Genomic DNA, 144,179 nt, shown 5'->3' on the forward strand with positions numbered 1-144,179 from the left:
TCCACTCTAAATGTTAAGAGGTAGCTTCCTGAATTCACCTTCCATTTGAGTATTCCATGGCTCTGAGTAGGATACATGCAATATTTATACCGTTCCACCTCACCCTGAGTGGTTATGTACACATCCATAAATCAAAATGCATAGAATAGGAAGTAATGCATTCAGCTCAATAGAGTGTAAAGTTGAATTTTGCGGGAAACTACTATGTGATAACTTGATGTAAACCTTATTATTTTACTTACCACATCACTTAGAGTAGTATGCAACCGATTTTATGAGGGTGTTACCAATGTTCGAGAAGTTACTTTTAGTAACTTCAACTTTTTTACACAAAGGAACATTACCGTTTACAGAACTTAAAGATATTTACTGTTCCACTCTAAATGTTAAGAGGTAGCTTCCTGAATTCACCTTGCATTTGAGTATCTCATGCCTCTGAGTAGGATACATGCAATATTTATACCGTTCCACCTCACCCTGAGTAGTTATGTACACATCCATAAATCAAAATGCATAGAATAGAAAGTAATGCATTCAGCTCAATAGAGTGTAGAGATGAATTTTGCGGGAAACTACTATGTGATAACTTGATGTAAACCTTATTATTTTGCTTACCATACGATTTAGAGTAGTATGCAACCAATTTTATGAGTGTTCTACCAAGGTTGGAGAAGTTACTTTTAGTAACTTCAACTTTTCTACACAATGGAACATTACCATTTACAGAACTAAACAAAGATATTTACTGTTCCACTCTAAATGTTATGAGGTAGCTTCCTGAATTCACCTTGCATTTGAGTATTTCATGGCTCTGAGTAGGATACATGCAATATTTATACCGTTCCACCTCACCCTGAGTAGTTATGTACACATCCATAAATCAAAATGCATAGAATAGAAAGTAATGCATTCAGCTCAATAGAGTGTAAAGTTGAATTTTGCGGGAAACTACTATGTGATAACTTGATGTAAACCTTATTATTTTACTTACCACATCACTTAGAGTAGTATGCAACCGATTTTATGAGTGTGCTACCAATGTTGGAGGAGTTACTTTTAGTAACTTCAACTTTTTTACACAATGGAACATTACGGTTTACAGAACTTAACAAAGATATTTACTGTTCCACTCTAAATGTTAAGAGGTAGCTTCCTGAATTCACCTTGCATTTGAGTATTTCATGGCGCTGATTAGGATACATGCAATATTTATACCGTCCCACCTCACCCTGAGTAGTTATGTACACATCCATAACTCAAAATGCATAGAATAGAAAGTAATGCATTCGGCTCAATAGAGTGTATAGATGAATTTTGCGGGAAACTACTATGTGATAACTTGATGTAAACCTTATTATTTTGCTTACCATACGATTTAGAGTAGTATGCAACCAATTTTATGAGTGTGCTACCAAGGTTGGAGAAGTTAGTTTTAGTAACTTCAACTTTTTTATACAATGGAACATTACCGTTTACGGAACTAAACAAAGATATTTACTGTTCCACTCTAAATGTTATGAGGTAGCTTCCTGAATTCACCTTGCCTTTGAGTATTTCATGGCTCTGAGTAGGATACATGCAATATTTATACCGTTCCACCTCACCCTGAGTAGTTATGTACACATCCATAAATCAAAATGCATAGAATAGAAAGTAATGCATTCAGCTCAATAGAGTGTAAAGTTGAATTTTGCGGGAAACTACTATGTGATAACTTGATGTAAACCTTATTATTTTACTTACCACATCACTTAGAGTAGTATGCAACCGATTTTATGAGTGTGCTACCAATGTTGGAGGAGTTACTTTTAGTAACTTCAACTTTTTTACACAATGGAACATTACGGTTTGCAGAACTTAAAGATATTTACTGTTCCACTCTAAATGTTAAGAGGTAGCTTCCTGAATTCACCTTGCATTTGAGTATTTCATGGCGCTGATTAGGATACATGCAATATTTATACCGTCCCACCTCACCCTGAGTAGTTATGTACTCATCCATAACTCAAAATGCATAGAATAGAAAGTAATGCATTCAGCTCAATAGAGAGTATAGATGAATTTTGCGGGAAACTACTATGTGATAACTTGATGTAAACCTTATTATTTTGCTTACCATACGATTTAGAGTAGTATGCAACCAATTTTATGAGTGTGCTACCAAGGTTGGAGAAGTTAGTTTTAGTAACTTCAACTTTTTTATACAATGGAACATTACCGTTTACGGAACTAAACAAAGATATTTACTGTTCCACTCTAAATGTTAAGAGGTAGCTTCCTGAATTCACCTTCCATTTGAGTATTCCATGGCTCTGAGTAGGATACATGCAATATTTATACCGTTCCACCTCACCCTGAGTGGTTATGTACACATCCATAAATCAAAATGCATAGAATAGGAAGTAATGCATTCAGCTCAATAGAGTGTAAAGTTGAATTTTGCGGGAAACTACTATGTGATAACTTGATGTAAACCTTATTATTTCACTTACCACATCACTTAGAGTAGTATGCAACCGATTTTATGAGTGTGCTACCAATGTTGGAGGTGTTACTTTTAGTAACTTCAACTTTTTTACACAATGGAACATTACGGTTTACAGAACTTAACAAAGATATTTACTGTTCCACTCTAAATGTTAAGAGGTAGCTTCCTGAATTCACCTTGCATTTGAGTATTTCATGGCGCTGATTAGGATACATGCAATATTTATACCGTCCCACCTCACCCTGAGTAGTTATGTACACATCCATAACTCAAAATGCATAGAATAGAAAGTAATGCAATCAGCTCAATAGAGTGTATAGATGAATTTTGCGGGAAACTACTATGTGATAACTTGATGTAAACCTTATTATTTTGCTTACCATACGATTTAGAGTAGTATGCAACCAATTTTATGAGTGTGCTACCAAGGTTGGAGAAGTTAGTTTTAGTAACTTCAACTTTTTTATACAATGGAACATTACCGTTTACGGAACTAAACAAAGATATTTACTGTTCCACTCTAAATGTTAAGAGGTAGCTTCCTGAATTCACCTTCCATTTGAGTATTCCATGGCTCTGAGTAGGATACATGCAATATTTATACCGTTCCACCTCACCCTGAGTGGTTATGTACACATCCATAAATCAAAATGCATAGAATAGGAAGTAATGCATTCAGCTCAATAGAGTGTAGAGATGAATTTTGCGGGAAACTACTATGTGATAACTTGATGTAAACCTTATTATTTTGCTTACCATACGATTTAGAGTAGTATGCAACCAATTTTATGAGTGTGCTACCAAGATTGAAGTTACTTTTAGTAACTTCAACTTTTTTATACAAAGGAACATTACCGTTTACAGAACTAAACAAAGATATTTACTGTTCCACTCTAAATGTTAAGAGGTAGCTTCCTGAATTCACCTTGCATTTGAGTATTTCATGGCGCTGATTAGGATACATGCAATATTTATACCGTCCCACCTCACCCTGAGTAGTTATGTACACATCCATAACTCAAAATGCATAGAATAGAAAGTAATGCATTCAGCTCAATAGAGTGTATAGATGAATTTTGCGGGAAACTACTATGTGATAACTTGATGTAAACCTTATTATTTTGCTTACCATACGATTTAGAGTAGTATGCAACCAATTTTATGAGTGTGCTACCAAGGTTGGAGAAGTTAGTTTTAGTAACTTCAACTTTTTTATACAATGGAACATTACCGTTTACGGAACTAAACAAAGATATTTACTGTTCCACTCTAAATGTTAAGAGGTAGCTTCCTGAATTCACCTTCCATTTGAGTATTCCATGGCTCTGAGTAGGATACATGCAATATTTATACCGTTCCACCTCTCCCTGAGTGGTTATGTACACATCCATAAATCAAAATGCATAGAATAGGAAGTAATGCATTCAGCTCAATAGAGTGTAAAGTTGAATTTTGCGGGAAACTACTATGTGATAACTTGATGTAAACCTTATTATTTTACTTACCACATCACTTAGAGTAGTATGCAACCGATTTTATGAGGGTGTTACCAATGTTCGAGAAGTTACTTTTAGTAACTTCAACTTTTTTACACAAAGGAACATTACCGTTTACAGAACTTAACAAAGATATTTACTGTTCCACTCTAAATGTTAAGAGGTAGCTTCCTGAATTCACCTTGCATTTGAGTATCTCATGCCTCTGAGTAGGATACATGCAATATTTATACCGTTCCACCTCACCCTGAGTAGTTATGTACACATCCATAAATCAAAATGCATAGAATAGAATGTAATGCATTCAGCTCAATAGAGTGTAGAGATGAATTTTGCGGGAAACTACTATGTGATAACTTGATGTAAACCTTATTATTTTGCTTACCATACGATTTAGAGTAGTATGCAACCAATTTTATGAGTGTTCTACCAAGGTTGGAGAAGTTACTTTTAGTAACTTCAACTTTTCTACACAATGGAACATTACCATTTACAGAACTAAACAAAGATATTTACTGTTCCACTCTAAATGTTATGAGGTAGCTTCCTGAATTCACCTTGCATTTGAGTATTTCATGGCTCTGAGTAGGATACATGCAATATTTATACCGTTCCACCTCACCCTGAGTAGTTATGTACACATCCATAAATCAAAATGCATAGAATAGAAAGTAATGCATTCAGCTCAATAGAGTGTAAAGTTGAATTTTGCGGGAAACTACTATGTGATAACTTGATGTAAACCTTATTATTTTACTTACCACATCACTTAGAGTAGTATGCAACCGATTTTATGAGTGTGCTACCAATGTTGGAGGAGTTACTTTTAGTAACTTCAACTTTTTTACACAATGGAACATTACGGTTTGCAGAACTTAAAGATATTTACTGTTCCACTCTAAATGTTAAGAGGTAGCTTCCTGAATTCACCTTGCATTTGAGTATTTCATGGCGCTGATTAGGATACATGCAATATTTATACCGTCCCACCTCACCCTGAGTAGTTATGTACTCATCCATAACTCAAAATGCATAGAATAGAAAGTAATGCATTCAGCTCAATAGAGAGTATAGATGAATTTTGCGGGAAACTACTATGTGATAACTTGATGTAAACCTTATTATTTTGCTTACCATACGATTTAGAGTAGTATGCAACCAATTTTATGAGTGTGCTACCAAGGTTGGAGAAGTTAGTTTTAGTAACTTCAACTTTTTTATACAATGGAACATTACCGTTTACGGAACTAAACAAAGATATTTACTGTTCCACTCTAAATGTTAAGAGGTAGCTTCCTGAATTCACCTTCCATTTGAGTATTCCATGGCTCTGAGTAGGATACATGCAATATTTATACCGTTCCACCTCACCCTGAGTGGTTATGTACACATCCATAAATCAAAATGCATAGAATAGGAAGTAATGCATTCAGCTCAATAGAGTGTAAAGTTGAATTTTGCGGGAAACTACTATGTGATAACTTGATGTAAACCTTATTATTTCACTTACCACATCACTTAGAGTAGTATGCAACCGATTTTATGAGTGTGCTACCAATGTTGGAGGTGTTACTTTTAGTAACTTCAACTTTTTTACACAATGGAACATTACGGTTTACAGAACTTAACAAAGATATTTACTGTTCCACTCTAAATGTTAAGAGGTAGCTTCCTGAATTCACCTTGCATTTGAGTATTTCATGGCGCTGATTAGGATACATGCAATATTTATACCGTCCCACCTCACCCTGAGTAGTTATGTACACATCCATAACTCAAAATGCATAGAATAGAAAGTAATGCAATCAGCTCAATAGAGTGTATAGATGAATTTTGCGGGAAACTACTATGTGATAACTTGATGTAAACCTTATTATTTTGCTTACCATACGATTTAGAGTAGTATGCAACCAATTTTATGAGTGTGCTACCAAGGTTGGAGAAGTTAGTTTTAGTAACTTCAACTTTTTTATACAATGGAACATTACCGTTTACGGAACTAAACAAAGATATTTACTGTTCCACTCTAAATGTTAAGAGGTAGCTTCCTGAATTCACCTTCCATTTGAGTATTCCATGGCTCTGAGTAGGATACATGCAATATTTATACCGTTCCACCTCACCCTGAGTGGTTATGTACACATCCATAAATCAAAATGCATAGAATAGGAAGTAATGCATTCAGCTCAATAGAGTGTAGAGATGAATTTTGCGGGAAACTACTATGTGATAACTTGATGTAAACCTTATTATTTTGCTTACCATACGATTTAGAGTAGTATGCAACCAATTTTATGAGTGTGCTACCAAGATTGAAGTTACTTTTAGTAACTTCAACTTTTTTATACAAAGGAACATTACCGTTTACAGAACTAAACAAAGATATTTACTGTTCCACTCTAAATGTTATGAGGTAGCTTCCTGAATTCACCTTGCATTTGAGTATTTCATGGCTCTGAGTAGGATACATGCAATATTTATACCGTTCCACCTCACCCTGAGTAGTTATGTACACATCCATAACTCAAAATGCATAGAATAGAAAGTAATGCATTCAGCTCAATAGAGTGTAAAGTTGAATTTTGAGGGAAACTACTATGTGATAACTTCATGTAAACCATATTATTTTGCTTACCATATGATTTAGAGTAGTATGCAACCGATTTTATGAGTGTGCTACCAATGTTGGAGAAGTTACTTTTAGTAACTTCAACTTTTTTACACAAAGGAACATTACCGTTTACAGAACTAAACAAAGATTTTTACTGTTCCACTCTAAATGTTAAGAGGTAGCTTCCTGAATTCACCTTGCATTTGAGTATTTCATGGCGCTGATTAGGATACATGCAATATTTATACCGTCCCACCTCACCCTGAGTAGTTATGTACACATCCATAACTCAAAATGCATAGAATAGAAAGTAATGCATTCAGCTCAATAGAGTGTATAGATGAATTTTGCGGGAAACTACTATGTGATAACTTGATGTAAACCTTATTATTTTGCTTACCATACGATTTAGAGTAGTCTGCAACCAATTTTATGAGTGTGCTACCAAGGTTGGAGAAGTTAGTTTTAGTAACTTCAACTTTTTTATACAATGGAACATTACCGTTTACGGAACTAAACAAAGATATTTACTGTTCCACTCTAAATGTTAAGAGGTAGCTTCCTGAATTCACCTTCCATTTGAGTATTCCATGGCTCTGAGTAGGATACATGCAATATTTATACCGTTCCACCTCACCCTGAGTGGTTATGTACACATCCATAAATCAAAATGCATAGAATAGGAAGTAATGCATTCAGCTCAATAGAGTGTAAAGTTGAATTTTGCGGGAAACTACTATGTGATAACTTGATGTAAACCTTATTATTTTACTTACCACATCACTTAGAGTAGTATGCAACCGATTTTATGAGTGTGCTACCAATGTTGGAGGAGTTACTTTTAGTAACTTCAACTTTTTTACACAATGGAACATTACGGTTTACAGAACTTAACAAAGATATTTACTGTTCCACTCTAAATGTTAAGAGGTAGCTTCCTGAATTCACCTTGCATTTGAGTATTTCATGCCTCTGAGTAGGATACATGCAATATTTATACCGTTCCACCTCACCCTGAGTAGTTATGTACACATCCATAAATCAAAATGCATAGAATAGAAAGTAATGCATTCAGCTCAATAGAGTGTAGAGATGAATTTTGCGGGAAACTACTATGTGATAACTTGATGTAAACCTTATTATTTTGCTTACCATACGATTTAGAGTAGTATGCAACCAATTTTATGAGTGTGCTACCAAGATTGAAGTTACTTTTAGTAACTTCAACTTTTTTATACAAAGGAACATTACCGTTTACAGAACTAAACAAAGATATTTACTGTTCCACTCTAAATGTTATGAGGTAGCTTCCTGAATTCACCTTGCATTTGAGTATTTCATGGCTCTGGGTAGGATACATGCAATATTTATACCGTTCCACCTCACCCTGAGTAGTTATGTACACATCCATAACTCAAAATGCATAGAATAGAAAGTAATGCATTCAGCTCAATAGAGTGTAAAGTTGAATTTTGAGGGAAACTACTATGTGATAACTTCATGTAAACCATATTATTTTGCTTACCATATGATTTAGAGTAGTATGCAACCGATTTTATGAGTGTGCTACCAATGTTGGAGAAGTTACTTTTAGTAACTTCAACTTTTTTACACAATGGAACATTACCGTTTACAGAACTAAACAAAGATTTTTACTGTTCCACTCTAAATGTTAAGAGGTAGCTTCCTGAATTCACCTTGCATTTGAGTATTTCATGGCGCTGATTAGGATACATGCAATATTTATACCGTCCCACCTCACCCTGAGTAGTTATGTACACATCCATAACTCAAAATGCATAGAATAGAAAGTAATGCATTCAGCTCAATAGAGTGTATAGATGAATTTTGCGGGAAACTACTATGTGATAACTTGATGTAAACCTTATTATTTTGCTTACCATACGATTTAGAGTAGTATGCAACCAATTTTATGAGTGTGCTACCAAGGTTGGAGAAGTTAGTTTTAGTAACTTCAACTTTTTTATACAATGGAACATTACCGTTTACGGAACTAAACAAAGATATTTACTGTTCCACTCTAAATGTTAAGAGGTAGCTTCCTGAATTCACCTTCCATTTGAGTATTCCATGGCTCTGAGTAGGATACATGCAATATTTATACCGTTCCACCTCTCCCTGAGTGGTTATGTACACATCCATAAATCAAAATGCATAGAATAGGAAGTAATGCATTCAGCTCAATAGAGTGTAAAGTTGAATTTTGCGGGAAACTACTATGTGATAACTTGATGTAAACCTTATTATTTTACTTACCACATCACTTAGAGTAGTATGCAACCGATTTTATGAGGGTGTTACCAATGTTCGAGAAGTTACTTTTAGTAACTTCAACTTTTTTACACAAAGGAACATTACCGTTTACAGAACTTAACAAAGATATTTACTGTTCCACTCTAAATGTTAAGAGGTAGCTTCCTGAATTCACCTTGCATTTGAGTATCTCATGCCTCTGAGTAGGATACATGCAATATTTATACCGTTCCACCTCACCCTGAGTAGTTATGTACACATCCATAAATCAAAATGCATAGAATAGAATATAATGCATTCAGCTCAATAGAGTGTAGAGATGAATTTTGCGGGAAACTACTATGTGATAACTTGATGTAAACCTTATTATTTTGCTTACCATACGATTTAGAGTAGTATGCAACCAATTTTATGAGTGTTCTACCAAGGTTGGAGAAGTTACTTTTAGTAACTTCAACTTTTTTACACAATGGAACATTACCATTTACAGAACTAAACAAAGATATTTACTGTTCCAATCTAAATGTTATGAGGTAGCTTCCTGAATTCACCTTGCATTTGAGTATTTCATGGCTCTGAGTAGGATACATGCAATATTTATACCGTTCCACCTCACCCTGAGTAGTTATGTACACATCCATAAATCAAAATGCATAGAATAGAAAGTAATGCATTCAGCTCAATAGAGTGTAAAGTTGAATTTTGCGGGAAACTACTATGTGATAACTTGATGTAAACCTTATTATTTTACTTACCACATCACTTAGAGTAGTATGCAACCGATTTTATGAGTGTGCTACCAATGTTGGAGGAGTTACTTTTAGTAACTTCAACTTTTTTACACAATGGAACATTACGGTTTACAGAACTTAAAGATATTTACTGTTCCACTCTAAATGTTAAGAGGTAGCTTCCTGAATTCACCTTGCATTTGAGTATTTCATGGCGCTGATTAGGATACATGCAATATTTATACCGTCCCACCTCACCCTGAGTAGTTATGTACTCATCCATAACTCAAAATGCATAGAATAGAAAGTAATGCATTCAGCTCAATAGAGAGTATAGATGAATTTTGCGGGAAACTACTATGTGATAACTTGATGTAAACCTTATTATTTTGCTTACCATACGATTTAGAGTAGTATGCAACCAATTTTATGAGTGTGCTACCAAGGTTGGAGAAGTTAGTTTTAGTAACTTCAACTTTTTTATACAATGGAACATTACCGTTTACGGAACTAAACAAAGATATTTACTGTTCCACTCTAAATGTTAAGAGGTAGCTTCCTGAATTCACCTTCCATTTGAGTATTCCATGGCTCTGAGTAGGATACATGCAATATTTATACCGTTCCACCTCACCCTGAGTGGTTATGTACACATCCATAAATCAAAATGCATAGAATAGGAAGTAATGCATTCAGCTCAATAGAGTGTAAAGTTGAATTTTGCGGGAAACTACTATGTGATAACTTGATGTAAACCTTATTATTTTACTTACCACATCACTTAGAGTAGTATGCAACCGATTTTATGAGTGTGCTACCAATGTTGGAGGTGTTACTTTTAGTAACTTCAACTTTTTTACACAATGGAACATTACGGTTTACAGAACTTAACAAAGATATTTACTGTTCCACTCTAAATGTTAAGAGGTAGCTTCCTGAATTCACCTTGCATTTGAGTATTTCATGGCGCTGATTAGGATACATGCAATATTTATACCGTCCCACCTCACCCTGAGTAGTTATGTACACATCCATAACTCAAAATGCATAGAATAGAAAGTAATGCATTCAGCTCAATAGAGTGTATAGATGAATTTTGCGGGAAACTACTATGTGATAACTTGATGTAAACCTTATTATTTTGCTTACCATACGATTTAGAGTAGTATGCAACCAATTTTATGAGTGTGCTACCAAGGTTGGAGAAGTTAATTTTAGTAACTTCAACTTTTTTATACAATGGAACATTACCGTTTACGGAACTAAACAAAGATATTTACTGTTCCACTCTAAATGTTAAGAGGTAGCTTCCTGAATTCACCTTCCATTTGAGTATTCCATGGCTCTGAGTAGGATACATGCAATATTTATACCGTTCCACCTCACCCTGAGTGGTTATGTACACATCCATAAATCAAAATGCATAGAATAGGAAGTAATGCATTCAGCTCAATAGAGTGTAAAGTTGAATTTTGCGGGAAACTACTATGTGATAACTTGATGTAAACCTTATTATTTTACTTACCACATCACTTAGAGTAGTATGCAACCGATTTTATGAGGGTGTTACCAATGTTCGAGAAGTTACTTTTAGTAACTTCAACTTTTTTACACAAAGGAACATTACCGTTTACAGAACTTAAAGATATTTACTGTTCCACTCTAAATGTTAAGAGGTAGCTTCCTGAATTCACCTTGCATTTGAGTATCTCATGCCTCTGAGTAGGATACATGCAATATTTATACCGTTCCACCTCACCCTGAGTAGTTATGTACACATCCATAAATCAAAATGCATAGAATAGAAAGTAATGCATTCAGCTCAATAGAGTGTAGAGATGAATTTTGCGGGAAACTACTATGTGATAACTTGATGTAAACCTTATTATTTTGCTTACCATACGATTTAGAGTAGTATGCAACCAATTTTATGAGTGTTCTACCAAGGTTGGAGAAGTTACTTTTAGTAACTTCAACTTTTCTACACAATGGAACATTACCATTTACAGAACTAAACAAAGATATTTACTGTTCCACTCTAAATGTTATGAGGTAGCTTCCTGAATTCACCTTGCATTTGAGTATTTCATGGCTCTGAGTAGGATACATGCAATATTTATACCGTTCCACCTCACCCTGAGTAGTTATGTACACATCCATAAATCAAAATGCATAGAATAGAAAGTAATGCATTCAGCTCAATAGAGTGTAAAGTTGAATTTTGCGGGAAACTACTATGTGATAACTTGATGTAAACCTTATTATTTTACTTACCACATCACTTAGAGTAGTATGCAACCGATTTTATGAGTGTGCTACCAATGTTGGAGGAGTTACTTTTAGTAACTTCAACTTTTTTACACAATGGAACATTACGGTTTACAGAACTTAACAAAGATATTTACTGTTCCACTCTAAATGTTAAGAGGTAGCTTCCTGAATTCACCTTGCATTTGAGTATTTCATGGCGCTGATTAGGATACATGCAATATTTATACCGTCCCACCTCACCCTGAGTAGTTATGTACACATCCATAACTCAAAATGCATAGAATAGAAAGTAATGCATTCGGCTCAATAGAGTGTATAGATGAATTTTGCGGGAAACTACTATGTGATAACTTGATGTAAACCTTATTATTTTGCTTACCATACGATTTAGAGTAGTATGCAACCAATTTTATGAGTGTGCTACCAAGGTTGGAGAAGTTAGTTTTAGTAACTTCAACTTTTTTATACAATGGAACATTACCGTTTACGGAACTAAACAAAGATATTTACTGTTCCACTCTAAATGTTATGAGGTAGCTTCCTGAATTCACCTTGCCTTTGAGTATTTCATGGCTCTGAGTAGGATACATGCAATATTTATACCGTTCCACCTCACCCTGAGTAGTTATGTACACATCCATAAATCAAAATGCATAGAATAGAAAGTAATGCATTCAGCTCAATAGAGTGTAAAGTTGAATTTTGCGGGAAACTACTATGTGATAACTTGATGTAAACCTTATTATTTTACTTACCACATCACTTAGAGTAGTATGCAACCGATTTTATGAGTGTGCTACCAATGTTGGAGGAGTTACTTTTAGTAACTTCAACTTTTTTACACAATGGAACATTACGGTTTACAGAACTTAAAGATATTTACTGTTCCACTCTAAATGTTAAGAGTTAGCTTCCTGAATTCACCTTGCATTTGAGTATTTCATGGCGCTGATTAGGATACATGCAATATTTATACCGTCCCACCTCACCCTGAGTAGTTATGTACTCATCCATAACTCAAAATGCATAGAATAGAAAGTAATGCATTCAGCTCAATAGAGAGTATAGATGAATTTTGCGGGAAACTACTATGTGATAACTTGATGTAAACCTTATTATTTTGCTTACCATACGATTTAGAGTAGTATGCAACCAATTTTATGAGTGTGCTACCAAGGTTGGAGAAGTTAGTTTTAGTAACTTCAACTTTTTTATACAATGGAACATTACCGTTTACGGAACTAAACAAAGATATTTACTGTTCCACTCTAAATGTTAAGAGGTAGCTTCCTGAATTCACCTTCCATTTGAGTATTCCATGGCTCTGAGTAGGATACATGCAATATTTATACCGTTCCACCTCACCCTGAGTGGTTATGTACACATCCATAAATCAAAATGCATAGAATAGGAAGTAATGCATTCAGCTCAATAGAGTGTAAAGTTGAATTTTGCGGGAAACTACTATGTGATAACTTGATGTAAACCTTATTATTTTACTTACCACATCACTTAGAGTAGTATGCAACCGATTTTATGAGTGTGCTACCAATGTTGGAGAAGTTACTTTTAGTAACTTCAACTTTTTTACACAATGGAACATTACCGTTTACAGAACTAAACAAAGATTTTTACTGTTCCACTCTAAATGTTAAGAGGTAGCTTCCTGAATTCACCTTGCATTTGAGTATTTCATGGCGCTGATTAGGATACATGCAATATTTATACCGTCCCACCTCACCCTGAGTAGTTATGTACACATCCATAACTCAAAATGCATAGAATAGAAAGTAATGCATTCAGCTCAATAGAGTGTATAGATGAATTTTGCGGGAAACTACTATGTGATAACTTGATGTAAACCTTATTATTTTGCTTACCATACGATTTAGAGTAGTATGCAACCAATTTTATGAGTGTGCTACCAAGGTTGGAGAAGTTAGTTTTAGTAACTTCAACTTTTTTATACAATGGAACATTACCGTTTACGGAACTAAACAAAGATATTTACTGTTCCACTCTAAATGTTAAGAGGTAGCTTCCTGAATTCACCTTCCATTTGAGTATTCCATGGCTCTGAGTAGGATACATGCAATATTTATACCGTTCCACCTCTCCCTGAGTGGTTATGTACACATCCATAAATCAAAATGCATAGAATAGGAAGTAATGCATTCAGCTCAATAGAGTGTAAAGTTGAATTTTGCGGGAAACTACTATGTGATAACTTGATGTAAACCTTATTATTTTACTTACCACATCACTTAGAGTAGTATGCAACCGATTTTATGAGGGTGTTACCAATGTTCGAGAAGTTACTTTTAGTAACTTCAACTTTTTTACACAAAGGAACATTACCGTTTACAGAACTTAACAAAGATATTTACTGTTCCACTCTAAATGTTAAGAGGTAGCTTCCTGAATTCACCTTGCATTTGAGTATCTCATGCCTCTGAGTAGGATACATGCAATATTTATACCGTTCCACCTCACCCTGAGTAGTTATGTACACATCCATAAATCAAAATGCATAGAATAGAATGTAATGCATTCAGCTCAATAGAGTGTAGAGATGAATTTTGCGGGAAACTACTATGTGATAACTTGATGTAAACCTTATTATTTTGCTTACCATACGATTTAGAGTAGTATGCAACCAATTTTATGAGTGTTCTACCAAGGTTGGAGAAGTTACTTTTAGTAACTTCAACTTTTCTACACAATGGAACATTACCATTTACAGAACTAAACAAAGATATTTACTGTTCCACTCTAAATGTTATGAGGTAGCTTCCTGAATTCACCTTGCATTTGAGTATTTCATGGCTCTGAGTAGGATACATGCAATATTTATACCGTTCCACCTCACCCTGAGTAGTTATGTACACATCCATAAATCAAAATGCATAGAATAGAAAGTAATGCATTCAGCTCAATAGAGTGTAAAGTTGAATTTTGCGGGAAACTACTATGTGATAACTTGATGTAAACCTTATTATTTTACTTACCACATCACTTAGAGTAGTATGCAACCGATTTTATGAGTGTGCTACCAATGTTGGAGGAGTTACTTTTAGTAACTTCAACTTTTTTACACAATGGAACATTACGGTTTGCAGAACTTAAAGATATTTACTGTTCCACTCTAAATGTTAAGAGGTAGCTTCCTGAATTCACCTTGCATTTGAGTATTTCATGGCGCTGATTAGGATACATGCAATATTTATACCGTCCCACCTCACCCTGAGTAGTTATGTACTCATCCATAACTCAAAATGCATAGAATAGAAAGTAATGCATTCAGCTCAATAGAGAGTATAGATGAATTTTGCGGGAAACTACTATGTGATAACTTGATGTAAACCTTATTATTTTGCTTACCATACGATTTAGAGTAGTATGCAACCAATTTTATGAGTGTGCTACCAAGGTTGGAGAAGTTAGTTTTAGTAACTTCAACTTTTTTATACAATGGAACATTACCGTTTACGGAACTAAACAAAGATATTTACTGTTCCACTCTAAATGTTAAGAGGTAGCTTCCTGAATTCACCTTCCATTTGAGTATTCCATGGCTCTGAGTAGGATACATGCAATATTTATACCGTTCCACCTCACCCTGAGTGGTTATGTACACATCCATAAATCAAAATGCATAGAATAGGAAGTAATGCATTCAGCTCAATAGAGTGTAAAGTTGAATTTTGCGGGAAACTACTATGTGATAACTTGATGTAAACCTTATTATTTCACTTACCACATCACTTAGAGTAGTATGCAACCGATTTTATGAGTGTGCTACCAATGTTGGAGGTGTTACTTTTAGTAACTTCAACTTTTTTACACAATGGAACATTACGGTTTACAGAACTTAACAAAGATATTTACTGTTCCACTCTAAATGTTAAGAGGTAGCTTCCTGAATTCACCTTGCATTTGAGTATTTCATGGCGCTGATTAGGATACATGCAATATTTATACCGTCCCACCTCACCCTGAGTAGTTATGTACACATCCATAACTCAAAATGCATAGAATAGAAAGTAATGCAATCAGCTCAATAGAGTGTATAGATGAATTTTGCGGGAAACTACTATGTGATAACTTGATGTAAACCTTATTATTTTGCTTACCATACGATTTAGAGTAGTATGCAACCAATTTTATGAGTGTGCTACCAAGGTTGGAGAAGTTAGTTTTAGTAACTTCAACTTTTTTATACAATGGAACATTACCGTTTACGGAACTAAACAAAGATATTTACTGTTCCACTCTAAATGTTAAGAGGTAGCTTCCTGAATTCACCTTCCATTTGAGTATTCCATGGCTCTGAGTAGGATACATGCAATATTTATACCGTTCCACCTCACCCTGAGTGGTTATGTACACATCCATAAATCAAAATGCATAGAATAGGAAGTAATGCATTCAGCTCAATAGAGTGTAGAGATGAATTTTGCGGGAAACTACTATGTGATAACTTGATGTAAACCTTATTATTTTGCTTACCATACGATTTAGAGTAGTATGCAACCAATTTTATGAGTGTGCTACCAAGATTGAAGTTACTTTTAGTAACTTCAACTTTTTTATACAAAGGAACATTACCGTTTACAGAACTAAACAAAGATATTTACTGTTCCACTCTAAATGTTAAGAGGTAGCTTCCTGAATTCACCTTGCATTTGAGTATTTCATGGCGCTGATTAGGATACATGCAATATTTATACCGTCCCACCTCACCCTGAGTAGTTATGTACACATCCATAACTCAAAATGCATAGAATAGAAAGTAATGCATTCAGCTCAATAGAGTGTATAGATGAATTTTGCGGGAAACTACTATGTGATAACTTGATGTAAACCTTATTATTTTGCTTACCATACGATTTAGAGTAGTATGCAACCAATTTTATGAGTGTGCTACCAAGGTTGGAGAAGTTAGTTTTAGTAACTTCAACTTTTTTATACAATGGAACATTACCGTTTACGGAACTAAACAAAGATATTTACTGTTCCACTCTAAATGTTAAGAGGTAGCTTCCTGAATTCACCTTCCATTTGAGTATTCCATGGCTCTGAGTAGGATACATGCAATATTTATACCGTTCCACCTCTCCCTGAGTGGTTATGTACACATCCATAAATCAAAATGCATAGAATAGGAAGTAATGCATTCAGCTCAATAGAGTGTAAAGTTGAATTTTGCGGGAAACTACTATGTGATAACTTGATGTAAACCTTATTATTTTACTTACCACATCACTTAGAGTAGTATGCAACCGATTTTATGAGGGTGTTACCAATGTTCGAGAAGTTACTTTTAGTAACTTCAACTTTTTTACACAAAGGAACATTACCGTTTACAGAACTTAACAAAGATATTTACTGTTCCACTCTAAATGTTAAGAGGTAGCTTCCTGAATTCACCTTGCATTTGAGTATCTCATGCCTCTGAGTAGGATACATGCAATATTTATACCGTTCCACCTCACCCTGAGTAGTTATGTACACATCCATAAATCAAAATGCATAGAATAGAATGTAATGCATTCAGCTCAATAGAGTGTAGAGATGAATTTTGCGGGAAACTACTATGTGATAACTTGATGTAAACCTTATTATTTTGCTTACCATACGATTTAGAGTAGTATGCAACCAATTTTATGAGTGTTCTACCAAGGTTGGAGAAGTTACTTTTAGTAACTTCAACTTTTCTACACAATGGAACATTACCATTTACAGAACTAAACAAAGATATTTACTGTTCCACTCTAAATGTTATGAGGTAGCTTCCTGAATTCACCTTGCATTTGAGTATTTCATGGCTCTGAGTAGGATACATGCAATATTTATACCGTTCCACCTCACCCTGAGTAGTTATGTACACATCCATAAATCAAAATGCATAGAATAGAAAGTAATGCATTCAGCTCAATAGAGTGTAAAGTTGAATTTTGCGGGAAACTACTATGTGATAACTTGATGTAAACCTTATTATTTTACTTACCACATCACTTAGAGTAGTATGCAACCGATTTTATGAGTGTGCTACCAATGTTGGAGGAGTTACTTTTAGTAACTTCAACTTTTTTACACAATGGAACATTACGGTTTGCAGAACTTAAAGATATTTACTGTTCCACTCTAAATGTTAAGAGGTAGCTTCCTGAATTCACCTTGCATTTGAGTATTTCATGGCGCTGATTAGGATACATGCAATATTTATACCGTCCCACCTCACCCTGAGTAGTTATGTACTCATCCATAACTCAAAATGCATAGAATAGAAAGTAATGCATTCAGCTCAATAGAGAGTATAGATGAATTTTGCGGGAAACTACTATGTGATAACTTGATGTAAACCTTATTATTTTGCTTACCATACGATTTAGAGTAGTATGCAACCAATTTTATGAGTGTGCTACCAAGGTTGGAGAAGTTAGTTTTAGTAACTTCAACTTTTTTATACAATGGAACATTACCGTTTACGGAACTAAACAAAGATATTTACTGTTCCACTCTAAATGTTAAGAGGTAGCTTCCTGAATTCACCTTCCATTTGAGTATTCCATGGCTCTGAGTAGGATACATGCAATATTTATACCGTTCCACCTCACCCTGAGTGGTTATGTACACATCCATAAATCAAAATGCATAGAATAGGAAGTAATGCATTCAGCTCAATAGAGTGTAAAGTTGAATTTTGCGGGAAACTACTATGTGATAACTTGATGTAAACCTTATTATTTCACTTACCACATCACTTAGAGTAGTATGCAACCGATTTTATGAGTGTGCTACCAATGTTGGAGGTGTTACTTTTAGTAACTTCAACTTTTTTACACAATGGAACATTACGGTTTACAGAACTTAACAAAGATATTTACTGTTCCACTCTAAATGTTAAGAGGTAGCTTCCTGAATTCACCTTGCATTTGAGTATTTCATGGCGCTGATTAGGATACATGCAATATTTATACCGTCCCACCTCACCCTGAGTAGTTATGTACACATCCATAACTCAAAATGCATAGAATAGAAAGTAATGCAATCAGCTCAATAGAGTGTATAGATGAATTTTGCGGGAAACTACTATGTGATAACTTGATGTAAACCTTATTATTTTGCTTACCATACGATTTAGAGTAGTATGCAACCAATTTTATGAGTGTGCTACCAAGGTTGGAGAAGTTAGTTTTAGTAACTTCAACTTTTTTATACAATGGAACATTACCGTTTACGGAACTAAACAAAGATATTTACTGTTCCACTCTAAATGTTAAGAGGTAGCTTCCTGAATTCACCTTCCATTTGAGTATTCCATGGCTCTGAGTAGGATACATGCAATATTTATACCGTTCCACCTCACCCTGAGTGGTTATGTACACATCCATAAATCAAAATGCATAGAATAGGAAGTAATGCATTCAGCTCAATAGAGTGTAGAGATGAATTTTGCGGGAAACTACTATGTGATAACTTGATGTAAACCTTATTATTTTGCTTACCATACGATTTAGAGTAGTATGCAACCAATTTTATGAGTGTGCTACCAAGATTGAAGTTACTTTTAGTAACTTCAACTTTTTTATACAAAGGAACATTACCGTTTACAGAACTAAACAAAGATATTTACTGTTCCACTCTAAATGTTATGAGGTAGCTTCCTGAATTCACCTTGCATTTGAGTATTTCATGGCTCTGAGTAGGATACATGCAATATTTATACCGTTCCACCTCACCCTGAGTAGTTATGTACACATCCATAACTCAAAATGCATAGAATAGAAAGTAATGCATTCAGCTCAATAGAGTGTAAAGTTGAATTTTGAGGGAAACTACTATGTGATAACTTCATGTAAACCATATTATTTTGCTTACCATATGATTTAGAGTAGTATGCAACCGATTTTATGAGTGTGCTACCAATGTTGGAGAAGTTACTTTTAGTAACTTCAACTTTTTTACACAAAGGAACATTACCGTTTACAGAACTAAACAAAGATTTTTACTGTTCCACTCTAAATGTTAAGAGGTAGCTTCCTGAATTCACCTTGCATTTGAGTATTTCATGGCGCTGATTAGGATACATGCAATATTTATACCGTCCCACCTCACCCTGAGTAGTTATGTACACATCCATAACTCAAAATGCATAGAATAGAAAGTAATGCATTCAGCTCAATAGAGTGTATAGATGAATTTTGCGGGAAACTACTATGTGATAACTTGATGTAAACCTTATTATTTTGCTTACCATACGATTTAGAGTAGTCTGCAACCAATTTTATGAGTGTGCTACCAAGGTTGGAGAAGTTAGTTTTAGTAACTTCAACTTTTTTATACAATGGAACATTACCGTTTACGGAACTAAACAAAGATATTTACTGTTCCACTCTAAATGTTAAGAGGTAGCTTCCTGAATTCACCTTCCATTTGAGTATTCCATGGCTCTGAGTAGGATACATGCAATATTTATACCGTTCCACCTCACCCTGAGTGGTTATGTACACATCCATAAATCAAAATGCATAGAATAGGAAGTAATGCATTCAGCTCAATAGAGTGTAAAGTTGAATTTTGCGGGAAACTACTATGTGATAACTTGATGTAAACCTTATTATTTTACTTACCACATCACTTAGAGTAGTATGCAACCGATTTTATGAGTGTGCTACCAATGTTGGAGGAGTTACTTTTAGTAACTTCAACTTTTTTACACAATGGAACATTACGGTTTACAGAACTTAACAAAGATATTTACTGTTCCACTCTAAATGTTAAGAGGTAGCTTCCTGAATTCACCTTGCATTTGAGTATTTCATGCCTCTGAGTAGGATACATGCAATATTTATACCGTTCCACCTCACCCTGAGTAGTTATGTACACATCCATAAATCAAAATGCATAGAATAGAAAGTAATGCATTCAGCTCAATAGAGTGTAGAGATGAATTTTGCGGGAAACTACTATGTGATAACTTGATGTAAACCTTATTATTTTGCTTACCATACGATTTAGAGTAGTATGCAACCAATTTTATGAGTGTGCTACCAAGATTGAAGTTACTTTTAGTAACTTCAACTTTTTTATACAAAGGAACATTACCGTTTACAGAACTAAACAAAGATATTTACTGTTCCACTCTAAATGTTATGAGGTAGCTTCCTGAATTCACCTTGCATTTGAGTATTTCATGGCTCTGGGTAGGATACATGCAATATTTATACCGTTCCACCTCACCCTGAGTAGTTATGTACACATCCATAACTCAAAATGCATAGAATAGAAAGTAATGCATTCAGCTCAATAGAGTGTAAAGTTGAATTTTGAGGGAAACTACTATGTGATAACTTCATGTAAACCATATTATTTTGCTTACCATATGATTTAGAGTAGTATGCAACCGATTTTATGAGTGTGCTACCAATGTTGGAGAAGTTACTTTTAGTAACTTCAACTTTTTTACACAATGGAACATTACCGTTTACAGAACTAAACAAAGATTTTTACTGTTCCACTCTAAATGTTAAGAGGTAGCTTCCTGAATTCACCTTGCATTTGAGTATTTCATGGCGCTGATTAGGATACATGCAATATTTATACCGTCCCACCTCACCCTGAGTAGTTATGTACACATCCATAACTCAAAATGCATAGAATAGAAAGTAATGCATTCAGCTCAATAGAGTGTATAGATGAATTTTGCGGGAAACTACTATGTGATAACTTGATGTAAACCTTATTATTTTGCTTACCATACGATTTAGAGTAGTATGCAACCAATTTTATGAGTGTGCTACCAAGGTTGGAGAAGTTAGTTTTAGTAACTTCAACTTTTTTATACAATGGAACATTACCGTTTACGGAACTAAACAAAGATATTTACTGTTCCACTCTAAATGTTAAGAGGTAGCTTCCTGAATTCACCTTCCATTTGAGTATTCCATGGCTCTGAGTAGGATACATGCAATATTTATACCGTTCCACCTCTCCCTGAGTGGTTATGTACACATCCATAAATCAAAATGCATAGAATAGGAAGTAATGCATTCAGCTCAATAGAGTGTAAAGTTGAATTTTGCGGGAAACTACTATGTGATAACTTGATGTAAACCTTATTATTTTACTTACCACATCACTTAGAGTAGTATGCAACCGATTTTATGAGGGTGTTACCAATGTTCGAGAAGTTACTTTTAGTAACTTCAACTTTTTTACACAAAGGAACATTACCGTTTACAGAACTTAACAAAGATATTTACTGTTCCACTCTAAATGTTAAGAGGTAGCTTCCTGAATTCACCTTGCATTTGAGTATCTCATGCCTCTGAGTAGGATACATGCAATATTTATACCGTTCCACCTCACCCTGAGTAGTTATGTACACATCCATAAATCAAAATGCATAGAATAGAATATAATGCATTCAGCTCAATAGAGTGTAGAGATGAATTTTGCGGGAAACTACTATGTGATAACTTGATGTAAACCTTATTATTTTGCTTACCATACGATTTAGAGTAGTATGCAACCAATTTTATGAGTGTTCTACCAAGGTTGGAGAAGTTACTTTTAGTAACTTCAACTTTTTTACACAATGGAACATTACCATTTACAGAACTAAACAAAGATATTTACTGTTCCAATCTAAATGTTATGAGGTAGCTTCCTGAATTCACCTTGCATTTGAGTATTTCATGGCTCTGAGTAGGATACATGCAATATTTATACCGTTCCACCTCACCCTGAGTAGTTATGTACACATCCATAAATCAAAATGCATAGAATAGAAAGTAATGCATTCAGCTCAATAGAGTGTAAAGTTGAATTTTGCGGGAAACTACTATGTGATAACTTGATGTAAACCTTATTATTTTACTTACCACATCACTTAGAGTAGTATGCAACCGATTTTATGAGTGTGCTACCAATGTTGGAGGAGTTACTTTTAGTAACTTCAACTTTTTTACACAATGGAACATTACGGTTTACAGAACTTAAAGATATTTACTGTTCCACTCTAAATGTTAAGAGGTAGCTTCCTGAATTCACCTTGCATTTGAGTATTTCATGGCGCTGATTAGGATACATGCAATATTTATACCGTCCCACCTCACCCTGAGTAGTTATGTACTCATCCATAACTCAAAAAGCATAGAATAGAAAGTAATGCATTCAGCTCAATAGAGAGTATAGATGAATTTTGCGGGAAACTACTATGTGATAACTTGATGTAAACCTTATTATTTTGCTTACCATACGATTTAGAGTAGTATGCAACCAATTTTATGAGTGTGCTACCAAGATTGGAGAAGTTACTTTTAGTAACTTCAACTTTTTTATACAAAGGAACATTACCGTTTACAGAACTAAACAAAGATATTTACTGTTCCACTCTAAATGTTATGAGGTAGCTTCCTGAATTCACCTTGCATTTGAGTATTTCATGGCTCTGAGTAGGATACATGCAATATTTATACCGTTCCACCTCACCCTGAGTAGTTATGTACACATCCATAAATCAAAATGCATAGAATAGAAAGTAATGCATTCAGCTCAATAGAGTGTAAAGTTGAATTTTGCGGGAAACTACTATGTGATAACTTGATGTAAACCTTATTATTTTACTTACCACATCACTTAGAGTAGTATGCAACCGATTTTATGAGTGTGCTACCAATGTTGGAGGTGTTACTTTTAGTAACTTCAACTTTTTTACACAATGGAACATTACGGTTTACAGAACTTAACAAAGATATTTACTGTTCCACTCTGAATGTTATGAGGTAGCTTCCTGAATTCACCTTGCATTTGAGTATTTCATGGCTCTGAGTAGGATACATGCAATATTTATACCGTTCCACCTCACCCTGAGTAGTTATGTACACATCCATAACTCAAAATGCATAGAATAGAATGTAATGCATTCAGCTCAATAGAGTGTAAAGTTGAATTTTGAGGGAAACTACTATGTGATAACTTCATGTAAACCATATTATTTTGCTTACCATATGATTTAGAGTAGTATGCAACCGATTTTATGAATGTGCTACCAATGTTGGAGAAGTTACTTTTAGTAACTTCAACTTTTTTACACAATGGAACATTACCGTTTACAGAACTAAACTAAGATTTTTACTGTTCCACTCTAAATGTTATGAGTTAGCTTCCTGAATTCACCTTGCATTTGAGTATTCCATGGCTCTGAGTAGGATACATGCAATATTTATACCGTTCCACCTCACCCTGAGTGGTTATGTACACATCCATAAATCAAAATGCATAGAATAGAAAGTAATGCATTCAGCTCAATAGAGTGTAAAGTTGAATTTTGCGGGAAACTACTATGTGATAACTTGATGTAAACCTTATTATTTTACTTACCACATCACTTAGAGTAGTATGCAACCGATTTTATGAGTGTGCTACCAATGTTGGAGGAGTTACTTTTAGTAACTTCAACTTTTTTACACAATGGAACATTACCGTTTACAGAACTTAACAAAGATATTTACTGTTCCACTCTAAATGTTAAGAGGTAGCTTCCTGAATTCACCTTGCATTTGAGTATTTCATGCCTCTGAGTAGGATACATGCAATATTTATACCGTTCCACCTCACCCTTAGTTATGTACACATCCATAAATCAAAATGCATAGAATAGAAAGTAATGCATTCAGCTCAATAGAGTGTAGAGATGAATTTTGCGGGAAACTACTATGTGATAACTTGATGTAAACCTTATTATTTTGCTTACCATACGATTTAGAGTAGTATGCAACCAATTTTATGAGTGTGCTACCAAGATTGGAGAAGTTACTTTTAGTAACTTCAACTTTTTTATACAATGGAACATTACCGTTTACAGAACTAAACAAAGATATTTACTGTTCCACTCTAAATGTTAAGAGGTAGCTTCCTGAATTCACCTTCCATTTGAGTATTCCATGGCTCTGAGTAGGATACATGCAATATTTATACCGTTCCACCTCACCCTGAGTAGTTATGTACACATCCATAACTCAAAATGCATAGAATAGAAAGTAATGCATTCAGCTCAATAGAGTGTAAAGTTGAATTTTGCGGGAAACTACTATGTGATAACTTGATGTAAACCTTATTATTTTGCTTACCATACGATTTAGAGTAGTATGCAACCAATTTTATGAGTGTGCTACCAAGGTTGGAGAAGTTAGTTTTAGTAACTTCAACTTTTTTATACAATGGAACATTACCGTTTACAGAACTAAACAAAGATATTTAATGTTCCACTCTAAATGTTACGAGGTAGCTTCCTGAATTCACCTTGCATTTGAGTATTCCATGGCTCTGAGTAGGATACATGCAATATTTATACCGTTCCACCTCACCCTGAGTGGTTATGTACACATCCATAAATCAAAATGCATAGAATAGGAAGTAATGCATTCAGCTCAATAGAGTGTAAAGTTGAATTTTGCGGGAAACTACTATGTGATAACTTGTTGTAAACCTTATTATTTTACTTACCACATCACTTAGAGTAGTATGCAACCGATTTTATGAGTGTGTTACCAATGTTCGAGAAGTTACTTTTAGTAACTTCAACTTTTTTACACAAAGGAACATTACCGTTTACAGAACTTAACAAAGATATTTACTGTTCCACTCTAAATGTTAAGAGGTAGCTTCCTGAATTCACCTTGCATTTGAGTATCCCGTGCCTCTGAGTAGGATACATGCAATATTTATACCGTTCCACCTCACCCTGAGTAGTTATGTACACATCCATAAATCAAAATGCATAGAATAGAAAGTAATGCATTCAGCTCAATAGAGTGTAGAGATGAATTTTGCGGGAAACTACTATGTGATAACTTGATGTAAACCTTATTATTTTGCTTACCATACGATTTAGAGTAGTATGCAACCAATTTTATGAGTGTTCTACCAAGGTTGGAGAAGTTACTTTTAGTAACTTCAACTTTTCTACACAATGGAACATTACCATTTACAGAACTAAACAAAGATATTTACTGTTCCACTCTAAATGTTATGAGGTAGCTTCCTGAATTCACCTTGCATTTGAGTATTTCATGGCTCTGAGTAGGATACATGCAATATTTATACCGTTCCACCTCACCCTGAGTAGTTATGTACACATCCATAACTCAAAATGCATAGAATAGAAAATAATGCATTCAGCTCAATAGAGTGTAGAGATGAATTTTGCGGGAAACTACTATGTGATAACTTGATGTAAACCTTATTATTTTGCTTACCATACGATTTAGAGTAGTATGCAACCGATTTTATGAGTGTGTTACCAATGTTCGAGAAGTTACTTTTAGTAACTTCAACTTTTTTACACAAAGGAACATTACCGTTTACAGAACTTAACAAAGATATTTACTGTTCCACTCTAAATGTTAAGAGGTAGCTTCCTGAATTCACCTTGCATTTGAGTATCTCGTGCCTCTGAGTAGGATACATGCAATATTTATACCGTTCCACCTCACCCTGAGTAGTTATGTACACATCCATAAATCAAAATGCATAGAATAGAAAGTAATGCATTCAGCTCAATAGAGTGTAGAGATGAATTTTGCGGGAAACTACTATGTGATAACTTGATGTAAACCTTATTATTTTGCTTACCATACGATTTAGAGTAGTATGCAACCAATTTTATGAGTGTTCTACCAAGGTTGGAGAAGTTACTTTTAGTAACTTCAACTTTTCTACACAATGGAACATTACCATTTACAGAACTAAACAAAGATATTTACTGTTCCACTCTAAATGTTATGAGGTAGCTTCCTGAATTCACCTTGCATTTGAGTATTTCATGGCTCTGAGTAGGATACATGCAATATTTATACCGTTCCACCTCACCCTGAGTAGTTATGTACACATCCATAACTCAAAATGCATAGAATAGAAAGTAATGCATTCAGCTCAATAGAGTGTAAAGTTGAATTTTGAGGGAAACTACTATGTGATAACTTGATGTAAACCTTATTATTTTACTTACCACATCACTTAGAGTAGTATGCAACCGATTTTATGAGTGTGCTACCAATGTTGGAGGAGTTACTTTTAGTAACTTCAACTTTTTTACACAATGGAACATTACCGTTTACAGAACTTAACAAAGATATTTACTGTTCCACTCTAAATGTTAAGAGGTAGCTTCCTGAATTCACCTTGCATTTGAGTATTTCATGCCTCTGAGTAGGATACATGCAATATTTATACCGTTCCACCTCACCCTTAGTTATGTACACATCCATAAATCAAAATGCATAGAATAGAAAGTAATGCATTCAGCTCAATAGAGTGTAGAGATGAATTTTGCGGGAAACTACTATGTGATAACTTGATGTAAACCTTATTATTTTGCTTACCATACGATTTAGAGTAGTATGCAACCAATTTTATGAGTGTTCTACCAAGGTTGGAGAAGTTACTTTTAGTAACTTCAACTTTTCTACACAATGGAACATTACCATTTACAGAACTAAACAAAGATATTTACTGTTCCACTCTAAATGTTATGAGGTAGCTTCCTGAATTCACCTTGCATTTGAGTATTTCATGGCTCTGAGTAGGATACATGCAATATTTATACCGTTCCACCTCACCCTGAGTAGTTATGTACACATCCATAACTCAAAATGCATAGAATAGAAAGTAATGCATTCAGCTCAATAGAGTGTAGAGATGTATTTTGCGGGAAACTACTATGTGATAACTTGATGTAAACCTTATTATTTTGCTTACCATACGATTTAGAGTAGTATGCAACCAATTTTATGAGTGTGCTACCAAGATTGGAGAAGTTACTTTTAGTAACTTCAACTTTTTTATACAATGGAACATTACCGTTTACGGAACTAAACAAAGATATTTACTGTTCCACTCTAAATGTTAAGAGGTAGCTTCCTGAATTCACCTTGCATTTGAGTATTGCATGGCTCTGAGTAGGATACATGCAATATTTATACCGTTCCACCTCACCCTGAGTGGTTATGTACACATCCATAAATCAAAATGCATAGAATAGGAAGTAATGCATTCAGCTCAATAGAGTGTAAAGTTGAATTTTGCGGGAAACTACTATGTGATAACTTCATGTAAACCTTATTATTTTACTTACCACATCACTTAGAGTAGTATGCAACCGATTTTATGAGTGTGTTACCAATGTTCGAGAAGTTACTTTTAGTAACTTCAACTTTTTTACACAAAGGAACATTACCGTTTACAGAACTTAACAAAGATATTTACTGTTCCACTCTAAATGTTAAGAGGTAGCTTCCTGAATTCACCTTGCATTTGAGTATCTCGTGCCTCTGAGTAGGATACATGCAATATTTATACCGTTCCACCTCACCCTGAGTAGTTATGTACACATCCATAAATCAAAATGCATAGAATAGAAAGTAATGCATTCAGCTCAATAGAGTGTAGAGATGAATTTTGCGGGAAACTACTATGTGATAACTTGATGTAAACCTTATTATTTTGCTTACCATACGATTTAGAGTAGTATGCAACCAATTTTATGAGTGTTCTACCAAGGTTGGAGAAGTTACTTTTAGTAACTTCAACTTTTCTACACAATGGAACATTACCATTTACAGAACTAAACAAAGATATTTACTGTTCCACTCTAAATGTTATGAGGTAGCTTCCTGAATTCACCTTGCATTTGAGTATTTCATGGCTCTGAGTAGGATACATGCAATATTTATACCGTTCCACCTCACCCTGAGTAGTTATGTACACATCCATAACTCAAAATGCATAGAATAGAAAGTAATGCATTCAGCTCAATAGAGTGTAAAGTTGAATTTTGAGGGAAACTACTATGTGATAACTTCATGTAAACCATATTATTTTGCTTACCATATGATTTAGAGTAGTATGCAACCGATTTTATGAGTGTGCTACCAATGTTGGAGAAGTTACTTTTAGTAACTTCAACTTTTTTACACAATGGAACATTACCGTTTACAGAACTAAACTAAGATTTTTACTGTTCCACTCTAAATGTTATGAGTTAGCTTCCTGAATTCACCTTGCATTTGAGTATTCCATGGCTCTGAGTAGGATACATGCAATATTTATACCGTTCCACCTCACCCTGAGTGGTTATGTACACATCCATAAATCAAAATGCATAGAATAGAAAGTAATGCATTCAGCTCAATAGAGTGTAAAGTTGAATTTTGCGGGAAACTACTATGTGATAACTTGATGTAAACCTTATTATTTTACTTACCACATCACTTAGAGTAGTATGCAACCGATTTTATGAGTGTGCTACCAATGTTGGAGGAGTTACTTTTAGTAACTTCAACTTTTTTACACAATGGAACATTACCGTTTACAGAACTTAACAAAGATATTTACTGTTCCACTCTAAATGTTAAGAGGTAGCTTCCTGAATTCACCTTGCATTTGAGTATTTCATGCCTCTGAGTAGGATACATGCAATATTTATACCGTTCCACCTCACCCTTAGTTATGTACACATCCATAAATCAAAATGCATAGAATAGAAAGTAATGCATTCAGCTCAATAGAGTGTAGAGATGAATTTTGCGGGAAACTACTATGTGATAACTTGATGTAAACCTTATTATTTTGCTTACCATACGATTTAGAGTAGTATGCAACCAATTTTATGAGTGTGCTACCAAGATTGGAGAAGTTACTTTTAGTAACTTCAACTTTTTTATACAATGGAACATTACCGTTTACAGAACTAAACAAAGATATTTACTGTTCCACTCTAAATGTTAAGAGGTAGCTTCCTGAATTCACCTTCCATTTGAGTATTCCATGGCTCTGAGTAGGATACATGCAATATTTATACCGTTCCACCTCACCCTGAGTAGTTATGTACACATCCATAAATCAAAATGCATAGAATAGAAAGTAATGCATTCAGCTCAATAGAGTGTAAAGTTGAATTTTGAGGGAAACTACTATGTGATAACTTGATGTAAACCTTATTATTTTGCTTACCATACGATTTAGAGTAGTATGCAACCAATTTTATGAGTGTGCTACCAAGATTGGAGAAGTTACTTTTAGTAACTTCAACTTTTTTATACAATGGAACATTACCGTTTACAGAACTAAACAAAGATATTTACTGTTCCACTCTAAATGTTAAGAGGTAGCTTCCTGAATTCACCTTGCATTTGAGTATTCCATGGCTCTGAGTAGGATACATGCAATATTTATACCGTTCCACCTCACCCTGAGTGGTTATGTACACATCCATAAATCAAAATGCATAGAATAGGAAGTAATGCATTCAGCTCAATAGAGTGTAAAGTTGAATTTTGCGGGAAACTACTATGTGATAACTTCATGTAAACCTTATTATTTTACTTACCACATCACTTAGAGTAGTATGCAACCGATTTTATGAGTGTGTTACCAATGTTCGAGAAGTTACTTTTAGTAACTTCAACTTTTTTACACAAAGGAACATTACCGTTTACAGAACTTAACAAAGATATTTACTGTTCCACTCTAAATGTTAAGAGGTAGCTTCCTGAATTCACCTTGCATTTGAGTATCTCGTGCCTCTGAGTAGGATACATGCAATATTTATACCGTTCCACCTCACCCTGAGTAGTTATGTACACATCCATAAATCAAAATGCATAGAATAGAAAGTAATGCATTCAGCTCAATAGAGTGTAGAGATGAATTTTGCGGGAAACTACTATGTGATAACTTGATGTAAACCTTATTATTTTGCTTACCATACGATTTAGAGTAGTATGCAACCAATTTTATGAGTGTGCTACCAAGATTGGAGAAGTTACTTTTAGTAACTTCAACTTTTTTATACAATGGAACATTACCGTTTACAGAACTAAACAAAGATATTTACTGTTCCACTCTAAATGTTAAGAGGTAGCTTCCTGAATTCACCTTCCATTTGAGTATTCCATGGCTCTGAGTAGGATACATGCAATATTTATACCGTTCCACCTCACCCTGAGTAGTTATGTACACATCCATAAATCAAAATGCATAGAATAGAAAGTAATGCATTCAGCTCAATAGAGTGTAGAGATGAATTTTGCGGGAAACTACTATGTGATAACTTGATGTAAACCTTATTATTTTACTTACCACATCACTTAGAGTAGTATGCAACCGATTTTATGAGTGTGTTACCAATGTTCGAGAAGTTACTTTTAGTAACTTCAACTTTTTTACACAAAGGAACATTACCGTTTACAGAACTTAACAAAGATATTTACTGTTCCACTCTAAATGTTAAGAGGTAGCTTCCTGAATTCACCTTGCATTTGAGTATCTCGTGCCTCTGAGTAGGATACATGCAATATTTATACCGTTCCACCTCACCCTGAGTGGTTATGTACACATCCATAAATCAAAATGCATAGAATAGGAAGTAATGCATTCAGCTCAATAGAGTGTAAAGTTGAATTTTGCGGGAAACTACTATGTGATAACTTGTTGTAAACCTTATTATTTTACTTACCACATCACTTAGAGTAGTATGCAACCGATTTTATGAGTGTGTTACCAATGTTCGAGAAGTTACTTTTAGTAACTTCAACTTTTTTACACAAAGGAACATTACCGTTTACAGAACTTAACAAAGATATTTACTGTTCCACTCTAAATGTTAAGAGGTAGCTTCCTGAATTCACCTTGCATTTGAGTATCCCGTGCCTCTGAGTAGGATACATGCAATATTTATACCGTTCCACCTCACCCTGAGTAGTTATGTACACATCCATAAATCAAAATGCATAGAATAGAAAGTAATGCATTCAGCTCAATAGAGTGTAGAGATGAATTTTGCGGGAAACTACTATGTGATAACTTGATGTAAACCTTATTATTTTGCTTACCATACGATTTAGAGTAGTATGCAACCAATTTTATGAGTGTTCTACCAAGGTTGGAGAAGTTACTTTTAGTAACTTCAACTTTTCTACACAATGGAACATTACCATTTACAGAACTAAACAAAGATATTTACTGTTCCACTCTAAATGTTATGAGGTAGCTTCCTGAATTCACCTTGCATTTGAGTATTTCATGGCTCTGAGTAGGATACATGCAATATTTATACCGTTCCACCTCACCCTGAGTAGTTATGTACACATCCATAACTCAAAATGCATAGAATAGAAAATAATGCATTCAGCTCAATAGAGTGTAGAGATGAATTTTGCGGGAAACTACTATGTGATAACTTGATGTAAACCTTATTATTTTGCTTACCATACGATTTAGAGTAGTATGCAACCGATTTTATGAGTGTGTTACCAATGTTCGAGAAGTTACTTTTAGTAACTTCAACTTTTTTACACAAAGGAACATTACCGTTTACAGAACTTAACAAAGATATTTACTGTTCCACTCTAAATGTTAAGAGGTAGCTTCCTGAATTCACCTTGCATTTGAGTATCTCGTGCCTCTGAGTAGGATACATGCAATATTTATACCGTTCCACCTCACCCTGAGTAGTTATGTACACATCCATAAATCAAAATGCATAGAATAGAAAGTAATGCATTCAGCTCAATAGAGTGTAGAGATGAATTTTGCGGGAAACTACTATGTGATAACTTGATGTAAACCTTATTATTTTGCTTACCATACGATTTAGAGTAGTATGCAACCAATTTTATGAGTGTGCTACCAAGATTGGAGAAGTTACTTTTAGTAACTTCAACTTTTTTATACAATGGAACATTACCGTTTACAGAACTAAACAAAGATATTTACTGTTCCACTCTAAATGTTAAGAGGTAGCTTCCTGAATTCACCTTGCATTTGAGTATTCCATGGCTCTGAGTAGGATACATGCAATATTTATACCGTTCCACCTCACCCTGAGTGGTTATGTACACATCCATAAATCAAAATGCATAGAATAGGAAGTAATGCATTCAGCTCAATAGAGTGTAAAGTTGAATTTTGCGGGAAACTACTATGTGATAACTTCATGTAAACCTTATTATTTTACTTACCACATCACTTAGAGTAGTATGCAACCGATTTTATGAGTGTGTTACCAATGTTCGAGAAGTTACTTTTAGTAACTTCAACTTTTTTACACAAAGGAACATTACCGTTTACAGAACTTAACAAAGATATTTACTGTTCCACTCTAAATGTTAAGAGGTAGCTTCCTGAATTCACCTTGCATTTGAGTATCTCGTGCCTCTGAGTAGGATACATGCAATATTTATACCGTTCCACCTCACCCTGAGTAGTTATGTACACATCCATAAATCAAAATGCATAGAATAGAAAGTAATGCATTCAGCTCAATAGAGTGTAGAGATGAATTTTGCGGGAAACTACTATGTGATAACTTGATGTAAACCTTATTATTTTGCTTACCATACGATTTAGAGTAGTATGCAACCAATTTTATGAGTGTGCTACCAAGATTGGAGAAGTTACTTTTAGTAACTTCAACTTTTTTATACAATGGAACATTACCGTTTACAGAACTAAACAAAGATATTTACTGTTCCACTCTAAATGTTAAGAGGTAGCTTCCTGAATTCACCTTCCATTTGAGTATTCCATGGCTCTGAGTAGGATACATGCAATATTTATACCGTTCCACCTCACCCTGAGTAGTTATGTACACATCCATAAATCAAAATGCATAGAATAGAAAGTAATGCATTCAGCTCAATAGAGTGTAGAGATGAATTTTGCGGGAAACTACTATGTGATAACTTGATGTAAACCTTATTATTTTACTTACCACATCACTTAGAGTAGTATGCAACCGATTTTATGAGTGTGTTACCAATGTTCGAGAAGTTACTTTTAGTAACTTCAACTTTTTTACACAAAGGAACATTACCGTTTACAGAACTTAACAAAGATATTTACTGTTCCACTCTAAATGTTAAGAGGTAGCTTCCTGAATTCACCTTGCATTTGAGTATCTCGTGCCTCTGAGTAGGATACATGCAATATTTATACCGTTCCACCTCACCCTGAGTGGTTATGTACACATCCATAAATCAAAATGCATAGAATAGGAAGTAATGCATTCAGCTCAATAGAGTGTAAAGTTGAATTTTGCGGGAAACTACTATGTGATAACTTGTTGTAAACCTTATTATTTTACTTACCACATCACTTAGAGTAGTATGCAACCGATTTTATGAGTGTGTTACCAATGTTCGAGAAGTTACTTTTAGTAACTTCAACTTTTTTACACAAAGGAACATTACCGTTTACAGAACTTAACAAAGATATTTACTGTTCCACTCTAAATGTTAAGAGGTAGCTTCCTGAATTCACCTTGCATTTGAGTATCCCGTGCCTCTGAGTAGGATACATGCAATATTTATACCGTTCCACCTCACCCTGAGTAGTTATGTACACATCCATAAATCAAAATGCATAGAATAGAAAGTAATGCATTCAGCTCAATAGAGTGTAGAGATGAATTTTGCGGGAAACTACTATGTGATAACTTGATGTAAACCTTATTATTTTGCTTACCATACGATTTAGAGTAGTATGCAACCAATTTTATGAGTGTTCTACCAAGGTTGGAGAAGTTACTTTTAGTAACTTCAACTTTTCTACACAATGGAACATTACCATTTACAGAACTAAACAAAGATATTTACTGTTCCACTCTAAATGTTATGAGGTAGCTTCCTGAATTCACCTTGCATTTGAGTATTTCATGGCTCTGAGTAGGATACATGCAATATTTATACCGTTCCACCTCACCCTGAGTAGTTATGTACACATCCATAACTCAAAATGCATAGAATAGAAAATAATGCATTCAGCTCAATAGAGTGTAGAGATGAATTTTGCGGGAAACTACTATGTGATAACTTGATGTAAACCTTATTATTTTGCTTACCATACGATTTAGAGTAGTATGCAACCGATTTTATGAGTGTGTTACCAATGTTCGAGAAGTTACTTTTAGTAACTTCAACTTTTTTACACAAAGGAACATTACCGTTTACAGAACTTAACAAAGATATTTACTGTTCCACTCTAAATGTTAAGAGGTAGCTTCCTGAATTCACCTTGCATTTGAGTATCTCGTGCCTCTGAGTAGGATACATGCAATATTTATACCGTTCCACCTCACCCTGAGTAGTTATGTACACATCCATAAATCAAAATGCATAGAATAGAAAGTAATGCATTCAGCTCAATAGAGTGTAGAGATGAATTTTGCGGGAAACTACTATGTGATAACTTGATGTAAACCTTATTATTTTGCTTACCATACGATTTAGAGTAGTATGCAACCAATTTTATGAGTGTTCTACCAAGGTTGGAGAAGTTACTTTTAGTAACTTCAACTTTTCTACACAATGGAACATTACCATTTACAGAACTAAACAAAGATATTTACTGTTCCACTCTAAATGTTATGAGGTAGCTTCCTGAATTCACCTTGCATTTGAGTATTTCATGGCTCTGAGTAGGATACATGCAATATTTATACCGTTCCACCTCACCCTGAGTAGTTATGTACACATCCATAACTCAAAATGCATAGAATAGAAAGTAATGCATTCAGCTCAATAGAGTGTAAAGTTGAATTTTGAGGGAAACTACTATGTGATAACTTCATGTAAACCATATTATTTTGCTTACCATATGATTTAGAGTAGTATGCAACCGATTTTATGAGTGTGCTACCAATGTTGGAGAAGTTACTTTTAGTAACTTCAACTTTTTTACACAATGGAACATTACCGTTTACAGAACTAAACTAAGATTTTTACTGTTCCACTCTAAATGTTATGAGTTAGCTTCCTGAATTCACCTTGCATTTGAGTATTCCATGGCTCTGAGTAGGATACATGCAATATTTATACCGTTCCACCTCACCCTGAGTGGTTATGTACACATCCATAAATCAAAATGCATAGAATAGAAAGTAATGCATTCAGCTCAATAGAGTGTAAAGTTGAATTTTGCGGGAAACTACTATGTGATAACTTGATGTAAACCTTATTATTTTACTTACCACATCACTTAGAGTAGTATGCAACCGATTTTATGAGTGTGCTACCAATGTTGGAGGAGTTACTTTTAGTAACTTCAACTTTTTTACACAATGGAACATTACCGTTTACAGAACTTAACAAAGATATTTACTGTTCCACTCTAAATGTTAAGAGGTAGCTTCCTGAATTCACCTTGCATTTGAGTATTTCATGCCTCTGAGTAGGATACATGCAATATTTATACCGTTCCACCTCACCCTTAGTTATGTACACATCCATAAATCAAAATGCATAGAATAGAAAGTAATGCATTCAGCTCAATAGAGTGTAGAGATGAATTTTGCGGGAAACTACTATGTGATAACTTGATGTAAACCTTATTATTTTGCTTACCATACGATTTAGAGTAGTATGCAACCAATTTTATGAGTGTTCTACCAAGGTTGGAGAAGTTACTTTTAGTAACTTCAACTTTTCTACACAATGGAACATTACCATTTACAGAACTAAACAAAGATATTTACTGTTCCACTCTAAATGTTATGAGGTAGCTTCCTGAATTCACCTTGCATTTGAGTATTTCATGGCTCTGAGTAGGATACATGCAATATTTATACCGTTCCACCTCACCCTGAGTAGTTATGTACACATCCATAACTCAAAATGCATAGAATAGAAAGTAATGCATTCAGCTCAATAGAGTGTAGAGATGTATTTTGCGGGAAACTACTATGTGATAACTTGATGTAAACCTTATTATTTTGCTTACCATACGATTTAGAGTAGTATGCAACCAATTTTATGAGTGTGCTACCAAGATTGGAGAAGTTACTTTTAGTAACTTCAACTTTTTTATACAATGGAACATTACCGTTTACGGAACTAAACAAAGATATTTACTGTTCCACTCTAAATGTTAAGAGGTAGCTTCCTGAATTCACCTTGCATTTGAGTATTGCATGGCTCTGAGTAGGATACATGCAATATTTATACCGTTCCACCTCACCCTGAGTGGTTATGTACACATCCATAAATCAAAATGCATAGAATAGGAAGTAATGCATTCAGCTCAATAGAGTGTAAAGTTGAATTTTGCGGGAAACTACTATGTGATAACTTCATGTAAACCTTATTATTTTACTTACCACATCACTTAGAGTAGTATGCAACCGATTTTATGAGTGTGTTACCAATGTTCGAGAAGTTACTTTTAGTAACTTCAACTTTTTTACACAAAGGAACATTACCGTTTACAGAACTTAACAAAGATATTTACTGTTCCACTCTAAATGTTAAGAGGTAGCTTCCTGAATTCACCTTGCATTTGAGTATCTCGTGCCTCTGAGTAGGATACATGCAATATTTATACCGTTCCACCTCACCCTGAGTAGTTATGTACACATCCATAAATCAAAATGCATAGAATAGAAAGTAATGCATTCAGCTCAATAGAGTGTAGAGATGAATTTTGCGGGAAACTACTATGTGATAACTTGATGTAAACCTTATTATTTTGCTTACCATACGATTTAGAGTAGTATGCAACCAATTTTATGAGTGTTCTACCAAGGTTGGAGAAGTTACTTTTAGTAACTTCAACTTTTCTACACAATGGAACATTACCATTTACAGAACTAAACAAAGATATTTACTGTTCCACTCTAAATGTTATGAGGTAGCTTCCTGAATTCACCTTGCATTTGAGTATTTCATGGCTCTGAGTAGGATACATGCAATATTTATACCGTTCCACCTCACCCTGAGTAGTTATGTACACATCCATAACTCAAAATGCATAGAATAGAAAGTAATGCATTCAGCTCAATAGAGTGTAAAGTTGAATTTTGAGGGAAACTACTATGTGATAACTTCATGTAAACCATATTATTTTGCTTACCATATGATTTAGAGTAGTATGCAACCGATTTTATGAGTGTGCTACCAATGTTGGAGAAGTTACTTTTAGTAACTTCAACTTTTTTACACAATGGAACATTACCGTTTACAGAACTAAACTAAGATTTTTACTGTTCCACTCTAAATGTTATGAGTTAGCTTCCTGAATTCACCTTGCATTTGAGTATTCCATGGCTCTGAGTAGGATACATGCAATATTTATACCGTTCCACCTCACCCTGAGTGGTTATGTACACATCCATAAATCAAAATGCATAGAATAGAAAGTAATGCATTCAGCTCAATAGAGTGTAAAGTTGAATTTTGCGGGAAACTACTATGTGATAACTTGATGTAAACCTTATTATTTTACTTACCACATCACTTAGAGTAGTATGCAACCGATTTTATGAGTGTGCTACCAATGTTGGAGGAGTTACTTTTAGTAACTTCAACTTTTTTACACAATGGAACATTACCGTTTACAGAACTTAACAAAGATATTTACTGTTCCACTCTAAATGTTAAGAGGTAGCTTCCTGAATTCACCTTGCATTTGAGTATTTCATGCCTCTGAGTAGGATACATGCAATATTTATACCGTTCCACCTCACCCTTAGTTATGTACACATCCATAAATCAAAATGCATAGAATAGAAAGTAATGCATTCAGCTCAATAGAGTGTAGAGATGAATTTTGCGGGAAACTACTATGTGATAACTTGATGTAAACCTTATTATTTTGCTTACCATACGATTTAGAGTAGTATGCAACCAATTTTATGAGTGTGCTACCAAGATTGGAGAAGTTACTTTTAGTAACTTCAACTTTTTTATACAATGGAACATTACCGTTTACAGAACTAAACAAAGATATTTACTGTTCCACTCTAAATGTTAAGAGGTAGCTTCCTGAATTCACCTTCCATTTGAGTATTCCATGGCTCTGAGTAGGATACATGCAATATTTATACCGTTCCACCTCACCCTGAGTAGTTATGTACACATCCATAACTCAAAATGCATAGAATAGAAAGTAATGCATTCAGCTCAATAGAGTGTAAAGTTGAATTTTGAGGGAAACTACTATGTGATAACTTGATGTAAACCTTATTATTTTGCTTACCATACGATTTAGAGTAGTATGCAACCAATTTTATGAGTGTGCTACCAAGATTGGAGAAGTTACTTTTAGTAACTTCAACTTTTTTATACAATGGAACATTACCGTTTACAGAACTAAACAAAGATATTTACTGTTCCACTCTAAATGTTAAGAGGTAGCTTCCTGAATTCACCTTGCATTTGAGTATTCCATGGCTCTGAGTAGGATACATGCAATATTTATACCGTTCCACCTCACCCTGAGTGGTTATGTACACATCCATAAATCAAAATGCATAGAATAGGAAGTAATGCATTCAGCTCAATAGAGTGTAAAGTTGAATTTTGCGGGAAACTACTATGTGATAACTTCATGTAAACCTTATTATTTTACTTACCACATCACTTAGAGTAGTATGCAACCGATTTTATGAGTGTGTTACCAATGTTCGAGAAGTTACTTTTAGTAACTTCAACTTTTTTACACAAAGGAACATTACCGTTTACAGAACTTAACAAAGATATTTACTGTTCCACTCTAAATGTTAAGAGGTAGCTTCCTGAATTCACCTTGCATTTGAGTATCTCGTGCCTCTGAGTAGGATACATGCAATATTTATACCGTTCCACCTCACCCTGAGTAGTTATGTACACATCCATAAATCAAAATGCATAGAATAGAAAGTAATGCATTCAGCTCAATAGAGTGTAGAGATGAATTTTGCGGGAAACTACTATGTGATAACTTGATGTAAACCTTATTATTTTGCTTACCATACGATTTAGAGTAGTATGCAACCAATTTTATGAGTGTGCTACCAAGATTGGAGAAGTTACTTTTAGTAACTTCAACTTTTTTATACAATGGAACATTACCGTTTACAGAACTAAACAAAGATATTTACTGTTCCACTCTAAATGTTAAGAGGTAGCTTCCTGAATTCACCTTCCATTTGAGTATTCCATGGCTCTGAGTAGGATACATGCAATATTTATACCGTTCCACCTCACCCTGAGTAGTTATGTACACATCCATAAATCAAAATGCATAGAATAGAAAGTAATGCATTCAGCTCAATAGAGTGTAGAGATGAATTTTGCGGGAAACTACTATGTGATAACTTGATGTAAACCTTATTATTTTACTTACCACATCACTTAGAGTAGTATGCAACCGATTTTATGAGTGTGTTACCAATGTTCGAGAAGTTACTTTTAGTAACTTCAACTTTTTTACACAAAGGAACATTACCGTTTACAGAACTTAACAAAGATATTTACTGTTCCACTCTAAATGTTAAGAGGTAGCTTCCTGAATTCACCTTGCATTTGAGTATCTCGTGCCTCTGAGTAGGATACATGCAATATTTATACCGTTCCACCTCACCCTGAGTAGTTATGTACACATCCATAAATCAAAATGCATAGAATAGAAAGTAATGCATTCAGCTCAATAGAGTGTAGAGATGAATTTTGCGGGAAACTACTATGTGATAACTTGATGTAAACCTTATTATTTTGCTTACCATACGATTTAGAGTAGTATGCAACCAATTTTATGAGTGTGCTACCAAGATTGGAGAAGTTACTTTTAGTAACTTCAACTTTTTTATACAATGGAACATTACCGTTTACAGAACTAAACAAAGATATTTACTGTTCCACTCTAAATGTTAAGAGGTAGCTTCCTGAATTCACCTTCCATTTGAGTATTCCATGGCTCTGAGTAGGATACATGCAATATTTATACCGTTCCACCTCACCCTGAGTAGTTATGTACACATCCATAAATCAAAATGCATAGAATAGAAAGTAATGCATTCAGCTCAATAGAGTGTAGAGATGAATTTTGCGGGAAACTACTATGTGATAACTTGATGTAAACCTTATTATTTTGCTTACCATACGATTTAGAGTAGTATGCAACCAATTTTATGAGTGTTCTACCAAGGTTGGAGAAGTTACTTTTAGTAACTTCAACTTTTCTACACAATGGAACATTACCATTTACAGAACTAAACAAAGATATTTACTGTTCCACTCTAAATGTTATGAGGTAGCTTCCTGAATTCACCTTGCATTTGAGTATTTCATGGCTCTGAGTAGGATACATGCAATATTTATACCGTTCCACCTCACCCTGAGTAGTTATGTACACATCCATAACTCAAAATGCATAGAATAGAAAGTAATGCATTCAGCTCAATAGAGTGTAAAGTTGAATTTTGAGGGAAACTACTATGTGATAACTTCATGTAAACCATATTATTTTGCTTACCATATGATTTAGAGTAGTATGCAACCGATTTTATGAGTGTGCTACCAATGTTGGAGAAGTTACTTTTAGTAACTTCAACTTTTTTACACAATGGAACATTACCGTTTACAGAACTAAACTAAGATTTTTACTGTTCCACTCTAAATGTTATGAGTTAGCTTCCTGAATTCACCTTGCATTTGAGTATTCCATGGCTCTGAGTAGGATACATGCAATATTTATACCGTTCCACCTCACCCTGAGTGGTTATGTACACATCCATAAATCAAAATGCATAGAATAGAAAGTAATGCATTCAGCTCAATAGAGTGTAAAGTTGAATTTTGCGGGAAACTACTATGTGATAACTTGATGTAAACCTTATTATTTTACTTACCACATCACTTAGAGTAGTATGCAACCGATTTTATGAGTGTGCTACCAATGTTGGAGGAGTTACTTTTAGTAACTTCAACTTTTTTACACAATGGAACATTACCGTTTACAGAACTTAACAAAGATATTTACTGTTCCACTCTAAATGTTAAGAGGTAGCTTCCTGAATTCACCTTGCATTTGAGTATTTCATGCCTCTGAGTAGGATACATGCAATATTTATACCGTTCCACCTCACCCTGAGTAGTTATGTACACATCCATAAATCAAAATGCATAGAATAGAAAGTAATGCATTCAGCTCAATAGAGTGTAGAGATGAATTTTGCGGGAAACTACTATGTGATAACTTGATGTAAACCTTATTATTTTGCTTACCATACGATTTAGAGTAGTATGCAACCAATTTTATGAGTGTGCTACCAAGATTGGAGAAGTTACTTTTAGTAACTTCAACTTTTTTATACAATGGAACATTACCGTTTACAGAACTAAACAAAGATATTTACTGTTCCACTCTAAATGTTAAGAGGTAGCTTCCTGAATTCACCTTCCATTTGAGTATTCCATGGCTCTGAGTAGGATACATGCAATATTTATACCGTTCCACCTCACCCTGAGTAGTTATGTACACATCCATAACTCAAAATGCATAGAATAGAAAGTAATGCATTCAGCTCAATAGAGTGTAAAGTTGAATTTTGAGGGAAACTACTATGTGATAACTTGATGTAAACCTTATTATTTTGCTTACCATACGATTTAGAGTAGTATGCAACCAATTTTATGAGTGTGCTACCAAGATTGGAGAAGTTACTTTTAGTAACTTCAACTTTTTTATACAATGGAACATTACCGTTTACAGAACTAAACAAAGATATTTACTGTTCCACTCTAAATGTTAAGAGGTAGCTTCCTGAATTCACCTTGCATTTGAGTATTCCATGGCTCTGAGTAGGATACATGCAATATTTATACCGTTCCACCTCACCCTGAGTGGTTATGTACACATCCATAAATCAAAATGCATAGAATAGGAAGTAATGCATTCAGCTCAATAGAGTGTAAAGTTGAATTTTGCGGGAAACTACTATGTGATAACTTCATGTAAACCTTATTATTTTACTTACCACATCACTTAGAGTAGTATGCAACCGATTTTATGAGTGTGTTACCAATGTTCGAGAAGTTACTTTTAGTAACTTCAACTTTTTTACACAAAGGAACATTACCGTTTACAGAACTTAACAAAGATATTTACTGTTCCACTCTAAATGTTAAGAGGTAGCTTCCTGAATTCACCTTGCATTTGAGTATCTCGTGCCTCTGAGTAGGATACATGCAATATTTATACCGTTCCACCTCACCCTGAGTAGTTATGTACACATCCATAAATCAAAATGCATAGAATAGAAAGTAATGCATTCAGCTCAATAGAGTGTAGAGATGAATTTTGCGGGAAACTACTATGTGATAACTTGATGTAAACCTTATTATTTTGCTTACCATACGATTTAGAGTAGTATGCAACCAATTTTATGAGTGTGCTACCAAGATTGGAGAAGTTACTTTTAGTAACTTCAACTTTTTTATACAATGGAACATTACCGTTTACAGAACTAAACAAAGATATTTACTGTTCCACTCTAAATGTTAAGAGGTAGCTTCCTGAATTCACCTTCCATTTGAGTATTCCATGGCTCTGAGTAGGATACATGCAATATTTATACCGTTCCACCTCACCCTGAGTAGTTATGTACACATCCATAAATCAAAATGCATAGAATAGAAAGTAATGCATTCAGCTCAATAGAGTGTAGAGATGAATTTTGCGGGAAACTACTATGTGATAACTTGATGTAAACCTTATTATTTTACTTACCACATCACTTAGAGTAGTATGCAACCGATTTTATGAGTGTGTTACCAATGTTCGAGAAGTTACTTTTAGTAACTTCAACTTTTTTACACAAAGGAACATTACCGTTTACAGAACTTAACAAAGATATTTACTGTTCCACTCTAAATGTTAAGAGGTAGCTTCCTGAATTCACCTTGCATTTGAGTATCTCGTGCCTCTGAGTAGGATACATGCAATATTTATACCGTTCCACCTCACCCTGAGTAGTTATGTACACATCCATAAATCAAAATGCATAGAATAGAAAGTAATGCATTCAGCTCAATAGAGTGTAGAGATGAATTTTGCGGGAAACTACTATGTGATAACTTGATGTAAACCTTATTATTTTGCTTACCATACGATTTAGAGTAGTATGCAACCAATTTTATGAGTGTGCTACCAAGATTGGAGAAGTTACTTTTAGTAACTTCAACTTTTTTATACAATGGAACATTACCGTTTACAGAACTAAACAAAGATATTTACTGTTCCACTCTAAATGTTAAGAGGTAGCTTCCTGAATTCACCTTCCATTTGAGTATTCCATGGCTCTGAGTAGGATACATGCAATATTTATACCGTTCCACCTCACCCTGAGTAGTTATGTACACATCCATAAATCAAAATGCATAGAATAGAAAGTAATGCATTCAGCTCAATAGAGTGTAGAGATGAATTTTGCGGGAAACTACTATGTGATAACTTGATGTAAACCTTATTATTTTGCTTACCATACGATTTAGAGTAGTATGCAACCAATTTTATGAGTGTTCTACCAAGGTTGGAGAAGTTACTTTTAGTAACTTCAACTTTTCTACACAATGGAACATTACCATTTACAGAACTAAACAAAGATATTTACTGTTCCACTCTAAATGTTATGAGGTAGCTTCCTGAATTCACCTTGCATTTGAGTATTTCATGGCTCTGAGTAGGATACATGCAATATTTATACCGTTCCACCTCACCCTGAGTAGTTATGTACACATCCATAACTCAAAATGCATAGAATAGAAAGTAATGCATTCAGCTCAATAGAGTGTAAAGTTGAATTTTGAGGGAAACTACTATGTGATAACTTCATGTAAACCATATTATTTTGCTTACCATATGATTTAGAGTAGTATGCAACCGATTTTATGAGTGTGCTACCAATGTTGGAGAAGTTACTTTTAGTAACTTCAACTTTTTTACACAATGGAACATTACCGTTTACAGAACTAAACTAAGATTTTTACTGTTCCACTCTAAATGTTATGAGTTAGCTTCCTGAATTCACCTTGCATTTGAGTATTCCATGGCTCTGAGTAGGATACATGCAATATTTATACCGTTCCACCTCACCCTGAGTGGTTATGTACACATCCATAAATCAAAATGCATAGAATAGAAAGTAATGCATTCAGCTCAATAGAGTGTAAAGTTGAATTTTGCGGGAAACTACTATGTGATAACTTGATGTAAACCTTATTATTTTACTTACCACATCACTTAGAGTAGTATGCAACCGATTTTATGAGTGTGCTACCAATGTTGGAGGAGTTACTTTTAGTAACTTCAACTTTTTTACACAATGGAACATTACCGTTTACAGAACTTAACAAAGATATTTACTGTTCCACTCTAAATGTTAAGAGGTAGCTTCCTGAATTCACCTTGCATTTGAGTATTTCATGCCTCTGAGTAGGATACATGCAATATTTATACCGTTCCACCTCACCCTGAGTAGTTATGTACACATCCATAAATCAAAATGCATAGAATAGAAAGTAATGCATTCAGCTCAATAGAGTGTAGAGATGAATTTTGCGGGAAACTACTATGTGATAACTTGATGTAAACCTTATTATTTTGCTTACCATACGATTTAGAGTAGTATGCAACCAATTTTATGAGTGTGCTACCAAGATTGGAGAAGTTACTTTTAGTAACTTCAACTTTTTTATACAATGGAACATTACCGTTTACAGAACTAAACAAAGATATTTACTGTTCCACTCTAAATGTTAAGAGGTAGCTTCCTGAATTCACCTTCCATTTGAGTATTCCATGGCTCTGAGTAGGATACATGCAATATTTATACCGTTCCACCTCACCCTGAGTAGTTATGTACACATCCATAACTCAAAATGCATAGAATAGAAAGTAATGCATTCAGCTCAATAGAGTGTAAAGTTGAATTTTGAGGGAAACTACTATGTGATAACTTCATGTAAACCATATTATTTTGCTTACCATATGATTTAGAGTAGTATGCAACCGATTTTATGAGTGTGCTACCAATGTTGGAGAAGTTACTTTTAGTAACTTCAACTTTTTTACACAATGGAACATTACCGTTTACAGAACTAAACAAAGATTTTTACTGTTCCACTCTAAATGTTAAGAGGTAGCTTCCTGAATTCACCTTGCATTTGAGTATTTCATGCCTCTGAGTAGGATACATGCAATATTTATACCGTTCCACCTCACCCTGAGTGGTTATGTACACATCCATAAATCAAAATGCATAGAATAGGAAGTAATGCATTCAGCTCAATAGAGTGTAAAGTTGAATTTTGCGGGAAACTACTATGTGATAACTTGTTGTAAACCTTATTATTTTACTTACCACATCACTTAGAGTAGTATGCAACCGATTTTATGAGTGTGTTACCAATGTTCGAGAAGTTACTTTTAGTAACTTCAACTTTTTTACACAAAGGAACATTACCGTTTACAGAACTTAACAAAGATATTTACTGTTCCACTCTAAATGTTAAGAGGTAGCTTCCTGAATTCACCTTCCATTTGAGTATTCCATGGCTCTGAGTAGGATACATGCAATATTTATACCGTTCCACCTCACCCTGAGTAGTTATGTACACATCCATAAATCAAAATGCATAGAATAGAAAGTAATGCATTCAGCTCAATAGAGTGTAGAGATGAATTTTGCGGGAAACTACTATGTGATAACTTGATGTAAACCTTATTATTTTGCTTACCATACGATTTAGAGTAGTATGCAACCAATTTTATGAGTGTTCTACCAAGGTTGGAGAAGTTACTTTTAGTAACTTCAACTTTTCTACACAATGGAACATTACCATTTACAGAACTAAACAAAGATATTAACTGTTCCACTCTAAATGTTATGAGGTAGCTTCCTGAATTCACCTTGCATTTGAGTATTTCATGGCTCTGAGTAGGATACATGCAATATTTATACCGTTCCACCTCACCCTGAGTAGTTATGTACACATCCATAACTCAAAATGCATAGAATAGAAAGTAATGCATTCAGCTCAATAGAGTGTAAAGTTGAATTTTGAGGGAAACTACTATGTGATAACTTCATGTAAACCATATTATTTTGCTTACCATATGATTTAGAGTAGTATGCAACCGATTTTATGAGTGTGCTACCAATGTTGGAGAAGTTACTTTTAGTAACTTCAACTTTTTTACACAATGGAACATTACCGTTTACAGAACTAAACTAAGATTTTTACTGTTCCACTCTAAATGTTATGAGTTAGCTTCCTGAATTCACCTTGCATTTGAGTATTCCATGGCTCTGAGTAGGATACATGCAATATTTATACCGTTCCACCTCACCCTGAGTGGTTATGTACACATCCATAAATCAAAATGCATAGAATAGAAAGTAATGCATTCAGCTCAATAGAGTGTAAAGTTGAATTTTGCGGGAAACTACTATGTGATAACTTGATGTAAACCTTATTATTTTACTTACCACATCACTTAGAGTAGTATGCAACCGATTTTATGAGTGTGCTACCAATGTTGGAGGAGTTACTTTTAGTAACTTCAACTTTTTTACACAATGGAACATTACCGTTTACAGAACTTAACAAAGATATTTACTGTTCCACTCTAAATGTTAAGAGGTAGCTTCCTGAATTCACCTTGCATTTGAGTATTTCATGCCTCTGAGTAGGATACATGCAATATTTATACCGTTCCACCTCACCCTGAGTAGTTATGTACACATCCATAAATCAAAATGCATAGAATAGAAAGTAATGCATTCAGCTCAATAGAGTGTAGAGATGAATTTTGCGGGAAACTACTATGTGATAACTTGATGTAAACCTTATTATTTTGCTTACCATACGATTTAGAGTAGTATGCAACCAATTTTATGAGTGTGCTACCAAGATTGGAGAAGTTACTTTTAGTAACTTCAACTTTTTTATACAATGGAACATTACCGTTTACAGAACTAAACAAAGATATTTACTGTTCCACTCTAAATGTTAAGAGGTAGCTTCCTGAATTCACCTTCCATTTGAGTATTCCATGGCTCTGAGTAGGATACATGCAATATTTATACCGTTCCACCTCACCCTGAGTAGTTATGTACACATCCATAAATCAAAATGCATAGAATAGAAAGTAATGCATTCAGCTCAATAGAGTGTAGAGATGAATTTTGCGGGAAACTACTATGTGATAACTTGATGTAAACCTTATTATTTTACTTACCACATCACTTAGAGTAGTATGCAACCGATTTTATGAGTGTGTTACCAATGTTCGAGAAGTTACTTTTAGTAACTTCAACTTTTTTACACAAAGGAACATTACCGTTTACAGAACTTAACAAAGATATTTACTGTTCCACTCTAAATGTTAAGAGGTAGCTTCCTGAATTCACCTTGCATTTGAGTATCTCGTGCCTCTGAGTAGGATACATGCAATATTTATACCGTTCCACCTCACCCTGAGTAGTTATGTACACATCCATAAATCAAAATGCATAGAATAGAAAGTAATGCATTCAGCTCAATAGAGTGTAGAGATGAATTTTGCGGGAAACTACTATGTGATAACTTGATGTAAACCTTATTATTTTGCTTACCATACGATTTAGAGTAGTATGCAACCAATTTTATGAGTGTGCTACCAAGATTGGAGAAGTTACTTTTAGTAACTTCAACTTTTTTATACAATGGAACATTACCGTTTACAGAACTAAACAAAGATATTTACTGTTCCACTCTAAATGTTAAGAGGTAGCTTCCTGAATTCACCTTCCATTTGAGTATTCCATGGCTCTGAGTAGGATACATGCAATATTTATACCGTTCCACCTCACCCTGAGTAGTTATGTACACATCCATAAATCAAAATGCATAGAATAGAAAGTAATGCATTCAGCTCAATAGAGTGTAGAGATGAATTTTGCGGGAAACTACTATGTGATAACTTGATGTAAACCTTATTATTTTGCTTACCATACGATTTAGAGTAGTATGCAACCAATTTTATGAGTGTTCTACCAAGGTTGGAGAAGTTACTTTTAGTAACTTCAACTTTTCTACACAATGGAACATTACCATTTACAGAACTAAACAAAGATATTTACTGTTCCACTCTAAATGTTATGAGGTAGCTTCCTGAATTCACCTTGCATTTGAGTATTTCATGGCTCTGAGTAGGATACATGCAATATTTATACCGTTCCACCTCACCCTGAGTAGTTATGTACACATCCATAACTCAAAATGCATAGAATAGAAAGTAATGCATTCAGCTCAATAGAGTGTAAAGTTGAATTTTGAGGGAAACTACTATGTGATAACTTCATGTAAACCATATTATTTTGCTTACCATATGATTTAGAGTAGTATGCAACCGATTTTATGAGTGTGCTACCAATGTTGGAGAAGTTACTTTTAGTAACTTCAACTTTTTTACACAATGGAACATTACCGTTTACAGAACTAAACTAAGATTTTTACTGTTCCACTCTAAATGTTATGAGTTAGCTTCCTGAATTCACCTTGCATTTGAGTATTCCATGGCTCTGAGTAGGATACATGCAATATTTATACCGTTCCACCTCACCCTGAGTGGTTATGTACACATCCATAAATCAAAATGCATAGAATAGAAAGTAATGCATTCAGCTCAATAGAGTGTAAAGTTGAATTTTGCGGGAAACTACTATGTGATAACTTGATGTAAACCTTATTATTTTACTTACCACATCACTTAGAGTAGTATGCAACCGATTTTATGAGTGTGCTACCAATGTTGGAGGAGTTACTTTTAGTAACTTCAACTTTTTTACACAATGGAACATTACCGTTTACAGAACTTAACAAAGATATTTACTGTTCCACTCTAAATGTTAAGAGGTAGCTTCCTGAATTCACCTTGCATTTGAGTATTTCATGCCTCTGAGTAGGATACATGCAATATTTATACCGTTCCACCTCACCCTGAGTAGTTATGTACACATCCATAAATCAAAATGCATAGAATAGAAAGTAATGCATTCAGCTCAATAGAGTGTAGAGATGAATTTTGCGGGAAACTACTATGTGATAACTTGATGTAAACCTTATTATTTTGCTTACCATACGATTTAGAGTAGTATGCAACCAATTTTATGAGTGTGCTACCAAGATTGGAGAAGTTACTTTTAGTAACTTCAACTTTTTTATACAATGGAACATTACCGTTTACAGAACTAAACAAAGATATTTACTGTTCCACTCTAAATGTTAAGAGGTAGCTTCCTGAATTCACCTTCCATTTGAGTATTCCATGGCTCTGAGTAGGATACATGCAATATTTATACCGTTCCACCTCACCCTGAGTAGTTATGTACACATCCATAACTCAAAATGCATAGAATAGAAAGTAATGCATTCAGCTCAATAGAGTGTAAAGTTGAATTTTGAGGGAAACTACTATGTGATAACTTCATGTAAACCATATTATTTTGCTTACCATATGATTTAGAGTAGTATGCAACCGATTTTATGAGTGTGCTACCAATGTTGGAGAAGTTACTTTTAGTAACTTCAACTTTTTTACACAATGGAACATTACCGTTTACAGAACTAAACAAAGATTTTTACTGTTCCACTCTAAATGTTAAGAGGTAGCTTCCTGAATTCACCTTGCATTTGAGTATTTCATGCCTCTGAGTAGGATACATGCAATATTTATACCGTTCCACCTCACCCTGAGTGGTTATGTACACATCCATAAATCAAAATGCATAGAATAGGAAGTAATGCATTCAGCTCAATAGAGTGTAAAGTTGAATTTTGCGGGAAACTACTATGTGATAACTTGTTGTAAACCTTATTATTTTACTTACCACATCACTTAGAGTAGTATGCAACCGATTTTATGAGTGTGTTACCAATGTTCGAGAAGTTACTTTTAGTAACTTCAACTTTTTTACACAAAGGAACATTACCGTTTACAGAACTTAACAAAGATATTTACTGTTCCACTCTAAATGTTAAGAGGTAGCTTCCTGAATTCACCTTCCATTTGAGTATTCCATGGCTCTGAGTAGGATACATGCAATATTTATACCGTTCCACCTCACCCTGAGTAGTTATGTACACATCCATAAATCAAAATGCATAGAATAGAAAGTAATGCATTCAGCTCAATAGAGTGTAGAGATGAATTTTGCGGGAAACTACTATGTGATAACTTGATGTAAACCTTATTATTTTGCTTACCATACGATTTAGAGTAGTATGCAACCAATTTTATGAGTGTTCTACCAAGGTTGGAGAAGTTACTTTTAGTAACTTCAACTTTTCTACACAATGGAACATTACCATTTACAGAACTAAACAAAGATATTAACTGTTCCACTCTAAATGTTATGAGGTAGCTTCCTGAATTCACCTTGCATTTGAGTATTTCATGGCTCTGAGTAGGATACATGCAATATTTATACCGTTCCACCTCACCCTGAGTAGTTATGTACACATCCATAACTCAAAATGCATAGAATAGAAAGTAATGCATTCAGCTCAATAGAGTGTAAAGTTGAATTTTGAGGGAAACTACTATGTGATAACTTCATGTAAACCATATTATTTTGCTTACCATATGATTTAGAGTAGTATGCAACCGATTTTATGAGTGTGCTACCAATGTTGGAGAAGTTACTTTTAGTAACTTCAACTTTTTTACACAATGGAACATTACCGTTTACAGAACTAAACTAAGATTTTTACTGTTCCACTCTAAATGTTATGAGTTAGCTTCCTGAATTCACCTTGCATTTGAGTATTCCATGGCTCTGAGTAGGATACATGCAATATTTATACCGTTCCACCTCACCCTGAGTGGTTATGTACACATCCATAAATCAAAATGCATAGAATAGAAAGTAATGCATTCAGCTCAATAGAGTGTAAAGTTGAATTTTGCGGGAAACTACTATGTGATAACTTGATGTAAACCTTATTATTTTACTTACCACATCACTTAGAGTAGTATGCAACCGATTTTATGAGTGTGCTACCAATGTTGGAGGAGTTACTTTTAGTAACTTCAACTTTTTTACACAATGGAACATTACCGTTTACAGAACTTAACAAAGATATTTACTGTTCCACTCTAAATGTTAAGAGGTAGCTTCCTGAATTCACCTTGCATTTGAGTATTTCATGCCTCTGAGTAGGATACATGCAATATTTATACCGTTCCACCTCACCCTGAGTAGTTATGTACACATCCATAAATCAAAATGCATAGAATAGAAAGTAATGCATTCAGCTCAATAGAGTGTAGAGATGAATTTTGCGGGAAACTACTATGTGATAACTTGATGTAAACCTTATTATTTTGCTTACCATACGATTTAGAGTAGTATGCAACCAATTTTATGAGTGTGCTACCAAGATTGGAGAAGTTACTTTTAGTAACTTCAACTTTTTTATACAATGGAACATTACCGTTTACAGAACTAAACAAAGATATTTACTGTTCCACTCTAAATGTTAAGAGGTAGCTTCCTGAATTCACCTTCCATTTGAGTATTCCATGGCTCTGAGTAGGATACATGCAATATTTATACCGTTCCACCTCACCCTGAGTAGTTATGTACACATCCATAACTCAAAATGCATAGAATAGAAAGTAATGCATTCAGCTCAATAGAGTGTAAAGTTGAATTTTGAGGGAAACTACTATGTGATAACTTCATGTAAACCATATTATTTTGCTTACCATATGATTTAGAGTAGTATGCAACCGATTTTATGAGTGTGCTACCAATGTTGGAGAAGTTACTTTTAGTAACTTCAACTTTTTTACACAATGGAACATTACCGTTTACAGAACTAAACAAAGATTTTTACTGTTCCACTCTAAATGTTAAGAGGTAGCTTCCTGAATTCACCTTGCATTTGAGTATTTCATGCCTCTGAGTAGGATACATGCAATATTTATACCGTTCCACCTCACCCTGAGTGGTTATGTACACATCCATAAATCAAAATGCATAGAATAGGAAGTAATGCATTCAGCTCAATAGAGTGTAAAGTTGAATTTTGCGGGAAACTACTATGTGATAACTTGTTGTAAACCTTATTATTTTACTTACCACATCACTTAGAGTAGTATGCAACCGATTTTATGAGTGTGTTACCAATGTTCGAGAAGTTACTTTTAGTAACTTCAACTTTTTTACACAAAGGAACATTACCGTTTACAGAACTTAACAAAGATATTTACTGTTCCACTCTAAATGTTAAGAGGTAGCTTCCTGAATTCACCTTGCATTTGAGTATCCCGTGCCTCTGAGTAGAATACATGCAATATTTATACCGTTCCACCTCACCCTGAGTAGTTATGTACACATCCATAAATCAAAATGCATAGAATAGAAAGTAATGCATTCAGCTCAATAGAGTGTAGAGATGAATTTTGCGGGAAACTACTATGTGATAACTTGATGTAAACCTTATTATTTTGCTTACCATACGATTTAGAGTAGTATGCAACCAATTTTATGAGTGTTCTACCAAGGTTGGAGAAGTTACTTTTAGTAACTTCAACTTTTCTACACAATGGAACATTACCATTTACAGAACTAAACAAAGATATTTACTGTTCCACTCTAAATGTTATGAGGTAGCTTCCTGAATTCACCTTGCATTTGAGTATTTCATGGCTCTGAGTAGGATACATGCAATATTTATACCGTTCCACCTCACCCTGAGTAGTTATGTACACATCCATAACTCAAAATGCATAGAATAGAAAGTAATGCATTCAGCTCAATAGAGTGTAGAGATGAATTTTGCGGGAAACTACTATGTGATAACTTGATGTAAACCTTATTATTTTGCTTACCATATGATTTAGAGTAGTATGCAACCGATTTTATGAGTGTGCTACCAATGTTGGAGAAGTTACTTTTAGTAACTTCAACTTTTTTACACAATGGAACATTACCGTTTACAGAACTAAACTAAGATTTTTACTGTTCCACTCTAAATGTTATGAGTTAGCTTCCTGAATTCACCTTGCATTTGAGTATTCCATGGCTCTGAGTAGGATACATGCAATATTTATACCGTTCCACCTCACCCTGAGTGGTTATGTACACATCCATAAATCAAAATGCATAGAATAGAAAGTAATGCATTCAGCTCAATAGAGTGTAAAGTTGAATTTTGCGGGAAACTACTATGTGATAACTTGATGTAAACCTTATTATTTTACTTACCACATCACTTAGAGTAGTATGCAACCGATTTTATGAGTGTGCTACCAATGTTGGAGGAGTTACTTTTAGTAACTTCAACTTTTTTACACAATGGAACATTACCGTTTACAGAACTTAACAAAGATATTTACTGTTCCACTCTAAATGTTAAGAGGTAGCTTCCTGAATTCACCTTGCATTTGAGTATTTCATGCCTCTGAGTAGGATACATGCAATATTTATACCGTTCCACCTCACCCTGAGTAGTTATGTACACATCCATAAATCAAAATGCATAGAATAGAAAGTAATGCATTCAGCTCAATAGAGTGTAGAGATGAATTTTGCGGGAAACTACTATGTGATAACTTGATGTAAACCTTATTATTTTGCTTACCATACGATTTAGAGTAGTATGCAACCAATTTTATGAGTGTGCTACCAAGATTGGAGAAGTTACTTTTAGTAACTTCAACTTTTTTATACAATGGAACATTACCGTTTACAGAACTAAACAAAGATATTTACTGTTCCACTCTAAATGTTAAGAGGTAGCTTCCTGAATTCACCTTCCATTTGAGTATTCCATGGCTCTGAGTAGGATACATGCAATATTTATACCGTTCCACCTCACCCTGAGTAGTTATGTACACATCCATAACTCAAAATGCATAGAATAGAAAGTAATGCATTCAGCTCAATAGAGTGTAAAGTTGAATTTTGAGGGAAACTACTATGTGATAACTTCATGTAAACCATATTATTTTGCTTACCATATGATTTAGAGTAGTATGCAACCGATTTTATGAGTGTGCTACCAATGTTGGAGAAGTTACTTTTAGTAACTTCAACTTTTTTACACAATGGAACATTACCGTTTACAGAACTAAACAAAGATTTTTACTGTTCCACTCTAAATGTTAAGAGGTAGCTTCCTGAATTCACCTTGCATTTGAGTATTTCATGCCTCTGAGTAGGATACATGCAATATTTATACCGTTCCACCTCACCCTGAGTGGTTATGTACACATCCATAAATCAAAATGCATAGAATAGGAAGTAATGCATTCAGCTCAATAGAGTGTAAAGTTGAATTTTGCGGGAAACTACTATGTGATAACTTGTTGTAAACCTTATTATTTTACTTACCACATCACTTAGAGTAGTATGCAACCGATTTTATGAGTGTGTTACCAATGTTCGAGAAGTTACTTTTAGTAACTTCAACTTTTTTACACAAAGGAACATTACCGTTTACAGAACTAAACAAAGATATTTACTGTTCCACTCTAAATGTTATGAGGTAGCTTCCTGAATTCACCTTGCATTTGAGTATCCCGTGCCTCTGAGTAGAATACATGCAATATTTATACCGTTCCACCTCACCCTGAGTAGTTATGTACACATCCATAAATCAAAATGCATAGAATAGAAAGTAATGCATTCAGCTCAATAGAGTGTAGAGATGAATTTTGCGGGAAACTACTATGTGATAACTTGATGTAAACCTTATTATTTTGCTTACCATACGATTTAGAGTAGTATGCAACCAATTTTATGAGTGTTCTACCAAGGTTGGAGAAGTTACTTTTAGTAACTTCAACTTTTCTACACAATGGAACATTACCATTTACAGAACTAAACAAAGATATTTACTGTTCCACTCTAAATGTTATGAGGTAGCTTCCTGAATTCACCTTGCATTTGAGTATCTCGTGCCTCTGAGTAGGATACATGCAATATTTATACCGTTCCACCTCACCCTGAGTAGTTATGTACACATCCATAAATCAAAATGCATAGAATAGAAAGTAATGCATTCAGCTCAATAGAGTGTAGAGATGAATTTTGCGGGAAACTACTATGTGATAACTTGATGTAAACCTTATTATTTTGCTTACCATACGATTTAGAGTAGTATGCAACCAATTTTATGAGTGTGCTACCAAGATTGGAGAAGTTACTTTTAGTAACTTCAACTTTTTTATACAATGGAACATTACCGTTTACAGAACTAAACAAAGATATTTACTGTTCCACTCTAAATGTTAAGAGGTAGCTTCCTGAATTCACCTTCCATTTGAGTATTCCATGGCTCTGAGTAGGATACATGCAATATTTATACCGTTCCACCTCACCCTGAGTAGTTATGTACACATCCATAAATCAAAATGCATAGAATAGAAAGTAATGCATTCAGCTCAATAGAGTGTAGAGATGAATTTTGCGGGAAACTACTATGTGATAACTTGATGTAAACCATATTATTTTGCTTACCATACGATTTAGAGTAGTATGCAACCAATTTTATGAGTGTGCTACCAAGATTGGAGAAGTTACTTTTAGTAACTTCAACTTTTTTATACAAAGGAACATTACCGTTTACAGAACTAAACAAAGATATTTACTGTTCCACTCTAAATGTTATGAGGTAGCTTCCTGAATTCACCTTGCATTTGAGTATTTCATGGCTCTGAGTAGGATACATGCAATATTTATACCGTTCCACCTCACCCTGAGTAGTTATGTACACATCCATAACTCAAAATGCATAGAATAGAAAGTAATGCATTCAGCTCAATAGAGTGTAAAGTTGAATTTTGAGGGAAACTACTATGTGATAACTTCATGTAAACCATATTATTTTGCTTACCATATGATTTAGAGTAGTATGCAACCGATTTTATGAGTGTGCTACCAATGTTGGAGAAGTTACTTTTAGTAACTTCAACTTTTTTACACAATGGAACATTACCGTTTACAGAACTAAACTATGATTTTTACTGTTCCACTCTAAATGTTATGAGTTAGCTTCCTGAATTCACCTTGCATTTGAGTATTCCATTACTCTGAGTAGGATACATGCAATATTTATACCGTTCCACCTCACCCTGAGTGGTTATGTACACATCCATAAATCAAAATGCATAGAGAAGAAAGTAATGCTTTCAGCTCAATAGAGTGTAAAGTTGAATTTTGCGGGAAACTACTATGTGATAACCATGTAAACCATATTATTTTGCTTACCATATGATTTAGAGTAGTATGCAACCGATTTTATGAGTGTGCTACCAATGTTGGAGAAGTTACTTTTAGTAACTTCAACTTTTTTATACAAAGGAACATTACCGTTTACAGAACTAAACAAAGATATTTACTGTTCCACTCTAAATGTTATGAGGTAGCTTCCTGAATTCACCTTGCATTTGAGTATTTCATGGCTCTGAGTAGGATACATGCAATATTTATACCGTTCCACCTCACCCTGAGTAGTTATGTACACATCCATAACTCAAAATGCATAGAATAGAAAGTAATGCATTCAGCTCAATAGAGTGTAAAGTTGAATTTTGAGGGAAACTACTATGTGATAACTTCATGTAAACCATATTATTTTGCTTACCATATGATTTAGAGTAGTATGCAACCGATTTTATGAGTGTGCTACCAATGTTGGAGAAGTTACTTTTAGTAACTTCAACTTTTTTACACAATGGAACATTACCGTTTACAGAACTAAACAAAGATATTTACTGTTCCACTCTAAATGTTAAGAGGTAGCTTCCTGAATTCACCTTCCATTTGAGTATTCCATGGCTCTGAGTAGGATACATGCAATATTTATACCGTTCCACCTCACCCTGAGTAGTTATGTACACATCCATAAATCAAAATGCATAGAATAGAAAGTAATGCATTCAGCTCAATAGAGTGTAGAGATGAATTTTGCGGGAAACTACTATGTGATAACTTGATGTAAACCTTATTATTTTGCTTACCATACGATTTAGAGTAGTATGCAACCAATTTTATGAGTGTGCTACCAAGATTGGAGAAGTTACTTTTAGTAACTTCAACTTTTTTATACAATGGAACATTACCGTTTACAGAACTAAACAAAGATATTTACTGTTCCACTCTAAATGTTAAGAGGTAGCTTCCTGAATTCACCTTCCATTTGAGTATTCCATGGCTCTGAGTAGGATACATGCAATATTTATACCGTTCCACCTCACCCTGAGTAGTTATGTACACATCCATAAATCAAAATGCATAGAATAGAAAGTAATGCATTCAGCTCAATAGAGTGTAGAGATGAATTTTGCGGGAAACTACTATGTGATAACTTGATGTAAACCTTATTATTTTGCTTACCATACGATTTAGAGTAGTATGCAACCAATTTTATGAGTGTGCTACCAAGATTGGAGAAGTTACTTTTAGTAACTTCAACTTTTTTATACAAAGGAACATTACCGTTTACAGAACTAAACAAAGATATTTACTGTTCCACTCTAAATGTTATGAGGTAGCTTCCTGAATTCACCTTGCATTTGAGTATTTCATGGCTCTGAGTAGGATACATGCAATATTTATACCGTTCCACCTCACCCTGAGTAGTTATGTACACATCCATAACTCAAAATGCATAGAATAGAAAGTAATGCATTCAGCTCAATAGAGTGTAAAGTTGAATTTTGAGGGAAACTACTATGTGATAACTTCATGTAAACCATATTATTTTGCTTACCATATGATTTAGAGTAGTATGCAACCGATTTTATGAGTGTGCTACCAATGTTGGAGAAGTTACTTTTAGTAACTTCAACTTTTTTACACAATGGAACATTACCGTTTACAGAACTAAACTATGATTTTTACTGTTCCACTCTAAATGTTATGAGTTAGCTTCCTGAATTCACCTTGCATTTGAGTATTCCATTACTCTGAGTAGGATACATGCAATATTTATACCGTTCCACCTCACCCTGAGTGGTTATGTACACATCCATAAATCAAAATGCATAGAGTAGAAAGTAATGCTTTCAGCTCAATAGAGTGTAAAGTTGAATTTTGCGGGAAACTACTATGTGATAACCATGTAAACCATATTATTTTGCTTACCATATGATTTAGAGTAGTATGCAACCGATTTTATGAGTGTGCTACCAATGTTGGAGAAGTTACTTTTAGTAACTTCAACTTTTTTACACAATGGAACATTACCGTTTACAGAACTAAACAAAGATTTTTACTGTTCCACTCTAAATGTTAAGAGGTAGCTTCCTGAATTCACCTTGCATTTGAGTATTTCATGCCTCTGAGTAGGATACATGCAATATTTATACCGTTCCACCTCACCCTGAGTAGTTATGTACACATCCATAAATCAAAATGCATAGAATAGAAAGTAATGCATTCAGCTCAATAGAGTGTAAAGTTGAATTTTGCGGGAAACTACTATGTGATAACTTGATGTAAACCTTATTATTTTACTTACCACATCACTTAGAGTAGTATGCAACCGATTTTATGAGTGTGCTACCAATGTTGGAGGAGTTACTTTTAGTAACTTCAACTTTTTTACACAATGGAACATTACGGTTTACAGAACTTAACAAAGATATTTACTGTTCCACTCTAAATGTTAAGAGGTAGCTTCCTGAATTCACCTTGCATTTGAGTATTTCATGGCTCTGAGTAGGATACATGCAATATTTATACCGTTCCACCTCACCCTGAGTAGTTATGTACACATCCATAACTCAAAATGCATAGAATAGAAAGTAATGCATTCAGCTCAATAGAGTGTAGAGATGAATTTTGCGGGAAACTACTATGTGTTAACTTGATGTAAACCTTATTATTTTGCTTACCATACGATTTAGAGTAGTATGCAACCAATTTTATGAGTGTGCTACCAAGGTTGGAGAAGTTACTTTTAGTAACTTCAACTTTTTTATACAATGGAACATTACCGTTTACGGAACTAAACAAAGATATTTACTGTTCCACTCTAAATGTTAAGAGGTAGCTTCCTGAATTCACCTTGCATTTGAGTATCCCGTGCCTCTGAGTAGGATACATGCAATATTTATACCGTTCCACCTCACCCTGAGTAGTTATGTACACATCCATAAATCAAAATGCATAGAATAGAAAGTAATGCATTCAGCTCAATAGAGTGTAGAGATGAATTTTGCGGGAAACTACTATGTGATAACTTGATGTAAACCTTATTATTTTGCTTACCATACGATTTAGAGTAGTATGCAACCAATTTTATGAGTGTTCTACCAAGGTTGGAGAAGTTACTTTTAGTAACTTCAACTTTTCTACACAATGGAACATTACCATTTACAGAACTAAACAAAGATATTTACTGTTCCACTCTAAATGTTATGAGGTAGCTTCCTGAATTCACCTTGCATTTGAGTATTTCATGGCTCTGAGTAGGATACATGCAATATTTATACCGTTCCACCTCACCCTGAGTAGTTATGTACACATCCATAACTCAAAATGCATAGAATAGAAAGTAATGCATTCAGCTCAATAGAGTGTAGAGATGAATTTTGCGGGAAACTACTATGTGATAACTTGATGTAAACCTTATTATTTTGCTTACCATACGATTTAGAGTAGTATGCAACCAATTTTATGAGTGTGCTACCAAGATTGGAGAAGTTACTTTTAGTAACTTCAACTTTTTTATACAATGGAACATTACCGTTTACAGAACTAAACAAAGATATTTACTGTTCCACTCTAAATGTTAAGAGGTAGCTTCCTGAATTCACCTTGCATTTGAGTATTCCATGGCTCTGAGTAGGATACATGCAATATTTATACCGTTCCACCTCACCCTGAGTGGTTATGTACACATCCATAAATCAAAATGCATAGAATAGGAAGTAATGCATTCAGCTCAATAGAGTGTAAAGTTGAATTTTGCGGGAAACTACTATGTGATAACTTCATGTAAACCTTATTATTTTACTTACCACATCACTTAGAGTAGTATGCAACCGATTTTATGAGTGTGTTACCAATGTTCGAGAAGTTACTTTTAGTAACTTCAACTTTTTTACACAAAGGAACATTACCGTTTACAGAACTTAACAAAGATATTTACTGTTCCACTCTAAATGTTAAGAGGTAGCTTCCTGAATTCACCTTGCATTTGAGTATCTCGTGCCTCTGAGTAGGATACATGCAATATTTATACCGTTCCACCTCACCCTGAGTAGTTATGTACACATCCATAAATCAAAATGCATAGAATAGAAAGTAATGCATTCAGCTCAATAGAGTGTAGAGATGAATTTTGCGGGAAACTACTATGTGATAACTTGATGTAAACCTTATTATTTTGCTTACCATACGATTTAGAGTAGTATGCAACCAATTTTATGAGTGTGCTACCAAGATTGGAGAAGTTACTTTTAGTAACTTCAACTTTTTTATACAATGGAACATTACCGTTTACAGAACTAAACAAAGATATTTACTGTTCCACTCTAAATGTTAAGAGGTAGCTTCCTGAATTCACCTTCCATTTGAGTATTCCATGGCTCTGAGTAGGATACATGCAATATTTATACCGTTCCACCTCACCCTGAGTAGTTATGTACACATCCATAAATCAAAATGCATAGAATAGAAAGTAATGCATTCAGCTCAATAGAGTGTAGAGATGAATTTTGCGGGAAACTACTATGTGATAACTTGATGTAAACCTTATTATTTTGCTTACCATACGATTTAGAGTAGTATGCAACCAATTTTATGAGTGTTCTACCAAGGTTGGAGAAGTTACTTTTAGTAACTTCAACTTTTCTACACAATGGAACATTACCATTTACAGAACTAAACAAAGATATTTACTGTTCCACTCTAAATGTTATGAGGTAGCTTCCTGAATTCACCTTGCATTTGAGTATTTCATGGCTCTGAGTAGGATACATGCAATATTTATACCGTTCCACCTCACCCTGAGTAGTTATGTACACATCCATAACTCAAAATGCATAGAATAGAAAGTAATGCATTCAGCTCAATAGTGTAAAGTTGAATTTTGAGGGAAACTACTATGTGATAACTTCATGTAAACCATATTATTTTGCTTACCATATGATTTAGAGTAGTATGCAACCGATTTTATGAGTGTGCTACCAATGTTGGAGAAGTTACTTTTAGTAACTTCAACTTTTTTACACAATGGAACATTACCGTTTACAGAACTAAACTAAGATTTTTACTGTTCCACTCTAAATGTTATGAGTTAGCTTCCTGAATTCACCTTGCATTTGAGTATTCCATGGCTCTGAGTAGGATACATGCAATATTTATACCGTTCCACCTCACCCTGAGTGGTTATGTACACATCCATAAATCAAAATGCATAGAATAGAAAGTAATGCATTCAGCTCAATAGAGTGTAAAGTTGAATTTTGCGGGAAACTACTATGTGATAACTTGATGTAAACCTTATTATTTTACTTACCACATCACTTAGAGTAGTATGCAACCGATTTTATGAGTGTGCTACCAATGTTGGAGGAGTTACTTTTAGTAACTTCAACTTTTTTACAAAATGGAACATTACCGTTTACAGAACTTAACAAAGATATTTACTGTTCCACTCTAAATGTTAAGAGGTAGCTTCCTGAATTCACCTTGCATTTGAGTATTTCATGCCTCTGAGTAGGATACATGCAATATTTATACCGTTCCACCTCACCCTGAGTAGTTATGTACACATCCATAAATCAAAATGCATAGAATAGAAAGTAATGCATTCAGCTCAATAGAGTGTAGAGATGAATTTTGCGGGAAACTACTATGTGATAACTTGATGTAAACCTTATTATTTTGCTTACCATACGATTTAGAGTAGTATGCAACCAATTTTATGAGTGTGCTACCAAGATTGGAGAAGTTACTTTTAGTAACTTCAACTTTTTTATACAATGGAACATTACCGTTTACAGAACTAAACAAAGATATTTACTGTTCCACTCTAAATGTTAAGAGGTAGCTTCCTGAATTCACCTTCCATTTGAGTATTCCATGGCTCTGAGTAGGATACATGCAATATTTATACCGTTCCACCTCACCCTGAGTAGTTATGTACACATCCATAACTCAAAATGCATAGAATAGAAAGTAATGCATTCAGCTCAATAGAGTGTAAAGTTGAATTTTGCGGGAAACTACTATGTGATAACTTCATGTAAACCATATTATTTTGCTTACCATATGATTTAGAGTAGTATGCAACCGATTTTATGAGTGTGCTACCAATGTTGGAGAAGTTACTTTTAGTAACTTCAACTTTTTTACACAATGGAACATTACCGTTTACAGAACTAAACTATGATTTTTACTGTTCCACTCTAAATGTTATGAGTTAGCTTCCTGAATTCACCTTGCATTTGAGTATTCCATTACTCTGAGTAGGATACATGCAATATTTATACCGTTCCACCTCACCCTGAGTGGTTATGTACACATCCATAAATCAAAATGCATAGAGTAGAAAGTAATGCTTTCAGCTCAATAGAGTGTAAAGTTGAATTTTGCGGGAAACTACTATGTGATAACCATGTAAACCATATTATTTTGCTTACCATATGATTTAGAGTAGTATGCAACCGATTTTATGAGTGTGCTACCAATGTTGGAGAAGTTACTTTTAGTAACTTCAACTTTTTTACACAATGGAACATTACCGTTTACAGAACTAAACTAAGATTTTTACTGTTCCACTCTAAATGTTATGAGTTAGCTTCCTGAATTCACCTTGCATTTGAGTATTCCATGGCTCTGAGTAGGATACATGCAATATTTATACCGTTCCACCTCACCCTGAGTGGTTATGTACACATCCATAAATCAAAATGCATAGAATAGAAAGTAATGCATTCAGCTCAATAGAGTGTAAAGTTGAATTTTGCGGGAAACTACTATGTGATAACTTGATGTAAACCTTATTATTTTACTTACCACATCACTTAGAGTAGTATGCAACCGATTTTATGAGTGTGCTACCAATGTTGGAGGAGTTACTTTTAGTAACTTCAACTTTTTTACACAATGGAACATTACCGTTTACAGAACTTAACAAAGATATTTACTGTTCCACTCTAAATGTTAAGAGGTAGCTTCCTGAATTCACCGTGCATTTGAGTATTCCATGGCTCTGAGTAGGATACATGCAATATTTATACCGTTCCACCTCACCCTGAGTGGTTATGTACACATCCATAAATCAAAATGCATAGAATAGAAAGTAATGCATTCAGCTCAATAGAGTGTAAAGTTGAATTTTGCGGGAAACTACTATGTGATAACTTGATGTAAACCTTATTATTTTACTTACCACATCACTTAGAGTAGTATGCAACCGATTTTATGAGTGTGCTACCAATGTTGGAGGAGTTACTTTTAGTAACTTCAACTTTTTTACACAATGGAACATTACCGTTTACAGAACTTAACAAAGATATTTACTGTTCCACTCTAAATGTTAAGAGGTAGCTTCCTGAATTCACCTTGCATTTGAGTATTTCATGCCTCTGAGTAGGATACATGCAATATTTATACCGTTCCACCTCACCCTGAGTAGTTATGTACACATCCATAAATCAAAATGCATAGAATAGAAAGTAATGCATTCAGCTCAATAGAGTGTAGAGATGAATTTTGCGGGAAACTACTATGTGATAACTTGATGTAAACCTTATTATTTTGCTTACCATACGATTTAGAGTAGTATGCAACCAATTTTATGAGTGTGCTACCAAGATTGGAGAAGTTACTTTTAGTAACTTCAACTTTTTTATACAATGGAACATTACCGTTTACAGAACTAAACAAAGATATTTACTGTTCCACTCTAAATGTTAAGAGGTAGCTTCCTGAATTCACCTTCCATTTGAGTATTCCATGGCTCTGAGTAGGATACATGCAATATTTATACCGTTCCACCTCACCCTGAGTAGTTATGTACACATCCATAACTCAAAATGCATAGAATAGAAAGTAATGCATTCAGCTCAATAGAGTGTAAAGTTGAATTTTGAGGGAAACTACTATGTGATAACTTCATGTAAACCATATTATTTTGCTTACCATATGATTTAGAGTAGTATGCAACCAATTTTATGAGTGTGCTACCAAGATTGGAGAAGTTACTTTTAGTAACTTCAACTTTTTTATACAAAGGAACATTACCGTTTACAGAACTAAACAAAGATATTTACTGTTCCACTCTAAATGTTATGAGGTAGCTTCCTGAATTCACCTTGCATTTGAGTATTTCATGGCTCTGAGTAGGATACATGCAATATTTATACCGTTCCACCTCACCCTGAGTAGTTATGTACACATCCATAACTCAAAATGCATAGAATAGAAAGTAATGCATTCAGCTCAATAGAGTGTAAAGTTGAATTTTGCGGGAAACTACTATGTGATAACTTCATGTAAACCATATTATTTTGCTTACCATATGATTTAGAGTAGTATGCAACCGATTTTATGAGTGTGCTACCAATGTTGGAGAAGTTACTTTTAGTAACTTCAACTTTTTTACACAATGGAACATTACCGTTTACAGAACTAAACTATGATTTTTACTGTTCCACTCTAAATGTTATGAGTTAGCTTCCTGAATTCACCTTGCATTTGAGTATTCCATTACTCTGAGTAGGATACATGCAATATTTATACCGTTCCACCTCACCCTGAGTGGTTATGTACACATCCATAAATCAAAATGCATAGAGTAGAAAGTAATGCTTTCAGCTCAATAGAGTGTAAAGTTGAATTTTGCGGGAAACTACTATGTGATAACCATGTAAACCATATTATTTTGCTTACCATATGATTTAGAGTAGTATGCAACCGATTTTATGAGTGTGCTACCAATGTTGGAGAAGTTACTTTTAGTAACTTCAACTTTTTTACACAATGGAACATTACTGTTTACAGAACTAAACTAAGATTTTTACTGTTCCACTCTAAATGTTATGAGTTAGCTTCCTGAATTCACCTTGCATTTGAGTATTCCATGGCTCTGAGTAGGATACATGCAATATTTATACCGTTCCACCTCACCCTGAGTAGTTATGTACACATCCATAAATCAAAATGCATAGAATAGAAAGTAATGCATTCAGCTCAATAGAGTGTAGAGATGAATTTTGCGGGAAACTACTATGTGATAACTTGATGTAAACCTTATTATTTTGCTTACCATACGATTTAGAGTAGTATGCAACCAATTTTATGAGTGTTCTACCAAGGTTGGAGAAGTTACTTTTAGTAACTTCAACTTTTCTACACAATGGAACATTACCATTTACAGAACTAAACAAAGATATTTACTGTTCCACTCTAAATGTTATGAGGTAGCTTCCTGAATTCACCTTGCATTTGAGTATTTCATGGCTCTGAGTAGGATACATGCAATATTTATACCGTTCCACCTCACCCTGAGTAGTTATGTACACATCCATAACTCAAAATGCATAGAATAGAAAGTAATGCATTCAGCTCAATAGAGTGTAGAGATGAATTTTGCGGGAAACTACTATGTGATAACTTGATGTAAACCTTATTATTTTGCTTACCATACGATTTAGAGTAGTATGCAACCAATTTTATGAGTGTGCTACCAAGATTGGAGAAGTTACTTTTAGTAACTTCAACTTTTTTATACAATGGAACATTACCGTTTACAGAACTAAACAAAGATATTTACTGTTCCACTCTAAATGTTAAGAGGTAGCTTCCTGAATTCACCTTGCATTTGAGTATTCCATGGCTCTGAGTAGGATACATGCAATATTTATACCGTTCCACCTCACCCTGAGTGGTTATGTACACATCCATAAATCAAAATGCATAGAATAGGAAGTAATGCATTCAGCTCAATAGAGTGTAAAGTTGAATTTTGCGGGAAACTACTATGTGATAACTTCATGTAAACCTTATTATTTTACTTACCACATCACTTAGAGTAGTATGCAACCGATTTTATGAGTGTGTTACCAATGTTCGAGAAGTTACTTTTAGTAACTTCAACTTTTTTACACAAAGGAACATTACCGTTTACAGAACTTAACAAAGATATTTACTGTTCCACTCTAAATGTTAAGAGGTAGCTTCCTGAATTCACCTTGCATTTGAGTATCTCGTGCCTCTGAGTAGGATTCATGCAATATTTATACCGTTCCACCTCACCCTGAGTAGTTATGTACACATCCATAAATCAAAATGCATAGAATAGAAAGTAATGCATTCAGCTCAATAGAGTGTAGAGATGAATTTTGCGGGAAACTACTATGTGATAACTTGATGTAAACCTTATTATTTTGCTTACCATACGATTTAGAGTAGTATGCAACCAATTTTATGAGTGTGCTACCAAGATTGGAGAAGTTACTTTTAGTAACTTCAACTTTTTTATACAATGGAACATTACCGTTTACAGAACTAAACAAAGATATTTACTGTTCCACTCTAAATGTTAAGAGGTAGCTTCCTGAATTCACCTTCCATTTGAGTATTCCATGGCTCTGAGTAGGATACATGCAATATTTATACCGTTCCACCTCACCCTGAGTAGTTATGTACACATCCATAAATCAAAATGCATAGAATAGAAAGTAATGCATTCAGCTCAATAGAGTGTAGAGATGAATTTTGCGGGAAACTACTATGTGATAACTTGATGTAAACCTTATTATTTTGCTTACCATACGATTTAGAGTAGTATGCAACCAATTTTATGAGTGTTCTACCAAGGTTGGAGAAGTTACTTTTAGTAACTTCAACTTTTCTACACAATGGAACATTACCATTTACAGAACTAAACAAAGATATTTACTGTTCCACTCTAAATGTTATGAGGTAGCTTCCTGAATTCACCTTGCATTTGAGTATTTCATGGCTCTGAGTAGGATACATGCAATATTTATACCGTTCCACCTCACCCTGAGTAGTTATGTACACATCCATAACTCAAAATGCATAGAATAGAAAGTAATGCATTCAGCTCAATAGTGTAAAGTTGAATTTTGAGGGAAACTACTATGTGATAACTTCATGTAAACCATATTATTTTGCTTACCATATGATTTAGAGTAGTATGCAACCGATTTTATGAGTGTGCTACCAATGTTGGAGAAGTTACTTTTAGTAACTTCAACTTTTTTACACAATGGAACATTACCGTTTACAGAACTAAACTAAGATTTTTACTGTTCCACTCTAAATGTTATGAGTTAGCTTCCTGAATTCACCTTGCATTTGAGTATTCCATGGCTCTGAGTAGGATACATGCAATATTTATACCGTTCCACCTCACCCTGAGTGGTTATGTACACATCCATAAATCAAAATGCATAGAATAGAAAGTAATGCATTCAGCTCAATAGAGTGTAAAGTTGAATTTTGCGGGAAACTACTATGTGATAACTTGATGTAAACCTTATTATTTTACTTACCACATCACTTAGAGTAGTATGCAACCGATTTTATGAGTGTGCTACCAATGTTGGAGGAGTTACTTTTAGTAACTTCAACTTTTTTACACAATGGAACATTACCGTTTACAGAACTTAACAAAGATATTTACTGTTCCACTCTAAATGTTAAGAGGTAGCTTCCTGAATTCACCTTGCATTTGAGTATTTCATGCCTCTGAGTAGGATACATGCAATATTTATACCGTTCCACCTCACCCTGAGTAGTTATGTACACATCCATAAATCAAAATGCATAGAATAGAAAGTAATGCATTCAGCTCAATAGAGTGTAGAGATGAATTTTGCGGGAAACTACTATGTGATAACCATGTAAACCATATTATTTTGCTTACCATATGATTTAGAGTAGTATGCAACCGATTTTATGAGTGTGCTACCAATGTTGGAGAAGTTACTTTTAGTAACTTCAACTTTTTTACACAATGGAACATTACTGTTTACAGAACTAAACTAAGATTTTTACTGTTCCACTCTAAATGTTATGAGTTAGCTTCCTGAATTCACCTTGCATTTGAGTATTCCATGGCTCTGAGTAGGATACATGCAATATTTATACCGTTCCACCTCACCCTGAGTAGTTATGTACACATCCATAAATCAAAATGCATAGAATAGAAAGTAATGCATTCAGCTCAATAGAGTGTAGAGATGAATTTTGCGGGAAACTACTATGTGATAACTTGATGTAAACCTTATTATTTTGCTTACCATACGATTTAGAGTAGTATGCAACCAATTTTATGAGTGTTCTACCAAGGTTGGAGAAGTTACTTTTAGTAACTTCAACTTTTCTACACAATGGAACATTACCATTTACAGAACTAAACAAAGATATTTACTGTTCCACTCTAAATGTTATGAGGTAGCTTCCTGAATTCACCTTGCATTTGAGTATTTCATGGCTCTGAGTAGGATACATGCAATATTTATACCGTTCCACCTCACCCTGAGTAGTTATGTACACATCCATAACTCAAAATGCATAGAATAGAAAGTAATGCATTCAGCTCAATAGAGTGTAGAGATGAATTTTGCGGGAAACTACTATGTGATAACTTGATGTAAACCTTATTATTTTGCTTACCATACGATTTAGAGTAGTATGCAACCAATTTTATGAGTGTGCTACCAAGATTGGAGAAGTTACTTTTAGTAACTTCAACTTTTTTATACAATGGAACATTACCGTTTACAGAACTAAACAAAGATATTTACTGTTCCACTCTAAATGTTAAGAGGTAGCTTCCTGAATTCACCTTGCATTTGAGTATTCCATGGCTCTGAGTAGGATACATGCAATATTTATACCGTTCCACCTCACCCTGAGTGGTTATGTACACATCCATAAATCAAAATGCATAGAATAGGAAGTAATGCATTCAGCTCAATAGAGTGTAAAGTTGAATTTTGCGGGAAACTACTATGTGATAACTTCATGTAAACCTTATTATTTTACTTACCACATCACTTAGAGTAGTATGCAACCGATTTTATGAGTGTGTTACCAATGTTCGAGAAGTTACTTTTAGTAACTTCAACTTTTTTACACAAAGGAACATTACCGTTTACAGAACTTAACAAAGATATTTACTGTTCCACTCTAAATGTTAAGAGGTAGCTTCCTGAATTCACCTTGCATTTGAGTATCTCGTGCCTCTGAGTAGGATACATGCAATATTTATACCGTTCCACCTCACCCTGAGTAGTTATGTACACATCCATAAATCAAAATGCATAGAATAGAAAGTAATGCATTCAGCTCAATAGAGTGTAGAGATGAATTTTGCGGGAAACTACTATGTGATAACTTGATGTAAACCTTATTATTTTGCTTACCATACGATTTAGAGTAGTATGCAACCAATTTTATGAGTGTGCTACCAAGATTGGAGAAGTTACTTTTAGTAACTTCAACTTTTTTATACAATGGAACATTACCGTTTACAGAACTAAACAAAGATATTTACTGTTCCACTCTAAATGTTAAGAGGTAGCTTCCTGAATTCACCTTCCATTTGAGTATTCCATGGCTCTGAGTAGGATACATGCAATATTTATACCGTTCCACCTCACCCTGAGTAGTTATGTACACATCCATAAATCAAAATGCATAGAATAGAAAGTAATGCATTCAGCTCAATAGAGTGTAGAGATGAATTTTGCGGGAAACTACTATGTGATAACTTGATGTAAACCTTATTATTTTGCTTACCATACGATTTAGAGTAGTATGCAACCAATTTTATGAGTGTTCTACCAAGGTTGGAGAAGTTACTTTTAGTAACTTCAACTTTTCTACACAATGGAACATTACCATTTACAGAACTAAACAAAGATATTTACTGTTCCACTCTAAATGTTATGAGGTAGCTTCCTGAATTCACCTTGCATTTGAGTATTTCATGGCTCTGAGTAGGATACATGCAATATTTATACCGTTCCACCTCACCCTGAGTAGTTATGTACACATCCATAACTCAAAATGCATAGAATAGAAAGTAATGCATTCAGCTCAATAGTGTAAAGTTGAATTTTGAGGGAAACTACTATGTGATAACTTCATGTAAACCATATTATTTTGCTTACCATATGATTTAGAGTAGTATGCAACCGATTTTATGAGTGTGCTACCAATGTTGGAGAAGTTACTTTTAGTAACTTCAACTTTTTTACACAATGGAACATTACCGTTTACAGAACTAAACTAAGATTTTTACTGTTCCACTCTAAATGTTATGAGTTAGCTTCCTGAATTCACCTTGCATTTGAGTATTCCATGGCTCTGAGTAGGATACATGCAATATTTATACCGTTCCACCTCACCCTGAGTGGTTATGTACACATCCATAAATCAAAATGCATAGAATAGAAAGTAATGCATTCAGCTCAATAGAGTGTAAAGTTGAATTTTGCGGGAAACTACTATGTGATAACTTGATGTAAACCTTATTATTTTACTTACCACATCACTTAGAGTAGTATGCAACCGATTTTATGAGTGTGCTACCAATGTTGGAGGAGTTACTTTTAGTAACTTCAACTTTTTTACACAATGGAACATTACCGTTTACAGAACTTAACAAAGATATTTACTGTTCCACTCTAAATGTTAAGAGGTAGCTTCCTGAATTCACCTTGCATTTGAGTATTTCATGCCTCTGAGTAGGATACATGCAATATTTATACCGTTCCACCTCACCCTGAGTAGTTATGTACACATCCATAAATCAAAATGCATAGAATAGAAAGTAATGCATTCAGCTCAATAGAGTGTAGAGATGAATTTTGCGGGAAACTACTATGTGATAACTTGATGTAAACCTTATTATTTTGCTTACCATACGATTTAGAGTAGTATGCAACCAATTTTATGAGTGTGCTACCAAGATTGGAGAAGTTACTTTTAGTAACTTCAACTTTTTTATACAATGGAACATTACCGTTTACAGAACTAAACAAAGATATTTACTGTTCCACTCTAAATGTTAAGAGGTAGCTTCCTGAATTCACCTTCCATTTGAGTATTCCATGGCTCTGAGTAGGATACATGCAATATTTATACCGTTCCACCTCACCCTGAGTAGTTATGTACACATCCATAACTCAAAATGCATAGAATAGAAAGTAATGCATTCAGCTCAATAGAGTGTAAAGTTGAATTTTGAGGGAAACTACTATGTGATAACTTCATGTAAACCATATTATTTTGCTTACCATATGATTTAGAGTAGTATGCAACCAATTTTATGAGTGTGCTACCAAGATTGGAGAAGTTACTTTTAGTAACTTCAACTTTTTTATACAAAGGAACATTACCGTTTACAGAACTAAACAAAGATATTTACTGTTCCACTCTAAATGTTATGAGGTAGCTTCCTGAATTCACCTTGCATTTGAGTATTTCATGGCTCTGAGTAGGATACATGCAATATTTATACCGTTCCATCTCACCCTGAGTAGTTATGTACACATCCATAACTCAAAATGCATAGAATAGAAAGTAATGCATTCAGCTCAATAGAGTGTAAAGTTGAATTTTGCGGGAAACTACTATGTGATAACTTCATGTAAACCATATTATTTTGCTTACCATATGATTTAGAGTAGTATGCAACCGATTTTATGAGTGTGCTACCAATGTTGGAGAAGTTACTTTTAGTAACTTCAACTTTTTTACACAATGGAACATTACCGTTTACAGAACTAAACTATGATTTTTACTGTTCCACTCTAAATGTTATGAGTTAGCTTCCTGAATTCACCTTGCATTTGAGTATTCCATTACTCTGAGTAGGATACATGCAATATTTATACCGTTCCACCTCACCCTGAGTGGTTATGTACACATCCATAAATCAAAATGCATAGAGTAGAAAGTAATGCTTTCAGCTCAATAGAGTGTAAAGTTGAATTTTGCGGGAAACTACTATGTGATAACCATGTAAACCATATTATTTTGCTTACCATATGATTTAGAGTAGTATGCAACCGATTTTATGAGTGTGCTACCAATGTTGGAGAAGTTACTTTTAGTAACTTCAACTTTTTTACACAATGGAACATTACCGTTTACAGAACTAAACTAAGATTTTTACTGTTCCACTCTAAATGTTATGAGTTAGCTTCCTGAATTCACCTTGCATTTGAGTATTCCATGGCTCTGAGTAGGATACATGCAATATTTATACCGTTCCACCTCACCCTGAGTGGTTATGTACACATCCATAAATCAAAATGCATAGAATAGAAAGTAATGCATTCAGCTCAATAGAGTGTAAAGTTGAATTTTGCGGGAAACTACTATGTGATAACTTGATGTAAACCTTATTATTTTACTTACCACATCACTTAGAGTAGTATGCAACCGATTTTATGAGTGTGCTACCAATGTTGGAGGAGTTACTTTTAGTAACTTCAACTTTTTTACACAATGGAACATTACCGTTTACAGAACTTAACAAAGATATTTACTGTTCCACTCTAAATGTTAAGAGGTAGCTTCCTGAATTCACCGTGCATTTGAGTATTCCATGGCTCTGAGTAGGATACATGCAATATTTATACCGTTCCACCTCACCCTGAGTGGTTATGTACACATCCATAAATCAAAATGCATAGAATAGAAAGTAATGCATTCAGCTCAATAGAGTGTAAAGTTGAATTTTGCGGGAAACTACTATGTGATAACTTGATGTAAACCTTATTATTTTACTTACCACATCACTTAGAGTAGTATGCAACCGATTTTATGAGTGTGCTACCAATGTTGGAGGAGTTACTTTTAGTAACTTCAACTTTTTTACACAATGGAACATTACCGTTTACAGAACTTAACAAAGATATTTACTGTTCCACTCTAAATGTTAAGAGGTAGCTTCCTGAATTCACCTTGCATTTGAGTATTTCATGCCTCTGAGTAGGATACATGCAATATTTATACCGTTCCACCTCACCCTGAGTAGTTATGTACACATCCATAAATCAAAATGCATAGAATAGAAAGTAATGCATTCAGCTCAATAGAGTGTAGAGATGAATTTTGCGGGAAACTACTATGTGATAACTTGATGTAAACCTTATTATTTTGCTTACCATACGATTTAGAGTAGTATGCAACCAATTTTATGAGTGTGCTACCAAGATTGGAGAAGTTACTTTTAGTAACTTCAACTTTTTTATACAATGGAACATTACCGTTTACAGAACTAAACAAAGATATTTACTGTTCCACTCTAAATGTTAAGAGGTAGCTTCCTGAATTCACCTTCCATTTGAGTATTCCATGGCTCTGAGTAGGATACATGCAATATTTATACCGTTCCACCTCACCCTGAGTAGTTATGTACACATCCATAAATCAAAATGCATAGAATAGAAAGTAATGCATTCAGCTCAATAGAGTGTAGAGATGAATTTTGCGGGAAACTACTATGTGATAACTTGATGTAAACCTTATTATTTTGCTTACCATACGATTTAGAGTAGTATGCAACCAATTTTATGAGTGTTCTACCAAGGTTGGAGAAGTTACTTTTAGTAACTTCAACTTTTCTACACAATGGAACATTACCATTTACAGAACTAAACAAAGATATTTACTGTTCCACTCTAAATGTTATGAGGTAGCTTCCTGAATTCACCTTGCATTTGAGTATTTCATGGCTCTGAGTAGGATACATGCAATATTTATACCGTTCCACCTCACCCTGAGTAGTTATGTACACATCCATAACTCAAAATGCATAGAATAGAAAGTAATGCATTCAGCTCAATAGTGTAAAGTTGAATTTTGAGGGAAACTACTATGTGATAACTTCATGTAAACCATATTATTTTGCTTACCATATGATTTAGAGTAGTATGCAACCGATTTTATGAGTGTGCTACCAATGTTGGAGAAGTTACTTTTAGTAACTTCAACTTTTTTACACAATGGAACATTACCGTTTACAGAACTAAACTAAGATTTTTACTGTTCCACTCTAAATGTTATGAGTTAGCTTCCTGAATTCACCTTGCATTTGAGTATTCCATGGCTCTGAGTAGGATACATGCAATATTTATACCGTTCCACCTCACCCTGAGTGGTTATGTACACATCCATAAATCAAAATGCATAGAATAGAAAGTAATGCATTCAGCTCAATAGAGTGTAAAGTTGAATTTTGCGGGAAACTACTATGTGATAACTTGATGTAAACCTTATTATTTTACTTACCACATCACTTAGAGTAGTATGCAACCGATTTTATGAGTGTGCTACCAATGTTGGAGGAGTTACTTTTAGTAACTTCAACTTTTTTACACAATGGAACATTACCGTTTACAGAACTTAACAAAGATATTTACTGTTCCACTCTAAATGTTAAGAGGTAGCTTCCTGAATTCACCTTGCATTTGAGTATTTCATGCCTCTGAGTAGGATACATGCAATATTTATACCGTTCCACCTCACCCTGAGTAGTTATGTACACATCCATAAATCAAAATGCATAGAATAGAAAGTAATGCATTCAGCTCAATAGAGTGTAGAGATGAATTTTGCGGGAAACTACTATGTGATAACTTGATGTAAACCTTATTATTTTGCTTACCATACGATTTAGAGTAGTATGCAACCAATTTTATGAGTGTGCTACCAAGATTGGAGAAGTTACTTTTAGTAACTTCAACTTTTTTATACAATGGAACATTACCGTTTACAGAACTAAACAAAGATATTTACTGTTCCACTCTAAATGTTAAGAGGTAGCTTCCTGAATTCACCTTCCATTTGAGTATTCCATGGCTCTGAGTAGGATACATGCAATATTTATACCGTTCCACCTCACCCTGAGTAGTTATGTACACATCCATAACTCAAAATGCATAGAATAGAAAGTAATGCATTCAGCTCAATAGAGTGTAAAGTTGAATTTTGAGGGAAACTACTATGTGATAACTTCATGTAAACCATATTATTTTGCTTACCATATGATTTAGAGTAGTATGCAACCAATTTTATGAGTGTGCTACCAAGATTGGAGAAGTTACTTTTAGTAACTTCAACTTTTTTATACAAAGGAACATTACCGTTTACAGAACTAAACAAAGATATTTACTGTTCCACTCTAAATGTTATGAGGTAGCTTCCTGAATTCACCTTGCATTTGAGTATTTCATGGCTCTGAGTAGGATACATGCAATATTTATACCGTTCCATCTCACCCTGAGTAGTTATGTACACATCCATAACTCAAAATGCATAGAATAGAAAGTAATGCATTCAGCTCAATAGAGTGTAAAGTTGAATTTTGCGGGAAACTACTATGTGATAACTTCATGTAAACCATATTATTTTGCTTACCATATGATTTAGAGTAGTATGCAACCGATTTTATGAGTGTGCTACCAATGTTGGAGAAGTTACTTTTAGTAACTTCAACTTTTTTACACAATGGAACATTACCGTTTACAGAACTAAACTATGATTTTTACTGTTCCACTCTAAATGTTATGAGTTAGCTTCCTGAATTCACCTTGCATTTGAGTATTCCATTACTCTGAGTAGGATACATGCAATATTTATACCGTTCCACCTCACCCTGAGTGGTTATGTACACATCCATAAATCAAAATGCATAGAGTAGAAAGTAATGCTTTCAGCTCAATAGAGTGTAAAGTTGAATTTTGCGGGAAACTACTATGTGATAACCATGTAAACCATATTATTTTGCTTACCATATGATTTAGAGTAGTATGCAACCGATTTTATGAGTGTGCTACCAATGTTGGAGAAGTTACTTTTAGTAACTTCAACTTTTTTACACAATGGAACATTACCGTTTACAGAACTAAACTAAGATTTTTACTGTTCCACTCTAAATGTTATGAGTTAGCTTCCTGAATTCACCTTGCATTTGAGTATTCCATGGCTCTGAGTAGGATACATGCAATATTTATACCGTTCCACCTCACCCTGAGTGGTTATGTACACATCCATAAATCAAAATGCATAGAATAGAAAGTAATGCATTCAGCTCAATAGAGTGTAAAGTTGAATTTTGCGGGAAACTACTATGTGATAACTTGATGTAAACCTTATTATTTTACTTACCACATCACTTAGAGTAGTATGCAACCGATTTTATGAGTGTGCTACCAATGTTGGAGGAGTTACTTTTAGTAACTTCAACTTTTTTACACAATGGAACATTACCGTTTACAGAACTTAACAAAGATATTTACTGTTCCACTCTAAATGTTAAGAGGTAGCTTCCTGAATTCACCGTGCATTTGAGTATTCCATGGCTCTGAGTAGGATACATGCAATATTTATACCGTTCCACCTCACCCTGAGTGGTTATGTACACATCCATAAATCAAAATGCATAGAATAGAAAGTAATGCATTCAGCTCAATAGAGTGTAAAGTTGAATTTTGCGGGAAACTACTATGTGATAACTTGATGTAAACCTTATTATTTTACTTACCACATCACTTAGAGTAGTATGCAACCGATTTTATGAGTGTGCTACCAATGTTGGAGGAGTTACTTTTAGTAACTTCAACTTTTTTACACAATGGAACATTACCGTTTACAGAACTTAACAAAGATATTTACTGTTCCACTCTAAATGTTAAGAGGTAGCTTCCTGAATTCACCTTGCATTTGAGTATTTCATGCCTCTGAGTAGGATACATGCAATATTTATACCGTTCCACCTCACCCTGAGTAGTTATGTACACATCCATAAATCAAAATGCATAGAATAGAAAGTAATGCATTCAGCTCAATAGAGTGTAGAGATGAATTTTGCGGGAAACTACTATGTGATAACTTGATGTAAACCTTATTATTTTGCTTACCATACGATTTAGAGTAGTATGCAACCAATTTTATGAGTGTGCTACCAAGATTGGAGAAGTTACTTTTAGTAACTTCAACTTTTTTATACAATGGAACATTACCGTTTACAGAACTAAACAAAGATATTTACTGTTCCACTCTAAATGTTAAGAGGTAGCTTCCTGAATTCACCTTCCATTTGAGTATTCCATGGCTCTGAGTAGGATACATGCAATATTTATACCGTTCCACCTCACCCTGAGTAGTTATGTACACATCCATAACTCAAAATGCATAGAATAGAAAGTAATGCATTCAGCTCAATAGAGTGTAAAGTTGAATTTTGAGGGAAACTACTATGTGATAACTTCATGTAAACCATATTATTTTGCTTACCATATGATTTAGAGTAGTATGCAACCAATTTTATGAGTGTGCTACCAAGATTGGAGAAGTTACTTTTAGTAACTTCAACTTTTTTATACAAAGGAACATTACCGTTTACAGAACTAAACAAAGATATTTACTGTTCCACTCTAAATGTTATGAGGTAGCTTCCTGAATTCACCTTGCATTTGAGTATTTCATGGCTCTGAGTAGGATACATGCAATATTTATACCGTTCCACCTCACCCTGAGTAGTTATGTACACATCCATAACTCAAAATGCATAGAATAGAAAGTAATGCATTCAGCTCAATAGAGTGTAAAGTTGAATTTTGCGGGAAACTACTATGTGATAACTTCATGTAAACCATATTATTTTGCTTACCATATGATTTAGAGTAGTATGCAACCGATTTTATGAGTGTGCTACCAATGTTGGAGAAGTTACTTTTAGTAACTTCAACTTTTTTACACAATGGAACATTACCGTTTACAGAACTAAACTATGATTTTTACTGTTCCACTCTAAATGTTATGAGTTAGCTTCCTGAATTCACCTTGCATTTGAGTATTCCATTACTCTGAGTAGGATACATGCAATATTTATACCGTTCCACCTCACCCTGAGTGGTTATGTACACATCCATAAATCAAAATGCATAGAGTAGAAAGTAATGCTTTCAGCTCAATAGAGTGTAAAGTTGAATTTTGCGGGAAACTACTATGTGATAACCATGTAAACCATATTATTTTGCTTACCATATGATTTAGAGTAGTATGCAACCGATTTTATGAGTGTGCTACCAATGTTGGAGAAGTTACTTTTAGTAACTTCAACTTTTTTACACAATGGAACATTACCGTTTACAGAACTAAACTAAGATTTTTACTGTTCCACTCTAAATGTTATGAGTTAGCTTCCTGAATTCACCTTGCATTTGAGTATTCCATGGCTCTGAGTAGGATACATGCAATATTTATACCGTTCCACCTCACCCTGAGTGGTTATGTACACATCCATAAATCAAAATGCATAGAATAGAAAGTAATGCATTCAGCTCAATAGAGTGTAAAGTTGAATTTTGCGGGAAACTACTATGTGATAACTTGATGTAAACCTTATTATTTTACTTACCACATCACTTAGAGTAGTATGCAACCGATTTTATGAGTGTGCTACCAATGTTGGAGGAGTTACTTTTAGTAACTTCAACTTTTTTACACAATGGAACATTACCGTTTACAGAACTTAACAAAGATATTTACTGTTCCACTCTAAATGTTAAGAGGTAGCTTCCTGAATTCACCTTGCATTTGAGTATTTCATGCCTCTGAGTAGGATACATGCAATATTTATACCGTTCCACCTCACCCTTAGTTATGTACACATCCATAAATCAAAATGCATAGAATAGAAAGTAATGCATTCAGCTCAATAGAGTGTAGAGATGAATTTTGCGGGAAACTACTATGTGATAACTTGATGTAAACCTTATTATTTTGCTTACCATACGATTTAGAGTAGTATGCAACCAATTTTATGAGTGTTCTACCAAGGTTGGAGAAGTTACTTTTAGTAACTTCAACTTTTCTACACAATGGAACATTACCATTTACAGAACTAAACAAAGATATTTACTGTTCCACTCTAAATGTTATGAGGTAGCTTCCTGAATTCACCTTGCATTTGAGTATTTCATGGCTCTGAGTAGGATACATGCAATATTTATACCGTTCCACCTCACCCTGAGTGGTTATGTACACATCCATAAATCAAAATGCATAGAATAGGAAGTAATGCATTCAGCTCAATAGAGTGTAAAGTTGAATTTTGCGGGAAACTACTATGTGATAACTTCATGTAAACCTTATTATTTTACTTACCACATCACTTAGAGTAGTATGCAACCGATTTTATGAGTGTGTTACCAATGTTCGAGAAGTTACTTTTAGTAACTTCAACTTTTTTACACAAAGGAACATTACCGTTTACAGAACTTAACAAAGATATTTACTGTTCCACTCTAAATGTTAAGAGGTAGCTTCCTGAATTCACCTTGCATTTGAGTATCTCGTGCCTCTGAGTAGGATACATGCAATATTTATACCGTTCCACCTCACCCTGAGTAGTTATGTACACATCCATAAATCAAAATGCATAGAATAGAAAGTAATGCATTCAGCTCAATAGAGTGTAGAGATGAATTTTGCGGGAAACTACTATGTGATAACTTGATGTAAACCTTATTATTTTGCTTACCATACGATTTAGAGTAGTATGCAACCAATTTTATGAGTGTGCTACCAAGATTGGAGAAGTTACTTTTAGTAACTTCAACTTTTTTATACAAAGGAACATTACCGTTTACAGAACTAAACAAAGATATTTACTGTTCCACTCTAAATGTTATGAGGTAGCTTCCTGAATTCACCTTGCATTTGAGTATTTCATGGCTCTGAGTAGGATACATGCAATATTTATACCGTTCCACCTCACCCTGAGTAGTTATGTACACATCCATAACTCAAAATGCATAGAATAGAAAGTAATGCATTCAGCTCAATAGAGTGTAAAGTTGAATTTTGAGGGAAACTACTATGTGATAACTTCATGTAAACCATATTATTTTGCTTACCATATGATTTAGAGTAGTATGCAACCGATTTTATGAGTGTGCTACCAATGTTGGAGAAGTTACTTTTAGTAACTTCAACTTTTTTACACAATGGAACATTACCGTTTACAGAACTAAACTATGATTTTTACTGTTCCACTCTAAATGTTATGAGTTAGCTTCCTGAATTCACCTTGCATTTGAGTATTCCATTACTCTGAGTAGGATACATGCAATATTTATACCGTTCCACCTCACCCTGAGTGGTTATGTACACATCCATAAATCAAAATGCATAGAGTAGAAAGTAATGCTTTCAGCTCAATAGAGTGTAAAGTTGAATTTTGCGGGAAACTACTATGTGATAACCATGTAAACCATATTATTTTGCTTACCATATGATTTAGAGTAGTATGCAACCGATTTTATGAGTGTGCTACCAATGTTGGAGAAGTTACTTTTAGTAACTTCAACTTTTTTACACAATGGAACATTACCGTTTACAGAACTAAACAAAGATTTTTACTGTTCCACTCTAAATGTTAAGAGGTAGCTTCCTGAATTCACCTTGCATTTGAGTATTTCATGCCTCTGAGTAGGATACATGCAATATTTATACCGTTCCACCTCACCCTGAGTAGTTATGTACACATCCATAAATCAAAATGCATAGAATAGAAAGTAATGCATTCAGCTCAATAGAGTGTAAAGTTGAATTTTGCGGGAAACTACTATGTGATAACTTGATGTAAACCTTATTATTTTACTTACCACATCACTTAGAGTAGTATGCAACCGATTTTATGAGTGTGCTACCAATGTTGGAGGAGTTACTTTTAGTAACTTCAACTTTTTTACACAATGGAACATTACGGTTTACAGAACTTAACAAAGATATTTACTGTTCCACTCTAAATGTTAAGAGGTAGATTCCTGAATTCACCTTGCATTTGAGTATTTCATGGCTCTGAGTAGGATACATGCAATATTTATACCGTTCCACCTCACCCTGAGTAGTTATGTACACATCCATAACTCAAAATGCATAGAATAGAAAGTAATGCATTCAGCTCAATAGAGTGTAGAGATGAATTTTGCGGGAAACTACTATGTGATAACTTGATGTAAACCTTATTATTTTGCTTACCATACGATTTAGAGTAGTATGCAACCAATTTTATGAGTGTGCTACCAAGGTTGGAGAAGTTACTTTTAGTAACTTCAACTTTTTTATACAATGGAACATTACCGTTTACGGAACTAAACAAAGATATTTACTGTTCCACTCTAAATGTTAAGAGGTAGCTTCCTGAATTCACCTTGCATTTGAGTATCCCGTGCCTCTGAGTAGGATACATGCAATATTTATACCGTTCCACCTCACCCTGAGTAGTTATGTACACATCCATAAATCAAAATGCATAGAATAGAAAGTAATGCATTCAGCTCAATAGAGTGTAGAGATGAATTTTGCGGGAAACTACTATGTGATAACTTGATGTAAACCTTATTATTTTGCTTACCATACGATTTAGAGTAGTATGCAACCAATTTTATGAGTGTTCTACCAAGGTTGGAGAAGTTACTTTTAGTAACTTCAACTTTTCTACACAATGGAACATTACCATTTACAGAACTAAACAAAGATATTTACTGTTCCACTCTAAATGTTATGAGGTAGCTTCCTGAATTCACCTTGCATTTGAGTATCCCGTGCCTCTGAGTAGAATACATGCAATATTTATACCGTTCCACCTCACCCTGAGTAGTTATGTACACATCCATAAATCAAAATGCATAGAATAGAAAGTAATGCATTCAGCTCAATAGAGTGTAGAGATGAATTTTGCGGGAAACTACTATGTGATAACTTGATGTAAACCTTATTATTTTGCTTACCATACGATTTAGAGTAGTATGCAACCAATTTTATGAGTGTTCTACCAAGGTTGGAGAAGTTACTTTTAGTAACTTCAACTTTTCTACACAATGGAACATTACCATTTACAGAACTAAACAAAGATATTTACTGTTCCACTCTAAATGTTATGAGGTAGCTTCCTGAATTCACCTTGCATTTGAGTATTTCATGGCTCTGAGTAGGATACATGCAATATTTATACCGTTCCACCTCACCCTGAGTAGTTATGTACACATCCATAACTCAAAATGCATAGAATAGAAAGTAATGCATTCAGCTCAATAGAGTGTAGAGATGAATTTTGCGGGAAACTACTATGTGATAACTTGATGTAAACCTTATTATTTTGCTTACCATACGATTTAGAGTAGTATGCAACCAATTTTATGAGTGTGCTACCAAGATTGGAGAAGTTACTTTTAGTAACTTCAACTTTTTTATACAATGGAACATTACCGTTTACAGAACTAAACAAAGATATTTACTGTTCCACTCTAAATGTTAAGAGGTAACTTCCTGAATTCACCTTGCATTTGAGTATTCCATGGCTCTGAGTAGGATACATGCAATATTTATACCGTTCCACCTCACCCTGAGTGGTTATGTACACATCCATAAATCAAAATGCATAGAATAGGAAGTAATGCATTCAGCTCAATAGAGTGTAAAGTTGAATTTTGCGGGAAACTACTATGTGATAACTTCATGTAAACCTTATTATTTTACTTACCACATCACTTAGAGTAGTATGCAACCGATTTTATGAGTGTGTTACCAATGTTCGAGAAGTTACTTTTAGTAACTTCAACTTTTTTACACAAAGGAACATTACCGTTTACAGAACTTAACAAAGATATTTACTGTTCCACTCTAAATGTTAAGAGGTAGCTTCCTGAATTCACCTTGCATTTGAGTATCTCGTGCCTCTGAGTAGGATACATGCAATATTTATACCGTTCCACCTCACCCTGAGTAGTTATGTACACATCCATAAATCAAAATGCATAGAATAGAAAGTAATGCATTCAGCTCAATAGAGTGTAGAGATGAATTTTGCGGGAAACTACTATGTGATAACTTGATGTAAACCTTATTATTTTGCTTACCATACGATTTAGAGTAGTATGCAACCAATTTTATGAGTGTGCTACCAAGATTGGAGAAGTTACTTTTAGTAACTTCAACTTTTTTATACAATGGAACATTACCGTTTACAGAACTAAACAAAGATATTTACTGTTCCACTCTAAATGTTAAGAGGTAGCTTCCTGAATTCACCTTCCATTTGAGTATTCCATGGCTCTGAGTAGGATACATGCAATATTTATACCGTTCCACCTCACCCTGAGTAGTTATGTACACATCCATAAATCAAAATGCATAGAATAGAAAGTAATGCATTCAGCTCAATAGAGTGTAGAGATGAATTTTGCGGGAAACTACTATGTGATAACTTGATGTAAACCTTATTATTTTGCTTACCATACGATTTAGAGTAGTATGCAACCAATTTTATGAGTGTGCTACCAAGATTGGAGAAGTTACTTTTAGTAACTTCAACTTTTTTATACAAAGGAACATTACCGTTTACAGAACTAAACAAAGATATTTACTGTTCCACTCTAAATGTTATGAGGTAGCTTCCTGAATTCACCTTGCATTTGAGTATTTCATGGCTCTGAGTAGGATACATGCAATATTTATACCGTTCCACCTCACCCTGAGTAGTTATGTACACATCCATAACTCAAAATGCATAGAATAGAAAGTAATGCATTCAGCTCAATAGAGTGTAAAGTTGAATTTTGAGGGAAACTACTATGTGATAACCATGTAAACCATATTATTTTGCTTACCATATGATTTAGAGTAGTATGCAACCGATTTTATGAGTGTGCTACCAATGTTGGAGAAGTTACTTTTAGTAACTTCAACTTTTTTACACAATGGAACATTACCGTTTACAGAACTAAACAAAGATTTTTACTGTTCCACTCTAAATGTTAAGAGGTAGCTTCCTGAATTCACCTTGCATTTGAGTATTTCATGCCTCTGAGTAGGATACATGCAATATTTATACCGTTCCACCTCACCCTGAGTAGTTATGTACACATCCATAAATCAAAATGCATAGAATAGAAAGTAATGCAATCAGCTCAATAGAGTGTAAAGTTGAATTTTGCGGGAAACTACTATGTGATAACTTGATGTAAACCTTATTATTTTACTTACCACATCACTTAGAGTAGTATGCAACCGATTTTATGAGTGTGCTACCAATGTTGGAGGAGTTACTTTTAGTAACTTCAACTTTTTTACACAATGGAACATTACGGTTTACAGAACTTAACAAAGATATTTACTGTTCCACTCTAAATGTTAAGAGGTAGCTTCCTGAATTCACCTTGCATTTGAGTATTTCATGGCTCTGAGTAGGATACATGCAATATTTATACCGTTCCACCTCACCCTGAGTAGTTATGTACACATCCATAACTCAAAATGCATAGAATAGAAAGTAATGCATTCAGCTCAATAGAGTGTAGAGATGAATTTTGCGGGAAACTACTATGTGATAACTTGATGTAAACCTTATTATTTTGCTTACCATACGATTTAGAGTAGTATGCAACCAATTTTATGAGTGTGCTACCAAGGTTGGAGAAGTTACTTTTAGTAACTTCAACTTTTTTATACAATGGAACATTACCGTTTACGGAACTAAACAAAGATATTTACTGTTCCACTCTAAATGTTAAGAGGTAGCTTCCTGAATTCACCTTGCATTTGAGTATCCCGTGCCTCTGAGTAGGATACATGCAATATTTATACCGTTCCACCTCACCCTGAGTAGTTATGTACACATCCATAAATCAAAATGCATAGAATAGAAAGTAATGCATTCAGCTCAATAGAGTGTAGAGATGAATTTTGCGGGAAACTACTATGTGATAACTTGATGTAAACCTTATTATTTTGCTTACCATACGATTTAGAGTAGTATGCAACCAATTTTATGAGTGTTCTACCAAGGTTGGAGAAGTTACTTTTAGTAACTTCAACTTTTCTACACAATGGAACATTACCATTTACAGAACTAAACAAAGATATTTACTGTTCCACTCTAAATGTTATGAGGTAGCTTCCTGAATTCACCTTGCATTTGAGTATTTCACGGCTCTGAGTAGGATACATGCAATATTTATACCGTTCCACCTCACCCTGAGTAGTTATGTACACATCCATAACTCAAAATGCATAGAATAGAAAGTAATGCATTCAGCTCAATAGAGTGTAGAGATGAATTTTGCGGGAAACTACTATGTGATAACTTGATGTAAACCTTATTATTTTGCTTACCATACGATTTAGAGTAGTATGCAACCAATTTTATGAGTGTGCTACCAAGATTGGAGAAGTTACTTTTAGTAACTTCAACTTTTTTATACAATGGAACATTACCGTTTACAGAACTAAACAAAGATATTTACTGTTCCACTCTAAATGTTAAGAGGTAGCTTCCTGAATTCACCTTGCATTTGAGTATTCCATGGCTCTGAGTAGGATACATGCAATATTTATACCGTTCCACCTCACCCTGAGTGGTTATGTACACATCCATAAATCAAAATGCATAGAATAGGAAGTAATGCATTCAGCTCAATAGAGTGTAAAGTTGAATTTTGCGGGAAACTACTATGTGATAACTTCATGTAAACCTTATTATTTTACTTACCACATCACTTAGAGTAGTATGCAACCGATTTTATGAGTGTGTTACCAATGTTCGAGAAGTTACTTTTAGTAACTTCAACTTTTTTACACAAAGGAACATTACCGTTTACAGAACTTAACAAAGATATTTACTGTTCCACTCTAAATGTTAAGAGGTAGCTTCCTGAATTCACCTTGCATTTGAGTATCTCGTGCCTCTGAGTAGGATACATGCAATATTTATACCGTTCCACCTCACCCTGAGTAGTTATGTACACATCCATAAATCAAAATGCATAGAATAGAAAGTAATGCATTCAGCTCAATAGAGTGTAGAGATGAATTTTGCGGGAAACTACTATGTGATAACTTGATGTAAACCTTATTATTTTGCTTACCATACGATTTAGAGTAGTATGCAACCAATTTTATGAGTGTGCTACCAAGGTTGGAGAAGTTACTTTTAGTAACTTCAACTTTTTTATACAATGGAACATTACCGTTTACGGAACTAAACAAAGATATTTACTGTTCCACTCTAAATGTTAAGAGGTAGCTTCCTGAATTCACCTTGCATTTGAGTATCCCGTGCCTCTGAGTAGGATACATGCAATATTTATACCGTTCCACCTCACCCTGAGTAGTTATGTACACATCCATAAATCAAAATGCATAGAATAGAAAGTAATGCATTCAGCTCAATAGAGTGTAGAGATGAATTTTGCGGGAAACTACTATGTGATAACTTGATGTAAACCTTATTATTTTGCTTACCATACGATTTAGAGTAGTATGCAACCAATTTTATGAGTGTTCTACCAAGGTTGGAGAAGTTACTTTTAGTAACTTCAACTTTTCTACACAATGGAACATTACCATTTACAGAACTAAACAAAGATATTTACTGTTCCACTCTAAATGTTATGAGGTAGCTTCCTGAATTCACCTTGCATTTGAGTATTTCACGGCTCTGAGTAGGATACATGCAATATTTATACCGTTCCACCTCACCCTGAGTAGTTATGTACACATCCATAACTCAAAATGCATAGAATAGAAAGTAATGCATTCAGCTCAATAGAGTGTAGAGATGAATTTTGCGGGAAACTACTATGTGATAACTTGATGTAAACCTTATTATTTTGCTTACCATACGATTTAGAGTAGTATGCAACCAATTTTATGAGTGTGCTACCAAGATTGGAGAAGTTACTTTTAGTAACTTCAACTTTTTTATACAATGGAACATTACCGTTTACAGAACTAAACAAAGATATTTACTGTTCCACTCTAAATGTTAAGAGGTAGCTTCCTGAATTCACCTTGCATTTGAGTATTCCATGGCTCTGAGTAGGATACATGCAATATTTATACCGTTCCACCTCACCCTGAGTGGTTATGTACACATCCATAAATCAAAATGCATAGAATAGGAAGTAATGCATTCAGCTCAATAGAGTGTAAAGTTGAATTTTGCGGGAAACTACTATGTGATAACTTCATGTAAACCTTATTATTTTACTTACCACATCACTTAGAGTAGTATGCAACCGATTTTATGAGTGTGTTACCAATGTTCGAGAAGTTACTTTTAGTAACTTCAACTTTTTTACACAAAGGAACATTACCGTTTACAGAACTTAACAAAGATATTTACTGTTCCACTCTAAATGTTAAGAGGTAGCTTCCTGAATTCACCTTGCATTTGAGTATCTCGTGCCTCTGAGTAGGATACATGCAATATTTATACCGTTCCACCTCACCCTGAGTAGTTATGTACACATCCATAAATCAAAATGCATAGAATAGAAAGTAATGCATTCAGCTCAATAGAGTGTAGAGATGAATTTTGCGGGAAACTACTATGTGATAACTTGATGTAAACCTTATTATTTTGCTTACCATACGATTTAGAGTAGTATGCAACCAATTTTATGAGTGTGGTACCAAGATTGGAGAAGTTACTTTTAGTAACTTCAACTTTTTTATACAATGGAACATTACCGTTTACAGAACTAAACAAAGATATTTACTGTTCCACTCTAAATGTTAAGAGGTAGCTTCCTGAATTCACCTTCCATTTGAGTATTCCATGGCTCTGAGTAGGATACATGCAATATTTATACCGTTCCACCTCACCCTGAGTAGTTATCTACACATCCATAAATCAAAATGCATAGAATAGAAAGTAATGCATTCAGCTCAATAGAGTGTAGAGATGAATTTTGCGGGAAACTACTATGTGATAACTTGATGTAAACCTTATTATTTTGCTTACCATACGATTTAGAGTAGTATGCAACCAATTTTATGAGTGTGCTACCAAGATTGGAGAAGTTACTTTTAGTAACTTCAACTTTTTTATACAAAGGAACATTACCGTTTACAGAACTAAACAAAGATATTTACTGTTCCACTCTAAATGTTATGAGGTAGCTTCCTGAATTCACCTTGCATTTGAGTATTTCATGGCTCTGAGTAGGATACATGCAATATTTATACCGTTCCACCTCACCCTGAGTAGTTATGTACACATCCATAACTCAAAATGCATAGAATAGAAAGTAATGCATTCAGCTCAATAGAGTGTAAAGTTGAATTTTGAGGGAAACTACTATGTGATAACTTCATGTAAACCATATTATTTTGCTTACCATATGATTTAGAGTAGTATGCAACCGATTTTATGAGTGTGCTACCAATGTTGGAGAAGTTACTTTTAGTAACTTCAACTTTTTTACACAATGGAACATTACCGTTTACAGAACTAAACAAAGATATTTACTGTTCCACTCTAAATGTTAAGAGGTAGCTTCCTGAATTCACCTTGCATTTGAGTATTCCATGGCTCTGAGTAGGATACATGCAATATTTATACCGTTCCACCTCACCCTGAGTGGTTATGTACACATCCATAAATCAAAATGCATAGAATAGGAAGTAATGCATTCAGCTCAATAGAGTGTAAAGTTGAATTTTGCGGGAAACTACTATGTGATAACTTCATGTAAACCTTATTATTTTACTTACCACATCACTTAGAGTAGTATGCAACCGATTTTATGAGTGTGTTACCAATGTTCGAGAAGTTACTTTTAGTAACTTCAACTTTTTTACACAAAGGAACATTACCGTTTACAGAACTTAACAAAGATATTTACTGTTCCACTCTAAATGTTAAGAGGTAGCTTCCTGAATTCACCTTGCATTTGAGTATCTCGTGCCTCTGAGTAGGATACATGCAATATTTATACCGTTCCACCTCACCCTGAGTAGTTATGTACACATCCATAAATCAAAATGCATAGAATAGAAAGTAATGCATTCAGCTCAATAGAGTGTAGAGATGAATTTTGCGGGAAACTACTATGTGATAACTTGATGTAAACCTTATTATTTTGCTTACCATACGATTTAGAGTAGTATGCAACCAATTTTATGAGTGTGGTACCAAGATTGGAGAAGTTACTTTTAGTAACTTCAACTTTTTTATACAATGGAACATTACCGTTTACAGAACTAAACAAAGATATTTACTGTTCCACTCTAAATGTTAAGAGGTAGCTTCCTGAATTCACCTTCCATTTGAGTATTCCATGGCTCTGAGTAGGATACATGCAATATTTATACCGTTCCACCTCACCCTGAGTAGTTATGTACACATCCATAAATCAAAATGCATAGAATAGAAAGTAATGCATTCAGCTCAATAGAGTGTAGAGATGAATTTTGCGGGAAACTACTATGTGATAACTTGATGTAAACCTTATTATTTTGCTTACCATACGATTTAGAGTAGTATGCAACCAATTTTATGAGTGTGCTACCAAGATTGGAGAAGTTACTTTTAGTAACTTCAACTTTTTTATACAAAGGAACATTACCGTTTACAGAACTAAACAAAGATATTTACTGTTCCACTCTAAATGTTATGAGGTAGCTTCCTGAATTCACCTTGCATTTGAGTATTTCATGGCTCTGAGTAGGATACATGCAATATTTATACCGTTCCACCTCACCCTGAGTAGTTATGTACACATCCATAACTCAAAATGCATAGAATAGAAAGTAATGCATTCAGCTCAATAGAGTGTAAAGTTGAATTTTGAGGGAAACTACTATGTGATAACTTCATGTAAACCATATTATTTTGCTTACCATATGATTTAGAGTAGTATGCAACCGATTTTATGAGTGTGCTACCAATGTTGGAGAAGTTACTTTTAGTAACTTCAACTTTTTTACACAATGGAACATTACCGTTTACAGAACTAAACAAAGATATTTACTGTTCCACTCTAAATGTTAAGAGGTAGCTTCCTGAATTCACCTTGCATTTGAGTATTCCATGGCTCTGAGTAGGATACATGCAATATTTATACCGTTCCAGCTCACCCTGAGTGGTTATGTACACATCCATAAATCAAAATGCATAGAATAGGAAGTAATGCATTCAGCTCAATAGAGTGTAAAGTTGAATTTTGCGGGAAACTACTATGTGATAACTTGATGTAAACCTTATTATTTTACTTACCACATCACTTAGAGTAGTATGCAACCGATTTTATGAGTGTGTTACCAATGTTCGAGAAGTTACTTTTAGTAACTTCAACTTTTTTACACAAAGGAACATTACCGTTTACAGAACTTAACAAAGATATTTACTGTTCCACTCTAAATGTTAAGAGGTAGCTTCCTGAATTCACCTTGCATTTGAGTATCTCGTGCCTCTGAGTAGGATACATGCAATATTTATACCGTTCCACCTCACCCTGAGTAGTTATGTACACATCCATAAATCAAAATGCATAGAATAGAAAGTAATGCATTCAGCTCAATAGAGTGTAGAGATGAATTTTGCGGGAAACTACTATGTGATAACTTGATGTAAACCTTATTATTTTGCTTACCATACGATTTAGAGTAGTATGCAACCAATTTTATGAGTGTGGTACCAAGATTGGAGAAGTTACTTTTAGTAACTTCAACTTTTTTATACAATGGAACATTACCGTTTACAGAACTAAACAAAGATATTTACTGTTCCACTCTAAATGTTAAGAGGTAGCTTCCTGAATTCACCTTCCATTTGAGTATTCCATGGCTCTGAGTAGGATACATGCAATATTTATACCGTTCCACCTCACCCTGAGTAGTTATGTACACATCCATAAATCAAAATGCATAGAATAGAAAGTAATGCATTCAGCTCAATAGAGTGTAGAGATGAATTTTGCGGGAAACTACTATGTGATAACTTGATGTAAACCTTATTATTTTGCTTACCATACGATTTAGAGTAGTATGCAACCAATTTTATGAGTGTGCTACCAAGATTGGAGAAGTTACTTTTAGTAACTTCAACTTTTTTATACAAAGGAACATTACCGTTTACAGAACTAAACAAAGATATTTACTGTTCCACTCTAAATGTTATGAGGTAGCTTCCTGAATTCACCTTGCATTTGAGTATTTCATGGCTCTGAGTAGGATACATGCAATATTTATACCGTTCCACCTCACCCTGAGTAGTTATGTACACATCCATAACTCAAAATGCATAGAATAGAAAGTAATGCATTCAGCTCAATAGAGTGTAAAGTTGAATTTTGAGGGAAACTACTATGTGATAACTTCATGTAAACCATATTATTTTGCTTACCATATGATTTAGAGTAGTATGCAACCGATTTTATGAGTGTGCTACCAATGTTGGAGAAGTTACTTTTAGTAACTTCAACTTTTTTACACAATGGAACATTACCGTTTACAGAACTAAACTATGATTTTTACTGTTCCACTCTAAATGTTATGAGTTAGCTTCCTGAATTCACCTTGCATTTGAGTATTCCATTACTCTGAGTAGGATACATGCAATATTTATACCGTTCCACCTCACCCTGAGTGGTTATGTACACATCCATAAATCAAAATGCATAGAGTAGAAAGTAATGCTTTCAGCTCAATAGAGTGTAAAGTTGAATTTTGCGGGAAACTACTATGTGATAACCATGTAAACCATATTATTTTGCTTACCATATGATTTAGAGTAGTATGCAACCGATTTTATGAGTGTGCTACCAATGTTGGAGAAGTTACTTTTAGTAACTTCAACTTTTTTACACAATGGAACATTACCGTTTACAGAACTAAACAAAGATTTTTACTGTTCCACTCTAAATGTTAAGAGGTAGCTTCCTGAATTCACCTTGCATTTGAGTATTTCATGCCTCTGAGTAGGATACATGCAATATTTATACCGTTCCACCTCACCCTGAGTAGTTATGTACACATCCATAAATCAAAATGCATAGAATAGAAAGTAATGCATTCAGCTCAATAGAGTGTAAAGTTGAATTTTGAGGGAAACTACTATGTGATAACCATGTAAACCATATTATTTTGCTTACCATATGATTTAGAGTAGTATGCAACCGATTTTATGAGTGTGCTACCAATGTTGGAGAAGTTACTTTTAGTAACTTCAACTTTTTTACACAATGGAACATTACCGTTTACAGAACTAAACAAAGATTTTTACTGTTCCACTCTAAATGTTAAGAGGTAGCTTCCTGAATTCACCTTGCATTTGAGTATTTCATGCCTCTGAGTAGGATACATGCAATATTTATACCGTTCCACCTCACCCTGAGTAGTTATGTACACATCCATAAATCAAAATGCATAGAATAGAAAGTAATGCAATCAGCTCAATAGAGTGTAAAGTTGAATTTTGCGGGAAACTACTATGTGATAACTTGATGTAAACCTTATTATTTTACTTTCCACATCACTTAGAGTAGTATGCAACCGATTTTATGAGTGTGCTACCAATGTTGGAGGAGTTACTTTTAGTAACTTCAACTTTTTTACACAATGGAACATTACGGTTTACAGAACTTAACAAAGATATTTACTGTTCCACTCTAAATGTTAAGAGGTAGCTTCCTGAATTCACCTTGCATTTGAGTATTTCATGGCTCTGAGTAGGATACATGCAATATTTATACCGTTCCACCTCACCCTGAGTAGTTATGTACACATCCATAACTCAAAATGCATAGAATAGAAAGTAATGCATTCAGCTCAATAGAGTGTAGAGATGAATTTTGCGGGAAACTACTATGTGATAACTTGATGTAAACCTTATTATTTTGCTTACCATACGATTTAGAGTAGTATGCAACCAATTTTATGAGTGTGCTACCAAGGTTGGAGAAGTTACTTTTAGTAACTTCAACTTTTTTATACAATGGAACATTACCGTTTACGGAACTAAACAAAGATATTTACTGTTCCACTCTAAATGTTAAGAGGTAGCTTCCTGAATTCACCTTGCATTTGAGTATCCCGTGCCTCTGAGTAGGATACATGCAATATTTATACCGTTCCACCTCACCCTGAGTAGTTATGTACACATCCATAAATCAAAATGCATAGAATAGAAAGTAATGCATTCAGCTCAATAGAGTGTAGAGATGAATTTTGCGGGAAACTACTATGTGATAACTTGATGTAAACCTTATTATTTTGCTTACCATACGATTTAGAGTAGTATGCAACCAATTTTATGAGTGTTCTACCAAGGTTGGAGAAGTTACTTTTAGTAACTTCAACTTTTCTACACAATGGAACATTACCATTTACAGAACTAAACAAAGATATTTACTGTTCCACTCTAAATGTTATGAGGTAGCTTCCTGAATTCACCTTGCATTTGAGTATTTCACGGCTCTGAGTAGGATACATGCAATATTTATACCGTTCCACCTCACCCTGAGTAGTTATGTACACATCCATAACTCAAAATGCATAGAATAGAAAGTAATGCATTCAGCTCAATAGAGTGTAGAGATGAATTTTGCGGGAAACTACTATGTGATAACTTGATGTAAACCTTATTATTTTGCTTACCATACGATTTAGAGTAGTATGCAACCAATTTTATGAGTGTGCTACCAAGATTGGAGAAGTTACTTTTAGTAACTTCAACTTTTTTATACAATGGAACATTACCGTTTACAGAACTAAACAAAGATATTTACTGTTCCACTCTAAATGTTAAGAGGTAGCTTCCTGAATTCACCTTGCATTTGAGTATTCCATGGCTCTGAGTAGGATACATGCAATATTTATACCGTTCCACCTCACCCTGAGTGGTTATGTACACATCCATAAATCAAAATGCATAGAATAGGAAGTAATGCATTCAGCTCAATAGAGTGTAAAGTTGAATTTTGCGGGAAACTACTATGTGATAACTTCATGTAAACCTTATTATTTTACTTACCACATCACTTAGAGTAGTATGCAACCGATTTTATGAGTGTGTTACCAATGTTCGAGAAGTTACTTTTAGTAACTTCAACTTTTTTACACAAAGGAACATTACCGTTTACAGAACTTAACAAAGATATTTACTGTTCCACTCTAAATGTTAAGAGGTAGCTTCCTGAATTCACCTTGCATTTGAGTATCTCGTGCCTCTGAGTAGGATACATGCAATATTTATACCGTTCCACCTCACCCTGAGTAGTTATGTACACATCCATAAATCAAAATGCATAGAATAGAAAGTAATGCATTCAGCTCAATAGAGTGTAGAGATGAATTTTGCGGGAAACTACTATGTGATAACTTGATGTAAACCTTATTATTTTGCTTACCATACGATTTAGAGTAGTATGCAACCAATTTTATGAGTGTGGTACCAAGATTGGAGAAGTTACTTTTAGTAACTTCAACTTTTTTATACAATGGAACATTACCGTTTACAGAACTAAACAAAGATATTTACTGTTCCACTCTAAATGTTAAGAGGTAGCTTCCTGAATTCACCTTCCATTTGAGTATTCCATGGCTCTGAGTAGGATACATGCAATATTTATACCGTTCCACCTCACCCTGAGTAGTTATGTACACATCCATAAATCAAAATGCATAGAATAGAAAGTAATGCATTCAGCTCAATAGAGTGTAGAGATGAATTTTGCGGGAAACTACTATGTGATAACTTGATGTAAACCTTATTATTTTGCTTACCATACGATTTAGAGTAGTATGCAACCAATTTTATGAGTGTGCTACCAAGATTGGAGAAGTTACTTTTAGTAACTTCAACTTTTTTATACAAAGGAACATTACCGTTTACAGAACTAAACAAAGATATTTACTGTTCCACTCTAAATGTTATGAGGTAGCTTCCTGAATTCACCTTGCATTTGAGTATTTCATGGCTCTGAGTAGGATACATGCAATATTTATACCGTTCAACCTCACCCTGAGTAGTTATGTACACATCCATAACTCAAAATGCATAGAATAGAAAGTAATGCATTCAGCTCAATAGAGTGTAAAGTTGAATTTTGAGGGAAACTACTATGTGATAACTTCATGTAAACCATATTATTTTGCTTACCATATGATTTAGAGTAGTATGCAACCGATTTTATGAGTGTGCTACCAATGTTGGAGAAGTTACTTTTAGTAACTTCAACTTTTTTACACAATGGAACATTACCGTTTACAGAACTAAACAAAGATATTTACTGTTCCACTCTAAATGTTAAGAGGTAGCTTCCTGAATTCACCTTGCATTTGAGTATTCCATGGCTCTGAGTAGGATACATGCAATATTTATACCGTTCCACCTCACCCTGAGTGGTTATGTACACATCCATAAATCAAAATGCATAGAATAGGAAGTAATGCATTCAGCTCAATAGAGTGTAAAGTTGAATTTTGCGGGAAACTACTATGTGATAACTTCATGTAAACCTTATTATTTTACTTACCACATCACTTAGAGTAGTATGCAACCGATTTTATGAGTGTGTTACCAATGTTCGAGAAGTTACTTTTAGTAACTTCAACTTTTTTACACAAAGGAACATTACCGTTTACAGAACTTAACAAAGATATTTACTGTTCCACTCTAAATGTTAAGAGGTAGCTTCCTGAATTCACCTTGCATTTGAGTATTTCATGGCTCTGAGTAGGATACATGCAATATTTATACCGTTCCACCTCACCCTGAGTAGTTATGTACACATCCATAACTCAAAATGCATAGAATAGAAAGTAATGCATTCAGCTCAATAGAGTGTAGAGATGAATTTTGCGGGAAACTACTATGTGATAACTTGATGTAAACCTTATTATTTTGCTTACCATACGATTTAGAGTAGTATGCAACCAATTTTATGAGTGTGCTACCAAGGTTGGAGAAGTTACTTTTAGTAACTTCAACTTTTTTATACAATGGAACATTACCGTTTACGGAACTAAACAAAGATATTTACTGTTCCACTCTAAATGTTAAGAGGTAGCTTCCTGAATTCACCTTGCATTTGAGTATCCCGTGCCTCTGAGTAGGATACATGCAATATTTATACCGTTCCACCTCACCCTGAGTAGTTATGTACACATCCATAAATCAAAATGCATAGAATAGAAAGTAATGCATTCAGCTCAATAGAGTGTAGAGATGAATTTTGCGGGAAACTACTATGTGATAACTTGATGTAAACCTTATTATTTTGCTTACCATACGATTTAGAGTAGTATGCAACCAATTTTATGAGTGTTCTACCAAGGTTGGAGAAGTTACTTTTAGTAACTTCAACTTTTCTACACAATGGAACATTACCATTTACAGAACTAAACAAAGATATTTACTGTTCCACTCTAAATGTTATGAGGTAGCTTCCTGAATTCACCTTGCATTTGAGTATTTCACGGCTCTGAGTAGGATACATGCAATATTTATACCGTTCCACCTCACCCTGAGTAGTTATGTACACATCCATAACTCAAAATGCATAGAATAGAAAGTAATGCATTCAGCTCAATAGAGTGTAGAGATGAATTTTGCGGGAAACTACTATGTGATAACTTGATGTAAACCTTATTATTTTGCTTACCATACGATTTAGAGTAGTATGCAACCAATTTTATGAGTGTGCTACCAAGATTGGAGAAGTTACTTTTAGTAACTTCAACTTTTTTATACAATGGAACATTACCGTTTACAGAACTAAACAAAGATATTTACTGTTCCACTCTAAATGTTAAGAGGTAGCTTCCTGAATTCACCTTGCATTTGAGTATTCCATGGCTCTGAGTAGGATACATGCAATATTTATACCGTGCCACCTCACCCTGAGTGGTTATGTACACATCCATAAATCAAAATGCATAGAATAGGAAGTAATGCATTCAGCTCAATAGAGTGTAAAGTTGAATTTTGCGGGAAACTACTATGTGATAACTTCATGTAAACCTTATTATTTTACTTACCACATCACTTAGAGTAGTATGCAACCGATTTTATGAGTGTGTTACCAATGTTCGAGAAGTTACTTTTAGTAACTTCAACTTTTTTACACAAAGGAACATTACCGTTTACAGAACTTAACAAAGATATTTACTGTTCCACTCTAAATGTTAAGAGGTAGCTTCCTGAATTCACCTTGCATTTGAGTATCTCGTGCCTCTGAGTAGGATACATGCAATATTTATACCGTTCCACCTCACCCTGAGTAGTTATGTACACATCCATAAATCAAAATGCATAGAATAGAAAGTAATGCATTCAGCTCAATAGAGTGTAGAGATGAATTTTGCGGGAAACTACTATGTGATAACTTGATGTAAACCTTATTATTTTGCTTACCATACGATTTAGAGTAGTATGCAACCAATTTTATGAGTGTGGTACCAAGATTGGAGAAGTTACTTTTAGTAACTTCAACTTTTTTATACAATGGAACATTACCGTTTACAGAACTAAACAAAGATATTTACTGTTCCACTCTAAATGTTAAGAGGTAGCTTCCTGAATTCACCTTCCATTTGAGTATTCCATGGCTCTGAGTAGGATACATGCAATATTTATACCGTTCCACCTCACCCTGAGTAGTTATGTACACATCCATAAATCAAAATGCATAGAATAGAAAGTAATGCATTCAGCTCAATAGAGTGTAGAGATGAATTTTGCGGGAAACTACTATGTGATAACTTGATGTAAACCTTATTATTTTGCTTACCATACGATTTAGAGTAGTATGCAACCAATTTTATGAGTGTGCTACCAAGATTGGAGAAGTTACTTTTAGTAACTTCAACTTTTTTATACAAAGGAACATTACCGTTTACAGAACTAAACAAAGATATTTACTGTTCCACTCTAAATGTTATGAGGTAGCTTCCTGAATTCACCTTGCATTTGAGTATTTCATGGCTCTGAGTAGGATACATGCAATATTTATACCGTTCCACCTCACCCTGAGTAGTTATGTACACATCCATAACTCAAAATGCATAGAATAGAAAGTAATGCATTCAGCTCAATAGAGTGTAAAGTTGAATTTTGAGGGAAACTACTATGTGATAACTTCATGTAAACCATATTATTTTGCTTACCATATGATTTAGAGTAGTATGCAACCGATTTTATGAGTGTGCTACCAATGTTGGAGAAGTTACTTTTAGTAACTTCAACTTTTTTACACAATGGAACATTACCGTTTACAGAACTAAACAAAGATATTTACTGTTCCACTCTAAATGTTAAGAGGTAGCTTCCTGAATTCACCTTGCATTTGAGTATTCCATGGCTCTGAGTAGGATACATGCAATATTTATACCGTTCCACCTCACCCTGAGTGGTTATGTACACATCCATAAATCAAAATGCATAGAATAGGAAGTAATGCATTCAGCTCAATAGAGTGTAAAGTTGAATTTTGCGGGAAACTACTATGTGATAACTTCATGTAAACCTTATTATTTTACTTACCACATCACTTAGAGTAGTATGCAACCGATTTTATGAGTGTGTTACCAATGTTCGAGAAGTTACTTTTAGTAACTTCAACTTTTTTACACAAAGGAACATTACCGTTTACAGAACTTAACAAAGATATTTACTGTTCCACTCTAAATGTTAAGAGGTAGCTTCCTGAATTCACCTTGCATTTGAGTATCTCGTGCCTCTGAGTAGGATACATGCAATATTTATACCGTTCCACCTCACCCTGAGTAGTTATGTACACATCCATAAATCAAAATGCATAGAATAGAAAGTAATGCATTCAGCTCAATAGAGTGTAGAGATGAATTTTGCGGGAAACTACTATGTGATAACTTGATGTAAACCTTATTATTTTGCTTACCATACGATTTAGAGTAGTATGCAACCAATTTTATGAGTGTGGTACCAAGATTGGAGAAGTTACTTTTAGTAACTTCAACTTTTTTATACAATGGAACATTACCGTTTACAGAACTAAACAAAGATATTTACTGTTCCACTCTAAATGTTAAGAGGTAGCTTCCTGAATTCACCTTCCATTTGAGTATTCCATGGCTCTGAGTAGGATACATGCAATATTTATACCGTTCCACCTCACCCTGAGTAGTTATGTACACATCCATAAATCAAAATGCATAGAATAGAAAGTAATGCATTCAGCTCAATAGAGTGTAGAGATGAATTTTGCGGGAAACTACTATGTGATAACTTGATGTAAACCTTATTATTTTGCTTACCATACGATTTAGAGTAGTATGCAACCAATTTTATGAGTGTGCTACCAAGATTGGAGAAGTTACTTTTAGTAACTTCAACTTTTTTATACAAAGGAACATTACCGTTTACAGAACTAAACAAAGATATTTACTGTTCCACTCTAAATGTTATGAGGTAGCTTCCTGAATTCACCTTGCATTTGAGTATTTCATGGCTCTGAGTAGGATACATGCAATATTTATACCGTTCCACCTCACCCTGAGTAGTTATGTACACATCCATAACTCAAAATGCATAGAATAGAAAGTAATGCATTCAGCTCAATAGAGTGTAAAGTTGAATTTTGAGGGAAACTACTATGTGATAACTTCATGTAAACCATATTATTTTGCTTACCATATGATTTAGAGTAGTATGCAACCGATTTTATGAGTGTGCTACCAATGTTGGAGAAGTTACTTTTAGTAACTTCAACTTTTTTACACAATGGAACATTACCGTTTACAGAACTAAACTATGATTTTTACTGTTCCACTCTAAATGTTATGAGTTAGCTTCCTGAATTCACCTTGCATTTGAGTATTCCATTACTCTGAGTAGGATACATGCAATATTTATACCGTTCCACCTCACCCTGAGTGGTTATGTACACATCCATAAATCAAAATGCATAGAGTAGAAAGTAATGCTTTCAGCTCAATAGAGTGTAAAGTTGAATTTTGCGGGAAACTACTATGTGATAACCATGTAAACCATATTATTTTGCTTACCATATGATTTAGAGTAGTATGCAACCGATTTTATGAGTGTGCTACCAATGTTGGAGAAGTTACTTTTAGTAACTTCAACTTTTTTACACAATGGAACATTACCGTTTACAGAACTAAACAAAGATTTTTACTGTTCCACTCTAAATGTTAAGAGGTAGCTTCCTGAATTCACCTTGCATTTGTGTATTTCATGCCTCTGAGTAGGATACATGCAATATTTATACCGTTCCACCTCACCCTGAGTAGTTATGTACACATCCATAAATCAAAATGCATAGAATAGAAAGTAATGCATTCAGCTCAATAGAGTGTAAAGTTGAATTTTGAGGGAAACTACTATGTGATAACCATGTAAACCATATTATTTTGCTTACCATATGATTTAGAGTAGTATGCAACCGATTTTATGAGTGTGCTACCAATGTTGGAGAAGTTACTTTTAGTAACTTCAACTTTTTTACACAATGGAACATTACCGTTTACAGAACTAAACAAAGATTTTTACTGTTCCACTCTAAATGTTAAGAGGTAGCTTCCTGAATTCACCTTGCATTTGAGTATTTCATGCCTCTGAGTAGGATACATGCAATATTTATACCGTTCCACCTCACCCTGAGTAGTTATGTACACATCCATAAATCAAAATGCATAGAATAGAAAGTAATGCAATCAGCTCAATAGAGTGTAAAGTTGAATTTTGCGGGAAACTACTATGTGATAACTTGATGTAAACCTTATTATTTTACTTTCCACATCACTTAGAGTAGTATGCAACCGATTTTATGAGTGTGCTACCAATGTTGGAGGAGTTACTTTTAGTAACTTCAACTTTTTTACACAATGGAACATTACGGTTTACAGAACTTAACAAAGATATTTACTGTTCCACTCTAAATGTTAAGAGGTAGCTTCCTGAATTCACCTTGCATTTGAGTATTTCATGGCTCTGAGTAGGATACATGCAATATTTATACCGTTCCACCTCACCCTGAGTAGTTATGTACACATCCATAACTCAAAATGCATAGAATAGAAAGTAATGCATTCAGCTCAATAGAGTGTAGAGATGAATTTTGCGGGAAACTACTATGTGATAACTTGATGTAAACCTTATTATTTTGCTTACCATACGATTTAGAGTAGTATGCAACCAATTTTATGAGTGTGCTACCAAGGTTGGAGAAGTTACTTTTAGTAACTTCAACTTTTTTATACAATGGAACATTACCGTTTACGGAACTAAACAAAGATATTTACTGTTCCACTCTAAATGTTAAGAGGTAGCTTCCTGAATTCACCTTGCATTTGAGTATCCCGTGCCTCTGAGTAGGATACATGCAATATTTATACCGTTCCACCTCACCCTGAGTAGTTATGTACACATCCATAAATCAAAATGCATAGAATAGAAAGTAATGCATTCAGCTCAATAGAGTGTAGAGATGAATTTTGCGGGAAACTACTATGTGATAACTTGATGTAAACCTTATTATTTTGCTTACCATACGATTTAGAGTAGTATGCAACCAATTTTATGAGTGTTCTACCAAGGTTGGAGAAGTTACTTTTAGTAACTTCAACTTTTCTACACAATGGAACATTACCATTTACAGAACTAAACAAAGATATTTACTGTTCCACTCTAAATGTTATGAGGTAGCTTCCTGAATTCACCTTGCATTTGAGTATTTCACGGCTCTGAGTAGGATACATGCAATATTTATACCGTTCCACCTCACCCTGAGTAGTTATGTACACATCCATAACTCAAAATGCATAGAATAGAAAGTAATGCATTCAGCTCAATAGAGTGTAGAGATGAATTTTGCGGGAAACTACTATGTGATAACTTGATGTAAACCTTATTATTTTGCTTACCATACGATTTAGAGTAGTATGCAACCAATTTTATGAGTGTGCTACCAAGATTGGAGAAGTTACTTTTAGTAACTTCAACTTTTTTATACAATGGAACATTACCGTTTACAGAACTAAACAAAGATATTTACTGTTCCACTCTAAATGTTAAGAGGTAGCTTCCTGAATTCACCTTGCATTTGAGTATTCCATGGCTCTGAGTAGGATACATGCAATATTTATACCGTTCCACCTCACCCTGAGTGGTTATGTACACATCCATAAATCAAAATGCATAGAATAGGAAGTAATGCATTCAGCTCAATAGAGTGTAAAGTTGAATTTTGCGGGAAACTACTATGTGATAACTTCATGTAAACCTTATTATTTTACTTACCACATCACTTAGAGTAGTATGCAACCGATTTTATGAGTGTGTTACCAATGTTCGAGAAGTTACTTTTAGTAACTTCAACTTTTTTACACAAAGGAACATTACCGTTTACAGAACTTAACAAAGATATTTACTGTTCCACTCTAAATGTTAAGAGGTAGCTTCCTGAATTCACCTTGCATTTGAGTATCTCGTGCCTCTGAGTAGGATACATGCAATATTTATACCGTTCCACCTCACCCTGAGTAGTTATGTACACATCCATAAATCAAAATGCATAGAATAGAAAGTAATGCATTCAGCTCAATAGAGTGTAGAGATGAATTTTGCGGGAAACTACTATGTGATAACTTGATGTAAACCTTATTATTTTGCTTACCATACGATTTAGAGTAGTATGCAACCAATTTTATGAGTGTGGTACCAAGATTGGAGAAGTTACTTTTAGTAACTTCAACTTTTTTATACAATGGAACATTACCGTTTACAGAACTAAACAAAGATATTTACTGTTCCACTCTAAATGTTAAGAGGTAGCTTCCTGAATTCACCTTCCATTTGAGTATTCCATGGCTCTGAGTAGGATACATGCAATATTTATACCGTTCCACCTCACCCTGAGTAGTTATGTACACATCCATAAATCAAAATGCATAGAATAGAAAGTAATGCATTCAGCTCAATAGAGTGTAGAGATGAATTTTGCGGGAAACTACTATGTGATAACTTGATGTAAACCTTATTATTTTGCTTACCATACGATTTAGAGTAGTATGCAACCAATTTTATGAGTGTGCTACCAAGATTGGAGAAGTTACTTTTAGTAACTTCAACTTTTTTATACAAAGGAACATTACCGTTTACAGAACTAAACAAAGATATTTACTGTTCCACTCTAAATGTTATGAGGTAGCTTCCTGAATTCACCTTGCATTTGAGTATTTCATGGCTCTGAGTAGGATACATGCAATATTTATACCGTTCCACCTCACCCTGAGTAGTTATGTACACATCCATAACTCAAAATGCATAGAATAGAAAGTAATGCATTCAGCTCAATAGAGTGTAAAGTTGAATTTTGAGGGAAACTACTATGTGATAACTTCATGTAAACCATATTATTTTGCTTACCATATGATTTAGAGTAGTATGCAACCGATTTTATGAGTGTGCTACCAATGTTGGAGAAGTTACTTTTAGTAACTTCAACTTTTTTACACAATGGAACATTACCGTTTACAGAACTAAACAAAGATATTTACTGTTCCACTCTAAATGTTAAGAGGTAGCTTCCTGAATTCACCTTGCATTTGAGTATTCCATGGCTCTGAGTAGGATACATGCAATATTTATACCGTTCCACCTCACCCTGAGTGGTTATGTACACATCCATAAATCAAAATGCATAGAATAGGAAGTAATGCATTCAGCTCAATAGAGTGTAAAGTTGAATTTTGCGGGAAACTACTATGTGATAACTTCATGTAAACCTTATTATTTTACTTACCACATCACTTAGAGTAGTATGCAACCGATTTTATGAGTGTGTTACCAATGTTCGAGAAGTTACTTTTAGTAACTTCAACTTTTTTACACAAAGGAACATTACCGTTTACAGAACTTAACAAAGATATTTACTGTTCCACTCTAAATGTTAAGAGGTAGCTTCCTGAATTCACCTTGCATTTGAGTATCTCGTGCCTCTGAGTAGGATACATGCAATATTTATACCGTTCCACCTCACCCTGAGTAGTTATGTACACATCCATAAATCAAAATGCATAGAATAGAAAGTAATGCATTCAGCTCAATAGAGTGTAGAGATGAATTTTGCGGGAAACTACTATGTGATAACTTGATGTAAACCTTATTATTTTGCTTACCATACGATTTAGAGTAGTATGCAACCAATTTTATGAGTGTGGTACCAAGATTGGAGAAGTTACTTTTAGTAACTTCAACTTTTTTATACAATGGAACATTACCGTTTACAGAACTAAACAAAGATATTTACTGTTCCACTCTAAATGTTAAGAGGTAGCTTCCTGAATTCACCTTCCATTTGAGTATTCCATGGCTCTGAGTAGGATACATGCAATATTTATACCGTTCCACCTCACCCTGAGTAGTTATGTACACATCCATAAATCAAAATGCATAGAATAGAAAGTAATGCATTCAGCTCAATAGAGTGTAGAGATGAATTTTGCGGGAAACTACTATGTGATAACTTGATGTAAACCTTATTATTTTGCTTACCATACGATTTAGAGTAGTATGCAACCAATTTTATGAGTGTGCTACCAAGATTGGAGAAGTTACTTTTAGTAACTTCAACTTTTTTATACAAAGGAACATTACCGTTTACAGAACTAAACAAAGATATTTACTGTTCCACTCTAAATGTTATGAGGTAGCTTCCTGAATTCACCTTGCATTTGAGTATTTCATGGCTCTGAGTAGGATACATGCAATATTTATACCGTTCCACCTCACCCTGAGTAGTTATGTACACATCCATAACTCAAAATGCATAGAATAGAAAGTAATGCATTCAGCTCAATAGAGTGTAAAGTTGAATTTTGAGGGAAACTACTATGTGATAACTTCATGTAAACCATATTATTTTGCTTACCATATGATTTAGAGTAGTATGCAACCGATTTTATGAGTGTGCTACCAATGTTGGAGAAGTTACTTTTAGTAACTTCAACTTTTTTACACAATGGAACATTACCGTTTACAGAACTAAACTATGATTTTTACTGTTCCACTCTAAATGTTATGAGTTAGCTTCCTGAATTCACCTTGCATTTGAGTATTCCATTACTCTGAGTAGGATACATGCAATATTTATACCGTTCCACCTCACCCTGAGTGGTTATGTACACATCCATAAATCAAAATGCATAGAGTAGAAAGTAATGCTTTCAGCTCAATAGAGTGTAAAGTTGAATTTTGCGGGAAACTACTATGTGATAACCATGTAAACCATATTATTTTGCTTACCATATGATTTAGAGTAGTATGCAACCGATTTTATGAGTGTGCTACCAATGTTGGAGAAGTTACTTTTAGTAACTTCAACTTTTTTACACAATGGAACATTACCGTTTACAGAACTAAACAAAGATTTTTACTGTTCCACTCTAAATGTTAAGAGGTAGCTTCCTGAATTCACCTTGCATTTGAGTATTTCATGCCTCTGAGTAGGATACATGCAATATTTATACCGTTCCACCTCACCCTGAGTAGTTATGTACACATCCATAAATCAAAATGCATAGAATAGAAAGTAATGCATTCAGCTCAATAGAGTGTAAAGTTGAATTTTGCGGGAAACTACTATGTGATAACTTGATGTAAACCTTATTATTTTACTTACCACATCACTTAGAGTAGTATGCAACCGATTTTATGAGTGTGCTACCAATGTTGGAGGAGTTACTTTTAGTAACTTCAACTTTTTTACACAATCGAACATTACGGTTTACAGAACTTAACAAAGATATTTACTGTTCCACTCTAAATGTTAAGAGGTAGCTTCCTGAATTCACCTTGCATTTGAGTATTTCATGGCTCTGAGTAGGATACATGCAATATTTATACCGTTCCACCTCACCCTGAGTAGTTATGTACACATCCATAACTCAAAATGCATAGAATAGAAAGTAATGCATTCAGCTCAATAGAGTGTAGAGATGAATTTTGCGGGAAACTACTATGTGATAACTTGATGTAAACCTTATTATTTTGCTTACCATACGATTTAGAGTAGTATGCAACCAATTTTATGAGTGTGCTACCAAGATTGGAGAAGTTACTTTTAGTAACTTCAACTTTTTTATACAATGGAACATTACCGTTTACAGAACTAAACAAAGATATTTACTGTTCCACTCTAAATGTTAAGAGGTAGCTTCCTGAATTCACCTTCCATTTGAGTATTCCATGGCTCTGAGTAGGATACATGCAATATTTATACCGTTCCACCTCACCCTGAGTAGTTATGTACACATCCATAAATCAAAATGCATAGAATAGAAAGTAATGCATTCAGCTCAATAGAGTGTAGAGATGAATTTTGCGGGAAACTACTATGTGATAACTTGATGTAAACCTTATTATTTTGCTTACCATACGATTTAGAGTAGTATGCAACCAATTTTATGAGTGTTCTACCAAGGTTGGAGAAGTTACTTTTAGTAACTTCAACTTTTCTACACAATGGAACATTACCATTTACAGAACTAAACAAAGATATTTACTGTTCCACTCTAAATGTTATGAGGTAGCTTCCTGAATTCACCTTGCATTTGAGTATTTCATGGCTCTGAGTAGGATACATGCAATATTTATACCGTTCCACCTCACCCTGAGTAGTTATGTACACATCCATAACTCAAAATGCATAGAATAGAAAGTAATGCATTCAGCTCAATAGTGTAAAGTTGAATTTTGAGGGAAACTACTATGTGATAACTTCATGTAAACCATATTATTTTGCTTACCATATGATTTAGAGTAGTATGCAACCGATTTTATGAGTGTGCTACCAATGTTGGAGAAGTTACTTTTAGTAACTTCAACTTTTTTACACAATGGAACATTACCGTTTACAGAACTAAACTAAGATTTTTACTGTTCCACTCTAAATGTTATGAGTTAGCTTCCTGAATTCACCTTGCATTTGAGTATTCCATGGCTCTGAGTAGGATACATGCAATATTTATACCGTTCCACCTCACCCTGAGTGGTTATGTACACATCCATAAATCAAAATGCATAGAATAGAAAGTAATGCATTCAGCTCAATAGAGTGTAAAGTTGAATTTTGCGGGAAACTACTATGTGATAACTTGATGTAAACCTTATTATTTTACTTACCACATCACTTAGAGTAGTATGCAACCGATTTTATGAGTGTGCTACCAATGTTGGAGGAGTTACTTTTAGTAACTTCAACTTTTTTACACAATGGAACATTACCGTTTACAGAACTTAACAAAGATATTTACTGTTCCACTCTAAATGTTAAGAGGTAGCTTCCTGAATTCACCTTGCATTTGAGTATTTCATGCCTCTGAGTAGGATACATGCAATATTTATACCGTTCCACCTCACCCTGAGTAGTTATGTACACATCCATAAATCAAAATGCATAGAATAGAAAGTAATGCATTCAGCTCAATAGAGTGTAGAGATGAATTTTGCGGGAAACTACTATGTGATAACTTGATGTAAACCTTATTATTTTGCTTACCATACGATTTAGAGTAGTATGCAACCAATTTTATGAGTGTGCTACCAAGATTGGAGAAGTTACTTTTAGTAACTTCAACTTTTTTATACAATGGAACATTACCGTTTACAGAACTAAACAAAGATATTTACTGTTCCACTCTAAATGTTAAGAGGTAGCTTCCTGAATTCACCTTCCATTTGAGTATTCCATGGCTCTGAGTAGGATACATGCAATATTTATACCGTTCCACCTCACCCTGAGTAGTTATGTACACATCCATAACTCAAAATGCATAGAATAGAAAGTAATGCATTCAGCTCAATAGAGTGTAAAGTTGAATTTTGAGGGAAACTACTATGTGATAACTTCATGTAAACCATATTATTTTGCTTACCATATGATTTAGAGTAGTATGCAACCGATTTTATGAGTGTGCTACCAATGTTGGAGAAGTTACTTTTAGTAACTTCAACTTTTTTACACAATGGAACATTACCGTTTACAGAACTAAACAAAGATTTTTACTGTTCCACTCTAAATGTTAAGAGGTAGCTTCCTGAATTCACCTTGCATTTGAGTATTTCATGCCTCTGAGTAGGATACATGCAATATTTATACCGTTCCACCTCACCCTGAGTGGTTATGTACACATCCATAAATCAAAATGCATAGAATAGGAAGTAATGCATTCAGCTCAATAGAGTGTAAAGTTGAATTTTGCGGGAAACTACTATGTGATAACTTGTTGTAAACCTTATTATTTTACTTACCACATCACTTAGAGTAGTATGCAACCGATTTTATGAGTGTGTTACCAATGTTCGAGAAGTTACTTTTAGTAACTTCAACTTTTTTACACAAAGGAACATTACCGTTTACAGAACTTAACAAAGATATTTACTGTTCCACTCTAAATGTTAAGAGGTAGCTTCCTGAATTCACCTTGCATTTGAGTATCCCGTGCCTCTGAGTAGAATACATGCAATATTTATACCGTTCCACCTCACCCTGAGTAGTTATGTACACATCCATAAATCAAAATGCATAGAATAGAAAGTAATGCATTCAGCTCAATAGAGTGTAGAGATGAATTTTGCGGGAAACTACTATGTGATAACTTGATGTAAACCTTATTATTTTGCTTACCATACGATTTAGAGTAGTATGCAACCAATTTTATGAGTGTTCTACCAAGGTTGGAGAAGTTACTTTTAGTAACTTCAACTTTTCTACACAATGGAACATTACCATTTACAGAACTAAACAAAGATATTTACTGTTCCACTCTAAATGTTATGAGGTAGCTTCCTGAATTCACCTTGCATTTGAGTATTTCATGGCTCTGAGTAGGATACATGCAATATTTATACCGTTCCACCTCACCCTGAGTAGTTATGTACACATCCATAACTCAAAATGCATAGAATAGAAAGTAATGCATTCAGCTCAATAGAGTGTAGAGATGAATTTTGCGGGAAACTACTATGTGATAACTTGATGTAAACCTTATTATTTTGCTTACCATACGATTTAGAGTAGTATGCAACCAATTTTATGAGTGTGCTACCAAGATTGGAGAAGTTACTTTTAGTAACTTCAACTTTTTTATACAATGGAACATTACCGTTTACAGAACTAAACAAAGATATTTACTGTTCCACTCTAAATGTTAAGAGGTAGCTTCCTGAATTCACCTTGCATTTGAGTATTCCATGGCTCTGAGTAGGATACATGCAATATTTATACCGTTCCACCTCACCCTGAGTGGTTATGTACACATCCATAAATCAAAATGCATAGAATAGGAAGTAATGCATTCAGCTCAATAGAGTGTAAAGTTGAATTTTGCGGGAAACTACTATGTGATAACTTCATGTAAACCTTATTATTTTACTTACCACATCACTTAGAGTAGTATGCAACCGATTTTATGAGTGTGTTACCAATGTTCGAGAAGTTACTTTTAGTAACTTCAACTTTTTTACACAAAGGAACATTACCGTTTACAGAACTTAACAAAGATATTTACTGTTCCACTCTAAATGTTAAGAGGTAGCTTCCTGAATTCACCTTGCATTTGAGTATTTCGTGCCTCTGAGTAGGATACATGCAATATTTATACCGTTCCACCTCACCCTGAGTAGTTATGTACACATCCATAAATCAAAATGCATAGAATAGAAAGTAATGCATTCAGCTCAATAGAGTGTAGAGATGAATTTTGCGGGAAACTACTATGTGATAACTTGATGTAAACCTTATTATTTTGCTTACCATACGATTTAGAGTAGTATGCAACCAATTTTATGAGTGTGCTACCAAGATTGGAGAAGTTACTTTTAGTAACTTCAACTTTTTTATACAATGGAACATTACCGTTTACAGAACTAAACAAAGATATTTACTGTTCCACTCTAAATGTTAAGAGGTAGCTTCCTGAATTCACCTTCCATTTGAGTATTCCATGGCTCTGAGTAGGATACATGCAATATTTATACCGTTCCACCTCACCCTGAGTAGTTATGTACACATCCATAAATCAAAATGCATAGAATAGAAAGTAATGCATTCAGCTCAATAGAGTGTAGAGATGAATTTTGCGGGAAACTACTATGTGATAACTTGATGTAAACCTTATTATTTTGCTTACCATACGATTTAGAGTAGTATGCAACCAATTTTATGAGTGTGCTACCAAGATTGGAGAAGTTACTTTTAGTAACTTCAACTTTTTTATACAAAGGAACATTACCGTTTACAGAACTAAACAAAGATATTTACTGTTCCACTCTAAATGTTATGAGGTAGCTTCCTGAATTCACCTTGCATTTGAGTATTTCATGGCTCTGAGTAGGATACATGCAATATTTATACCGTTCCACCTCACCCTGAGTAGTTATGTACACATCCATAACTCAAAATGCATAGAATAGAAAGTAATGCATTCAGCTCAATAGAGTGTAAAGTTGAATTTTGAGGGAAACTACTATGTGATAACTTCATGTAAACCATATTATTTTGCTTACCATATGATTTAGAGTAGTATGCAACCGATTTTATGAGTGTGCTACCAATGTTGGAGAAGTTACTTTTAGTAACTTCAACTTTTTTACACAATGGAACATTACCGTTTACAGAACTAAACTATGATTTTTACTGTTCCACTCTAAATGTTATGAGTTAGCTTCCTGAATTCACCTTGCATTTGAGTATTCCATTACTCTGAGTAGGATACATGCAATATTTATACCGTTCCACCTCACCCTGAGTGGTTATGTACACATCCATAAATCAAAATGCATAGAGTAGAAAGTAATGCTTTCAGCTCAATAGAGTGTAAAGTTGAATTTTGCGGGAAACTACTATGTGATAACCATGTAAACCATATTATTTTGCTTACCATATGATTTAGAGTAGTATGCAACCGATTTTATGAGTGTGCTACCAATGTTGGAGAAGTTACTTTTAGTAACTTCAACTTTTTTACACAATGGAACATTACCGTTTACAGAACTAAACAAAGATTTTTACTGTTCCACTCTAAATGTTAAGAGGTAGCTTCCTGAATTCACCTTGCATTTGAGTATTTCATGCCTCTGAGTAGGATACATGCAATATTTATACCGTTCCACCTCACCCTGAGTAGTTATGTACACATCCATAAATCAAAATGCATAGAATAGAAAGTAATGCATTCAGCTCAATAGAGTGTAAAGTTGAATTTTGCGGGAAACTACTATGTGATAACTTGATGTAAACCTTATTATTTTACTTACCACATCACTTAGAGTAGTATGCAACCGATTTTATGAGTGTGCTACCAATGTTGGAGGAGTTACTTTTAGTAACTTCAACTTTTTTACACAATGGAACATTACGGTTTACAGAACTTAACAAAGATATTTACTGTTCCACTCTAAATGTTAAGAGGTAGCTTCCTGAATTCACCTTGCATTTGAGTATTTCATGGCTCTGAGTAGGATACATGCAATATTTATACCGTTCCACCTCACCCTGAGTAGTTATGTACACATCCATAACTCAAAATGCATAGAATAGAAAGTAATGCATTCAGCTCAATAGAGTGTAGAGATGAATTTTGCGGGAAACTACTATGTGATAACTTGATGTAAACCTTATTATTTTGCTTACCATACGATTTAGAGTAGTATGCAACCAATTTTATGAGTGTGCTACCAAGGTTGGAGAAGTTACTTTTAGTAACTTCAACTTTTTTATACAATGGAACATTACCGTTTACGGAACTAAACAAAGATATTTACTGTTCCACTCTAAATGTTAAGAGGTAGCTTCCTGAATTCACCTTGCATTTGAGTATTTCATGGCTCTGAGTAGGATACATGCAATATTTATACCGTTCCACCTCACCCTGAGTAGTTATGTACACATCCATAACTCAAAATGCATAGAATAGAAAGTAATGCATTCAGCTCAATAGAGTGTAAAGTTGAATTTTGAGGGAAACTACTATGTGATAACTTCATGTAAACCATATTATTTTGCTTACCATATGATTTAGAGTTGTATGCAACCGATTTTATGAGTGTGCTACCAATGTTGGAGAAGTTACTTTTAGTAACTTCAACTTTCTACACAATGGAACATTACCGTTTACAGAACTAAACAAAGATTTTTACTGTTCCACTCTAAATGTTTAGAGGTAGCTTCCTGAATTCACCTTGCATTTGAGTATTTCATGCCTCTGAGTAGGATACATGCAATATTTATACCGTTCCACCTCACCCTGAGTAGTTATGTACACATCCATAAATCAAAATGCATAGAATAGAAAGTAATGCATTCAGCTCAATAGAGTGTAAAGTTGAATTTTGCGGGAAACTACTATGTGATAACTTGATGTAAACCTTATTATTTTACTTACCACATCACTTAGAGTAGTATGCAACCGATTTTATGAGTGTGCTACCAATGTTGGAGGAGTTACTTTTAGTAACTTCAACTTTTTTACACAATGGAACATTACGGTTTACAGAACTTAACAAAGATATTTACTGTTCCACTCTAAATGTTACGAGGTAGCTTCCTGAATTCACCTTGCATTTGAGTATTCCATGGCTCTGAGTAGGATACATGCAATATTTATACCGTTCCACCTCACCCTGAGTGGTTATGTACACATCCATAAATCAAAATGCATAGAATAGGAAGTAATGCATTCAGCTCAATAGAGTGTAAAGTTGAATTTTGCGGGAAACTACTATGTGATAACTTGTTGTAAACCTTATTATTTTACTTACCACATCACTTAGAGTAGTATGCAACCGATTTTATGAGTGTGTTACCAATGTTCGAGAAGTTACTTTTAGTAACTTCAACTTTTTTACACAAAGGAACATTACCGTTTACAGAACTAAACTATGATTTTTACTGTTCCACTCTAAATGTTATGAGTTAGCTTCCTGAATTCACCTTGCATTTGAGTATTCCATTACTCTGAGTAGGATACATGCAATATTTATACCGTTCCACCTCACCCTGAGTGGTTATGTACACATCCATAAATCAAAATGCATAGAGTAGAAAGTAATGCTTTCAGCTCAATAGAGTGTAAAGTTGAATTTTGCGGGAAACTACTATGTGATAACCATGTAAACCATATTATTTTGCTTACCATATGATTTAGAGTAGTATGCAACCGATTTTATGAGTGTGCTACCAATGTTGGAGAAGTTACTTTTAGTAACTTCAACTTTTTTACACAATGGAACATTACCGTTTACAGAACTAAACTAAGATTTTTACTGTTCCACTCTAAAAGTTATGAGTTAGCTTCCTGAATTCACCTTGCATTTGAGTATTCCATGGCTCTGAGTAGGATACATGCAATATTTATACCGTTCCACCTCACCCTGAGTGGTTATGTACACATCCATAAATCAAAATGCATAGAATAGAAAGTAATGCATTCAGCTCAATAGAGTGTAAAGTTGAATTTTGCGGGAAACTACTATGTGATAACCATGTAAACCATATTATTTTGCTTACCATATGATTTAGAGTAGTATGCAACCGATTTTATGAGTGTGCTACCAATGTTGGAGAAGTTACTTTTAGTAACTTCAACTTTTTTACACAATGGAACATTACCGTTTACAGAACTAAACAAAGATTTTTACTGTTCCACTCTAAATGTTAAGAGGTAGCTTCCTGAATTCACCTTGCATTTGTGTATTTCATGCCTCTGAGTAGGATACATGCAATATTTATACCGTTCCACCTCACCCTGAGTAGTTATGTACACATCCATAAATCAAAATGCATAGAATAGAAAGTAATGCATTCAGCTCAATAGAGTGTAAAGTTGAATTTTGAGGGAAACTACTATGTGATAACCATGTAAACCATATTATTTTGCTTACCATATGATTTAGAGTAGTATGCAACCGATTTTATGAGTGTGCTACCAATGTTGGAGAAGTTACTTTTAGTAACTTCAACTTTTTTACACAATGGAACATTACCGTTTACAGAACTAAACAAAGATTTTTACTGTTCCACTCTAAATGTTAAGAGGTAGCTTCCTGAATTCACCTTGCATTTGAGTATTTCATGCCTCTGAGTAGGATACATGCAATATTTATACCGTTCCACCTCACCCTGAGTAGTTATGTACACATCCATAAATCAAAATGCATAGAATAGAAAGTAATGCAATCAGCTCAATAGAGTGTAAAGTTGAATTTTGCGGGAAACTACTATGTGATAACTTGATGTAAACCTTATTATTTTACTTTCCACATCACTTAGAGTAGTATGCAACCGATTTTATGAGTGTGCTACCAATGTTGGAGGAGTTACTTTTAGTAACTTCAACTTTTTTACACAATGGAACATTACGGTTTACAGAACTTAACAAAGATATTTACTGTTCCACTCTAAATGTTAAGAGGTAGCTTCCTGAATTCACCTTGCATTTGAGTATTTCATGGCTCTGAGTAGGATACATGCAATATTTATACCGTTCCACCTCACCCTGAGTAGTTATGTACACATCCATAACTCAAAATGCATAGAATAGAAAGTAATGCATTCAGCTCAATAGAGTGTAGAGATGAATTTTGCGGGAAACTACTATGTGATAACTTGATGTAAACCTTATTATTTTGCTTACCATACGATTTAGAGTAGTATGCAACCAATTTTATGAGTGTGCTACCAAGGTTGGAGAAGTTACTTTTAGTAACTTCAACTTTTTTATACAATGGAACATTACCGTTTACGGAACTAAACAAAGATATTTACTGTTCCACTCTAAATGTTAAGAGGTAGCTTCCTGAATTCACCTTGCATTTGAGTATCCCGTGCCTCTGAGTAGGATACATGCAATATTTATACCGTTCCACCTCACCCTGAGTAGTTATGTACACATCCATAAATCAAAATGCATAGAATAGAAAGTAATGCATTCAGCTCAATAGAGTGTAGAGATGAATTTTGCGGGAAACTACTATGTGATAACTTGATGTAAACCTTATTATTTTGCTTACCATACGATTTAGAGTAGTATGCAACCAATTTTATGAGTGTTCTACCAAGGTTGGAGAAGTTACTTTTAGTAACTTCAACTTTTCTACACAATGGAACATTACCATTTACAGAACTAAACAAAGATATTTACTGTTCCACTCTAAATGTTATGAGGTAGCTTCCTGAATTCACCTTGCATTTGAGTATTTCACGGCTCTGAGTAGGATACATGCAATATTTATACCGTTCCACCTCACCCTGAGTAGTTATGTACACATCCATAACTCAAAATGCATAGAATAGAAAGTAATGCATTCAGCTCAATAGAGTGTAGAGATGAATTTTGCGGGAAACTACTATGTGATAACTTGATGTAAACCTTATTATTTTGCTTACCATACGATTTAGAGTAGTATGCAACCAATTTTATGAGTGTGCTACCAAGATTGGAGAAGTTACTTTTAGTAACTTCAACTTTTTTATACAATGGAACATTACCGTTTACAGAACTAAACAAAGATATTTACTGTTCCACTCTAAATGTTAAGAGGTAGCTTCCTGAATTCACCTTGCATTTGAGTATTCCATGGCTCTGAGTAGGATACATGCAATATTTATACCGTTCCACCTCACCCTGAGTGGTTATGTACACATCCATAAATCAAAATGCATAGAATAGGAAGTAATGCATTCAGCTCAATAGAGTGTAAAGTTGAATTTTGCGGGAAACTACTATGTGATAACTTCATGTAAACCTTATTATTTTACTTACCACATCACTTAGAGTAGTATGCAACCGATTTTATGAGTGTGTTACCAATGTTCGAGAAGTTACTTTTAGTAACTTCAACTTTTTTACACAAAGGAACATTACCGTTTACAGAACTTAACAAAGATATTTACTGTTCCACTCTAAATGTTAAGAGGTAGCTTCCTGAATTCACCTTGCATTTGAGTATCTCGTGCCTCTGAGTAGGATACATGCAATATTTATACCGTTCCACCTCACCCTGAGTAGTTATGTACACATCCATAAATCAAAATGCATAGAATAGAAAGTAATGCATTCAGCTCAATAGAGTGTAGAGATGAATTTTGCGGGAAACTACTATGTGATAACTTGATGTAAACCTTATTATTTTGCTTACCATACGATTTAGAGTAGTATGCAACCAATTTTATGAGTGTGGTACCAAGATTGGAGAAGTTACTTTTAGTAACTTCAACTTTTTTATACAATGGAACATTACCGTTTACAGAACTAAACAAAGATATTTACTGTTCCACTCTAAATGTTAAGAGGTAGCTTCCTGAATTCACCTTCCATTTGAGTATTCCATGGCTCTGAGTAGGATACATGCAATATTTATACCGTTCCACCTCACCCTGAGTAGTTATGTACACATCCATAAATCAAAATGCATAGAATAGAAAGTAATGCATTCAGCTCAATAGAGTGTAGAGATGAATTTTGCGGGAAACTACTATGTGATAACTTGATGTAAACCTTATTATTTTGCTTACCATACGATTTAGAGTAGTATGCAACCAATTTTATGAGTGTGCTACCAAGATTGGAGAAGTTACTTTTAGTAACTTCAACTTTTTTATACAAAGGAACATTACCGTTTACAGAACTAAACAAAGATATTTACTGTTCCACTCTAAATGTTATGAGGTAGCTTCCTGAATTCACCTTGCATTTGAGTATTTCATGGCTCTGAGTAGGATACATGCAATATTTATACCGTTCCACCTCACCCTGAGTAGTTATGTACACATCCATAACTCAAAATGCATAGAATAGAAAGTAATGCATTCAGCTCAATAGAGTGTAAAGTTGAATTTTGAGGGAAACTACTATGTGATAACTTCATGTAAACCATATTATTTTGCTTACCATATGATTTAGAGTAGTATGCAACCGATTTTATGAGTGTGCTACCAATGTTGGAGAAGTTACTTTTAGTAACTTCAACTTTTTTACACAATGGAACATTACCGTTTACAGAACTAAACAAAGATATTTACTGTTCCACTCTAAATGTTAAGAGGTAGCTTCCTGAATTCACCTTGCATTTGAGTATTCCATGGCTCTGAGTAGGATACATGCAATATTTATACCGTTCCACCTCACCCTGAGTGGTTATGTACACATCCATAAATCAAAATGCATAGAATAGGAAGTAATGCATTCAGCTCAATAGAGTGTAAAGTTGAATTTTGCGGGAAACTACTATGTGATAACTTCATGTAAACCTTATTATTTTACTTACCACATCACTTAGAGTAGTATGCAACCGATTTTATGAGTGTGTTACCAATGTTCGAGAAGTTACTTTTAGTAACTTCAACTTTTTTACACAAAGGAACATTACCGTTTACAGAACTTAACAAAGATATTTACTGTTCCACTCTAAATGTTAAGAGGTAGCTTCCTGAATTCACCTTGCATTTGAGTATCTCGTGCCTCTGAGTAGGATACATGCAATATTTATACCGTTCCACCTCACCCTGAGTAGTTATGTACACATCCATAAATCAAAATGCATAGAATAGAAAGTAATGCATTCAGCTCAATAGAGTGTAGAGATGAATTTTGCGGGAAACTACTATGTGATAACTTGATGTAAACCTTATTATTTTGCTTACCATACGATTTAGAGTAGTATGCAACCAATTTTATGAGTGTGCTACCAAGATTGGAGAAGTTACTTTTAGTAACTTCAACTTTTTTATACAAAGGAACATTACCGTTTACAGAACTAAACAAAGATATTTACTGTTCCACTCTAAATGTTATGAGGTAGCTTCCTGAATTCACCTTGCATTTGAGTATTTCATGGCTCTGAGTAGGATACATGCAATATTTATACCGTTCCACCTCACCCTGAGTAGTTATGTACACATCCATAACTCAAAATGCATAGAATAGAAAGTAATGCATTCAGCTCAATAGAGTGTAAAGTTGAATTTTGAGGGAAACTACTATGTGATAACTTCATGTAAACCATATTATTTTGCTTACCATATGATTTAGAGTAGTATGCAACCGATTTTATGAGTGTGCTACCAATGTTGGAGAAGTTACTTTTAGTAACTTCAACTTTTTTACACAATGGAACATTACCGTTTACAGAACTAAACTATGATTTTTACTGTTCCACTCTAAATGTTATGAGTTAGCTTCCTGAATTCACCTTGCATTTGAGTATTCCATTACTCTGAGTAGGATACATGCAATATTTATACCGTTCCACCTCACCCTGAGTGGTTATGTACACATCCATAAATCAAAATGCATAGAGTAGAAAGTAATGCTTTCAGCTCAATAGAGTGTAAAGTTGAATTTTGCGGGAAACTACTATGTGATAACCATGTAAACCATATTATTTTGCTTACCATATGATTTAGAGTAGTATGCAACCGATTTTATGAGTGTGCTACCAATGTTGGAGAAGTTACTTTTAGTAACTTCAACTTTTTTACACAATGGAACATTACCGTTTACAGAACTAAACAAAGATTTTTACTGTTCCACTCTAAATGTTAAGAGGTAGCTTCCTGAATTCACCTTGCATTTGAGTATTTCATGCCTCTGAGTAGGATACATGCAATATTTATACCGTTCCACCTCACCCTGAGTAGTTATGTACACATCCATAAATCAAAATGCATAGAATAGAAAGTAATGCATTCAGCTCAATAGAGTGTAAAGTTGAATTTTGCGGGAAACTACTATGTGATAACTTGATGTAAACCTTATTATTTTACTTACCACATCACTTAGAGTAGTATGCAACCGATTTTATGAGTGTGCTACCAATGTTGGAGGAGTTACTTTTAGTAACTTCAACTTTTTTACACAATCGAACATTACGGTTTACAGAACTTAACAAAGATATTTACTGTTCCACTCTAAATGTTAAGAGGTAGCTTCCTGAATTCACCTTGCATTTGAGTATTTCATGGCTCTGAGTAGGATACATGCAATATTTATACCGTTCCACCTCACCCTGAGTAGTTATGTACACATCCATAACTCAAAATGCATAGAATAGAAAGTAATGCATTCAGCTCAATAGAGTGTAGAGATGAATTTTGCGGGAAACTACTATGTGATAACTTGATGTAAACCTTATTATTTTGCTTACCATACGATTTAGAGTAGTATGCAACCAATTTTATGAGTGTGCTACCAAGATTGGAGAAGTTACTTTTAGTAACTTCAACTTTTTTATACAATGGAACATTACCGTTTACAGAACTAAACAAAGATATTTACTGTTCCACTCTAAATGTTAAGAGGTAGCTTCCTGAATTCACCTTCCATTTGAGTATTCCATGGCTCTGAGTAGGATACATGCAATATTTATACCGTTCCACCTCACCCTGAGTAGTTATGTACACATCCATAAATCAAAATGCATAGAATAGAAAGTAATGCATTCAGCTCAATAGAGTGTAGAGATGAATTTTGCGGGAAACTACTATGTGATAACTTGATGTAAACCTTATTATTTTGCTTACCATACGATTTAGAGTAGTATGCAACCAATTTTATGAGTGTTCTACCAAGGTTGGAGAAGTTACTTTTAGTAACTTCAACTTTTCTACACAATGGAACATTACCATTTACAGAACTAAACAAAGATATTTACTGTTCCACTCTAAATGTTATGAGGTAGCTTCCTGAATTCACCTTGCATTTGAGTATTTCATGGCTCTGAGTAGGATACATGCAATATTTATACCGTTCCACCTCACCCTGAGTAGTTATGTACACATCCATAACTCAAAATGCATAGAATAGAAAGTAATGCATTCAGCTCAATAGTGTAAAGTTGAATTTTGAGGGAAACTACTATGTGATAACTTCATGTAAACCATATTATTTTGCTTACCATATGATTTAGAGTAGTATGCAACCGATTTTATGAGTGTGCTACCAATGTTGGAGAAGTTACTTTTAGTAACTTCAACTTTTTTACACAATGGAACATTACCGTTTACAGAACTAAACTAAGATTTTTACTGTTCCACTCTAAATGTTATGAGTTAGCTTCCTGAATTCACCTTGCATTTGAGTATTCCATGGCTCTGAGTAGGATACATGCAATATTTATACCGTTCCACCTCACCCTGAGTGGTTATGTACACATCCATAAATCAAAATGCATAGAATAGAAAGTAATGCATTCAGCTCAATAGAGTGTAAAGTTGAATTTTGCGGGAAACTACTATGTGATAACTTGATGTAAACCTTATTATTTTACTTACCACATCACTTAGAGTAGTATGCAACCGATTTTATGAGTGTGCTACCAATGTTGGAGGAGTTACTTTTAGTAACTTCAACTTTTTTACACAATGGAACATTACCGTTTACAGAACTTAACAAAGATATTTACTGTTCCACTCTAAATGTTAAGAGGTAGCTTCCTGAATTCACCTTGCATTTGAGTATTTCATGCCTCTGAGTAGGATACATGCAATATTTATACCGTTCCACCTCACCCTGAGTAGTTATGTACACATCCATAAATCAAAATGCATAGAATAGAAAGTAATGCATTCAGCTCAATAGAGTGTAGAGATGAATTTTGCGGGAAACTACTATGTGATAACTTGATGTAAACCTTATTATTTTGCTTACCATACGATTTAGAGTAGTATGCAACCAATTTTATGAGTGTGCTACCAAGATTGGAGAAGTTACTTTTAGTAACTTCAACTTTTTTATACAATGGAACATTACCGTTTACAGAACTAAACAAAGATATTTACTGTTCCACTCTAAATGTTAAGAGGTAGCTTCCTGAATTCACCTTCCATTTGAGTATTCCATGGCTCTGAGTAGGATACATGCAATATTTATACCGTTCCACCTCACCCTGAGTAGTTATGTACACATCCATAACTCAAAATGCATAGAATAGAAAGTAATGCATTCAGCTCAATAGAGTGTAAAGTTGAATTTTGAGGGAAACTACTATGTGATAACTTCATGTAAACCATATTATTTTGCTTACCATATGATTTAGAGTAGTATGCAACCGATTTTATGAGTGTGCTACCAATGTTGGAGAAGTTACTTTTAGTAACTTCAACTTTTTTACACAATGGAACATTACCGTTTACAGAACTAAACAAAGATTTTTACTGTTCCACTCTAAATGTTAAGAGGTAGCTTCCTGAATTCACCTTGCATTTGAGTATTTCATGCCTCTGAGTAGGATACATGCAATATTTATACCGTTCCACCTCACCCTGAGTGGTTATGTACACATCCATAAATCAAAATGCATAGAATAGGAAGTAATGCATTCAGCTCAATAGAGTGTAAAGTTGAATTTTGCGGGAAACTACTATGTGATAACTTGTTGTAAACCTTATTATTTTACTTACCACATCACTTAGAGTAGTATGCAACCGATTTTATGAGTGTGTTACCAATGTTCGAGAAGTTACTTTTAGTAACTTCAACTTTTTTACACAAAGGAACATTACCGTTTACAGAACTTAACAAAGATATTTACTGTTCCACTCTAAATGTTAAGAGGTAGCTTCCTGAATTCACCTTGCATTTGAGTATCCCGTGCCTCTGAGTAGAATACATGCAATATTTATACCGTTCCACCTCACCCTGAGTAGTTATGTACACATCCATAAATCAAAATGCATAGAATAGAAAGTAATGCATTCAGCTCAATAGAGTGTAGAGATGAATTTTGCGGGAAACTACTATGTGATAACTTGATGTAAACCTTATTATTTTGCTTACCATACGATTTAGAGTAGTATGCAACCAATTTTATGAGTGTTCTACCAAGGTTGGAGAAGTTACTTTTAGTAACTTCAACTTTTCTACACAATGGAACATTACCATTTACAGAACTAAACAAAGATATTTACTGTTCCACTCTAAATGTTATGAGGTAGCTTCCTGAATTCACCTTGCATTTGAGTATTTCATGGCTCTGAGTAGGATACATGCAATATTTATACCGTTCCACCTCACCCTGAGTAGTTATGTACACATCCATAACTCAAAATGCATAGAATAGAAAGTAATGCATTCAGCTCAATAGAGTGTAGAGATGAATTTTGCGGGAAACTACTATGTGATAACTTGATGTAAACCTTATTATTTTGCTTACCATACGATTTAGAGTAGTATGCAACCAATTTTATGAGTGTGCTACCAAGATTGGAGAAGTTACTTTTAGTAACTTCAACTTTTTTATACAATGGAACATTACCGTTTACAGAACTAAACAAAGATATTTACTGTTCCACTCTAAATGTTAAGAGGTAGCTTCCTGAATTCACCTTGCATTTGAGTATTCCATGGCTCTGAGTAGGATACATGCAATATTTATACCGTTCCACCTCACCCTGAGTGGTTATGTACACATCCATAAATCAAAATGCATAGAATAGGAAGTAATGCATTCAGCTCAATAGAGTGTAAAGTTGAATTTTGCGGGAAACTACTATGTGATAACTTCATGTAAACCTTATTATTTTACTTACCACATCACTTAGAGTAGTATGCAACCGATTTTATGAGTGTGTTACCAATGTTCGAGAAGTTACTTTTAGTAACTTCAACTTTTTTACACAAAGGAACATTACCGTTTACAGAACTTAACAAAGATATTTACTGTTCCACTCTAAATGTTAAGAGGTAGCTTCCTGAATTCACCTTGCATTTGAGTATTTCGTGCCTCTGAGTAGGATACATGCAATATTTATACCGTTCCACCTCACCCTGAGTAGTTATGTACACATCCATAAATCAAAATGCATAGAATAGAAAGTAATGCATTCAGCTCAATAGAGTGTAGAGATGAATTTTGCGGGAAACTACTATGTGATAACTTGATGTAAACCTTATTATTTTGCTTACCATACGATTTAGAGTAGTATGCAACCAATTTTATGAGTGTGCTACCAAGATTGGAGAAGTTACTTTTAGTAACTTCAACTTTTTTATACAATGGAACATTACCGTTTACAGAACTAAACAAAGATATTTACTGTTCCACTCTAAATGTTAAGAGGTAGCTTCCTGAATTCACCTTCCATTTGAGTATTCCATGGCTCTGAGTAGGATACATGCAATATTTATACCGTTCCACCTCACCCTGAGTAGTTATGTACACATCCATAAATCAAAATGCATAGAATAGAAAGTAATGCATTCAGCTCAATAGAGTGTAGAGATGAATTTTGCGGGAAACTACTATGTGATAACTTGATGTAAACCTTATTATTTTGCTTACCATACGATTTAGAGTAGTATGCAACCAATTTTATGAGTGTGCTACCAAGATTGGAGAAGTTACTTTTAGTAACTTCAACTTTTTTATACAAAGGAACATTACCGTTTACAGAACTAAACAAAGATATTTACTGTTCCACTCTAAATGTTATGAGGTAGCTTCCTGAATTCACCTTGCATTTGAGTATTTCATGGCTCTGAGTAGGATACATGCAATATTTATACCGTTCCACCTCACCCTGAGTAGTTATGTACACATCCATAACTCAAAATGCATAGAATAGAAAGTAATGCATTCAGCTCAATAGAGTGTAAAGTTGAATTTTGAGGGAAACTACTATGTGATAACTTCATGTAAACCATATTATTTTGCTTACCATATGATTTAGAGTAGTATGCAACCGATTTTATGAGTGTGCTACCAATGTTGGAGAAGTTACTTTTAGTAACTTCAACTTTTTTACACAATGGAACATTACCGTTTACAGAACTAAACTATGATTTTTACTGTTCCACTCTAAATGTTATGAGTTAGCTTCCTGAATTCACCTTGCATTTGAGTATTCCATTACTCTGAGTAGGATACATGCAATATTTATACCGTTCCACCTCACCCTGAGTGGTTATGTACACATCCATAAATCAAAATGCATAGAGTAGAAAGTAATGCTTTCAGCTCAATAGAGTGTAAAGTTGAATTTTGCGGGAAACTACTATGTGATAACCATGTAAACCATATTATTTTGCTTACCATATGATTTAGAGTAGTATGCAACCGATTTTATGAGTGTGCTACCAATGTTGGAGAAGTTACTTTTAGTAACTTCAACTTTTTTACACAATGGAACATTACCGTTTACAGAACTAAACAAAGATTTTTACTGTTCCACTCTAAATGTTAAGAGGTAGCTTCCTGAATTCACCTTGCATTTGAGTATTTCATGCCTCTGAGTAGGATACATGCAATATTTATACCGTTCCACCTCACCCTGAGTAGTTATGTACACATCCATAAATCAAAATGCATAGAATAGAAAGTAATGCATTCAGCTCAATAGAGTGTAAAGTTGAATTTTGCGGGAAACTACTATGTGATAACTTGATGTAAACCTTATTATTTTACTTACCACATCACTTAGAGTAGTATGCAACCGATTTTATGAGTGTGCTACCAATGTTGGAGGAGTTACTTTTAGTAACTTCAACTTTTTTACACAATGGAACATTACGGTTTACAGAACTTAACAAAGATATTTACTGTTCCACTCTAAATGTTAAGAGGTAGCTTCCTGAATTCACCTTGCATTTGAGTATTTCATGGCTCTGAGTAGGATACATGCAATATTTATACCGTTCCACCTCACCCTGAGTAGTTATGTACACATCCATAACTCAAAATGCATAGAATAGAAAGTAATGCATTCAGCTCAATAGAGTGTAGAGATGAATTTTGCGGGAAACTACTATGTGATAACTTGATGTAAACCTTATTATTTTGCTTACCATACGATTTAGAGTAGTATGCAACCAATTTTATGAGTGTGCTACCAAGGTTGGAGAAGTTACTTTTAGTAACTTCAACTTTTTTATACAATGGAACATTACCGTTTACGGAACTAAACAAAGATATTTACTGTTCCACTCTAAATGTTAAGAGGTAGCTTCCTGAATTCACCTTGCATTTGAGTATTTCATGGCTCTGAGTAGGATACATGCAATATTTATACCGTTCCACCTCACCCTGAGTAGTTATGTACACATCCATAACTCAAAATGCATAGAATAGAAAGTAATGCATTCAGCTCAATAGAGTGTAAAGTTGAATTTTGAGGGAAACTACTATGTGATAACTTCATGTAAACCATATTATTTTGCTTACCATATGATTTAGAGTTGTATGCAACCGATTTTATGAGTGTGCTACCAATGTTGGAGAAGTTACTTTTAGTAACTTCAACTTTCTACACAATGGAACATTACCGTTTACAGAACTAAACAAAGATTTTTACTGTTCCACTCTAAATGTTTAGAGGTAGCTTCCTGAATTCACCTTGCATTTGAGTATTTCATGCCTCTGAGTAGGATACATGCAATATTTATACCGTTCCACCTCACCCTGAGTAGTTATGTACACATCCATAAATCAAAATGCATAGAATAGAAAGTAATGCATTCAGCTCAATAGAGTGTAAAGTTGAATTTTGCGGGAAACTACTATGTGATAACTTGATGTAAACCTTATTATTTTACTTACCACATCACTTAGAGTAGTATGCAACCGATTTTATGAGTGTGTTACCAATGTTCGAGAAGTTACTTTTAGTAACTTCAACTTTTTTACACAAAGGAACATTACCGTTTACAGAACTAAACTATGATTTTTACTGTTCCACTCTAAATGTTATGAGTTAGCTTCCTGAATTCACCTTGCATTTGAGTATTCCATTACTCTGAGTAGGATACATGCAATATTTATACCGTTCCACCTCACCCTGAGTGGTTATGTACACATCCATAAATCAAAATGCATAGAGTAGAAAGTAATGCTTTCAGCTCAATATAGTGTAAAGTTGAATTTTGCGGGAAACTACTATGTGATAACCATGTAAACCATATTATTTTGCTTACCATATGATTTAGAGTAGTATGCAACCGATTTTATGAGTGTGCTACCAATGTTGGAGAAGTTACTTTTAGTAACTTCAACTTTTTTACACAATGGAACATTACCGTTTACAGAACTAAACTAAGATTTTTACTGTTCCACTCTAAATGTTATGAGTTAGCTTCCTGAATTCACCTTGCATTTGAGTATTCCATGGCTCTGAGTAGGATACATGCAATATTTATACCGTTCCACCTCACCCTGAGTGGTTATGTACACATCCATAAATCAAAATGCATAGAATAGAAAGTAATGCATTCAGCTCAATAGAGTGTAAAGTTGAATTTTGCGGGAAACTACTATGTGATAACTTGATGTAAACCTTATTATTTTACTTACCACATCACTTAGAGTAGTATGCAACCGATTTTATGAGTGTGCTACCAATGTTGGAGGAGTTAATTTTAGTAACTTCAACTTTTTTACACAATGGAACATTACCGTTTACAGAACTTAACAAAGATATTTACTGTTCCACTCTAAATGTTAAGAGGTAGCTTCCTGAATTCACCTTGCATTTGAGTATTTCATGCCTCTGAGTAGGATACATGCAATATTTATACCGTTCCACCTCACCCTGAGTAGTTATGTACACATCCATAAATCAAAATGCATAGAATAGAAAGTAATGCATTCAGCTCAATAGAGTGTAGAGATGAATTTTGCGGGAAACTACTATGTGATAACTTGATGTAAACCTTATTATTTTGCTTACCATACGATTTAGAGTAGTATGCAACCAATTTTATGAGTGTGCTACCAAGATTGGAGAAGTTACTTTTAGTAACTTCAACTTTTTTATACAATGGAACATTACCGTTTACAGAACTAAACAAAGATATTTACTGTTCCACTCTAAATGTTAAGAGGTAGCTTCCTGAATTCACCTTCCATTTGAGTATTCCATGGCTCTGAGTAGGATACATGCAATATTTATACCGTTCCACCTCACCCTGAGTAGTTATGTACACATCCATAAATCAAAATGCATAGAATAGAAAGTAATGCATTCAGCTCAATAGAGTGTAGAGATGAATTTTGCGGGAAACTACTATGTGATAACTTGATGTAAACCTTATTATTTTGCTTACCATACGATTTAGAGTAGTATGCAACCAATTTTATGAGTGTGCTACCAAGATTGGAGAAGTTACTTTTAGTAACTTCAACTTTTTTATACAAAGGAACATTACCGTTTACAGAACTAAACAAAGATATTTACTGTTCCACTCTAAATGTTATGAGGTAGCTTCCTGAATTCACCTTGCATTTGAGTATTTCATGGCTCTGAGTAGGATACATGCAATATTTATACCGTTCCACCTCACCCTGAGTAGTTATGTACACATCCATAACTCAAAATGCATAGAATAGAAAGTAATGCATTCAGCTCAATAGAGTGTAAAGTTGAATTTTGAGGGAAACTACTATGTGATAACTTCATGTAAACCATATTATTTTGCTTACCATATGATTTAGAGTAGTATGCAACCGATTTTATGAGTGTGCTACCAATGTTGGAGAAGTTACTTTTAGTAACTTCAACTTTTTTACACAATGGAACATTACCGTTTACAGAACTAAACTATGATTTTTACTGTTCCACTCTAAATGTTATGAGTTAGCTTCCTGAATTCACCTTGCATTTGAGTATTCCATTACTCTGAGTAGGATACATGCAATATTTATACCGTTCCACCTCACCCTGAGTGGTTATGTACACATCCATAAATCAAAATGCATAGAGTAGAAAGTAATGCATTCAGCTCAATAGAGTGTAAAGTTGAATTTTGCGGGAAACTACTATGTGATAACTTGATGTAAACCTTATTATTTTACTTACCACATCACTTAGAGTAGTATGCAACCGATTTTATGAGTGTGCTACCAATGTTGGAGGAGTTACTTTTAGTAACTTCAACTTTTTTACACAATGGAACATTACGGTTTACAGAACTTAACAAAGATATTTACTGTTCCAATCTAAATGTTAAGAGGTAGCTTCCTGAATTCACCTTGCATTTGAGTATTTCATGGCTCTGAGTAGGATACATGCAATATTTATACCGTTCCACCTCACCCTGAGTAGTTATGTACACATCCATAACTCAAAATGCATAGAATAGAAAGTAATGCATTCAGCTCAATAGAGTGTAGAGATGAATTTTGCGGGAAACTACTATGTGATAACTTGATGTAAACCTTATTATTTTGCTTACCATACGATTTAGAGTAGTATGCAACCAATTTTATGAGTGTGCTACCAAGGTTGGAGAAGTTAGTTTTAGTAACTTCAACTTTTTTATACAATTGAACATTACCGTTTACAGAACTAAACAAAGATATTTAATGTTCCACTCTAAATGTTACGAGGTAGCTTCCTGAATTCACCTTCAATTTGAGTATTCCATGGCTCTGAGTAGGATATATGCAATATTTATACCGTTCCACCTCACCCTGAGTAGTTATGTACACATCCATAAATCAAAATGCATAGAATAGAAAGTAATGCATTCATCTCAATAGAGTGTAGAGATGAATTTTGCGGGAAACTACTATGTGATAACTTGATGTAAACCTTATTATTTTGCTTACCATACGATTTCGAGTAGTATGCAACCAATTTTATGAGTGTGCTACCAAGATTGGAGAAGTTACTTTTAGTAACTTCAACTTTTTTATACAATGGAACATTACCGTTTACAGAACTAAACAAAGATATTTACTGTTCCACTCTAAATGTTAAGAGGTAGCTTCCTGAATTCACCTTCCATTTGAGTATTCCATGGCTCTGAGTAGGATACATGCAATATTTATACCGTTCCACCTCACCCTGAGTGGTTATGTACACATCCATAAATCAAAATGCATAGAATAGGAAGTAATGCATTCAGCTCAATAGAGTGTAAAGTTGAATTTTGCGGGAAACTACTATGTGATAACTTGTTGTAAACCTTATTATTTTACTTACCACATCACTTAGAGTAGTATGCAACCGATTTTATGAGTGTCTTACCAATGTTCGAGAAGTTACTTTTAGTAACTTCAACTTTTTTACACAAAGGAACATTACCGTTTACAGAACTTAACAAAGATATTTACTGTTCCACTCTAAATGTTAAGAGGTAGCTTCCTGAATTCACCTTGCATTTGAGTATCCCGTGCCTCTGAGTAGGATACATGCAATATTTATACCGTTCCACCTCACCCTGAGTAGTTATGTACACATCCATAAATCAAAATGCATAGAATAGAAAGTAATGCATTCAGCTCAATAGAGTGTAGAGATGAATTTTGCGGGAAACTACTATGTGATAACTTGATGTAAACCTTATTATTTTGCTTACCATACGATTTAGAGTAGTATGCAACCAATTTTATGAGTGTTCTACCAAGGTTGGAGAAGTTACTTTTAGTAACTTCAACTTTTCTACACAATGGAACATTACCATTTACAGAACTAAACAAAGATATTTACTGTTCCACTCTAAATGTTATGAGGTAGCTTCCTGAATTCACCTTGCATTTGAGTATTTCATGGCTCTGAGTAGGATACATGCAATATTTATACCGTTCCACCTCACCCTGAGTAGTTATGTACACATCCATAACTCAAAATGCATAGAATAGAAAGTAATGCATTCAGCTCAATAGAGTGTAGAGATGAATTTTGCGGGAAACTACTATGTGATAACTTGATGTAAACCTTATTATTTTGCTTACCATACGATTTAGAGTAGTATGCAACCAATTTTATGAGTGTGCTACCAAGATTGGAGAAGTTACTTTTAGTAACTTCAACTTTTTTATACAATGGAACATTACCGTTTACAGAACTAAACAAAGATATTTACTGTTCCACTCTAAATGTTAAGAGGTAGCTTCCTGAATTCACCTTGCATTTGAGTATTCCATGGCTCTGAGTAGGATACATGCAATATTTATACCGTTCCACCTCACCCTGAGTGGTTATGTACACATCCATAAATCAAAATGCATAGAATAGGAAGTAATGCATTCAGCTCTATAGAGTGTAAAGTTGAATTTTGCGGGAAACTACTATGTGATAACTTGATGTAAACCTTATTATTTTACTTACCACATCACTTAGAGTAGTATGCAACCGATTTTATGAGTGTGTTACCAATGTTCGAGAAGTTACTTTTAGTAACTTCAACTTTTTTACACAAAGGAACATTACCGTTTACAGAACTTAACAAAGATATTTACTGTTCCACTCTAAATGTTAAGAGGTAGCTTCCTGAATTCACCTTGCATTTGAGTATTTCATGCCTCTGAGTAGGATACATGCAATATTTATACCGTTCCACCTCACCCTGAGTAGTTATGTACACATCCATAAATCAAAATGCATAGAATAGAAAGTAATGCATTCAGCTCAATAGAGTGTAAAGTTGAATTTTGCGGGAAACTACTATGTGATAACTTGATGTAAACCTTATTATTTTACTTACCACATCACTTAGAGTAGTATGCAACCGATTTTATGAGTGTGCTACCAATGTTGGAGGAGTTACTTTTAGTAACTTCAACTTTTTTACACAATGGAACATTACGGTTTACAGAACTTAACAAAGATATTTACTGTTCCACTCTAAATGTTAAGAGGTAGCTTCCTGAATTCACCTTGCATTTGAGTATTTCATGGCTCTGAGTAGGATACATGCAATATTTATACCGTTCCACCTCACCCTGAGTAGTTATGTACACATCCATAACTCAAAATGCATAGAATAGAAAGTAATGCATTCAGCTCAATAGAGTGTAGAGATGAATTTTGCGGGAAACTACTATGTGATAACTTGATGTAAGCCTTATTATTTTGCTTACCATACGATTTAGAGTAGTATGCAACCAATTTTATGAGTGTGCTACCAAGGTTGGAGAAGTTAGTTTTAGTAACTTCAACTTTTTTATACAATTGAACATTACCGTTTACAGAACTAAACAAAGATATTTAATGTTCCACTCTAAATGTTACGAGGTAGCTTCCTGAATTCACCTTCCATTTGAGTATTCCATGGCTCTGAGTAGGATATATGCAATATTTATACCGTTCCACCTCACCCTGAGTAGTTATGTACACATCCATAAATCAAAATGCATAGAATAGAAAGTAATGCATTCAGCTCAATAGAGTGTAGAGATGAATTTTGCGGGAAACTACTATGTGATAACTTGATGTAAACCTTATTATTTTGCTTACCATACGATTTAGAGTAGTATGCAACCAATTTTATGAGTGTGCTACCAAGATTGGAGAAGTTACTTTTAGTAACTTCAACTTTTTTATACAAAGGAACATTACCGTTTACAGAACTAAACAAAGATATTTACTGTTCCACTCTAAATGTTATGAGGTAGCTTCCTGAATTCACCTTGCATTTGAGTATTTCATGGCTCTGAGTAGGATACATGCAATATTTATACCGTTCCACCTCACCCTGAGTAGTTATGTACACATCCATAACTCAAAATGCATAGAATAGAAAGTAATGCATTCAGCTCAATAGAGTGTAAAGTTGAATTTTGAGGGAAACTACTATGTGATAACTTCATGTAAACCATATTATTTTGCTTACCATATGATTTAGAGTAGTATGCAACCGATTTTATGAGTGTGCTACCAATGTTGGAGAAGTTACTTTTAGTAACTTCAACTTTTTTACACAATGGAACATTACCGTTTACAGAACTAAACTATGATTTTTACTGTTCCACTCTAAATGTTATGAGTTAGCTTCCTGAATTCACCTTGCATTTGAGTATTCCATTACTCTGAGTAGGATACATGCAATATTTATACCGTTCCACCTCACCCTGAGTGGTTATGTACACATCCATAAATCAAAATGCATAGAGTAGAAAGTAATGCTTTCAGCTCAATAGAGTGTAAAGTTGAATTTTGCGGGAAACTACTATGTGATAACCATGTAAACCATATTATTTTGCTTACCATATGATTTAGAGTAGTATGCAACCGATTTTATGAGTGTGCTACCAATGTTGGAGAAGTTACTTTTAGTAACTTCAACTTTTTTACACAATGGAACATTACCGTTTACAGAACTAAACAAAGATTTTTACTGTTCCACTCTAAATGTTAAGAGGTAGCTTCCTGAATTCACCTTGCATTTGAGTATTTCATGCCTCTGAGTAGGATACATGCAATATTTATACCGTTCCACCTCACCCTGAGTAGTTATGTACACATCCATAAATCAAAATGCATAGAATAGAAAGTAATGCATTCAGCTCAATAGAGTGTAAAGTTGAATTTTGCGGGAAACTACTATGTGATAACTTGATGTAAACCTTATTATTTTACTTACCACATCACTTAGAGTAGTATGCAACCGATTTTATGAGTGTGCTACCAATGTTGGAGGAGTTACTTTTAGTAACTTCAACTTTTTTACACAATGGAACATTACGGTTTACAGAACTTAACAAAGATATTTACTGTTCCACTCTAAATGTTAAGAGGTAGCTTCCTGAATTCACCTTGCATTTGAGTATTTCATGGCTCTGAGTAGGATACATGCAATATTTATACCGTTCCACCTCACCCTGAGTAGTTATGTACACATCCATAACTCAAAATGCATAGAATAGAAAGTAATGCATTCAGCTCAATAGAGTGTAGAGATGAATTTTGCGGGAAACTACTATGTGATAACTTGATGTAAACCTTATTATTTTGCTTACCATACGATTTAGAGTAGTATGCAACCAATTTTATGAGTGTGCTACCAAGGTTGGAGAAGTTACTTTTAGTAACTTCAACTTTTTTATACAATGGAACATTACCGTTTACGGAACTAAACAAAGATATTTACTGTTCCACTCTAAATGTTAAGAGGTAGCTTCCTGAATTCACCTTGCATTTGAGTATTTCATGGCTCTGAGTAGGATACATGCAATATTTATACCGTTCCACCTCACCCTGAGTAGTTATGTACACATCCATAACTCAAAATGCATAGAATAGAAAGTAATGCATTCAGCTCAATAGAGTGTAAAGTTGAATTTTGAGGGAAACTACTATGTGATAACTTCATGTAAACCATATTATTTTGCTTACCATATGATTTAGAGTTGTATGCAACCGATTTTATGAGTGTGCTACCAATGTTGGAGAAGTTACTTTTAGTAACTTCAACTTTCTACACAATGGAACATTACCGTTTACAGAACTAAACAAAGATTTTTACTGTTCCACTCTAAATGTTTAGAGGTAGCTTCCTGAATTCACCTTGCATTTGAGTATTTCATGCCTCTGAGTAGGATACATGCAATATTTATACCGTTCCACCTCACCCTGAGTAGTTATGTACACATCCATAAATCAAAATGCATAGAATAGAAAGTAATGCATTCAGCTCAATAGAGTGTAAAGTTGAATTTTGCGGGAAACTACTATGTGATAACTTGATGTAAACCTTATTATTTTACTTACCACATCACTTAGAGTAGTATGCAACCGATTTTATGAGTGTGCTACCAATGTTGGAGGAGTTACTTTTAGTAACTTCAACTTTTTTACACAATGGAACATTACGGTTTACAGAACTTAACAAAGATATTTACTGTTCCACTCTAAATGTTACGAGGTAGCTTCCTGAATTCACCTTGCATTTGAGTATTCCATGGCTCTGAGTAGGATACATGCAATATTTATACCGTTCCACCTCACCCTGAGTGGTTATGTACACATCCATAAATCAAAATGCATAGAATAGGAAGTAATGCATTCAGCTCAATAGAGTGTAAAGTTGAATTTTGCGGGAAACTACTATGTGATAACTTGTTGTAAACCTTATTATTTTACTTACCACATCACTTAGAGTAGTATGCAACCGATTTTATGAGTGTGTTACCAATGTTCGAGAAGTTACTTTTAGTAACTTCAACTTTTTTACACAAAGGAACATTACCGTTTACAGAACTAAACTATGATTTTTACTGTTCCACTCTAAATGTTATGAGTTAGCTTCCTGAATTCACCTTGCATTTGAGTATTCCATTACTCTGAGTAGGATACATGCAATATTTATACCGTTCCACCTCACCCTGAGTGGTTATGTACACATCCATAAATCAAAATGCATAGAGTAGAAAGTAATGCTTTCAGCTCAATAGAGTGTAAAGTTGAATTTTGCGGGAAACTACTATGTGATAACCATGTAAACCATATTATTTTGCTTACCATATGATTTAGAGTAGTATGCAACCGATTTTATGAGTGTGCTACCAATGTTGGAGAAGTTACTTTTAGTAACTTCAACTTTTTTACACAATGGAACATTACCGTTTACAGAACTAAACTAAGATTTTTACTGTTCCACTCTAAATGTTATGAGTTAGCTTCCTGAATTCACCTTGCATTTGAGTATTCCATGGCTCTGAGTAGGATACATGCAATATTTATACCGTTCCACCTCACCCTGAGTGGTTATGTACACATCCATAAATCAAAATGCATAGAATAGAAAGTAATGCATTCAGCTCAATAGAGTGTAAAGTTGAATTTTGCGGGAAACTACTATGTGATAACTTGATGTAAACCTTATTATTTTACTTACCACATCACTTAGAGTAGTATGCAACCGATTTTATGAGTGTGCTACCAATGTTGGAGGAGTTAATTTTAGTAACTTCAACTTTTTTACACAATGGAACATTACCGTTTACAGAACTTAACAAAGATATTTACTGTTCCACTCTAAATGTTAAGAGGTAGCTTCCTGAATTCACCTTGCATTTGAGTATTTCATGCCTCTGAGTAGGATACATGCAATATTTATACCGTTCCACCTCACCCTGAGTAGTTATGTACACATCCATAAATCAAAATGCATAGAATAGAAAGTAATGCATTCAGCTCAATAGAGTGTAGAGATGAATTTTGCGGGAAACTACTATGTGATAACTTGATGTAAACCTTATTATTTTGCTTACCATACGATTTAGAGTAGTATGCAACCAATTTTATGAGTGTGCTACCAAGATTGGAGAAGTTACTTTTAGTAACTTCAACTTTTTTATACAATGGAACATTACCGTTTACAGAACTAAACAAAGATATTTACTGTTCCACTCTAAATGTTAAGAGGTAGCTTCCTGAATTCACCTTCCATTTGAGTATTCCATGGCTCTGAGTAGGATACATGCAATATTTATACCGTTCCACCTCACCCTGAGTAGTTATGTACACATCCATAAATCAAAATGCATAGAATAGAAAGTAATGCATTCAGCTCAATAGAGTGTAGAGATGAATTTTGCGGGAAACTACTATGTGATAACTTGATGTAAACCTTATTATTTTGCTTACCATACGATTTAGAGTAGTATGCAACCAATTTTATGAGTGTGCTACCAAGATTGGAGAAGTTACTTTTAGTAACTTCAACTTTTTTATACAAAGGAACATTACCGTTTACAGAACTAAACAAAGATATTTACTGTTCCACTCTAAATGTTATGAGGTAGCTTCCTGAATTCACCTTGCATTTGAGTATTTCATGGCTCTGAGTAGGATACATGCAATATTTATACCGTTCCACCTCACCCTGAGTAGTTATGTACACATCCATAACTCAAAATGCATAGAATAGAAAGTAATGCATTCAGCTCAATAGAGTGTAAAGTTGAATTTTGAGGGAAACTACTATGTGATAACTTCATGTAAACCATATTATTTTGCTTACCATATGATTTAGAGTAGTATGCAACCGATTTTATGAGTGTGCTACCAATGTTGGAGAAGTTACTTTTAGTAACTTCAACTTTTTTACACAATGGAACATTACCGTTTACAGAACTAAACAAAGATTTTTACTGTTCCACTCTAAATGTTAAGAGGTAGCTTCCTGAATTCACCTTGCATTTGAGTATTTCATGCCTCTGAGTAGGATACATGCAATATTTATACCGTTCCACCTCACCCTGAGTAGTTATGTACACATCCATAAATCAAAATGCATAGAATAGAAAGTAATGCATTCAGCTCAATAGAGTGTAAAGTTGAATTTTGCGGGAAACTACTATGTGATAACTTGATGTAAACCTTATTATTTTACTTACCACATCACTTAGAGTAGTATGCAACCGATTTTATGAGTGTGCTACCAATGTTGGAGGAGTTACTTTTAGTAACTTCAACTTTTTTACACAATGGAACATTACGGTTTACAGAACTTAACAAAGATATTTACTGTTCCACTCTAAATGTTAAGAGGTAGCTTCCTGAATTCACCTTGCATTTGAGTATTTCATGGCTCTGAGTAGGATACATGCAATATTTATACCGTTCCACCTCACCCTGAGTAGTTATGTACACATCCATAACTCAAAATGCATAGAATAGAAAGTAATGCATTCAGCTCAATAGAGTGTAGAGATGAATTTTGCGGGAAACTACTATGTGATAACTTGATGTAAACCTTATTATTTTGCTTACCATACGATTTAGAGTAGTATGCAACCAATTTTATGAGTGTGCTACCAAGGTTGGAGAAGTTACTTTTAGTAACTTCAACTTTTTTATACAATGGAACATTACCGTTTACGGAACTAAACAAAGATATTTACTGTTCCACTCTAAATGTTAAGAGGTAGCTTCCTGAATTCACCTTGCATTTGAGTATTTCATGGCTCTGAGTAGGATACATGCAATATTTATACCGTTCCACCTCACCCTGAGTAGTTATGTACACATCCATAACTCAAAATGCATAGAATAGAAAGTAATGCATTCAGCTCAATAGAGTGTAAAGTTGAATTTTGAGGGAAACTACTATGTGATAACTTCATGTAAACCATATTATTTTGCTTACCATATGATTTAGAGTTGTATGCAACCGATTTTATGAGTGTGCTACCAATGTTGGAGAAGTTACTTTTAGTAACTTCAACTTTCTACACAATGGAACATTACCGTTTACAGAACTAAACAAAGATTTTTACTGTTCCACTCTAAATGTTTAGAGGTAGCTTCCTGAATTCACCTTGCATTTGAGTATTTCATGCCTCTGAGTAGGATACATGCAATATTTATACCGTTCCACCTCACCCTGAGTAGTTATGTACACATCCATAAATCAAAATGCATAGAATAGAAAGTAATGCATTCAGCTCAATAGAGTGTAAAGTTGAATTTTGCGGGAAACTACTATGTGATAACTTGATGTAAACCTTATTATTTTACTTACCACATCACTTAGAGTAGTATGCAACCGATTTTATGAGTGTGCTACCAATGTTGGAGGAGTTACTTTTAGTAACTTCAACTTTTTTACACAATGGAACATTACGGTTTACAGAACTTAACAAAGATATTTACTGTTCCACTCTAAATGTTACGAGGTAGCTTCCTGAATTCACCTTGCATTTGAGTATTCCATGGCTCTGAGTAGGATACATGCAATATTTATACCGTTCCACCTCACCCTGAGTGGTTATGTACACATCCATAAATCAAAATGCATAGAATAGGAAGTAATGCATTCAGCTCAATAGAGTGTAAAGTTGAATTTTGCGGGAAACTACTATGTGATAACTTGTTGTAAACCTTATTATTTTACTTACCACATCACTTAGAGTAGTATGCAACCGATTTTATGAGTGTGTTACCAATGTTCGAGAAGTTACTTTTAGTAACTTCAACTTTTTTACACAAAGGAACATTACCGTTTACAGAACTAAACTATGATTTTTACTGTTCCACTCTAAATGTTATGAGTTAGCTTCCTGAATTCACCTTGCATTTGAGTATTCCATTACTCTGAGTAGGATACATGCAATATTTATACCGTTCCACCTCACCCTGAGTGGTTATGTACACATCCATAAATCAAAATGCATAGAGTAGAAAGTAATGCTTTCAGCTCAATAGAGTGTAAAGTTGAATTTTGCGGGAAACTACTATGTGATAACCATGTAAACCATATTATTTTGCTTACCATATGATTTAGAGTAGTATGCAACCGATTTTATGAGTGTGCTACCAATGTTGGAGAAGTTACTTTTAGTAACTTCAACTTTTTTACACAATGGAACATTACCGTTTACAGAACTAAACTAAGATTTTTACTGTTCCACTCTAAATGTTATGAGTTAGCTTCCTGAATTCACCTTGCATTTGAGTATTCCATGGCTCTGAGTAGGATACATGCAATATTTATACCGTTCCACCTCACCCTGAGTGGTTATGTACACATCCATAAATCAAAATGCATAGAATAGAAAGTAATGCATTCAGCTCAATAGAGTGTAAAGTTGAATTTTGCGGGAAACTACTATGTGATAACTTGATGTAAACCTTATTATTTTACTTACCACATCACTTAGAGTAGTATGCAACCGATTTTATGAGTGTGCTACCAATGTTGGAGGAGTTAATTTTAGTAACTTCAACTTTTTTACACAATGGAACATTACCGTTTACAGAACTTAACAAAGATATTTACTGTTCCACTCTAAATGTTAAGAGGTAGCTTCCTGAATTCACCTTGCATTTGAGTATTTCATGCCTCTGAGTAGGATACATGCAATATTTATACCGTTCCACCTCACCCTGAGTAGTTATGTACACATCCATAAATCAAAATGCATAGAATAGAAAGTAATGCATTCAGCTCAATAGAGTGTAGAGATGAATTTTGCGGGAAACTACTATGTGATAACTTGATGTAAACCTTATTATTTTGCTTACCATACGATTTAGAGTAGTATGCAACCAATTTTATGAGTGTGCTACCAAGATTGGAGAAGTTACTTTTAGTAACTTCAACTTTTTTATACAATGGAACATTACCGTTTACAGAACTAAACAAAGATATTTACTGTTCCACTCTAAATGTTAAGAGGTAGCTTCCTGAATTCACCTTCCATTTGAGTATTCCATGGCTCTGAGTAGGATACATGCAATATTTATACCGTTCCACCTCACCCTGAGTAGTTATGTACACATCCATAAATCAAAATGCATAGAATAGAAAGTAATGCATTCAGCTCAATAGAGTGTAGAGATGAATTTTGCGGGAAACTACTATGTGATAACTTGATGTAAACCTTATTATTTTGCTTACCATACGATTTAGAGTAGTATGCAACCAATTTTATGAGTGTGCTACCAAGATTGGAGAAGTTACTTTTAGTAACTTCAACTTTTTTATACAAAGGAACATTACCGTTTACAGAACTAAACAAAGATATTTACTGTTCCACTCTAAATGTTATGAGGTAGCTTCCTGAATTCACCTTGCATTTGAGTATTTCATGGCTCTGAGTAGGATACATGCAATATTTATACCGTTCCACCTCACCCTGAGTAGTTATGTACACATCCATAACTCAAAATGCATAGAATAGAAAGTAATGCATTCAGCTCAATAGAGTGTAAAGTTGAATTTTGAGGGAAACTACTATGTGATAACTTCATGTAAACCATATTATTTTGCTTACCATATGATTTAGAGTAGTATGCAACCGATTTTATGAGTGTGCTACCAATGTTGGAGAAGTTACTTTTAGTAACTTCAACTTTTTTACACAATGGAACATTACCGTTTACAGAACTAAACTATGATTTTTACTGTTCCACTCTAAATGTTATGAGTTAGCTTCCTGAATTCACCTTGCATTTGAGTATTCCATTACTCTGAGTAGGATACATGCAATATTTATACCGTTCCACCTCACCCTGAGTGGTTATGTACACATCCATAAATCAAAATGCATAGAGTAGAAAGTAATGCATTCAGCTCAATAGAGTGTAAAGTTGAATTTTGCGGGAAACTACTATGTGATAACTTGATGTAAACCTTATTATTTTACTTACCACATCACTTAGAGTAGTATGCAACCGATTTTATGAGTGTGCTACCAATGTTGGAGGAGTTACTTTTAGTAACTTCAACTTTTTTACACAATGGAACATTACGGTTTACAGAACTTAACAAAGATATTTACTGTTCCAATCTAAATGTTAAGAGGTAGCTTCCTGAATTCACCTTGCATTTGAGTATTTCATGGCTCTGAGTAGGATACATGCAATATTTATACCGTTCCACCTCACCCTGAGTAGTTATGTACACATCCATAACTCAAAATGCATAGAATAGAAAGTAATGCATTCAGCTCAATAGAGTGTAGAGATGAATTTTGCGGGAAACTACTATGTGATAACTTGATGTAAACCTTATTATTTTGCTTACCATACGATTTAGAGTAGTATGCAACCAATTTTATGAGTGTTCTACCAAGGTTGGAGAAGTTACTTTTAGTAACTTCAACTTTTCTACACAATGGAACATTACCATTTACAGAACTAAACAAAGATATTTACTGTTCCACTCTAAATGTTATGAGGTAGCTTCCTGAATTCACCTTGCATTTGAGTATTTCATGGCTCTGAGTAGGATACATGCAATATTTATACCGTTCCACCTCACCCTGAGTAGTTATGTACACATCCATAACTCAAAATGCATAGAATAGAAAGTAATGCATTCAGCTCAATAGAGTGTAGAGATGAATTTTGCGGGAAACTACTATGTGATAACTTGATGTAAACCTTATTATTTTGCTTACCATACGATTTAGAGTAGTATGCAACCAATTTTATGAGTGTGCTACCAAGATTGGAGAAGTTACTTTTAGTAACTTCAACTTTTTTATACAATGGAACATTACCGTTTACAGAACTAAACAAAGATATTTACTGTTCCACTCTAAATGTTAAGAGGTAGCTTCCTGAATTCACCTTGCATTTGAGTATTCCATGGCTCTGAGTAGGATACATGCAATATTTATACCGTTCCACCTCACCCTGAGTGGTTATGTACACATCCATAAATCAAAATGCATAGAATAGGAAGTAATGCATTCAGCTCTATAGAGTGTAAAGTTGAATTTTGCGGGAAACTACTATGTGATAACTTGATGTAAACCTTATTATTTTACTTACCACATCACTTAGAGTAGTATGCAACCGATTTTATGAGTGTGTTACCAATGTTCGAGAAGTTACTTTTAGTAACTTCAACTTTTTTACACAAAGGAACATTACCGTTTACAGAACTTAACAAAGATATTTACTGTTCCACTCTAAATGTTAAGAGGTAGCTTCCTGAATTCACCTTGCATTTGAGTATTTCATGCCTCTGAGTAGGATACATGCAATATTTATACCGTTCCACCTCACCCTGAGTAGTTATGTACACATCCATAAATCAAAATGCATAGAATAGAAAGTAATGCATTCAGCTCAATAGAGTGTAAAGTTGAATTTTGCGGGAAACTACTATGTGATAACTTGATGTAAACCTTATTATTTTACTTACCACATCACTTAGAGTAGTATGCAACCGATTTTATGAGTGTGCTACCAATGTTGGAGGAGTTACTTTTAGTAACTTCAACTTTTTTACACAATGGAACATTACGGTTTACAGAACTTAACAAAGATATTTACTGTTCCACTCTAAATGTTAAGAGGTAGCTTCCTGAATTCACCTTGCATTTGAGTATTTCATGGCTCTGAGTAGGATACATGCAATATTTATACCGTTCCACCTCACCCTGAGTAGTTATGTACACATCCATAACTCAAAATGCATAGAATAGAAAGTAATGCATTCAGCTCAATAGAGTGTAGAGATGAATTTTGCGGGAAACTACTATGTGATAACTTGATGTAAGCCTTATTATTTTGCTTACCATACGATTTAGAGTAGTATGCAACCAATTTTATGAGTGTGCTACCAAGGTTGGAGAAGTTAGTTTTAGTAACTTCAACTTTTTTATACAATTGAACATTACCGTTTACAGAACTAAACAAAGATATTTAATGTTCCACTCTAAATGTTACGAGGTAGCTTCCTGAATTCACCTTCCATTTGAGTATTCCATGGCTCTGAGTAGGATATATGCAATATTTATACCGTTCCACCTCACCCTGAGTAGTTATGTACACATCCATAAATCAAAATGCATAGAATAGAAAGTAATGCATTCAGCTCAATAGAGTGTAGAGATGAATTTTGCGGGAAACTACTATGTGATAACTTGATGTAAACCTTATTATTTTGCTTACCATACGATTTAGAGTAGTATGCAACCAATTTTATGAGTGTGCTACCAAGATTGGAGAAGTTACTTTTAGTAACTTCAACTTTTTTATACAAAGGAACATTACCGTTTACAGAACTAAACAAAGATATTTACTGTTCCACTCTAAATGTTATGAGGTAGCTTCCTGAATTCACCTTGCATTTGAGTATTTCATGGCTCTGAGTAGGATACATGCAATATTTATACCGTTCCACCTCACCCTGAGTAGTTATGTACACATCCATAACTCAAAATGCATAGAATAGAAAGTAATGCATTCAGCTCAATAGAGTGTAAAGTTGAATTTTGAGGGAAACTACTATGTGATAACTTCATGTAAACCATATTATTTTGCTTACCATATGATTTAGAGTAGTATGCAACCGATTTTATGAGTGTGCTACCAATGTTGGAGAAGTTACTTTTAGTAACTTCAACTTTTTTACACAATGGAACATTACCGTTTACAGAACTAAACTATGATTTTTACTGTTCCACTCTAAATGTTATGAGTTAGCTTCCTGAATTCACCTTGCATTTGAGTATTCCATTACTCTGAGTAGGATACATGCAATATTTATACCGTTCCACCTCACCCTGAGTGGTTATGTACACATCCATAAATCAAAATGCATAGAGTAGAAAGTAATGCTTTCAGCTCAATAGAGTGTAAAGTTGAATTTTGCGGGAAACTACTATGTGATAACCATGTAAACCATATTATTTTGCTTACCATATGATTTAGAGTAGTATGCAACCGATTTTATGAGTGTGCTACCAATGTTGGAGAAGTTACTTTTAGTAACTTCAACTTTTTTACACAATGGAACATTACCGTTTACAGAACTAAACAAAGATTTTTACTGTTCCACTCTAAATGTTAAGAGGTAGCTTCCTGAATTCACCTTGCATTTGAGTATTTCATGCCTCTGAGTAGGATACATGCAATATTTATACCGTTCCACCTCACCCTGAGTAGTTATGTACACATCCATAAATCAAAATGCATAGAATAGAAAGTAATGCATTCAGCTCAATAGAGTGTAAAGTTGAATTTTGCGGGAAACTACTATGTGATAACTTGATGTAAACCTTATTATTTTACTTACCACATCACTTAGAGTAGTATGCAACCGATTTTATGAGTGTGCTACCAATGTTGGAGGAGTTACTTTTAGTAACTTCAACTTTTTTACACAATGGAACATTACGGTTTACAGAACTTAACAAAGATATTTACTGTTCCACTCTAAATGTTAAGAGGTAGCTTCCTGAATTCACCTTGCATTTGAGTATTTCATGGCTCTGAGTAGGATACATGCAATATTTATACCGTTCCACCTCACCCTGAGTAGTTATGTACACATCCATAACTCAAAATGCATAGAATAGAAAGTAATGCATTCAGCTCAATAGAGTGTAGAGATGAATTTTGCGGGAAACTACTATGTGATAACTTGATGTAAACCTTATTATTTTGCTTACCATACGATTTAGAGTAGTATGCAACCAATTTTATGAGTGTGCTACCAAGGTTGGAGAAGT

The sequence above is a fragment of the Hemitrygon akajei genome, chromosome 6 (assembly GCF_048418815.1).
Source record: "Hemitrygon akajei chromosome 6, sHemAka1.3, whole genome shotgun sequence".
NCBI lineage: Eukaryota > Metazoa > Chordata > Chondrichthyes > Myliobatiformes > Dasyatidae > Hemitrygon > Hemitrygon akajei.